The sequence below is a fragment of the Taudactylus pleione genome, unplaced genomic scaffold (genome assembly GCF_031769625.1).
Source record: "Taudactylus pleione unplaced genomic scaffold, aTauple2 ptg000232l, whole genome shotgun sequence".
NCBI classification, from domain to species: Eukaryota; Metazoa; Chordata; class Amphibia; order Anura; family Myobatrachidae; genus Taudactylus; species Taudactylus pleione.
In genome coordinates this window covers 141,640-285,818 of record NW_028284634.1, presented here as the reverse complement: position 1 = coordinate 285,818, position 144,179 = coordinate 141,640, and the positions used below count along the sequence as shown (strand labels likewise).

General features: G+C 45.3%; 1 protein-coding gene and 1 pseudogene across 2 annotated transcripts; both read right to left on the bottom strand.

Annotated features, from left to right (window-relative positions):
- Positions 1 to 40,973: 40,973 nt before the first annotated feature.
- On the bottom strand, positions 40,974 to 132,322 carry KDM5B (lysine demethylase 5B). Of its 2 annotated transcripts, XM_088479423.1 has the most exons (28): positions 131,619 to 132,322; positions 120,500 to 120,577; positions 115,270 to 115,392; positions 113,320 to 113,490; positions 111,205 to 111,261; positions 109,549 to 109,674; positions 109,345 to 109,441; positions 95,530 to 95,615; positions 95,089 to 95,247; positions 84,942 to 85,061; positions 84,703 to 84,861; positions 84,440 to 84,621; positions 84,202 to 84,364; positions 82,067 to 82,186; positions 69,768 to 69,962; positions 69,450 to 69,631; positions 69,023 to 69,144; positions 54,389 to 54,539; positions 54,063 to 54,177; positions 53,402 to 53,754; positions 49,687 to 49,825; positions 49,435 to 49,614; positions 49,052 to 49,213; positions 48,434 to 48,916; positions 48,008 to 48,119; positions 47,361 to 47,563; positions 46,107 to 46,373; positions 40,974 to 41,880 (listed from the first exon to the last, which is right to left on the bottom strand). In XM_088479423.1, exons 1-28 carry the CDS (start codon positions 132,003 to 132,005, stop codon positions 41,743 to 41,745), a joined length of 4,830 nt encoding a protein of 1,609 aa, XP_088335549.1. In that variant the 5' UTR covers positions 132,006 to 132,322; the 3' UTR covers positions 40,974 to 41,742. The 2 variants fall into 2 exon arrangements, with proteins under 2 accessions (XP_088335549.1, XP_088335550.1); XM_088479424.1 differs by lacking the exon at positions 95,089 to 95,247.
- Positions 73,574 to 73,691, bottom strand: LOC148516893 (5S ribosomal RNA; annotated as a pseudogene).
- Positions 132,323 to 144,179: the final 11,857 nt, after the last annotated feature.

Sequence of the window (144,179 nt, the reverse complement as noted above, 5' to 3'; positions counted from 1 at the left end):
TCCCAGCAGCAGAGGATTTCTCTGACAACAAAAAAGATCTCAAATTTACAGACGCGAGTACACAGATGTTTCCACAGTTGCCAGGTGTCAATCCACTCAGCGATGCAGGTTCTGTGATCCATGGTGTCGACATTCGACATGGTTGAGTATGCCCAGTTCCATTCCAGGCCTCTGCAGAAACTGATCCTTTCCAGGTGGAACGGGTTACCCCATTGGATAAAAGCACAGACAATGGTGCTATCTCCAGAGGTACCTCTATCCCTATCCTGGTGGCTGAAGACAGATCACCTCACCAAAGGGCGCCCCTTTTGGATTTTGGAATGGATAATTCTGACAACAGATGCCAGTCTCAGGGGTTGGGGTGCAGTGACAGGTCCACACAGGGTCATTGGATGGCAGAAGAATCTGCCCTGCCAATCAACATATTGGAGCTTCGGGCGGTCTTCAGGGCTGTCCAGCTAGCCAAACTCATACTTCACGGAAAACCCATGCAGGTTCAGTCAGACAATACCATGACGGTGGCTTACATCAAGCATCAAGGAGGAACTCTAAGTCAGGCGGCAATGACAGAGGTGTCATGCATTCAGACATGGCCAGAAGGCCATCTCCCAGCCATATCAGCAATGTTCATTCCGGGAGTTCTCAATTGGGAAGCAGACTTCCTCAGCTGTCACGGCGTGCATCCAGGGGAATGGTCTCTTCACCAAGAGGTATTTCAACTGCTAGTGGACAATTGGGGCCTTCCTGAAGTGGACCTCACGGCCTCCAGACTCAATCACAAGCTGCCAAGATACGGGTCCAGGACAAGAGATACTGGGGCACTCCTGGTCGATGCTCTGTCACTAAAGTGGACCTTCCAGTTTGTGTACCGGTTTCCTCCAGTCTCCCTTCTTCCTTGGGTCATTCGGAAGTTGTGGCCCAGACGGCATTGGTACTCAGATCTTCAGAGTCTCTCCATCGACACTCCGTTGCTGTTGCCTCAACATCTGGACCTGTTGTCTCCAGGTCCTTGCCTTTACCTGGACCTGGGTTGTGTCTTTGATGGCGCGGCTCTTGAGACTTCCCTCTTAAGGTCCAAAGGTTTCTCCAGCTTTGTGGTCAGTACCATGCTCAGAGCATGTAAACCAGCCTCTGCTTGAATATATCACAGAGTGTGGCATACCTATTTTCATTGGTGTCGTTCCAGAGATTATGACCCTCTGGTATTTAGGATACCTAGGATTTTGGCTTTCCTTCAAGTGGGTTTAGATCTTGGTCTCCGTTTAGCCTCACTGGAGGTGTATGTTTCGGCTCTATCAGTTTGGTTTCGATGTAGGATTGCTCCTCTACCGGATATTCATACTTTCCTGCAAGGTGTCCTTCAGATTCAGCCTCCCATTGTCCCCCCCCGTGGCTCCTTGGGATTTGAATGTTGTCCTTTAAGGCTTTCCAGAGCCCTCCATTTGAACTGCTGGTCTCAGTGGATCTCAAATGATTGATAGCTAAGACTGTTTGTTTTTCTTCTGGCCATAGCTTTGGCCAGAAGGGTGTCAGACTTAGGGGTGCTCTCCTGTCACTCCCTATTTCTGATTTTTCACCAGGATAGGGTGGTTTTTTGGACTCACCCTGGGTTCCTTCCTAAGGTGGTCTCTACTTTCCACATTAATGAGGAAATTGTTGTTCTGGCCTTTCAATCCCCAGATCTCTCAGCAGGTGAGGCTGTGGTACATGCTCTCAGGATTTATGTGGATCATACCAGTTCCCTTTGGAAAACAGACTCCTTGTTTGTCTTCTAGAGCCAAAAATCAGACATTGGCTAGGTGGAGTCGTATGACGATATCTGAGGCTTACACTCAAGAAGGCCTTCCTGTTCCGTTTTGTAAGGCGGCCACGTGGTCTTCTGTCCAAACCTTTTTAAGGTTCTATGCATTTGATACCTTTGCCTCTGAGGATGCTTCCTTTGGGTGCCGGATTCTCCTGTCAGCTCAGGAGCATCCCCACCCTTAAAGGACTGCTTTGGGACATCCCCCAAGGTCTCCCTGTGGAGCCTACAGACTCTGAAGAAGAAAATGAGAGATATGGTAAGAACTTACCTTTTGTTATCTCTCTTTCTTTGAAGTCCATAGGGTCCACAGGGCACCCAGCCTGACGCTCCTAGCTTCAGATGGGATTCGCTCTGGTATCCTGTTTTTCCATCTCCTATGTGAGAATGTGATTCCTATGTTACAGACTTCCTACTCTCTTTTATCCTCCGGCATTTGGCTTATTACGAACTGAGGTGCCTCTGGCTCAGGGGCAGGGTATAGGGAGAGTGGCACAGTGCATCCTGGGAGAGAATAATGTACTGCTTGGTGCCCGGATGTCCAAGCCATTACCTACACCCCAAGGTCTCCCTGTGGACCCTATGGACTTCGAAGAAAAAGAGATAACAAAGGTAAGTTCTTACCATATCTCTCATTATCTGCCCTAGCTGTCCTGTTTTAGAATAGATAATCCCTCAAATAGGAATCGTTCTATTTATATTATCTCTGCAGTTAAGAGTGGTTTCATGTTTACAAATAATGTAATGTACTTCTTACGGGCTGAATCCCTTTATTACAATAACTTATTTATAAGTTGTTATAAGTAAAACATTATACTCATCTTAGGTGATCCCTATGTGCAGTTAACCAGTGGATGAACGGCATGATGTTCTATCCCATGATCACTGATTTTACCTCATTATCTAAGTTCAGACCATTCGGTGCAAGGGTTTTCAAACTAAGTTCTTTCTTATTGATATTCTTGGTAAAGTCCCCCCCCTCTCCAGTTTTTGTTTACCAATTGTATTCCTACGAATGACATACCACTGGGGTCTCTATTGTGTTTGTCTCTAAAGTGGTTAAACAGACTGTGAGTTTCTAACCCTTTCCGTATATTATTGATCTGTTCTGTGAATCGCACTTTGTTTTCTGGTTATTCTTACTATATATTGCTGTCTACAAGGACATGTAATAAAATAAATTGCTCCTTCACTATTACAGGAAAGATGGTCTCTGATTTTGTATTTTTGTTTGGTCTGCATTGAAGTGAAGGTGCTTAGGTTTTTATGGTTGATGTTTGGTTTAGTTTACATGCTTTGCATGAGCCACAATAAATGAAGCCTGGAGTGAGTTTTCCATCCATCAGAGTTGTCTGGATGTTGGTTGTTCCTTTTAGGTGGCTATGAACTAGCTTTTGTTTCAAATTAGGGGCTCTTTTGTAAACTATCTTAGGTTTATCTGGAAGCAGGTTGTTAAGGACCTCATCTTCCAGCAGTATATGCCAGTGTTTTCTTAGGATCTTATCAAAATTTCTGTGGTTTTTACTATATTCTGTTATAAAAAAGTGTGCCTGGTTTTATTGCTGTTGCTTTCTTGTCTCTATATTTTAGCAAGGAGTCTCTGTCTGTCTCTTTTATTGTTTTAAATGCATTCTGAAGCCTTTCTTTCTCATATGCTTTTTCGAGGAACTGCTGTTTCATGCTGTCTACTTGTTCCTGATAGTCTTCTATCCTGCTGCAGTTCCTCCTTATCCTTTTAAATTGGCCTGTGGGTATATTGTTCAACCAATTTGGGTGATGTCCACTACTTGAGAGAATATAACTATTTACGTCGACTGGCTTTTGATATGTTTTTGTACAGATATGGTTGTCTTCTATGAAGATTGATAAATCCCAAAAATTGACTGTGTTACTGAAGTTGGTGGTGAATATTACATTATTTGGGTTATTGTTGATATATGTAAGAAACTGTTGAATCTTGTCTCCCTGCCAGATTAACAGGATGTCATCTATGAAGCGATGCCAGAGGACCAAGTTTGCCCCGAACTCATGTTTCAACCAGATGGTGCGGTCTTCCCACCTACTCATAAATAGGTTTGCGTAGCTCAGCGCAAGCTTGGTCCCCATAGCCGTTCCTGTAGTTTGTCTGTAGTGCATACCTTCAAACCAAAAGTAATTGTTACCTAGAATAAATCGTATACAATCAGTAATGAACTTGGTCTGTGAGTCCTCCATATTTTTGTCTTGTTTTAGAGTGTTCAATTGCTTCTACTCCTTGCTGGTGATCTATGACTGTGTATAAAGAAGTCACGTCACTAGTGCATAACCAATAATTGTCAGACCAGTCAATGTTCTTTAATGTTTGTAGCATATCTGTGCTGTCCTTGATAAATGATGTTTGGGCCTTGGCATATGGCTGCAAAAATGTGTCGATATATTGAAACAGATTAGAGGTTAGTAAATTTATCTAAGATATGATTGGGCACCATGGTAGGTTTTTGCTGTTTTTGTGTATCTTTGGTGAATAGTATATTACCGGCATTACTGGGTTAGAGTTGTGGATGAACTTAAACTCCTTGTTGAGTCTTTGTTTAAACCTTCTTCTAATAAAACATTTAGCAGATTTTGATACTGACTTGTAGGATCTTTTGTTAGGACTGTGTAGGTACTAGTATCATTTACAATCCTTGTGAATTCCATAAGGTAGTCTCACTTGCCTAAGAGGACTAACCCTCCCTGTTTGTCAGCTGGCTTTATTACCAGGTTGGTATTCTTAGTTCATTCCTGTAGTGCCTTTTTTCTTTCCTGGATATATTCATGTGCTTCTGTGGTATCCTAGTGTTCAAAGCTTTTAAATCATTGGCCACTAATCTCTCAAATGTTTCAATCAATGGTCCTTTCATATGTGTAGGATAGAATGATGACGGTGGCCTCAGGTCTGTGTATTTGTATGTATTTGGAGTCTGTCCTTGTGATTGGGTTTTTACTGCAATATTTTGCTAAGGTCAACTTTCGTATGAAGCGGTTAAGGTCAAGATAAGTTTCAAACTTGTTCAGGCTCTTTGTAGGTGCAAATTTTAGTCCAATACTGAGATATGGTATTGTCCTAGTTCAATACTACTTAAAGATACCTGATCCTTTTGTTTTGGTGATGTGTTTTAGGTATTTTGCTGGTCCCTCCTCTACATCCTCTTCTAGTACATCCAACTTCCTTTTGTTTTGGGTGTTGTGTGTGTCTCCGCAGGCTTGTAGGCCTGTGGTGATCTCAAAAAAAATGTGTACCCTGTGTTAGAGCTGTTGTATCTTTAGTCTGATCTAAGGTGTCTGTTGTGTTTTTGTTTGTATTCCTGGGGAAGTTTAATCCTAGTATATTGTGAGTTAGTTTCTCCAGGTTAATAAACTCTTCGTCATCCTTGTATGTATCTAATTTAGCATATAGGGACTGGATCTCTTTCCCTAGAGTGATTTAATTCTGTTTGGTGTGAGTCTAAAATGAGTTCAATAAGTCTGCATGAACTCTCATGTAGTATGTTTTCCTATTTGGTCATAAATCCAATATCATCTGTTTTGTATGTAGGATGTTTTCTTAATTTTAAACCTTTTGGTATGATATTGATCATGTACCATTGTAGGGTCATGGTGTCCCACCAAAGTTTTGTTTCTTTGATGAGTTTCTCCAGAGCCATCTTCTCACTAATCAAGGTAGCCAGTGCATACTTACAGACTACGCCAACCTATATATGGGTTGGTGAGAGTGAGAATGGGTATTTAATGATGAATATGAAAAATACACCAAACATATATTATTGTACCTATGATACATAGACGACATATTATTATATTATTGTACCTACGATACATAGACAACATCCTTGTCCTATGGGATGGAGAACAAGAATTGTTGGAGAAATTTGTATTTATTTTGAATCACAATGATCTGAATCTGAAATTAGTGGGAGAGATGAGTAAAACTGAGATTAATTTTCTGGACCTAACTATCATTATTGAGGATGATGGACGGATAACAACAGACATATATAGGAAAAAGACTGCTACTAACAGTATCCTATACTCCACTACCTCCCATTTACCAGCAACAATTAGAGGGATCCCCAAAGGGGAACTATTACGAACTAAGAGAAATTGCTCAAATAGAGATACCTTTCTAATACGGGAATGTCAGCTATGTGAACGACTGAACAAAAGAGGATACAGTAAGAACAAAATAAGATCAGCAGTTCAGGATGTCAGGACCTACTCACGTGAATCTCTACTAACTAAAAAGAAGAAACTGAATTCAGGGGAACCAGTTAGGTTTGTTGGTACTTTTAATAGGAATTGGTACCAAATAAATAACATCTTACAAAAGCATTGGGGGATCCTCCAGACCGACGAAGATCTGAAAATTATTCTACCTGAAAAAGTGCAGACCAGCCGGAGAAGGGCTCGGAACTTAAAGGATATTTTGGTAAAAAGTCATTTTGAAACCTTTAAGCGAGTAAAATTTTGGAAAAAAGGATCATACCGATGTGGATGTTGTAAGGCATGTAAATACATGTCACCATGTGAATATTTTTTTGACAAATTTGGTAAATGGACCATTGACAGTTACATCTGCTGTACCACTATGGGCGTGATATACCAGCTCGAGTGCCCATGTGGTAAAAAAAATATGTGGGTAAAACAATTCGACCACTAAAAATACGAATACTGGAACATGTCAATAGCATTATTAATGCTAGAAGAGATACAGCCAGATTTAAAACTTTGACATCAGTGGCCAGTCATTTTTTGAGGTACCATGAAGGCTGTCCCTCGGGACTCAAAGCCTTTGGATTACAACTTGTAACATTGGGAATAAGAGGTGGTGACTTGGACAGACAGCTGTTGAGAGCAGAGACTAAGATGATTTTTCTCATTGACTGTATATCCCCAAAGGGATTGAATGAGAATAATAGTTACTTACCGTTTTTATGAATTTAATGAGTTATTAGATAGTCTATATTGTTTTCTTGACTCCATTATGTGGACATCTATAATGTGGGTCAATCCTTATAGACTTTAGAATCAGAAATTGTAGGTCTCATTAAAATTTCCTTTATTCATCTATACCTATATAGTTGTAAGATTTTCATCATGTGAAGACAATGTACAATGTGGATTTCTTTCCTTGGTGAACTAAAAATTTTAATACTTCAAAAAAATGTTTAATATCTCAAAATACCTACAGTACAGGTACTATTCCTTTTTAGTACAATATGATACAATTATTGAACATTTATTATTTGGAGATATGAATATCTATATGATTAATGAATTGATCATTATTATAGCTTGACACAATGTACCAAAGAAATATAAAATCATTTTTTATTTAACAATTGATAATTCACTATACACTGTACACTATACACTGTTCACCATACAATACACAGGATTGTAATATATATATATTTTTTTTTTTTTGTTATAACTATACATATTATTTTTGTCATGTAATATTAAGATTCTCATTATAATTATTTTCACAGTATTAACACACTTCATTTATTTTATTTATGCACTTTAAAAATTTTCATTTATTTTAATAGGCTCATATATTTTCAATTAACATGTTTAGTTACACTGATTGTAATATATTAACACAATTTATTTTGAACACATTAACTTTTTTTATTATAAGATACTTATTCACTATTTTAATAACACAATCCAATTTAATTAATGTGTCAATTGTGGCTTTTGATAAAATAGCTCTCCAATTATATATTTATTAATTTTATTTCAATTTATTTGATTGTTATCATTTTATTATTTAGTGGGGAAATAAGTATAGTAATGTAGGTTGACTAGGAGGTAACTAATTTACTCTATCAATACGGAAACTGAATCAAATAATTATTACCCATTTTGTTATTTAGAATCCATACATGCTTAGTATCGGATAGCGCTTCAATGGGTGGTTATACCACATGATTAGTGAGAGTGATACTATTGGACACCATATATCTATTTAACCCAGCTGAATATTGTGCTCGGGTTAGCCTTGATAAAGCCTGTCAGTGAAACGTACGTTGGCGTTTTGAATGCTGACCAAAAGGGCGCTGCTCCTAAAATGATTGCTTTTTAAACATGTTACTGTTTGTATTTGTACTGTCGGCACTTCGTTAGACACTATCTCAGCTCATACCCGGGACGCGGCTATAGCACGCTCGTGGACATAGGAATTCAACCTGCTATTTGTGGGGACAATACGCTAACCACGGGCATCGCCCAACAGAGTATGTGTGTCCGCTATTATTTAGTTTAGCTATCAATACCAATAGAATTGAACAAATAAGTCCCACATCCTGGTCTTGGGCTGATACTTAGCTGAACATTAACCTAACTTCTACCTGGGACGTGGCTACAGCACGCTCGGGTATATAGAAATTCAGCACAATACATGTAGGGAAACTATGGCCTGATAGTGTGGCTGATTACTAATAATTACTGTCAAAATTACTCACAGCAAGTCAAGCTGACTATTTAAAGTCCCATATTCTGGTCTTGGGCTGGTGCACAAGCTACAGACCGGATGATTAATAGGTGTCATCCTGTTGTTCAATAATGTATGGATGTACTATCTAAAAGGAGAGGGACACCCTGAACTGTCTCCCTTGTATAATCTTAACTAATAAGTGATATATAAGATATATGGAAGTACAACCGTTAGGTTAGAACCATGTTACTCAGCATTGGCTTACTGTTAAATTAAGATGCACTCATTAGGAATATAAGCGTGTCTAGGTAGTAAACTACTATTTATTCAATATCCTTACAACATTCTCTAAGCCTATGATAAGCTATAAATACAGCTGCAGATTGTATTTAATCAAAGAGTGTGTCTAATTTTTTCTTAGTATGTTGTGGTATAATATATCTTAATATACAAAGTTATGTGACAACTTTTGTGTATTAATGAATAAACGGATTAACTTGGCAATAATTCTCCCAGTTGTTTACTATGTGATTCAGTGTGTTCATGCTTAGAAACAAATGTTTCAAAATGAATGGGAAAAAAGTATCCCTTATATGAAGGGTAACACACAGTGAGTGACGTGCAGAAGCTAAGTATTTTAAGCAGGTTGATCTATAAAACTTACCTTGGCCCAGAGTGGCAAGGTCTTTCCGTCGGTGTGACATGGTTTATTACATGCACCATATTAATGTAGAAGTATGAGGATGTACACTATTTATAAATATATATTCATACTGTAAGTTATTAGACTACAGATACGAAATTGAATATCCTCATATACACTTGGAGGGCTGATGTGATAATCTGGTAATATATTTACTGATGGAACTTTGATACTGCAATATATTGTAATAAATACAAACCTTCGTAGGTCAATCTTTTAGTTACTCACTACAGGTGTCACAATAATTGTGGCTAAGGAATATACAGGGATGTAACCAATTTTTCATTTATGAACAAACAGTCTGTGAAGTGTAAAAACGAGATGTTTTGAGTATGCTATTATTCAAACTTACCTAGGTCTAATACAGCTGGGATCATTTGCTAGAGTAACTTGTTTGTGTATTGTCTCTTTGTTTATTAAACCGATTACATATGCATCAAAAATAGAAGAGTCATGAATACTCAATATAGAATACAGTAAACTTTATTTATAGGATAGCAGTTGCCCTTAAGTGTCAGCTTATTTTATTCACATTTTCAATTCTTTTTACACAATTTCTCAGTATTTTTCATTTTAACAATATTTCACTATAACTAGGTTTTAATTAATTTAATAAAGATTATATTTTAGTTTATTTCAATTATTCTTTGTGCGCCTATATAGGACTTTCTTTCTCCTCTCGAGGAATTTGTAATATCATACTTACAGACTGCCTGGCTGCCGGTGGTGGTCAGACTTACAGGGGACCTCTCTGTGTGCAGCTGCATGCAGTACCCCCAGAGACAGTGGTCTCACTTGTAGTCAGAGACCCCAGCCGAACTGCAAGCAGTTGCAAGTGGGTCTCTCTCGGCAGCTTCCAATGGAGCAGACAGACATCATATCTGGTCAGCTTCAGCACAGCAGTGCTATTATAAAACTCTAAAAACCTGTAGGAGAATGTGATAACACTACCAGCTCCTCTCGGGCACAATCTAAGACTGGGCTTGTAGGGGGGTATAGAGGGGGAGGAGCTAGTCACACTTCTTCAATTTAAAGTTCCAGCTCCCACTTAGCACCATCTATACCCCACTGTCATGAAGCCTCCTGTGTCCCCTAGTGGATGAAGGAGATGATAGTTTTATATTTGCATAGAAGAGACTACAGTTTATTCAGCATATCCTGCATTTTGTGAATATGGTATGATATGCATTGATTGTGTGTGTGTGTGTGTGTGTGTGTGTGTGTGTGTGTGTGATTATTTATATATATATATATATATATTTTACACACACTCAAAAGCAAGCACATAGACCTCTATGCACTATGGTGCGTTCACTATTTGTAATAAAATGTATCTAAAAAGCACCCTGTGATCCAGGAATTGCTTGGACCATAAAATCAACAGTGTGGGCCTAATACCACTTGGCTCAATATACTGCACTGGAATACTCTGTCCAGAGCGGCAACCACTCTGGCTGTGGACACGCACTATGCTGCCGGCTATCAGTGTCACGGTTGGAGTCTGAGAATTACCTGACTCAGGTGTTGAATTGGATTCAGCGGAGACCGGCTTGACTGGAACTATGGTTGAGGTAAATAGCTCTATTTGCAAAAGAGTTGTATAGCAATGAGAACTGCCTTTGGTGATAATTAAATGACAGGAACAGGAAACTTGTAACGTTGGAGAATAACCAGCAGGTGATTTGAAGGAACCGGACTGGGACAGACAGGAAGATTAGCTGAATAGACTGAAGGAAAGAGTCTTCCAATAATCGCTGAACCTGGAAAAGAAACTGTAGACTTGAAACTTAAGTGAACTGGTACTGGATCTCTGGGCAGGAGTAACGAGGTTTGAACTTGAAAGATTTGGAACTTGACTCTGGACTGAAATAATGTGGATCGGACTGAAGAACTTGGACTTGGGCTCCGGACTGGAGTAACGTGGATGGAGCTGGTGAACTTGGAACTTGACTCCGGACTGGAGTAATGAGAATTGAATTGGTGAACTTGGAACTTGACCCCAGACTGGAGTAATGAGAATTGAACTGGTGAGCTTGGAACTTGGAGTTGGCTCCAGACTGGAGCAATATGGAATGAACTTGGAGTTGGATCTGACTCCGGACTGGAGTAGAGTGGAATGGATAACTTGGAACTTGGATCTGACTCCGGACTGGAGTACAGTGGAATGAATAACTTGGAATTTGGATCTGACTCCGGACTGGAGTAGAGTGGACTGGGTAACTTGGATCTGATACCGGACTGGCGTATCGTGGAATGGGCTTGGAATATCACTCCGGACTAGAGTATCGTTCGCTGTGCTGGGAAGCACTAGTAACACACAGGGAACTCAGGATCATAAGTCATGCAACAGCAATGGACATTATGCACTGGCCTGGGAACTAGTAGGATTTCTGGATGCTCCAGGTATATTCGTGTAGCAGGATTACTGATAGAACTAATCTGGGAACCAGCAGGATTTCCAGATGCGCCAGGTATTGCTGTTAGCAGGATTTCTGGATATACCATCTATTGTTGTAAGCAGGATTTCTGTATATATTGGGTATTGCTGTAAGCAGGATTTCTGGATATACCGAGTATTGCTGTAAGCAGGATCTCTGGATATGCCGGGTATTGCTGTGAGCAGAATTTCTGGATATACCAGGTATTGCTGTAAGCAGGATTTCTGGATATACCAGGTATTGCTGTAAGCAGGATTTCTGGATATACCAGGTATTGCTGTAAGCAGGATTTCTGAATGAACTGGTCTAGGAACTAGCAGGAGCAAGAGCCTGGGATACCCTTGTACTCAGAAGTAGCATGAACTATACACCACGGGAAGTAACAAGATGTTCAGGCCCAAAATGCTATCAGTGGAGGATGTATATACCCTGGGTCTGGCAGGAATTGGTGGATATGGTCACCTGGTCTGGTAGTAGCACTGAGTGGTGGAGGGCACAACATGCAGAGGGAGTAATCATCTCTGCAGTGCTGGGAGTCAGAACTACACCTGCGATTCCAGTCAAGGCTAGCAGTGTCCACAGACAGAGGAGGGCCCAGGTGAAAAATCACTGTGGAAAGAAGAGCACAGTCCAAATGCATACACAGAAGTGCAACAGCCAGCATGATCAGGACCGATCTCCCAGGCGGATTACACATACAGATCCACGGGACAGCTAACAGGGGTAAGTCTCAAGGCAAAAGGTGAAAAACTAGCCAGGGTCGTGACAATCAGCAACCAGTCACTACATGTCGTAACCACACTAATCTGCAGGCACAGGGGAAAGAGTCTAGTATAGTGTCTCTACATCACCAGGCCACTCTCTAATGTGTTTTGTCATGGACTTACATCCAGGTTTTTGCCTCTTAAAAACTAGTGAACATCTTTCTGGAATCACACCAACTCCCAAAAAATGTGACCTATTACATTTGGCCCATAAAGTTAAAGACATGTCACAGCAAGTACCCAGAATAAATGGCTACACAGTAGCAACAGTGCAAGGGGAATAAGCAACAACAGACAGCTCGAGATGCCCAAAGAACAATGCAGAATTCTGCTATTCCTAACACTACACATTTTTTTGCAACTTTAGTCATGCAGTCTCTCTCTGGTTCCAGCAAGTCCCCCTTCTATCTCCTCAGCCAACACCCTTTCTGAGTCTCCAGCCTGCCCCTTTGTTCTTGTTACTCCAAGATCTACTCCCGATGCAATGCATTTCCTCTTTTTCAGCGGCGTGGTGTGTGCCATGACGTCACGTGCAAAGCCTCATATAAAAGAACCCCTTTATTACATGACTGGCAGGATGGGGGAGCGGCTGGTCTGGATTGAGGGCGGCGCAGTGGGAGTGCGGGCAGGTCTCCTCTCTGTTCAGGCCTGGGACTGCAGGCTTGGCAGTCCCCCTCTGATGGCAGCCCTGACTACACAAACGCATCACACTCCTTCTCACTCCCTACTAAGGGAAAGGTTTCTAAAAAGTTCTTAATCTTTCTGCATGAAGGCCTCAAGAAGAAATTCAGGCTCTTTTTTAGGTCCATACCCTTCCCAATGGATCAGATAATAAAGTTGTCACAGCAATCGCCTAAAAACTTGATTGTTCTCCATATCGATGGTTTACAGATTGTAGACTGGTTTAATAATGAATGAAAAGTCTTGGGAATTCAACCTTTTTTTTAAGCTCCTTTAAAATTCTGAATATTCCAATACATCTGAGACCCCATAAGGTACACTGTATTGCCTTCTTTCAATTTACACTATCCCTGAAAATTGTCTACAAAAAGTTTAAATGACCAAGGAATGTTTCAAATCTCCAGGTAAGGAAGAAATTCAATACTAGAAAAAAAAGACACAAAAATCAAGATGATTATGATTAGGGAGAACTATTGCATGTACTGTAAACTCTTGCCATGGTAGATATATCTCTGCAATGATAATTTGGCAACAAAACATCTAAAACAGTTCTATTCAATGAGTCTGACCATTAGTTTGCATAATAAGCAAAGGAAAAAAACTCCTCTGACACCCAAGTGTCCACATATGAAAATATCACCAAAAAGAGCCAGAAATTATTCCATGAAGTCTGAAAATGTTTTGCACAAAAAAAAGTGGCCAAGGCTTTAGCTGAAAGCAACTTGTATAAAAATAAAATGAGCTATTTTAATGAAATTGTCAACTATTACTGATTTACCTTTATCGAAAGGTTCTAATTGTATTTGTGTAGTAAAGTTCATTAAGATTATATATAATGATTAATGAAATTTACTTTCCAGCAGGTGTCTTGTTCCTAGAAAAGTTCCCACAGGTAAGGGTCAAATCTTTGACATTAATCTGTAAGCAAGACCACTGGATTTAGCAGCGCTCTTTATCATCAAAATTTCCAGTAAGTGCTGGTTGTCACAGCGGATCAGGAAAATTATGAAATGAGATAGGGCAACAGCAGGTGACTGGTGCTGTACAGGAAGTAATTGGGAAGATAGATCCAGAGAAAGCTCAGACAAAATTGAAGGAACAGTAAGAGTTTTGAAAAGTGGCTTGTGATTGTTCTGCAGAAAAACTTTTGGACAAAGCATCTGTCTTAATATTCCTTGAATTCATAATTACCTATCAGATTCTATCTGGGGGAGATGCACTAAGCCTTGGGGAGTGAAAAATAGTGATAAAGTACCAACCAATCAGCTCCTATCAGTTTACAGGCTGTGTTTGAAAAATGACAGTAACTGATTGGTTGGTACTTTATCACTCTCCAACACTTAGTGCAACTGTAACAGTGTATGTATTAAAATCAATATATAATAATTCCTTATACAGCTAAAACCAATACATATAAATGTAATCACTTATTCCAGAAAGGGCTCAGAAACCAGTTTATCAGGGTCACCAGCATATGAATAGACAGAGCCAGTTCACAATACAATCTAATTGACATTTGTATACCTATAAGCTAGCCCACACACAGCCTCAATACAGGAAAACTTTAAGCAATAGCCCACTAGTTTCAACTGAGCAAAGGGTTTCAATTGACCAATATGAACACACCTATCAGGTGGGAACAAGGAGGGGTTGGGTTCACAAACAGAGCTCAGTGATGCTAACAGAAGGACATATTCAGTCAGGATGTTGCAACCAGACGAGGATGAAATTCCAACACTCCTCAATGGAGAAGCTGGCCTCTTACCTTCCTGGTGGATAATTATCTGTCTCTCCAACCACACGTCTTACAGGGAAGATGTTGAAATCATGTGTTTTAAGGGTATACAATCGGGAAACCGGCTGCCTTAATACCAACAGCCGGCTTCCCAACTGTCATATCCCGTCGAGGGTGAAATGCCGGGCATCTATATCTAGACGCCTGTCATTTCCCCGACATCGGGAGACAGGCGCCCGGCATCCCGACTGAAGGGATGCGGGGCGCCACGAGTGGACAGCCGCGGGGGGGCAGGGTTGGGTTTAGGGCACCCGGGGGGGGGGGTTAGGGTACGGGGAGGGGGGGTTAGGGTTATGCAACCCCGGGGGACTTAGGTTTAGGCAGCGGGGAAGGGGGGGTTAGGGTTAGGCACTTAGAGGTGAGATTAGGGTTAGGCACTTGGGGGGTAGGTTAGGCACCCCTAAGGAGGGTTAGGGGGTTAGGCTAGTTTATACTTACCTTAGCGATGATCGGGATTTCCAGCACTGTCGGGCTTCTGCTGCCGGGAACTCTGCTTTTGTTGGCCAGGCGTTGCCGGGTATCGAACCCGGCGGTATTTCATACCAATTCCGTTTTAAGGGTTATGGTTAATTAAGCTTTGGTTAAATAGGGATAAGTCTGTGATGTAGCATGCACTATGCTGTAGTGTACAATAGTCTGTGGATAGTTTACGGAGCAGCATGCAGGAAAGAGATTGTAATGGAGTTTTTGTAATATTCTGTGAAACAGAACTATGGTATTTGTGATGATTGGTAATAGCATACAGTGGGTGATCTAGTTTGTTTATTATATGGTATGAATACTGTATTGTCGTTACCCCTAAATAATCGCAAGACCCTATTTAGCGTTACCTGTCGCACAATAAATAATTGCTTTCCAGCCCAACTGTGTTTCCAAACCACAAAAAGTTCTTATTGCAACAAAAAGTAAGTTACACACTATGATCTATCACAATTAGCGCAAAGACAATTAAATACAAAAGGTACCGCTTAATACATACGCATGCGCACCGGTCCCAGTAAACAGTCGTCACTCTAGAAGCCTGTGGTCATCTAAGAAGAATGGCTACTGACTGGGACCGGGACACAGGCTATATACCAACAGATCATGATAACAACAATGTAGACAGACAAACACAATTCCATTGGTTCTTGGTCTTTGTAGTACGCTGTAGTTCATAGGACAGTTTACTAGGGGTATGTCCCAATTCTCCACAGTCTCTTGAGATTACATTGTCTTTCTTTAATTGGTTTAAGACACTACATACAGAGTATACATTCTAACCAATAATTTCCTATGATCCATAACCATCGAACGCAAGATGCGACTCCCTCGTTGATAGACTCGAATATCTGGAAATAAACAGGGTGTCAGTATAGTACCAAACATGCCATGTCTACCATGTTGTATACCTTAAATATCATATACTTACATTTCACAACATAATTATATGCTACTAAAACCTCTAATATTACATTTAATGTAAAGGAACCTTTTATGAGTGAGTGTATATTTATGATTATATGTAAGTATGCGTTGTGTGTCTACACGCAGCTTAAAAGGTGCGCTGTGTGCAGGGGTTGTGTACAGTGCAAACATGCGCTGTGTGTGTGTTTATATTTACAATAGCAGCTGTGTATATGTGTGCACGCATTGTGGATACACATGCGATCGTTTAAGTGTATGTATGTGTGTGTGTATATATACACACATATATATATATATATATATATATGTGCAAATGCGCATCAGTGTCATGGATTTTATATATATCTAGCCTTATTCAGTAACTGGTATTATTGATATTACTTCTGTCTGAACTAAGGCCCTGATTCAGAGCCAGACGCTCTGAAAGAGCGCTCGCTCTGGATCAGGGCGTCTTATTTTTTTTTTTTTAAATGGAGAGGCCGCCTAGCCGCTCGCATTGCTGTGGGTTACCACCCACAGCTAATGCGTGCGGCCATTATGATGGTCGCGATGGTCAAGATAATCGGGCTTGCGACGAGACCTTTGTGGTAGGGTCTCGTGGCTGCAAGCCCCAGAGAGCTTTCGGCTCAAACAGAGCTGAAAGCTCTCCCACTGACATCACTTGTGATGTCAGTGGGGCCGCCCCCAGACGGTAGGCGTTCTCATGGGAACGCCTCCAACTGGACAACCACCCCCCTGGCCCGCCCACCAAAGGGGGCGTGCTGTCACTCAACATCGACAGCAAGCCCCCTTTGGTGCGTGACCCGGAGCGACAGAGTGCCCGTTGCTAGCATGCGCACGATGCATCATGCGCTCTGGGCCACCATCGACCTGGTTGCGAGCGCTCAGCACTTGCGACTGGGTCTGAATCAGGCCCTAAGTTCAAAAATGACGGACAATGGAGTTGTTCTGATCAGAGATGGCCAGCAGTTACTTGATGGAATCACCATGTAATCAAAGGCCTTCCTAGCCTATTTGGAATGTAAATGCTAGTTCCTTTATGCATACAATAATAGTCAGACTTAAAGACAATGGCCCTCATTCAGAGCCGCTCGTTAGCGGCAGTACGCTCGTTCCGAGCGATGTTTGCACATCTGCGCATGCGTACGCTTTTTAGTACGCATGCGCGAACCAGTCAGTGCGGCCGAAAATCCTTTGTACGCTATATAGCGAGTGCCTGCTATTTTGAGTGACAGAATGAGGCGTATGTGGGTGGTAACAGGGGAAGGTGCTTGAAAATGGGGAGTGGAGATCCGAACGCAGGCGTGCTTAAAGGTCAAAACGGGCGTTTTATGGGTGTGTATATTTAAAACAGCAGCGTCATTGACCACGTCACTGGGTTATTTTATAGCCAGAACTGCACGCAAATTTGTGGTAGCAAACACCAACCACAAGAATAGCGAGCAGTTCATACGCTGGTCGATGTACTCGATTAATCTAATAAATAGCGGACATGACGTAGGATGCGTGCGGCCAGGGGGCGTTTTTAACAAATAAACGAGCGTATGTTTTGCTCGTTCGTTCAGACTTAGAGGTGTGAACAGACTGCAATGTGCGTACGGATCATTTGAATAGCCACCCCTTGTTTTTAAACGAACGACCGCAAATAGCGTCCGGCTCTGAATGAGGGCCCATGTTTCATTCAAAACACTCGTCTGCACCTCACAGTATGTGTGTTTTTCAATTACTAGTCACAGACATGTCCACAGGACTTGTCTCCCAGCACTGACCAAACCTTGTATTTTTAAATATATATATATAAAGTCTTTAAATACATATGTGTATCCGTGCACATTTATTATATAAAGACTTTAACAGTGTGCAGTAACACGGCAGATGTACACAACGGAAAATAGCGCCGTACACAATATTATACTGACTACGCCAGATGGCGTCGTGCAGACAACGCAAACATGGCGTCTTCAGATATTTTCAAAGATCTGATCTAAGCCAATCATCCAGTTTCGACAATGGATATGGCTTATATGGTTAATGATATTGTGTAATAAGGTTTATATTAATTTGGTAAAGTGGGTGTTATAGTATAGTCTATGGAATGTGAATCTTTCTGGTTGAAATCAGCTAGTAATTGTAGTTCCATAAGAGTTGTGGATTACTATTCATATTATGATAATATTGTGAAGTTATATACTATCATAGTTTTGGGATTGTATAGTACAAATAGGTTTGTTATAAGTAATAACCATGTGGAATGGAGTCTGCAGTGAATATGGCTGCCAGCATGAGGCTTGTAAACAAAGGAAGTCCATGTGCTCCCCCTTTCCCCATTGAACCATGTGCTAAATAATACAGCCAGCATTCACTAGGCCGGGCTATTGGATATTGGAAAACTAATATAATGCAATGTTTGCCTGATGATATCACACAGTTATGGTGTGTAAGGATGTACCAAAAATAGTTTTCAAGGTGAAATGAGTTCCACATCTCACTAATAGGTATCATCTGCGACAGAGCATTGAAAAGTCTATGTGTTAACAATCTGCAGACAATATCCAGTTTGCATATTTATGAGATAGTAATGAGGAGATGTGTGGATAGATATGTGATTTACTGGATGCATTATATTGGTATTACAGAATATAGCCATGTGAGTTTTCTAAATGGATTATATTATGGGAGTTTTCAAAATGGAAATCTTGAACACTCTCTCTCTCATCGCTGATTGTATTTAATTAATACTGTTTCATGAGATATTGTACTATATGAGAATCTGTTTGATTAATATAAAAACACTTTACTTTAACACATCTTGTGTGCAATGTTATTATCCTAAATGATCTAAATTGTTTAAAAGGTATATAATTCTGGTTAACATTTTGCGAGTTCATATATATATTAATTATAACCTGGTGTTAGATATATGATAAAAATAGAATTCTTGAGGTTTAAACTGGCAATTGCCTGCAGGTTCAAATAAACAGAACAGAATATAAGGAAAATAACGTACCCCACAGCAGCAACCCTCCCACACCCCCTGAAGAATACACATTTTCCTAGGGCTCAATTACTGTATTTTTTGCTTCCTTGGTATATTGAAGCTTTTTTTTATCTATATAGACGATATGGTATGTTCTGGCTCCCCCTAGCCAGTGTCTGCAATTTTCAGATGCCCATTTTACAGCAATTAATGATTGCCAATATTGTAGTCAATATCGGAAGTAGATAATTTATTGGGAAAGAACATATGGTGCAACTTCTAATCAACAGCAAATACCTATGACAGAATAGCACTAGCCCCAAGATATGATTGTCAGTTAATCACAGGTATATAATTAATTCAAAGTCATTGCTCCTCTGCAGTAGGTAGTGCAATCCAGAATTGAGTGCAGCGTTTCACAAGTGTTCACCAGGAACAAGAAAATATGGATTTTGCTGCTAATGCCACACAGGTCTTTGCTCTTACTCAATACATGTTCCAGACCTGACAAGTATGAACTGGCTGAAGCATTTTCTGATGAATATACCAGGGGAACAGAAGGGGTAGGATCAGCTGACCCAGGTCTCCAGGTGTTTGCAGGGAATATTGAATTTACAGAGTGAAGACGAGGTCTAGACATATGGGGCTTTATTTACGAAGCAGCTGCTTTTTTTAAAAATGCTGCTTCCCGGTAGGTTGCAGGTGAAGACTAAAGGCACCTGCAGTCAGTGTAAAACGCTGGGCTTTAACTGATTGCAGGTGCAGTTTTAAACTTTCACCTGCATCCCGTCGGGAAGCCGCTTCATAAACAAAGTCCATGGAGACTATGGGTGACTACAAACACAAGGAACTGTTTATGAACTTCAGGATAGCAGACACATGGAACTCCATGTACTCATTTCATGTTTTGTGATTCCCCACTGTGTATCACACTTCTATAAACTGCTCATCTCAACCACTGTAGCCTATATAGTGCACCTCAGATGGCTGCTTCTTCTGGTACTTCCATGAGCAGGATAACCAACACATTTAAGAATTTACTTTGTGGTTACCTGATAAATGATTTTCTATTATATGTCTTAGGGCTGCCTCAGCCATTTTGGGTCATAGGTTACAAGGATTATTTATAGGGTTGTCTCAACTGTTTTATGTTCATGGTTTTCTATAATTTCTGCTTATCTAATCTTCTGTTTTATGTCCATGATTTCTGCAACAATTTTTGAAAATGCGTTGAGTCATTTTGGAGAAAAGCACTATATCAATAAAATGATTATTAATAATATTTCTGACCTTCTATTAAACTCTGGATGGTAAACTGAGAAGTTTAAACTGAAGTTTAGGCGCTTACACAAGCTTACCAGAATTTAGACACAAATCCAATGGTCAGAGACAATTTCCTGGGAACATGTAATGAAGTTTATTGCAATGGTCATCTATGGTCTTTCAGGAATGGACACTAGAGCAAGAGGCCAAAAGGTACTTGTCGGGAAACTGTGAGCACAAGTGTGCAGATATGGAGCCTGTAATAAACAATAGTGGATATCAGGAAACGGTTTTCTGTGATGAATGTGTTCAACAGCCTGTACTTGTTTCTAGACAGCAGACTAGCCATCTACAGGAGTTTAGGAGTGGATGGAGAAAACATTTTATTTCTGAGGAATTCTTAGCTCTGCATGGGTCTAAAAGGTCCAGGCACTCAAATGAGCCATGATTATTATGAGTCTGGTACAGCCTTCTCAGAGTGTGGCATGGGAGAAGATTTTGAGGCTATTTCCAGTGAAGAGTCAGGAAACAAGAGCATTTAATATAGAGCTGCTAAAGGGTGTTGAACAATGTTTATAAATCTATGAACTATAAAGACATTTCTGAACAATATGAGGAACATGATCTGTTGTTTGAGGTTAGATCAAGAAGTCTTTACTGTACACAAAATTCTGAAATGAATTGTGGTCAGAATTTGGATAAAAGAAAAGGAAGCCTTGCTAGTATTTAACACACGTATCCTGTGATAATGAGGCATTTCTTAAATGGTGTGTAGTACCCAGAGTGGATGCGGTTGCATAATCGGTGTCCAAAACTGCACTGCAGCAGCGATGCTGGCTGTAGGATGCAGCTCCAGGCACCCGGTTAGCCATTTGATAGGCAACATGAATCCGATGTGCTACAATGCAGAGGCTGTGGATTTTTTCCATGTTTTCTAAACTTAATATTCAATGCTTTGATGTCATTCCTGTTTGAGCCTTTGCAAGAAGCTTCCCTGAAACACCTGACCTATGTGTTTTTATTAATTGTAATCACGTCAGCCAAGAGAGTAAGTGAAGTACAGACCGCATGGATTGAAAAGCCTTTTTTTGAATATCATGCCAGATAGGTTGAACTGTGAATGAATCCATTCTTCTTACCAAAAGAATCCTCCTCATTCCACCTAAATCAGATTACACTACCATCTTTCTTCCCTCAACCAAAGGATAACTAAGAAAAGTTGCATACGCTAGATCTTGTAAGAGGAAGATGTATTTATTGGTTCAAGTAAAATAATTTTGTAAATACACCTGTTGTTCTCCTAGCAAGAATGAGAAAAAGCTGAGAACCAAACAATTTCAAGATGTCTTATGGTGCATACACACGTAGCGATTTTGACCACCAACGATCTCGCTGAACGATTTCCCTTGAAACCAGTGAAAGATATCTATGAACGATTTGAGCAATTTTAACAACGATTATGAACGATTTTACCGATTTTGCCCGCTGCTAATTATCGCGCTTGTCGGAATTCAATTAGCGGGGAATGCACGCGCGGGTGTCCCCGAGTCCCCGCTGTCGGGCTTTACCTCGCACCTCATGTAGGTGCGAGGTAAAATCTGTGTGAAGCCGCCCTAATCGGCCTCACGCTAGAGGCAATAACACACTGTTTCCGTGTTGCTCACCAAAACAGTGTATTCCCACACGCGACAGCAGATTTAACGGCGTGGGGAAAAGGCTATTTTATTGAATAGCTTAACCCCGCGCCGCGGGACTTTCAAGCCTCAATTACTCATGGGAGAGGTCCCTCGGGTAATTGGATATGCCCCTATATCTGACAGTATTTAAATGATGAAGAATTAAAATGACAATGATTGGTTGTAGTGTTCTTGAGGGGTGTATACTGTGCAGATGTGTGTGATATGGTGGGAGGGGCTACCATGAGGGTAGAAAAAGATTGGGGCCATTCTATAACTCTGCATTTCTTGCTCTGTGGCTAGATTGGTGTGGTTTAAACCTGCTGAACGCTGTTGCATTGCTAATTTGCTCTACTTTGTTAAAGGCAAGCCAGAAACAAAGTGTGTGTATTGTGCTATTACCATGGATCCTATACGCCATCGGGTTATGGTTGCGTACGTAGGAGTCCTGCTTTTGTCTGAAAGGAAGAGGACTGAGAGGAGAAGGCCTCGTTCCTGTTGGACAAAGGAGTGGTTGCTACGGAGGGATACCATGTCCCACATGCCTATTCTGCTTGAGATTCGTGAGAATAACCCGGATGACTTTCGGAATTTTTTGCGGATGGACGAGGTGATGTTCCAGGAGTTGTTGAGGCTTGTGACCCCTGTAATCCAGCGACAGGATACGTGCATTCGGATGTCCATATCGGCGGAGAGGCTGGTGGCTACCCTGCTCTTCCTAGCCACTGGTAGATCCCTGGCTGACCTTAAATTTGGGAGCTTAATCTCACCCCAGGCTTTGGGCATCATTATCCCCGAGACCTGTAGGGCCATATACAGGGCCTTGAAATTGGAGTGTATTAAAATAATTTTTGGAAGTATGCACTGTAATTTTACTTTTCAGAATTGAGATATTATGTCTAAAGTGTAATATTTTTGCATTAACGCTAATTAGGTGAAAAAGTACATAGGGCAATAATTTTTGCCCTGTGTGTCTTTTTGACTTATTACATTGCGGGAGCAATACGCCTAAGCGGAAAGTGAATGCAATGTAAAAGTAAAAAAATAATACAAGGTTGAAGTTAGCTCTACTTCACTTGTTATTTGAGCTCCAGCTTCTTATTCATTTTCCTGCTTCTTATGCAGAACATGTTATATTAATATTTTTTTTGCAAATAGAATTAATAAGCTTACATTAATTAAAGAAAATATGGTATCTATTACAGAAAATTCAATTGTATTTTGCTTGGCCAACAAAGCTTTTGGCCATGAAATAGGGTGGGAAAGTGTATACAGGGACCAGTTTTTCTAGGTTTGAATAAGTAGCTCTAGTTGTGCAAGGGTTAACTAACCTTGGTCAACAAACGTGACACTTGGAACCCACACAGTAGGGTCATTTACATATGACCCACGTGCAATTGGCCTTGCCCTCCAAAGTTTTGGACATGAAATACAGTAGGACATTAAAATGGCCAAAATCAGCAATTTATATGTTTGAATTAGGAGCTGTAGTTGTCCAAGGGTTAAATATCCTTGTGCAACAACTTTGACACCTGACATCCACAAAGGGTGGTCACTTACATATAACCCATATGCAATTGGCCTTGCCCAACCCGGTTTTATGCATTAAATAGGGTGGTTAAGTGGGCCCAAACAACAAAATTTTTATATTTGAATAAGTAGCTACAGCTACTTATTTAAATATATAAATTACTAGAAAGCGCAAACTCAAATGGCATTACCTGCTCCCGATGTTTTGGAACCAATGGTGGAAGTGTGGGCATCTGTAACTCACCCACCAGTGCCAATTGCAAGCACATCTGCAGCAAAAGAGGTCAGGGAACGTTACCTGACCTATTTTAATGGTGAAGGGGTGGTGCCATGGCAGAATGAACTTATTGCCTAAAGTCTTCAAACCATTATCCTCAATATTTTTGTTGTTTTGCAACTAACCCAAATTTGTAACAGAAATAAAAAGGTCATTAACCCTCTAATAGTTGTAAATTTTCATTTTAAAATGTGTTTAATTAGGCAAGTGGAACTTTAAAAATGGTGAAGCATTTACATATATGTAAACTATGAAATTACATAAACCAAAACATTTCAAATGGCCGGAGACAGTGCTGCTATCTGAAATTGTTTACACCAATCCCCAAAAAATTGCCAGGGCTCCCCCGGGAAGGAAAGATGTGGCAGAGATGTTTGAAACTAGGGGGACAACACATCCTTTGCTGCCACATAAAATAAGAGATATGGTAAGAACTTACCTTTGTTATCTCTGTTTCTACGAAGTCCATAGGGTCCACAGGGTTGACCTTGGGGTATAGCTGGATCTGGATCCACGGGCACCACGCAGTTAAAGCTTTGCTGCTCCCAGGATGCACTTGGGTCGTCCTCCTCTATACCCCGCCCCCGAGCCACAGGCACCTCAGTTGGTAAGCAGCCAAGGCCGCAGGAGGAGACTAAACAGAGAGAAGGAAGACTGGAACACACAAGAAACCATACTCACAGAAATGGGAGACGGAAAACCGGTGACCAGCCACACAGCCCATATGAAGCCAGGTGCGTCAGGGCGGGCGCTCTGTGGACCCTATGGACTTCATAGAAACAGAGATAACAAAGGTAAGTTCTTACCATATCTCTTGTTTTCTACTTCAGGGTCCATAGGGTTGACCTTGGGGATGTCCCAAAGCAGTTCAACTAAGGGCGGGGACGCTCCTGTGCTGAAAGGAGCACCCGGCGCCCGAAGGATGCATCCTGAGAGGCGAAGGTGTCAAACGCATAGAACCTCAAAAACGTTTGAATTGAAGACCAAGTGGCCGCCTTACACAGCTGAACAGCGGAGGCGCCACGTCTAGCAGCCCAAGAAGGACCCACAGAACGAGTGGAATGAGCCTTAACAGAGGCTGGCACAGGTAAACCCTCCTGTGCATAAGCCTCACAAATAACTGAACGAAGCCAACGGGCTAACGTTTGCTTGTTGGCAGGCCAACCCCTCTTGTGAAAACCGAAGAGGACAAACAATGAATCAGACTTCCTAACCGAAGCAGTCCGGTCCACATAGATTCTAAGTGCCCGGACTACATCTAAGGAAGCCTCACCAGCTGAAAGATCAGGTGACTGAAAGGCTGGCACAACAAGTTCTTGATTAATGTGGAACTTTGAGACCACTTTGGGCAAAAACTCAGGACGAGTGCGGAGCATCGCTCTGTCCTGGTGAAAAATCAGAAAAGGAGGGCGACAGGAAAGCACCCCCAATTCTGACACCCTCCTGGCAGAAGCAATTGCCAGGAGAAAAACGGTCTTAAACGTTAGCCACTTGAGTTCCACCGACTCAAGCGGCTCAAATGGAGGACCCTGCAAGACCCGTAGTACCACTGCCAAGTCCCAAGGAGCCACCGGAAGCACGAAGGGAGGCTGGATCCTGAGAACACCCTGGAAAAAGGTGTGAACATCTGGCAGTGTAGCAATCCGTCGCTGAAACCACACGGACAAAGCAGACACATGAACCTTCAGAGAGGCCAGGCGTAAGCCGAGGTCCAAACCCGATTGAAGAAACTCCAAGATTCTGGAAACCCGGAACACCTGCGGATCATAGTTTCTGGATTCACACCACTGAAAATAAGTGCGCCACACCCTGTGGTAAATCCACGCAGAAGCAGGCTTGCGTGCCCTAAGCATGGTACCAATGGCCGAACTGGAGAAACCCCTAGACCTCAAGACGGCCCTTGAGACAACAGGTCCCGACGCTGAGGGAGAAGGTACGGAGCGTCGATGGAGAGGCACCTCAGATCGGAGTACCAAGGACGTCTGGGCCACGCCGGAGCTACCAGCACGAGCGTGCCGCCGTCCTGCTTGAATTTCCGCAGAACCCGAGGAAGCAGGGATATTGGAGGAAACAGATACGCCAGGTGAAACGTTAATTTCACCGACAGTGCGTCTACCAGACAGGCGCCTGCGTCTCTTGTCCTTGACCCGTAAACGGGCAACTTGTGATTGTGACGGGAGGCCATCAAGTCCAGCTCCGGCAGCACCCACCTGTCCACGAGTAGCTGAAACACCTCTGGGTGAAGCGACCATTCCCCGGGATGCACGTCGCGACGGCTGAGGAAGTCCGCCTCCCAATTGAGGACTCTGGGAATGAAGACTGCCGAGATCGCTGGAATGTGACTCTCCGCCCAAGCAAGAATGTGAGACACCTCCGACATCGCTGCCCGACTGCGAGTTCCTCCTTGGTGGTTGATGTACGCCACCGTGGTGGCATTGTCGGACTGCACCTGAACCGCCCTTCCGTGAACAGCAGGGCCGGACGACTGAAGGGCCCTGTATACGGGCTGCAGTTCCAGGATGTTGATGGGGAGAAGTGCTTCTTCCGCGGACCAACGACCCTGAAGCGATAATGAGCCGGTCACTGCCCCCCAACCCCGGAGACTGGCATCCGTCGTGAGCAGGACCCAGTCCGGGATCCAAAAGGGGCGCCCCTCGACCAGATGCGCTGTCTGAAGCCACCAAGCCAAAGACTGCCGAACCTCCGGGGACAACACCAGCATCTGAGAGCGGATCCGGTGAGGTAACCCGTTCCATTCCGATAGAATCAGCCCCTGCAGGGGTCGGGAATGAAACTGGGCAAATTCCACCATGTCGAATGTCGACACCATGGACCCCAGAACTCTCATAGCCGAATGGACCGACAGGCGGCCACTGCTCAGGCAACCGTGTATCCGCAGCTGCAGGGAGGAGACCTTCTCCGGAGTCAGGAAAATCCGTTGCTGACGAGAATCCAGCAGGGCTCCCAAATGAACCATCCTCTGTGATGGAATCAGGGAAGACTTTTTCCAATTTATCAGCCACCCGTACGCTTGCAGGCAAGCGATAGTCAGGTGGAGATGTTGAAGCAGTACCTCCGGGGAGCTCGCCAGCAACAGGAGGTCGTCCAGATACGGCAGCAGCCGTACATTCTGGTTCCGAAGATGTGCAGCCATGACCGCCATAATCTTCGTGAACACCCTCGGTGCCGTGGAGAGGCCAACGGGTAGCGCCCAGGACTGAAAATGATGTTGAAGGATAGCGAACCTCAGATACCGCTGGTGCGAAGGTGCTATCGGAACATGGAGGTAGGCGTCCTGGATATCCAGGGACACCAGGTAATCCCCCGATTCCATCGCCAGAATGATGGAACGTAACGTTTCCATCCTGAACTTGGGAACTCTGAGGAATTTGTTCAGAGACTTCAAGTTGAGGATAGGGCGATGAGAACCATTGGGTTTCTGCACCAGAAACAGAGAAGAATAGTACCCCGTCCCTCGTTGTAATTGAGGAACGGGAACAATGACCCCTGCTTTCAGCAAGGACTCTATAGCTTCCTGAATCTGTAAAGTCTTGGTCGTATCCTGAGAAGGACTCATGCAGAAAAACTGGTGGGGCGGTCTGTGCCGAAAAGGCAGGGCGTACCCCTGGGAGACCACTTCTCGAACCCAGGCATCCGTGGTGGTATCGTGCCAGCACTAGGCAAACAGAAGAAGTCGGCCTCCCACTCTGGGGTCCCCCAGAGGGAGGCCCGTCCCATCAGGCAGAAGGTTTATCCTCCTGCTTGGAAGAAGGGCGCCTGGCACTCTAGGCCTGCTTCTTGGGCTTAGAAGCGGCCTTGGTCGCCGATTGCCTCGGGAAGGACTGACCTTTGGCCTTGCCCTGAACCCGAAAGGACCGAAAGGCAGAGCTCCGTACCTTGGTAGGTGCAGAAGCCGAAGGGAGGAAGTCTGATTTAGACTTAGCCAGAGTATCCACAATTTTGTCCAAGTCTGGACCAAAAAGCAACTCCCCATTAAAAGGTAAGAGCTCCAGTCCCTTTTTGGAGTCTGCGTCAGCTCTCCAAGACCTCAGCCACAAGGACCGACGCGCCAACACAGCTGCAGCCGACACCCGAGAGGTCAGCAGGCTTGCATCTAACGATGCTTCCCCAATGTAGGAAGCCGCATCCCTCATTTGTCCTATCAACGCTCTCTGGATCTCCGGAGCATCTTCCGGAAAGGTATCCTCCAAAGCGTTGGCCCAGCTCTCGATGGCCTTAGCCACCCAAGAGATGGCCATGGACGGACGGGCAACCGCCCCCGAGAGAGAGTAGATAGACTTTAAACAAGTCTCCACTTTCCTGTCCGTGGGATCTTTCAGGGACGAGATCGACGGCAAAGGCAGCGTAGCGCTTTTAATTAAGCGGGTAACGTGGGAATCCATGGCAGGCGGAGTTTCCCACTTCCTGCAATGAGCCTCAGGAAAAGGATAGTTTGAAGCCAACCGTTTCTGCGGTTGGAACCTCTTGCTGGGCAACTGCCAGGCCCCTGCCATATGATCTGTTAACTGGTCGGACAGTGGAAAAACCGTCGAAGCTACCTTGGCCTTCTTAAAATTAGGGTACTTCGACCTGGGAGCCGGCGTATCCTCCTCTATATGAAGGATGGCCCTCACCGCCCTAACCAATGCCGGTACATTAATGGAGGACTTTGACTCGGATGCTGGGGCCCAGGAGGTAGAGGCCGAGCCTTCATGGATCTCCCCGTCATCCGAAGACACGTCCGTGTCCGTCAACTTTGCCGCCAATGAAGCCGGAACGGGTCGCTTGGACGTCCTTGGTGGCAAATCACTGTGCAACATAGTTTGAAAGGCCGATGACGAAGCCACCAGGCTCTGAACAGAGCTGGAGAGGACATCCACCCAGGGAGGGGGTACCATTTGAGGATACCCCTGAAACTGTACCATCGACTGCTGCGGTACCGTGGGAGATTGCACGTATACAGGCAAACCCGCATAAGGACCTACAGTCTGAGACCTGGGAGGAGACTGCACCAGACGCGTCATGCCCGGGGAACGGGGGATGGTAGGCTGGGGCAACGCCCTAGAAGGGACCGCCAGCCGGTCCGCGATCGATGCCAGCACTTGTGTAAACATCGCCCACGGAGGATCCTGTGCCACTGGGGGTTTAGAGGGACCAGGTACCAGCTGGCACCGTCCGCACAGACCGTCCTGAGACAAATCCGCCCCGTCAACCCCTGCCGAACAGCGTCGGCAGGAAAACAACACAGGAGCCATGGAGCGCTCATTCTCCTCATCAGACATGACACAAAACTTTTGCAATAAAAAATGTATCACCGAAAAGAGGTAAGGCGTATAACACCTGCGCACTCCCAAGTATGCAACACGAACAGCCCACAATCTGGTACTGAGTAGCACACCGCAGTATGTGACGGACCTCACAAATACGTAGATCTATATAAGTGAGGTACACAGAAAGAACACCCCTCCCCCACGCACCTGTGGGCCGTAGGAGAAGGAAAGGGATAGGTATAAGCTGACAGTAAGTAGAAATAAGCACAGACAGGCAGCACTAGCAAAAGTCACATACCATGCAGAGAAGTTAGTACTCACTGCACCTTCAGCTACAATCAACCTCCCAGATTCATTGTCTGGGAGGGCTATAGCGCTGCGAACACTGTCCTTTGCAGGGGGAGAGGTACGCAGGGGGACTGGTCCACTGTATCCGCCAGGGAGAACTGCGATGCGGCCTGGAAGATGGCCGCCGGAGAGCACTGAGGAGGAGTGGCCAGGAGATAACAGCCCAGCAACGCCAGCACACGAGAGGGGAGGAGCCGCACAAGCAGGGAAGGCTGCCTCCACTGCTAGTATTAAACCCCCAGGGAAGCCGGATCCCCGCCGGTACTTACACCCTGGGGGCCAGCGGTCACGCGGGGTATGCCACAGAGTGGGGATCGTTTAATGCAGCCCCACTGCCCAGGGTGACCTGACTCCGCCGGGCACCAACTAAAACTGAGGTGCCTGTGGGTCGGGGTATAGAGGAGGACGAACCCAAGTCCATCCTGGGAGCAGCAAAGCTTTAACTGCGTGGTGCCCGTGGATCCAGATCCAGCTATACCCCAAGGTCAACCCTGTGGACCCCCTATGGACCCTGAAGTAGAAAAACAACGAGAGAGAGAGTCAAATAGTTGCAGTAAGCACAGTGCCGTCAGCAGGGCTTCTCAATAACGTCCTATAAATATTTTTTTAAACACTGCATTGGTGCTGTATAAAACTACAAGCTTATAACGTTGAAATGTACCCTTTTACAAGACACCACCACCTTATAGTTACTTGACACCCTCATTGTCCGGAAGAGTGTTGTTTGTAAAAATACTGCGTTTCTATTTTTGCCCTAAATTTGGACCAACACAAATACTGTCACAAATACAGTTTATAATTCTAAACTGCATTGTTAATCCCTGGTGAATGAACTGTGCTTACTCCCACTTTGTGCAAATGATTTTGGAGCCTACACATTGGGCAATGGCCTGTCCCACCATGCTTAAGTTGATGGTACTCTACAGTGTGTGGTGCCTCTTTATGGTTAAATTTCAAAATTATTATTATATATATATATATATATATATATATATATATATATATATATACACACACACACACACACACACATACACAGTGGTCGAAGTGGGAATTTTGAAGTGGGGGTATGGCAAATGTAGAAGTCGTGGCAGTGGTGCAACCAGAAACAACGCGTCAGCAATGATACGAGTCGAGGGCGTGCAGAAAAAAATGAGCATTGGCACACATTACAAGGGGTTTGTCAGGCAGTGATTGACAGGGAGAGAGTGAACGGAAGAGGCAGAGGGTGAAAGAGAGAGGCAAAGAGTTATGGGCAGAGGGTTCCGGGGAGAGGGAGAGGGTGACGGTGAGGCAAAAGGTGACAGGGAGAGGCAAAGAGTGATGGTCAGAGGGTGACAAACAGAGGCAAAGAGTGATGGTCAGAGGGTGACAAAGAGAGGCAAAGGGTACCAGGGAGAGGCAAAGAGTGAAGGGAAGACGGTGACAGGGAGAAGCAAAGAGTGATAGGCAGAGGGTGCCGGGGAGAGGGTGACTGAGGCAAAACTTGACAGAGAGAGGCAAAGAGATATGGGCAGAGGGTGATGGTGAGGCAGAGTGTGACAGGGAGAGGCAACGAGTGATGGGCAGAGGGTGCTGGGGAGAGGGTGACAGTGAGGCAGTGGGTGACAGGGTGAGGCAGAGAGTTTTGGGCACAGCGTGACGGTGAGGCAGAGGGTGACAGGGAGAGGCAAAGAGTGATAGGCAGAGGGTGACGGAGAGGCTGAGGCAGAGCATATCAGGGAGAGGCAAAGAGTGATGGGCAGAGGGTGACAAGGAGAGGCAAAGAGTGACGGGGAGAGGGTGACTGAGGCAGAGGGTGACAGGCAGAGGCAAAGAGTGATGGGCAGAATGTGACAGGGAGAGGCAAAAAGTGATGGGCAGAGGGTGAGGGTGACAGGGAGAGGCAAAGAGGGATGGGCAGAGGGTGATGGGGAGAGGGTGACTGTGAGACAGAGGGTGACAGGGAGAGGCAAAGAATGATGGGCAGAGGGTGACAGGGAGAGGCAAAAAGTGATGGGCAGAGGGTAACGGGGATAGGGTGAGGGTGACAGGGAGAGGCAAAGAGTGACGGGCAGAGGGTGAGGGTGACAGGGAGAGGCAAAGATGATGGGCAGAGGGGGAAGGTCTGTGGGTAGTAATTATAGGGCGCAGATTGACATACATAGGACCAGTATAAGTGTGATACCCCTTGGGGGTGTCACATAAGGAAGGTGATAAGTGGCAAAACAAAGCAGTAACACTGACACCATTTGCACTTACCTAGGTACAGTGTAGAAGGTCAGCAGCGCTGTGGAGCACCGTCTGGGCAGCAGCGTCTGTCGGTGTGCACTGAGCAGCTGATGCATGTTTGTTTCCTGTGGCTGCGTATGCCGGTGACACCGGATGGTGGAGGCAGCGGCCGGTAACAGTGCAGGACAGGTAACCTGCAGCAGTGACATCCCTCCCCGCTGTGTCACCCGGTGAGGGGAGGGACGCTATAAGGGGCGTGGCCTCGTGGACAAGGGGCGTGACCACACAGGTGGGCGTGGCCTTGCGGGCCGAAAACCATGCTCTAATGTTTATTACCGGGGGTGCAGGAGCCAGGAGGTGCGGGCTGTGTAGTGTGCCGGCTCCCTCCCGGTGTCAGGAGCCGAGTGCTGCACTTAATACTACAGTGCAGCACTCGGCTCCTGTCACTGAGAGGGAGGCTGCACCTTGGTGTTACCCCTGGGCGGTTGACACCCTGGTGGGTCCGCACCCCCCTTGTAAACCGGCGACGCCACTGACCCGCAGTCTGGCAGGTGGCAGAGACTGGCCACTGGTCCCCTCCTCCCGCCGGCAGCACTCACCAGCTCACCTCCCCAGCGGCGCCAGGCAGCGGCTGACAGTGCAGAGGGATTGCTACTGACAGTTTGCACTGTCCGAGGCAATCCTGGAGAGGTGGCAGCGCTGACAGCTGTCAGTCTGATGACAGTAAGTGCTGCGGATCACCAATGATGATCCGTTCAGGGAGGTCACAGTGGGTTCCCTACTCCTGCATCCGGAAAAGTAAAAAAAAAAAAAAAAGGTTAGTGCTTGAAGTGCCGGTATGTCATACCGTTACATACCGGCACACTTCGAGCACTGTATATATGTATGTGTATATATATATGTATATATATATGTATATATATATATATGTATATATATATATATGTCTCAGAATAAGTTACAAAATAACAGACACACTTTAGATGCACTGCACAAGCTGAAGCCACAATGTAAACGAAAAGCAGGGGTATGTATAGAGGACACGGGGCAGGGAAGGCAAACTGGGCAAGGGGGAGTGTTATGGAAAAGGGAGGATGGCTGGACTTGGTAAAGAACACAGAGAGGCCATAGAATGTCAGAACAGAGAAGGCTGGGCAGAGCAGTAAATGTTGACAGCAGAAAGGGAGTAGGCAAAGGGAAGTGAAGACTGGCTTTAAAGAGAACCTGTTTTTAATGTTTGTTCTCCTGTCTGCTATGGTGAAGCCAGTCTTGTAAAGTCTGGGAGAGTTTATTAAAAATTAACAACACACATTTGCCCACAAGTGGCTGCACCGGCAGCCAAGGATGGAAGTGCCTTGATATGTTGAAAACCAGAACAATGTTTTATTCCTAAAAAAAACCTAGGGAGACAGTCCACTCTTGAGCAATTAAAACTTGCCAGCCTCAAAAACAATCAGGAGCTGCCATTACGGCCAATCTAGTTTGTCTGCAGGAGCACGCTCACAGGCTGCCTTGGTCCCACTGTAATTACAGTACACCAATTCACTATGCATACCATTGTTGGCTCCTGTCCCCACCTCTCTCTCTCCCCTCCTTTCAGGGCTTAAACTCGAGGGCATACGGTCCGCCCCTGAGGCCAGGGCTGGCGTTTGTAGGTTTTGAAATATCATACAATATACACAGTGGAGCAAAATGAAAGAAGATACACAATTCCAGTGGTATCTCTCTTTAACCACTTTGACGATTTTTCCAGCAAAACGTACACAGAAAATGTCAGTGAGACTGCCAGGGCTGGCCATACTTTATTTAGCCATTGCAGATGAAGGCCGCACTGGTTAAATAAACATCACTGCAACATGCCGGACAATCGGGGATGGACGCATGAATATTTACCATTTGTACACCTACAAACATTACCAAATTTGCTTCAAAACATAAATATCCCTTGGATGGTGTGAAAAATTGAAGAGTATATGTGCAGCTAAAGTGTAGGTGCGGTATGTAGTCATGAAGCCTGGGGAGCAGATGCCGCTTGCTGCATTAACAATGAAATCCTAGTATGGGAATAATGCCATGTATTTTAAATCTTGACATATCAATATCCCCACGCCTAAATCACAACCCACAGTGTGGATGTTTAGATTTAGGGTATAGCGGGGGGGCTAGGGTTAGGCACCCCTAAGGGAAACGGCTAGGTGTGGGAGAGTGTTTGAGATAGCCTACATACTTCATCTGTTGGGACCTACATCTATCTATTTCAACCACCAGACTGGCATCCAGCGATGTAACATATCCATTTTGTAGGTGCAATGTTTTAACCTGTGTCATGTACAAATTTAGAGACTATAAACATAATTTATCATATTTAACATTTTCCAATTGTAAAATATAGACGTCAGTAAAAAAAAGACAGAACAAATTTTTGTAATTTTAGAATTTATAAATGAAAGGGAGCAAATAAAAAAAGAGTTTTGGACAGGGGTCCTGGATTTGCACAAACAAAGTGAGTGCCTGTGGGGTAGAGAATACTCAAATCAGGACAATAACAAGGCATATGACCTGTTGGTGGCGTATAGCAGTGACCCTGAATTAAACGCAGACATAACTTGGGACAAACACAAGATTCATTAATTTCCAAACAAGGTCCTGCGGGAGTCCAAAACAAATATACAGATGCCTAAAGTCTACTCTACATTGTCCTTCAGAAAAAGCTGGAGATGAAAGGTCAGAACAATTTAAAAAGCGTGCTTTAAAAACAGATACAAAAAAAATCTCTAATTATTATAAAAATCATCGTTAAGAAGAGTGTCTTGTGCACTCCGCCATGCAGTGTGCACACCACTCTTAGATGGCCCTGGGAAGTTGGATGGGGACGCAGGGATACCCAACGCATAACCAGGGTAATACTGTGGAGGAGCATTTGGTGAATACGGTGCAGGGGGTTGTGACATTGTAAACTGCGGGGAGTGGGCTGCGGAGGTGTATATGGGGTTAGCGTCGTGTTTGCATCCAATTGGCCCATGAAAGCACGATGCGTCACCTCATATCACGTTTGTAGTACAGCTGGGTTTGGGGCTGCATTCTCCGCATATCATGTGCGATGTTCAACCCAAAAATTACACATTCATCCGTGGGAGTGTTCAGAATCTCCTCTGCACGCTTTATAAATTGTTCCGCCCTAGAGGTGTCAGAACTTGAGGTCTTCTTGCCCGAGGTGGCCACCTTCCGCCTCTTGTGTGCTGGTTCAATTGCCAGGGGAGGTGACGCCTCTATGTGGGGCTCCTCAAGTTCTTGGAGGAGGTCACTGGACGGAGAGTCAAAATGTTTTTCCGTTGCTTTTTTTTTTTTTTTAAACAGTGATAATTTAAGTCATTTGTTTACTTACGATATCCAGACTCTCCGGGGCATCCTCCTGGCAGACGTCTTCCTCGTCTGGATCCAGTGAGCTCCTCGACCCGTTCTCCGGCTCTTTCTCAAGGACTAAGGAAGTACGTAAACCAACAATATGGTATTAGGATCTACTCTCATCAACCCCGGCTCCAGATCTTTGGGCATCTATATATTTGTTATGCTCCCGCAGGAACACTGTTCGGAAATTTAGAATCTTGTGTTTGACCCATTTTATGTCTGCGTTCTTTTGCAGGGTCCTGCCATACACCAACAACTTTTCATATGCCTGTTTCTTCAGGTCCCAATCAGAGTATTCCCTACTCTTGACCTTCCACAGGCACTCATTCTCACAGTACAATTCCAGGAACCCTGTCCAGTACTGTCTGCTTCCAGACATTTTGATCTTAAAAAAACAAAACAGTTAACATAAAAAAATGTCCAAACAAAAACGTTTTTAAAACCACAAAAAAATAAAAAACAAAAGCACTTATGTAGTATCCCCTTATGCAATGCCCCCATATTTATTAGCCCCTTATGCCATGCCCCCATATTTATTAGCCCCTTATGCAATGCCCCCAAATGTGCCCCTTATGCAATGGCCACAAATGTGCCCCTTATGCAATGCCATTATCCCCTTATGCAATGCCCTCAAATGTGCACTTTATGCAATGGCCCCAAATGTGCCCCTTATGCCATGCACCTGATGTGGACTGTGTGTGTCCAGCGTCAGCACGCATATTAGTCCCACTATAAAGGCCAGCATTGGAATGGAGCCTTATGTGGGACATATGCAGTGCTGGCCTTTATAGTGTGGCTAATATGTGTTCTGTCAAAAAGGTGCCGACGCCGGTAGCGGGACCAGATTCACTGCTCCCTGTCATTAGTGGCCATTAGAGGCCTACTTACCTGCTTTATGGGTGCTTTCCTTTCAGCAGTCAGCTGCGCATCTTCTCCCATGCGGCACGTTGGAGCTTGTAAAATGGCTGCTAGGGAGTGTCCAACTTGGACGCTATCGCTGTGTGCAAATCACTCAAAGTGAACGATTTGGCCGTCAATATCGCTCAAGTTGGCGAGCATACATGGACGCTGATAGATATCTATATCGTTCATCGCTGACAGGTTAAGTACATTAAAATGTACGATAATGATATGATAGATATCGTTATCGTTCAAATTGCACATTTTAATCGCTACGTGTGTACCCATCATTAGTCTATAAGAAAGGAGGACATAAAGCTGTAAAATCTGAAGGGGCACTCAATAGGGCAGTGTCAACCTCATGGGCTAGGAAAGCTCAGGCATCAATGAAGGACATCTGCTGGGCAGCAGCTTGGTCCCCTATACATACATTTACAAAGCATTATGCTTTAAATATTTTGGATGACCACTTTTGGAAGTCAGTTTTTAAGTAAATAATAAAACTGCATGTGTGTAAGCACACCCTTTCAAGTCTTCACTGGTCATTAGCCTTCCATACAGTCTGCTTGGGTACATCACACATTAATGGCTACCTTGAAAAATAAAGACCACCACAGTGGACTATACGGATCATTCCCTTTCTTCAAAATACTTCATAGCAACCTATAGAATACCCCCAATTATGTTTGTCTACAGAGACATACAAGGAGAGACTATTAAAAGAGAGCATGGTGCATATAACATCTCTCAAGTTATATTCACAGTAAAAACTTCCTATATGTTGTGGAATGGGTTACTAAAGCACAGTAATGGCTGCTATGTAGTATTCTGAAGAACTGAATTATCAGTGAGTATAATCCTCTGTTGATGACATTAGGACCACAACCACTATGGTGAGGTTTTTTCTTCTTGATCTCAGAAGATGAAGAGTGTGAAGGGGTAAGCCCAACTCCTTTCAGTACATCCAATTTGCAGAGTCACTCTCTACATTGATGTGGTGTTTTCACCAAAAAAAATGTCTGCCTTCATAGGTAGATAAAAATTTAAATCCTAATTTATATTTAATCTCATGGTTTATTATCTTGGCCGCATTGATAAGGTTGTGTTGCTTGTTTAGTGTGCATGAAGCCAGAGCATTGAAAAGCAAAAGACTGAGTAAAATATTGACTAATTTTACCCTTTGTGCAGAAGTTATTCGAGGTTTGGGATGCAAGGCACTGGGTATCCAGTTTAAAAGTAGACAAATCAATAGGTCGACACCAGGTGGTCAACTGGGACAAAAGGTAAACAGGTGCAAAAGGTTGATTGACAAATATTTGACAGGGACAAGTCATCGACATACAAATGATTGACTTTTTTTCAAAATGTTTTAAGTTAGGGATAGGCACTTGGTGGAAGGTACTGCTGAAGGGTACAGTTAGGTTTAGGCTTGTCGACCTTTTGTACCTGCCGCTCAGGTGTGTATTGATAATCGTCTGTCTACCATCTGTTGTCGATCTATTGAGTGTCTATCTAGACACAGTCAATGTTCTACACCACACCTAGTTTTATATATTCCAGCGTAAGACCTGGAGATAGATGTTTAAATAGACCCTCTCTAGATAAACCAGTAGCATCTAAGGCAATCACCTCCAGGATGTTTTAAATTGCCATTATGTTGTACCTTCTTGTTCTGTTCTCAATGTAATTAAGGTAAATCTAGGATGTCTTGCTTATCAGACTGCATAGTTTATGGTTGTTTCACTACCATTTATTCCCACAAAGACCAGTCTCATTTTAAGCTCACCAATAAAAACACACATTTCTTTGTGCATCATTAAATTAACATTTTATGGAGGTCCAGCGTGTATAGATGAACGTCTTTGAACAGAGACTTTTTAGTGAATAGCATACGGACCGGTTTTGGTTTTATTTGAAAACACTTCATGCATCTGATTGTGCATTTTTTTTTTATCATTGGAGACATTGTAATACATAAATGGGGATTTGCGATGAAGTCAGTCAAAGCCTTGCTTCTGTAAATAGGACAAATTTCTCTATGCAACAACACCGTGCCTGTTTTAATCTTTACATTGTAATATTACATACAATAGCCTCCCTCCATATTATTAGAAAACATCTATTGAGAGGATGTTTTCAACTTGAATGAGAGCTGTGAACAGGGTTTTTACAATATTTAGTGGGACCTCTATTTTGTACATAGATGTCATGTGGTCACAATTTACATTAATCCCCCTTTTTTTTTTCGTGTTGTGTAGGGAAGCAACTTCTCCCCTTTTTCAAGACAGATGTATGCAAAGACCAAAACAGAATAGTAATGAATCTGACCTTGAGTGCAAACTCCACTTCACAGAGAATTCAGCTGCAACCTCTGCCTTTCCTTACAGATGCTGCTTTCGGGCAGCAGCTTAGTATTCCTCGCTCTCCTGGCAATGTATCTCTAATACCAGGTGTAACTAGAGCCCAGCAATGTGCTGCATGCTGAGGAGTCTTTCTGCTATGCTTGAAAGCACATAGCTATAGGCCTCATTGACATAATAGTCCAAGCTGAGGGATTCAAGTGGTGCTAAGGAGCATCCACATTCTGAAGCAGTTTAAGGGTTGGAAATTAAGACATTTTCCATATTTGCCTTTTGTATGCACTGCTGCAAGGAGAGAATGAAGGAAAAAAAATTAAGACAAAAATTATTTCATTTTTGTCTCAACATTTCCAAAGTTTATAAACTGAAAGTCCGCACCCTTTCAACAAAGCTTGCTTATGTGTTTCAGACCAATGGACATTGATACTAATTCTCAGGTGCTCAGGCAGATCTCAGAGTTCGTATTTGAATTTAAATTGATGCTTAGCATACTACAAGGCAATGTTACTCAAGTCACCATACCTGTATACCTTTTTGGGGCGGACCACTGGTCTCATTTTTACAAAGACCACGGTATAGAAATGTTGGGATCTGACAGACATTTTCGGAAGCTTTGTGTAGTAGGCATGCAGTATTTATAATAAACAAAAAAATGTATCTCTTAATAAATCACAACAAACATGGTGTTCCAATTGTGTGGTACAAAATGTTGACAGTCAGCATGTTGACAACACTTTTCTGCTGCTAAAGCCCTAAGCTACCCTAACCGCAGCCTAATACTGTAATGTTGACATAATGACCATGTTGACCCTAATACTGTAATGTTGACATAATGACCATGTTGACATTCTGTCCGTGTCTACATTGTAAACGTCAACATAACATCCATGTCGACATAACGACTATATACTAACTTCTAAAATAAAGGCGAAAGGGACAGCAATGTAGACATGACAAACGGTTTCACGGAAACTGCACTGCAAAGGCTGTCCGTAACAAAGTCCAGTGCAGACTAGATTAAGGAACACTATCAGTTTTTCATAAAGGAATTTCTCTAGATTAAAGAATCTGAAGTAATTTACTTGAGAAATTGTCACCTACACACATTTCAGGACAAAATGGCTGCCTGCACAATACAGAAGTATTAATTCTTTAAAACTCTGCATAGTGTTTATATTAGTTGTTTAGATGGCTATCACTTGTACCAACATCAATTTAGCCATCAATCAGCCATATGTAGATTAGAAGCTTGCGAGCAGGGCCTTCCTACATACATATATTTATATATATAGATGTGTCTGTTATTACCCTGTTTTGTTCTATAAATGTTTCCAATTGTAAAGCGCTACGGAATATGCTGCGCTATATAAGAAACTGTTAATAAATAAATATGATATTGCAGAGATCTTTACTTACAAATGTATGAGGTTTTTAGAAATGAATGCTCATTTCCAGATATACATTTTAAATCATGTCACAATAATATTTCAAGACAAACTGTCTTTGGTTGGTAATAGAACATGTAGATGCATATACATTAGATGTAGTTTAAATTCAAACATAAAACATACATCATTCAGACAAGTATGCCATTATGATGAACGCATGCACCTGCTGGCACAAATATTCATAGATCATGTAACATTTAGGCTTTGGTCTAACAGAATTACAACACAATGTACAATGTGTGCCACAAAAACACATCCCACATCATAGGCCTGTATTTTTAACACTCTGTATGATGGGTAAAATGGTGTGTTTTCTACATCCCAGCCATCCCATTAATGAGAAGCAGCAGGGACTGATTTTATGACGGATTGGCGAACGTTTGATGAGTTGTAGGTTTGAGTATAGTTCTTTTAGTTTTTCTCTGCAGTTCATTTATCAGTGTGTAGTCTGTTATTCTGTGTTAGTCATGGCAGCCTCAGTCCAGTTCATTAACAGTATGTTCCCAATCACAGGACAGCAATTGTCTGAATGCTATTTGTTTGGTGGCCAATCTGATACATCTGTCATTCTACTGTGCACTACAGTCCTAATAGTCTCTGCTATGATGACTGACAGCCACTACCATGCCGCATTCAAAGTCATTGTCATTTTCTGTCTTTAACAATCTCCCTGTGAAGTGCCCATATGGGCACAGCCTGACCTTTTTAGCAAAAAGCAAAACCACCACACACATTTAAGATGTAACCCCCTCTAAAATGTTTGAAGTCACTCTGGTCACCTATAAGATAATAAGAACGGTCTATTTTTCTTTAAGGTTTTGACTCAAGGGGCTAATAATTTATGAGTGATTACCACGGCAACCAGTCATGATATAAACATTCCTCCCACAGGTAGAAATCAAACATTTCCAGAAATTAACTTCAAGTTAAATAAAAAAATCTTGGCAACTATACAAAAAAAAAAAAAAAGTCTGTGGGATTGCACCTTTAAGTGTCTCTACCTGATTGAGGAGGTAGCCACTTTGTGCACTAAGCCAATAATCATACAGTTTATCAATTCACCAGGAAACCATGCCTCAAATAGTCACATGAAGCAACGTTAGGCCATTATCAACTGATTCAGTACACAAAATGGCTTGCTCCACCTGACACATTTGTAAAGCATGATGCTAGGCTTGTTTCAGTCAACAAAAATTCTCCAAAAGTGACATTGCAAAGTACATATATAATATAGATTTCATATATTAAGGGACATCTTTCATTATAACCAAGGATTTTATTCCACAATATAAACTGCAATATTTGATACAAGCTACAAGAAAAGCCAAAAACAAACAAGAAATAATTAAACAGGGTTTTAAGGGAAGCTGACATACAGCTCAGTTTGCTATATCTAACACGCTGGCTGCCCTAAGCACCTACTCACCCAACATATCTGTACAAAGACGCTCATTTTGAAAGGGCATTAAATTCAGAGCAAAAGGTTCAGTATCTTGGAATTTAAAGAAAGATTTAAAAAGAAAAAAAGTTATTGCTCAGGAAATGTATCCTAATGTAAAACACGGAAAATGGATGCTCATTACTGGAACTGAAAACTCAAGTGTCAGTACTTTACCCCACGTTAAACAATTACTTCATACTCCCTTTTGCGCACTATGGATCCTTTGAATGTGGTAAGGGGTTTGGTAGGAAATAAAAATAAAAGCTTCTCTTCAAACAGCAAACAATCTAGAACAAATTAATTTTGCTGGAGAACCAGCATATCTGTAACTTGTAACAGCTGCAGAGTTAAGGAAAATATACAAAACAATTCATCTTTCAGTGAAATCTGAGTTCTGTGGAAGGAGCAATGGGTTTGTAGGGTCTGAGAAGCACCATCTGGAGCCAGATTTGAAAAGGAAACCAGGCATGTGTCTAAAAGGAAAGAGAAAGAATCCTAAAGCTCCTGCAAATATTGTTTTTATCCATCCCACCCAGAGTTTGGAAAGAGGTGTGCAGTCTTGAATATGAGGGAAAAACGTGCACTTAATTGTGCGCAGCAGCAATTGCCTCATTGCAGTGAGTGCACACATAATCCTCCTTCTCCGCAGTTTCAGCAGAAAGGCCAACGCAGACCTGGTGAAACCAACGATTACAGCTTCCATCACACTGCACCCAGTCCACCTGCAACAGAAAATGCAACACCTGTTCATTCTGAAATTACCTCAAGAAACAGGATTCTATAAAGAGCCTCTCTTCCAGAATGTTCTGGTAGACAATGCAGAATATGCAGGGGAAGTTTCTCCCCATCTATATCCCCCAGCAAGGAGATTATCAATTTTCCCTACAGGCCGCATGGAGCTTACTAGATGCTACCTAAAAATGTTATATTAATACATTTATAAAGTTTTTTATGGTTAAATTGTTGCTGTGACTGTCATGCTTTATGGTTAAATTGTTGCTGTGACTGTCATGCTTTATGGTTAAATTGTTGCTGTGACTGTCATGCTTTATGGTTAAATTGTTGCTGTGACTGTCACATAGAATGAGGAATGAGGCGTGCTCATAAGACTCCTCTTACAGATGCTTTCCATGTTCTATTTAACTTGCTCCAGAAAGGGTATGTTATGAATATTGTAAACACAAAATATTTTGTGTGCGGTGCTTAACAGTTTTATAAAATGTTTATTAAAACTGATACACAGCGATGCTACAAGCGAGGTAACAATACATAGCTTGTCGTACACATTGCATGAGCTGGCGTACGACATCGAGATGTATCGTCACATGCTGCATGTAACAGCACTGTTGTCCCATCTGCAGTGCAGGACAGATTGGGCGCACACAAGTCAATGTGTACCATATATTGTTTCGATACACATCTGGACAATATCATATAGTGTGTACCCAGCTTAAGTGTACTATTAATCAAAATATTTAATAACTTGTTTTCAGATATTGGGCGGAATTCAATTGATTTTGCGGCCCGCATCTCCCTTCTAAAGTGACAGGAGATCGCGGGCCGCTATGCAATTGTGCCAGCTTTTCACGCTCATCGCGCCCATAGAGGTCAGGTTTAGCCGCGTAAAGCAGCTAAACCCGACCAAAGTGCTGGGCGAGATCACGAAAAGTGATGTTTGGGCGCCCAAACATGTCAATTTTCGCACATTTCAGCTCTCATCCCCCAGGGGCTGCGAGCTGAAATGTAGCGCTTGGCAGCTGATCGCGCCAGACAGGAGCAAGAATAGAATAGCTCCGTCGGGCTCGATAGGGGCTGGAAAGAATTGAATTCCGCCCATTGTGTCAATCGGCGGGTGGGGCGTTAAGAGTGAATTTATGTAAACAAGGCATGGCCAAAGGTTGTAAGGTTCACACAGTCTGCTTAAAACAAAATGAAAGTACTTTTTCTTGTCCATATTGAGAACACATATATTAACATTCAAAGTATAGGCTGGAAATGGCACAAGAACCTCTAGGCTAATGACTTCTAAAAAACAAAAAAAAAAACAAAAAAAAACCCATTTGGCGTCAGGAGTAAGACCACTTAAGTCTAATCAATTAGGCAAGATTGGAGGTGTTGATTAGAGCTGCTCTGCCCTATAAAAACCAAAATAGAATTGTTTGGAAGGAACACAAAACTAAGTGTGGAGAAAAAGTCAGTACCCCAGTATCATCCCAACTGTAAAGTATGGTGGAGAGCGCACCATGGGGTGGCTGCTTTGCTGCATCATGGCCTGGACTGCTTGCATTCATTGACAGTAAAATACATTTCAGTTTATGAAGACATATTGGGAGAGAATGTAAGACTAGTTGTGCACCAATTTAAGTTCAACAAAAGTTGGAAATGTTTGGTTTAGGCTGTTGCAGCCAGAAGAGGGTCAACCAGTTATTAAATCCAAGGGTTCACACATTCTTTCTAAATGCTCCACTGTGGGGATGCAGTTAGTAAGTCTATAGTCACTATGTCGACAGTGAGAAAGCCAGCGCTGGAATCCCAACACTGTTGAAATTCTACTTAAAGCATTGTGTGTGAGCATTAAACATGCTGCATACTAATAGGCCAGTGGGGAATTAGCAGTAACTCTACATGAGGCGCAAGCTCTTACTGTAAGTAACCTATTACTGACTGACTGTAAAAGGGATACATATATCCCAGGATGACTAAGACAGACCACTCTGGTTACTCCCCACTATGCCCATGCGGTCACACGCCTCAGACTATTTTTTAGCATAGGTCTTCCCGTAGACAAGATAAAGCAATAGGCATTGACCAAAGCTACTCAATCTATAGAGTCCTTAGGAGTAGAAAATAAAATAAATATCAAAATGAATAATGCACTGGTCAATGTTCCATAGATCTTGGTTGTATTCAAGGAGTACAAAAACTGGTAAAATGACTCAGTAGGAAACCACTTAGTAGATGACCCATACTGTTCAAGGGCAGGAGATTGAAAATCATCTGTAATGACACCATATCAGGTCCTTGGAACTTCAATGAGTTTATCTAATCCCTACAGGAGGGTTTGTAGAGAAAAAGGAAGAGAAACAGAGGATGCGTTTTACAATTCAGAAACTAAAGTTTTGCACTGGGCAGCTTCATAACACTTCCAATGTGCCCCAATAAATGTTTGAGAAAGGCCTTGGGAAACACTGGTCGCCAACCCATTTGCACTCTGGTATGGTTCTTTGTTTGAATTAGCTGTTTTTTGTTGGGAGACGATGTCCACTTGTTGTTCTCTTTCTCGCTCTTAAGGTGCCCATACACAGTGCGATATAGCAGCCGATCCGATGGATTGGTACGATATTGCTGCTATATCGTACCGTGTGTGGGCATGATATCGGACAGTGCGCGCTCCTGTTGGGTTGTACATTACACCTCCAGACCTTACTGCATGTTCACTTAATCTGGAGATGCAATGTATGATCCCATGCAGCGTGAGTCGGCATATCGGGCAGCGGATCGCTCTGTGTGGGGGGACCGTCCAATACGTCGGCCGTCAGATTGCAAGTCGCAGTGCAAGGTGGGTATGGTACCGTGTATGGGCACCTTTATTCTCACCTCTGATCTGAACTTGGGCAGAGTTACTTGCTTAATTGATGTTCTCGCTCCTAGGGAATATTGGGAAGACTTCACTGAGAAGAAGCTTCCAAGTTCCTGCAGGCACCTATATACACCATGGTGTCAGTGTCCCTCAATGGACTTTCAAGAAAAGGATTTATCGCAAGCACATAAATCACATTTTTACTTACAATAGTTGAGCCGCATCCTGCAACATTGTACATAAAGATGTACGCATTAATAGCTAGCACCATTAAATAATTTAAGATACTTACTGCAAATTAGCCAAGAGAGCGATTAACAAAATAAGTGTTATGTGATATTTAAAAAAAAAAATAAAAAAAAATGCATTAACTAACTAAAGACTTGGGGCTATATTTACTAAAAGGATGTTTGTCAAAGCCATCGGTCATCGTTGCTTTGACCGATAGGTTTAAAAGGCAACAGGAATCAATGCTAAACAAGCCTGATTTAGCATTGGTTCCTGTGGCAGTTTTTAGAACTATCGGTCAAGCTGCCAGTGATTGGCAGATTTAAAAAATTGCCCATTAATAAATATACCCCCTGAATGGAGGGTGACAGATAAAACCAAAGTCTCATTATTACAATGCAGCTCAAAATTCTAATACACTTCTCACTATAATATGATACTAAGACCTTCAGATGATAGTTACTACATAAACCTGGTAAAGTTATCCTCTTGTTGTGTCCTCATGAAAGATGAAGACTGTGTGCTTTGGGGTAGAAAAAAAACTTTCCAACAGGAAAGTGTTTTAAAGTGCAGAATAAATCTACAAAATACATACTGTATCTACTAATATTTATAATTCAAGAAAATATTTGTGTAGCTGTTTATTAATGTCATGATTGATTCTTTTAACAAAAAAAATTTAAGCTGGCCATACACTGCACTATAATCATGCAAACAAGACAACCAAAAACTGGTCTGAACGTTTGTGTATGGTAATGTATGGTTCGCGGCCTAAAAATAATGAAAACTGGTCTGGTTTTCAAACCTGCCCGATCCATTCGACTATCACAACACTATGCAGTCGCTGCTTCCCTCATCCCTGTTAGTATCCCCATTGCGAAGGGTATGGCCAGTTTAATACATATTAAACATACATACATTAAAAACCAATTTCTCTTTACATAATCCTGAAGGTTTATTAAATAAAAGTTCCCTTTAAATAATTAAATTGTGAGAAATTTTAATCACTTACATATCTTGAAAGTTGTAACCATTTCCTTTACAAACAAGCCTGTACTATAGTTTACGTTTTATTTAATAAAGAGATATTAAGCCATTTAAGACTTCTGAATGTCACATCTTATGCACACTTTCTCTCACCTCATCCCCTTCAGGTTCCAAGCACTGTTCTGCTGGACAAACTGCATAGTCCTCTTCAGATTCAGATGTGAAAGAGCCCTGGGAGTCACTATCTCTTGCCTCTGGGTTTTTCTCTCTGCTGCATAGGTCTTTGGACTGCACTGTTTTCACTCTCTTTTTACGTGGTGTGGCTGTCTTTTTCAGTCTGCCATTAGTACCCTCATGACGCCGCTTTAACTTTTTTTCTGTGCTGTCAGTTCGATCTTTATTCACTATACAGGTTACAGCCTTGAAAGAAAATAATTAAATTTTTACCACGACGCTACCTTGGGCATCTCCCTAGACCAAGGGTGGGGAACCTTTTTTTCAGCGAAGGGCCATTTGGATATTTATAACATCAGTCGGGGGCCATAGCGGCTGCTGTGCCGGCGAATCGACTGTGTTGACACAGTGTTTACCCAGCTTAAGGGACACGGACACACACACACACACACACACACACACACACAGGATGACAGGTTTCCGCTCCTAAATCCCCAACAGCCCATTACACCTATATAATTACTGAGCTGACTGCTGCTGGACTAGCTGCATTCTCTTTGTCTCCAAGCTATGGTCTCACGAGCCAAGCAGGGAGTAAGGGACAGTCTTTAAACTCCTTGCCAATATAGAAATGTATGTTCACCAGTGTTTAAATACATTTATAAAGTGGCAAATATTTTGCAGACTGTCCCTTGTTCACAGCGTGGCAGTGAGATTTTGCAGACAGAGACCTGACTGAGACTGACTCACTGAAGACAGCCCACCCTGGCGGCTCCAGGCTGGTAGTCTTTAATAGCTAATCAGGCCCAGTCTCTGGCGCCCCTCCTTTCCCTGCTGCTGTAGCTCACATCACATGCTGGACTTTCAAACAGGCACACAACTGCCGGGCTCAGCGCAGCTCAATATAGAGAGCAGCGTCCCTGCTGCCTTTAATCTCCCTCTCTCCTCATCCCAATGGGTGGTTTGGTGCCCACCCGGACCACCCCGCAGGTGCTTATGCCAGCGGCTGAGGTGGACGCTCACTGCGCTGTCTCTGCTGCTACTGAAGGAGACACTCACTGCCGCTGAGAGGAAGAGAGCAACAGCCGGCCGCGCCTGATGAAATTATCTTGCGGGCTGTATCCAGCCCGTGGGCCAGAGGTTCCCCATCCTTGCCCTAGACCATAGAAAGGTAATGTCACTAAGCAATATTTCTTAACATTCCTGAAAATATATACATATATTTTTTTTTACCTCAGAACGTGTAGTGGTCCACTCTGTTCCCTGTTGCTTACAGGGTGTTCTCTCTCTGCCAGCGCTTGTAGGGGTTAAGCTGCGCTCAGTGGTTGGTGTGCTTGGCTGAGTTACAAGAGCCTGATATAATTCCTGTACTTCAGGGAGTGAAACTTGCAGAAGTTGAGCTTCCATAAGTAACTCATCCAGCTCAGCACTCAGGCCTAACAGATAAAAAGGGAGAGAGAAAGTGAAAGAAGTTTAAACACTTCACAAATAGGTCTCCATAAACTCACTGTAAGATGAAAGACAAAACAACAGTTCAGGACAGTGAATATGCCAAACAACTTGTATTGCACACACACTAGATGTTTTTTTTTTTTTTTTTAAAGTTTCTCTGTAACTAATCAACTAAAATAAAAAGATCCTCTCCAAGTAGTAAACAGTCCAAAATATTAACACATACAGCATATCATTACCTGAGGTAATTAACCATCTTGACATACATAGATATTTAATAGAAGCAGAATTAAAATTGTTGAGGTTCAAGAGAAATATAAAGTTTAAAGGACTGTTTCTTCGGTTTCAGATGAATAATGAAGATTGATTACTTGATCTTCAGAAAACACATTATAGGGATTTTGTCAACTATATGCATGCAAACTTACTGTTTAGAGGAATGCAGTTGCGCCCAGGAGAAAATGGAGATTGGACATAGATGGTACGGTTGTCCCACTCATGGGGCAGGGAAAATGATGTGGCCCCAACACTCTGCGATACCTGCACAACAGCTGAACTTAGGTTACATGTACAAGTGTTTTCTATAAATACAAACCGCTTACTGCATAACAAGCATCTGAAAAGGCTTCCATTATATGAGACATGGTGCAATAGACTGAAGGAAAAAAACAAGTGTCCTTAAAGTCCACATTAAAAAAAAATAGTGCAAAAGTGCTGCAGACTATATTGGTTCTAATAATTCACTTTCACCAGAGTAGACAGCTAGTTGCAACAAAAAAAAGGATCACTAATGTTTCTACAGCCCTGTAAAACCCCCAATATATTCCACCATCTAATTTTAAATCATGTCTTACATTGCAAGTTTCTGTCAGCTGCCCAGTTGTTGCTTGCCACCTGTTGTAGAGTTGACTTGAGCTGACTCTCTCCTGGGCAAGTTTTAGGTCTCCAGAAGAAAGCAACATGTGCTGTGCCCGATGCTGCCAGCTCACTGTTCTCTCAATAAGATAGCGCAGGGCATCTCCCTCTGGCAGTCGAACACGGAGACGTTGTAGAGATGCCAAGAGAGGGAGTATCTTTTCCAGAGGTGGTTTCTTTGAACGGTGGCACTGTGGGCACAGCCAGACTTGGGATCCGTGCTTTGGGGCAGTAATGCATCCAGAGTGGAAGCACGCCCGGCACAACTCACACTGAATCATGGGAGCCATGGGTGAACCCTGACACACACACACTTTCCAGTCACTCTGTTCTTCTCGCGACAAGATTCTGTTTTCATTAGAGATCCGCATAGCATGCAAAGACTCCATTTCACGCAGTCTTGCCTCACCCAAAGTTGCCATCTGTTAAGGATTTGGGGGTGGGAAAAAAAATAAAATAGAAAATCAGAATTAAAAATTATCACATTTGGCACCCTACAGAAATGCTGAATTTACCTACTCCTGTGACTAAGAAAGCCAAATGAAAATAATACTTACAGCAGTAGCTGTCTCTTTACTTTCAGTCAAGGCCTTTTCAAGCTCAATCAGGCCTTCTGGTTTGGGATATTTCTTCTTTCCACCGACAACTGTCAGATCTTTAATCTTTCTCACTCTTCTTTTCAAGCCAGGAGAGGCAACATCAGAACGAGGGCAGAGAACCTGAAGAAACGTTAGAGCAAGACGTTATTGCTGATACAGCAGCAAATAAAAACAAACAATCTGGTAGGTTGACAGTGGGTGAAGATTCAGGCTTTAAAAGTGTACCCAAAGGCAACATAAAATAGTTATACTGCAATATATTTAGGGACATACTTTACAGATCTATTTTGTAACTGGAAAAGTAAACAACATTGGAAATAATCAAGTGTATGCTTCTTTACCTCTAGCAAAGTGTAGGGGGAATTTGGTGTTAAAAATGTGCTTGTGGCACTTTCAGACCAGGCATGGACCTCACCAACAAGAGCCTCAAGTCTTAGTAAAGGACTAAGATGGACTGGAATTGCTCGACCTTGATTCACAAGCTCCACCAGTGTATCCAGAACGGGAACTCTGAGTCCAGTCTGTAAGAGAAGACGATAGATTAGTATGTCACAGCGTTATGATCTCCACACTTGGAAAAGAGTGAAACTAACCTGCAAAGTCTCCACCTTCTGTAGCCATTCCTGAGCTTTCTCCACAGCATCCTTCAGCGACTCCACACTTGGAAGGTACGCTGGGACATTCTCCACTTCTTGCAGAGCAGCAACCATAGAGCTAAGATGATGTCGGGGCCTATATGAAAAATAAGAGTTATGGTAGACTTCCCTTTGTTAACTATTTTTCTTCGAAGTCCACAGAGATACTATGGGGAAATGTGGTTGGAGTGATCCAGGCACCAAACAGTTAAGATTTGAGCTCCCAGGATGCCTTTGGTTCTCCTACACATATACCCCACTCCTGGCCACAGGCATTCAGTTTTTTGTTTGGTACGGCCCTACTCAGACAAGCCTTTATAAAAAGCTTTTTATTTTAGGTTTTATTTTCAGTACCGTCAGGTATAACTATCACTGCAATTTCTCCTCAACCCTTTGCTACAGGCATATGGGGAATATTTTTTTTTGGTTTCTCAAATTGTACTACACATTTATTGCTGCTTTTATTGTCGCTTTTGTAGCCACGAGAGAGAGTGCCAAATCCCCGGAGTGAGAAGGATTCTTTGGGACTGTATTAGATGATACTGCCCGTTCCACAAGGAGAGAATCAATTGTGGCAGAGGCCTGGAGTGGAACTAAGCATATTCCACCATGTCCACCATTGACCCCAGGACCTACATCGCTGATAGAATGGATACCCTTCACTTGCAGAGCAACTCGCGTACTCGCAATAATAGGGCCAAAATCTTGTCCCCTGGCAGAAAACCTCTTTTGTGCCTGAAAATCCAGAAGTGCCCCCAAATGTACCATCCGCTGTATTGGAGAAAAGGAAGATTTCTTCCAATTGATGATCCAGCCGTGTGTCTATAGGCAGGCAATGATCAGTTCGAGAGGGTGTTGTAAAACACCTGGAGACTGCCAATATCAAGAGGTCGTCCAAGTATGGCAGTATTCTGACTCTGACGTCTGAGGTAGACAGTCATTATTTTGGTGAAGGCCCGAAGGGTTGTTAATCGACCAAAGGGCAGTGCCTTAAATTGGTAATGTTTTTGCAGGACAGCAAACCATAGAAATTGTTGGTGGGATGGCGTAAAGGGCACATGCAGATATGTCCAGGGAAGCCATAAAATCCCCAGGTTCCACAGCCAAATAATTGACTGAAGAGTCTCCATACGGAACTTGGGAGCACGGATGAGGGTTTTCAGATTTAGAAAAGGCCGATGAGACCCATTTGGCTTCTGAACCAATAACAGATTGGAATAATAACCCTTTCCTTGTTGAACCACAGGAACTGGGATTATCACCCCTGCCTGCAGCAGGGAGCAAAAAGCCTCCAGGAGGGCCAAGTCCTTGATAGAATCTGATGGGGGAGTTGTAAAAAAAAAAAAAAAAACTTCTGGGGAGGATGTCTCCGAAAGGTGAGGGCATACCCCTGAAAGACCACTTCTCAGTCCCAGGCGTCCATTATTTGCTGCCAGTAGTCGGCAAAATGAAGGAGTTGGTTTCCCACCCTGGGATCCCCCAGAAGGAGGACCGCCCCATCAGGCTGAGGGTTTGTTGTCCGGCTTGGAAGCTAGACGTCTGACCGGCCAGAACCTTAGTTTGCTGCTTGGTGGTCCTGCGAGAACTCGACGGTCTGGAGAAAGGCTATCCTTTTGCTCTTCCCTGAGGGCAAAAGGATTGAAAAAAAAAAAGGAGGACTGCCTAGGCTTTGATGTAGCTGTTGATGGCAGACCTGCAGATTTTGAGACTGCCAGAGTAGCCACTATTTTATCCAATTCTGTTCCAAAAAGTATGTTTCCATAACAAGGCAGGGATTCCAGAACCTTCTTAGATCCCACATCTGCTCTCCAGGACCTTATCCCAGTGGTTCCCAAACTGTGCGCTGTGGCACCCTGGGGTGCCTTGGGACACTTGAAGGGTTGGTGATCCAGCCCCAAATCTAATTATTTATGGTCAATGTAATGTAAATATGTGAACAAACAGAAGTGCATACCAGTTCACCACCACACAACTGAACCTAAGGATGACAGGTGAATTTACTTCACTTTACTATTTTACTAGATTTTTCTCTACATTTCTCAATAACAAACTTTTGGCTTAGGGGTGCCTTGAAAACAATGCTGATACTCCAGGGTTCCGTAATTCAAAAAAGTTTGGGAAACACTGCCTTAACCAAAGGGCTCTACAAGCATCAACCGAAGCTGCCGATGCTTTAGAAGCCAGGAGTCCAACATCTATTGTAGCTTCTCCCAAATAGGAGGCCGCTTCCCGTATGTGGGAGAAATAAGTCAGCTGTTCTCTGGTAGCATATCTTACAATGCCTCCGTCCATTCTTCAACAGCCTTGGGTACTCAGGCCGCAGCCATAGCCGGCCGAATAACAGCTCCAGAAAATGAAAACACTGATAGAAAACATGAAACATGTCTTAAATCTGTAGGATCTTTAAGTGAAGATGCGGACGGTATAGGCAACGTAGCACTCCTGAGTAAATGTGCCACATGAGCACCCACAGTAGGAGGGACTTCCCGCTTTAGTACATTCAGTAGGTGGGAAAGGATACAAAAATGGTAATCTTTTTGTAACATGGAAAAGTTTGTCCGGAGTACTCCATGCTTCTCCCATAAGTTCAGTGAGCTGCTCAGACTTTTACCACCCTCTGGTGTCTTAGGTCTAAAAGCTGGCTCATCATCCTCTATATTTAGGATTGATTTGACCGCCCTCACCAAAGAAGGGACATCCACTGTAGGAGGATGGTCCTCCTCTCCTGAGATAGACCCTGGGAGAAGAACCCGGCGCATCATCTGACTCCTCCGATGATGCATCTGAAAATTATATCGTCCGGTTCATGGCTTTAATGGCTACCAGTCTATTCGCCTGCAACATTTGTTGAAATGCAGCAGCTGACTGAGCTGTAATCTGACTTGAGTGGGCATAAACATCCATCCAGGAAGGATGTATGGGGGGGGGGGGTCTGTTTCCCAATATGGGAGGCAGCATCATAACCTGAGACAAGGAGGACACCCAAGATGGCTCCTGTACCGAGGCTGGTAAACTGGACTGGTGAGGTGGTTCTTTATTACAAATGGCACACAAACCATCCTGTATAAAGTACTGAGGGGACAAGCCCACCAAACTGCTTTTACATGAAACCAGCACCAGGGCTTCAGCTTACACTTATTTTTAGACAGTTATTTATTACCAGTTATTTATATAGCGCACACATATTCCGCAGCGCTTTACATAGAATATTTGGCCATTCACATCAGTAAATACGTGCAAAATGTGACTGCCTTCACAAGTAACAATAAATGGAGTACAATTTGAAAACCCCCCCTAAAAAATATTTTTGTAGCAAAAGGGTTGAGGAGAAATAGCAGTGATAGTTATACCTGACAGTACAGAAAACAAAACCTAAAATAAAAAGCTTTAATAAAGGTGCGTCTGAGTCCAGAAGCAACCGAACTGAATGCCTGAGGCCAGGGGCGGGGTGTATGTGGAGGACGACCCGAGGCAACCTGGAGCTGAAAGCTCCTGTTTGGTGCCTGGATCACTCCAACCACATTTCCCCATGGTATCCCTGTGGACTCCCTATGGACCCTGAAGAAGAAATATACTTGAGATGTAGACAAGAAGAAATATTATTGCTAGCCCTCCTCCTTACTAGTAGGGAAGATGATGACCCTCAAACAAGCCAAAATAGCAGTTAACTAACCGTGCTCTGAGCAGACTTTTGCATTTATCATGCCAATGTTCTGACATGGTCAGCAACTCCTGGAGTTTAGCCATTGCCTTCTCCACAGTCGGATGAGGAGTTAGCCCCACACCCAAGTCTATAAGTCGTCTCATTACATCCAGCGTGAGTGTTCCAGTCTCATGACATGCTTGCTGCTGTTCTTCTAACCAGCGTGCCTGTTCCAGACGCTCACGCAAACTTCCCAAGGGTAACTCCAAATCGAATTGAAAGCTGGAATCAAGAAGCTGCTGCAAGTCACTTGCTCGTGGCATATCTGCTGCTAAAAGCTTCTGACTGCGTGTCTGAAATTCCTCCACTTTATTAAGAAGGTCCTGAATACAAACAGAACAGATGAGGTAACGGTGGTAAAATGAAGCAGGATCAAGAAAACAAATGGCAGCAAGAAATACGTAGTACTGTATAATGTAAACAACCAAATGTTTTGTAAATGTGTGCAAAAGAAAAATGAGAAGAAAAAACACAACACTATTACAATGAATTAAATAGAATCACAAATGAAGATGCGCTACACTTATGTAATGAATGCTGCAATAAAAAAAAAAAAAAAAAAACATTATCTAACATAAATCTGAGTAGCAATATACTCTTAATTTCCATTTTTACATTTCTTCTTTTTTACCTTCAGCTGAGGTGTCTGGCTGATGCTACAAGGCAGAGAATGGAGCTGCTTCACAAATGACCTGAGCTCTGCAACAGTCAGCTGGTTCTGAGTCTTTCCACCACCTGACCGAAACCTACCAAGAGAAAAGGTTGTACAACAATCAGAAAGATGATCTAAACAAATAAAAAAAAAGTTACAATTAAGAGAAAATTATGGCTTTCTGCTGTGCAGCTTGGTTTGTGGTTTTTCTGGAGTTTTATAGATGTGAATTTTTGCTGTAAACTATTTTCATAGATCCAACTATCACTAACAGCTTGTTTTTTTGTTTTGTTTTGTTTTTTTACCTGGTATGGCGCTTTCCATTCAGCAGTTGCTGTGCAAGCACTCCACACTTCTCTGCATCTTGTACGACAGCTCGCAGGTGACGCAAGAGGTCATTATCTGGAAATTTCTTCATTTCAGATTCCTCTAAAAGCAGTTGAAGGCAGGGCAGGCCTAAAAAACAGGATTTTTGTACTTAAATTAAATATATTTCTCCAATTCCATTGGATTACACTGCTATGTGGGGGATAGAGGCTGGTTCAGGAGTAAGGCACTTAAACTGAATTATGCACAAATTCAGGGGCTCCTCCCTCTCTACATATTCTTTGTACTGGGAAACTATTATAAAATATGAGATATGGTAAGAACTTACCCTTGTTATCTCTATTTCTACGAAGTCCATAGGGTTCCACAGGATACCTTGGGGTATAGGTGTGACGTCAGTCGCAGGGCACCAAAGAGTTAAGCTTTCAGCCTCCCAGGATGCACTAGGTCCCCCTCCTATACCCCGCCCCCGGGCCAAGGCACCTCAGTTAGTTACCAAGCCATAGGCCGGAGGAGGAGAAGGAAGAGAGAGAACAAAGATCTGGACACATACAAGAATCACATTCTCACCAGAGGGAGACGGAAAACCGGTGACCAGAGCAAAGCCCATCTGCAGCACAGGTGCGACAGGGCGGGAGTCCTGTGGAACCCTATGGACTTCGTAGAAATAGAGATAACAAGGGTAAGTTCTTACCATATCTCATATTTTCTACTTCAGGGTCCATAGGGTATCCACAGGATACCTTGGGGATGTCCCAAAGCAGTATCCTTTAAGGGTGGGGACGCTCCTGTGCAGAAAGGAGAATCTGCCGCCCGAAGGAAGCATCCTGAGAGGCGAAGGTGTCAAACCTGTAATACCTCACGAGGGTATGGACAGAAGACCACGTAGCAGCCTTGCAGATCTGAACTGCCGAGGCACCACGTCGAGCTGCCCACGAAGGACCCACAGACCTAGTGGAATGAGCCTTCAGAGAAGGAGGGACCGGTAGGCCTTCATGAAGATAAGCTTCAGAAATAGCCATACGGATCCAGGCTGCCAAAGTTTGCTTTGAAGCAGGCCAACCCTTTTTACAGAAGCCATAGAGGACAACAAAGCGTCCGACTTCCTAAACAAAGAAGTGCGGTCAACATAAGTCCTTAAGGCCCGCACAACATCCAAAGAGGCCTCACCCACGGAAAGACCCGGTGAGTTAAAGGCCGGAACAACTATTTCCTCGTTAACATGAAACTGGGAAACAACTTTGGGAAGAAACTCGGGCCGAGCGCGGAGCACTGCCCTGTTCCCATGAAAAACCAAGAAAGGGAGTCTACAAGAAAGAGCCCCTAACTCAGAAACACGTCTGGCTGAAGCAACGGCCAGAAGGAAAACAGTCTTAGCTGTTAGCCATTTAATATCCACTGAGCCCAGTGGTTCAAACTGCGGTCCTTGGAGAGCCCTCAGGACCACAGCCAAATCCCAAGGCGCCACAGGTGGAACAAAGGGCGGCTGAATACGGAGAACACCTTGCATAAAGGTGCGCACATCCGGGATTGTAGCAATCCTACGGTGAAACCAGACAGATAGGGCCGAAACCTGTACCTTCAAAGAAGCAAGGCGAAGCCCATGATCTAGTCCCGCTTGCAGGAAGGCGAGAATCCGAGACAGACGAAACTCCCGCGGTGCATAACCTCTCGGTCGACACCACTGGAAGAACGTATGCCACACGCGATGGTATATCCTCGCGGAAGACGGTTTCCGAGCTGGTAACATGGTACGCACCACAGAGCTGGCAAACCCCCAGGACCTCAGCATGGCCGTCTCAACAGCCACGCCGCCAAAGACAGCCGAGTCAGGTCCGGGTGAAGACAAGGACCCTGAGACAGAAGGTCCGGTCGTAGCGGCAACCGCAGAGGACTGTCCACGGACAGACCCTGAAGGTCTGAGAACCAGTGCCGTCTGGGCCACACGGGAGCTATCAACAGGAGCGTCCCTCCTTCCTGTTTGAATTTCCGGATTACCCGTGGAAGAAGGGAGACCGGAGGGAACAGGTATGCGAACCTGAACGTCCACCGGACGGACAGAGCATCCACCAGAGACGCCCCTTCGTCTCTTGTGCGAGACCCGTACACCGGCCACTTGTTGTTGTGCCGGGACGCCATGAGGTCGATTTCTGGAAGACCCCACCTGTCCACCAGTAGTTGAAAAACGTCCGGGTGCAGGGACCATTCCCCTGGATGAACGTCCTGGCGACTTAGAAAGTCCGCCTCCCAATTTAGCACTCCCGGGATGAAGACCGCTGATATGGCCGGAAGATTGCGCTCCGCCCAAACCAGGATCCGAGAGACCTCTACGAGAGCCGCCCGACTGCGAGTTCCTCCTTGCCTGTTTATGTAGGCCACGGTGGTAGCATTGTCCGACTGGACCTGCACCGGGTGACCCTGGAGAAACCGCTGTGCCTGCAGGAGAGCATTGAAGACCGCACGGAGTTCCAAGATATTTATTGGAAGCTCCGCTTCTGTCGGTGTCCACCTGCCCTGGAACAACTGTGGACCCGAAACTGCTCCCCAGCCCCGAAGACTGGCGTCCGTTGTCAACAGGACCCAATTTGGAACCCAGAACGGACGTCCCTTGTTGAGGTGGGTCGTCTTTAACCACCACGCAAGGGACAGGCGAACCTCCGGGGTGAGCACAATCGTCTGGAACTTCAGAGACTGAGGCAGCCCGTTCCACTTGGACAGGATCAGGTGCTGCAGAGGTCTAGAGTGAAACTGGGCGTATTCCACCATGTCGAACACCGACACCATGGAGCCCAGTAACCTCATCGCCGAGTGTAAGGACACCCGGCGGCTGTGCAGACAACTGCGCACCCTTGACTGTAAAGCAGAGATCTTGTCCTCCGTCACGAAGATCCTTTGCTGTCCCGAGTCCAATAAGGCTCCAAGATGCAGAATCCTCCGAGACGGGATTAGAGTGGACTTCTGCCAGTTGATTAGCCAGCCGTGCCGTTGCAGCAGTGCAATGGTCAGGTCCAAGTGGTGTAACAGGAGCTCTGGAGATCCTGCCACCAATAACAGGTCGTCCAAGTACGGCAACATGCGGACTCCTTGCAGCCGCAGAGAAGCCGCCATGACCGCCATAGCGTCCTGTATGTCCAATGACACCATGTAGTCCCCAGGTTCCAGCGCCAGAATGATGGACCGTAGGGTCTCCATCCGAAACTTCGGGACCCGCAAAGACTTGTTGAGTGCTTTGAGGTTGAGAATCGGACGATATGACCCATTGGGTTTCTGTACCAAAAATAGATTTGAATAGAAACCCTGGCCCCTCTGGGAGAATGGAACAGGCACTATAACTCCAGCCTGGAGCATAGTGTGCAATACCTTCCGCAGCTCCGTAGCCTTGTTCCGGTCTGATGGTAGACCCGTGGTGAAGAATCGAGCCGGGGGTCTGTGCCGGAAGGAGAGGGCGTACCCGTGGGAGACCACCTCCAGAACCCAAGTGTCTGTCGTAGTGAACGACCAACACCGGGAGAACTGCAGCAGGCGGCCTCCCACCCTGGGATCCCCCAAGGGGAGACCCGGACCGTCAGGCCGCAGGCTTGTCATCTGGCTTGGGGGCCGGACGTCTGGTACTCCATGCCTGTTTCCGGGGCTTGACCGATTTCTTAGGGCCAGCCTGTCGAGGAAACGACTGTGGTTTGGGCCTGCCCTGGGCCCTAGATGACCGAAAGGACGATGGTCCAGAACCAGAAGGAGCAGCGGCCGACGGGAGACAAGCAGATTTGGCTGCCGCCAGCGTGGCCACAATCTTATCCAGATCCGGACCGAAGAGAACTTCTCCGGTAAACGGCAACGCTTCCAGACCTTTCTTGGATCTGCGTCCGCCTTCCAGGATCGCAGCCACAAGGTGCGACGAGCAGCTACCTCTGCTGAAGAAATTCTAGACACCAGAGTAACTAATGTCTAGAGCCGCCTCGTTGATGTAGGTGGCCGAATCACGGAGATTGCCAATCAACTCCGCTTGTTCGGCCGGACAGTCGGATTCAAAAGAAGCCTCTAATGAATCCGCCCAGCGCTCCATCGCTCTGGCAACCCAGCAAATGGCCATAGCCGGCCGTGCTGCCCCCCCTGCAAGGGAATAAGCGGACTTCAGGCAGATTTCTACCTTGCGGTCCGTAGCATCCTTAAGGGAGGACATGGATGGCATCGGCAATGTGGCACTACGGACAAGACGGGTCACGTGAGAATCCACCTGTGGAGGGGATTCACACTTAGCAAAATAATTATCCGCGAACGGATAAGCCACCGCCAGGCGTCTCTGCGGCTGGTATCTTTTGCCAGGTTGTTTCCACGCCTCCTCTAAATGGTCCACCAACTGACCCGAAAGAGGAAAGACTGTGGCATCGCCCTTCACATCTTTGAAAAAGGCATACTTAGATTTAGCCGCTGGGGGAACTTCGTCCTCAATCACCAAGGCTGTGCGGACCGCCCGAATAAGTCCAGGAATATATACTTTGGACTTAGCATCAGCGTCCTTAGTATGGAAAGGTTCCTGATCGTAAGGATCCAGAATCTCCCCATCATCAGACGTCCCTTCGTCATCCTCATAAGGAGCGGACAGAGACGCCACCGGCCTTTTATGAGGCCGCATCACAGACTCCCCTTGCAACACATCCGACAAGTGCTGTAAAGAACTCGTCAGGGAGTTAACCCACGCTGGCTCCTGAGAACCCGGGAGCGGGGAAATAGGGAGACTGTGGGGTACCACCAATTGTCGTGGGAACCCCTGCATGGGTGACGACACCACAGACTGCTGGGACAAACCCATCGGAGTAAACGCGGGCTGCGGAGCTAACTGGCCCACTAAAGCTGTTAACGCCTGAGCGAAACAAGCCCAGGGCGGCTCCTGTACCGGTGCTGTAACCGTAATAGGCCGCGCCATGGACAAACACTGCCGGCAAAGGCCCTCCGCGCTACCCTCCCCCTCCGCTAACGGTACTTTGCACGTGGTACACTGTAGCCGGAGGGGAAAATCACTTTCAGACATGATGGCACCACGTATGTGACCTCTCTCACCAATTAAGTATTAAATAGGCGAGAGACCACCCTGCAGCACCGCACCGCAAGGGCTTTAGCAGAAAGAACAGGGACAGTAATAAAGCTGACAGTTTAGAGAAGAATAGTTACAGGCAGCGCTAGCACAGTCACATACAATGCAGAGAAATAACAATTCCTGCACTAACAGCGCTGATCACTCAACTACACAGACACAGGGCCTGGTAGGACACAGCGCTGCATACACAGACCTGAGCCACAGCGGAGGAGAGGTATGCGGGGGGACCCAGACCACGATGCTTCCTTCCAGACTTCCAGCAGCGTTCACCATGCGTTGCAGAGAAGATGGCCGCCGAGGAGCAGAGAGAAGCTGGCCTGGGGGAGGAGCGCTGACACAGGACCAGTCAGCACAGTGCAGAGAGGGCTGTGTGCAGCGGGGGAGGCGCCGGCTGTGAGACAGGGAAGGCGCGCTCCCCTGGCATGCATTTAACCCCTGGGACGCCGCAGCGCTACCGCTCTGCTGCGGTCCGCTGTCCCAGGGGGTAGTGGAAGCGCAGGTTGGTCGCCTGGCTCCACGCTGCAGCCAGTCCCCAGGGAGCCCCCTGCCTGGGGACTTAGGACCATGTGATCAGCGGGGACCCACCGCGGGACCCCGCTGCTTACCTCTGTCCCCCTTGAATCCGGCCATGGTCCGGAGCATCTGGGGTCACCGCTAGCTGTGACCCCAGACGCCCACCAGCATCCCCGGATCAGTACCGGCGTTCTGGTACCGGCGGGGTGTAGGGAAGACAGCATGGACGTCAGGACTGACTGTCCATGCTGTTCATCCAGATGTGCAGCCACAGCTGCATGAAGAAAAAGCTTCAGGGGCTCTTCTAGCCCCCACTCCAACAGGTGCACCCGACTCCGGCCGGGCACCAAACTAAACTGAGGTGCCTTGGCCCGGGGGCGGGGTATAGGAGGGGGACCTAGTGCATCCTGGGAGGCTGAAAGCTTAACTCTTTGGTGCCCTGCGACTGACGTCACACCTATACCCCAAGGTATCCTGTGGATACCCTATGGACCCTGAAGTAGAAATTAACTAATCCTCACCAGATAGGATATAAACATCAAAGGAGGACAATGAAGAATGTTTTGTAAACAAAAAACTTGAAGCTGTAAACACAAGAGACAATATTATAAAGGAGGGAAGCGCAATGTTCCCCAAAGAAAGAAAAATGGATTTAATGTAAGTACAAAAAGATTTTCTCTTTCCTCCTATTGGGCAAACTGCTACATTGGAGACGTCCCAAAGCTGCTCCTAGGGCAGAGTACACTTAGAAATTGGTGTATAAAAAACTTTATCCAAAAGAGGAAGCATAGATTAAGACTAAGATTTTCAATGGACGACCGACCAGGCGGCTGCCCGACACAGCTGTTAAGCAAAAGCTCCATGCTGCAAAGCTCAAGAGGCACTCACCAAGTTGGTAAAATGATCGGACATAATCCCACTGTAACCCAGCTGGAATGGCTGTGCACATCATAGCAGAACAATCAGTCTTACACTCTCAGAAGTTCAAAACAAGTAAACCTTTTGGCCCATATCTAATATGTGAAGGAACTAAGAGCCATTCGACCCTCCAGTTGCAATTACTATATCTTGACATAAGTTAAAGAGATGGCTTGGTATGCAGGACAACACTGTTCTCAAGAAAATATACAGAGATTGGCATGATAAAGCCTCTAATCCTAGCCAAAGAGATCAAAAGGAATACTACAGTGTTTCCCAACTCCAGCCCTCAGTGAATATTTTTCTTACAATGAAAGAATTAGTACCACTCTTATAATGTGTCAGTCAGTAACGAATACACACACGCTCCAAGACAGAGCATGGAAAACATGCACTGTTAGGGTTCCCTGTGCACTAGAGTTAGGAAACTCTAGAATACCATCTTCAATTAAAGGAATTTTAGTTCTCCAGACTCCAGGGGCTCAAATGGAGGACGTTATAGAGCGGTCCGAACCAACTTAAGGTCCTAAGGAGCCATTTGAGGAACATATGGAAGCTTTACATTTAGTTCCCCCTGCACAAACGCCTGAATCTCTGGTCTAAGACTTCTTCTGAACTTTGAGTCAAGTCTCAAACTGCAGACAAGATCTCCTTGTAAAAAAGATTAAATAATAAGCCAGTTTAAAAAAGTATGAGAACTCTTCCTCTCGCAGCAAAAAATATACATTTTCCACACTCTACTGCAGACAGGCTTTCTAACACCAAGCATTGTTTGAACCACATTAGCAGAGAAAAAAAAAATGAGAGTTATGGTAAAACTTACCTTTGTTAACTCTTTCTTCGAAGTCCATAGGGTCCACAGGGAGACATACGGGTATAGGTGGGACCTGGAGGACCGGACACTCAACAGCAAAGCTTTTCAATCCCAGGATGCACATGTCCTTCCCCCTATACCCCCTGCCACAGCCTGAGGGCACTTCAGTTTTGTTAAGAAGCCCAAGGCAGGAGCAGGACAGGAGAGAAGGAAGACTGGTACACTGAAGAATCACACTCACACAGAGAAGGAAAAAAGTGACAAATAGAAGAAACCCATAGATGCCAGGAGCGTCAGGGAGGGTGGCCTGTGAACCCTATGGCACCGAAGAAAGAGTTAACAAAGGTAAGTTTTACCATAACTCATTTTCTTCTTCAGTGTCCATAGGGCTCCACAGGGAGACATTGGGGCTGTCCCAAAGCAGGAACGCTCCTGCGCTGATAGAACCCAACGCCCAAAGGAAGCATTCTGAGAGGCAAATGAATCAAAGGAATAAAACCTAAGAAAGGTGTGGACTGGAGACCAGGTGGCCACCTTGCATAGCTGTTCAGCAGAGGTGCCACGCCGGGCTGCCCATGAGGGACCCACAGATTGAGTGGAAAGAGCAGAAACTGTAGCCTGCACAGGATGGCCCGTCTGAGTGTAAGCCTGAGATAGTCATGCAAAGTCATCTGGCCAGAGTCTGTTAGTTGGCCATCTCTTCTTATGGAATTTATATATGGAATTCATATAAGATGAAGAGGGAGTCCAATTTCTTGATGGGACTACTACGGTCCACATCCAAAGAAGCTTCAACTCCCGAGAGGTCTGGTGATTGAAAGGCAGGAACCACAAATTCCTCATTAAGGTGAAAAAGAGACACCACCTTGGGAAGGAAACTTAGGCGCATTCTAAGAACAGCCCTGTCATGATGAAAGATTAAAAAGGGGGAGCGACATGAAAGCGCGCCTAAATCCGATACCCTATGGGAAGATGCTATAGCAAGAAGAAACAGTCTTTGCAGTGAGCCACTTGGCAACCACTGATTCCAGGGGGTTCAAATGGAGGTTCCTGAAGTGCGTGGAGAACCACTGACATACCCCAAGGAGCCACAGGAGGAACAAAGGGAGGTTGTATACGCAGAACACCTTGTAGGAAGGTGTCAACATCCGGTAGAGGAGCAATTCTGTGCTGGAACCAGATGGACAGAGCAGAGACGTGCACTTTCAGAGAAGCTAGGCGGAGTCCAAGATCCAATCCAGCCTAAAGAAAGGCAAGTATTCAAGAAACCTTAAAAATTTGAGGGTCATTAGTTCCTTTGAGCAAACCACTGGAAATATGTATGCCATATCAGGTGATAAATTCTGACCGAGGCTGGTTTGCGTGCTGTGAGCATGGTCTGGACCACAGAGCTAGAAAATCCCTTAGTAGGGATGTCTCAAGAGCCAAGTCGTTAAAGACAGACGGGCTATGTCCGGATGTAGACAGGGACCCAGAGACAACAGGTCTAGTCATAGAGAAAAATTAAGAGTAACGTCAATGGAGAGACTTTGAAGATCAGAGTACCAATGGCATCTAGGCCAAGCCGGAGCTACAAACAGGACTTTAGCCCCTTCCTCTATCAATTTCCAAAGAACATAAGGAAGATGGGATATTGGAGGGAAGAGGTACGCCAAATGGAAGGTCCACCTCACAGATAATGCGTCCACGAAGGCCGCGTTCGGGTCCCTTGTCCTGGCTCCATACACTGGAAGTTTGTGGTTGTGTCTTGAGGCCATGAAGTCCACATCCAGTTGACACAGTTTGTCCACCAGGAGCTGAAAGACTTCTGGATGTAGAGACCACTCTCCCGCATGCACGTTGTGACGGCTGAGGAAATCCGCTTCCCATTTGAAAATTCCTGGGATGATGGCTGGGAGATGACGTTCGGCCCATGTGAGAATGCGGGACACTTTTGCCATGGCGTTGTGAGACTGTAATTGTACTGGCCTGCCCTGAAGAATATCCTGAGCCAGTGTGAGAGCTCTGTATATGGCTCAGAGTTCCAGAACGTTGATTGGTAAGACCGCCTCAACTGGAGTCCAGCGGCCTTGTAAGGAGTGCTGGCCGGTCACTGCGCCCCACCTCTTGCGTCCATAGTGAGGAGTGCCCAGTCCGGGATCCAAAAGGGCGTACCTTGTCTGTAGCCACCAGGCTAGGGACAGGGTAACATCCGAGGAGAGGCCCATCATCTGGGATCTGAGCAGATGATGCAGCCTGTTCCACCTGGAGATGATCAGGTGTTGTAGGGGTCTGGAGTGAAACTGAGCGAACTGCATGTCGAAGGTGGACACCATGGATCCCAGGGTCTGCATTGCAGAGTGAATTGACACTTGCCGTCTGTGTAGTAGTCTGCGCAGCAGGTGCTGTAATGCAGAAATTTTGTCCGCTGTTGGGAAGATTCTCTGAACCTGAGAGTCCAGGAGGGCTCCCAGATGATTCTTTGAGAAGGTGTCAAGAAAGACTTTTTCCGTTGATCAGCCAACTGTGCGTTTGTAGAAAGGCAATGGTTACCTGTAGATGGTGGTTAAGAATTTCTGGGGAGCTGGCCAACAGCAAGAGATCGTTTAAGTATGGGAGCAGTCTGATCCCTTGACAACGAAGATAGGCCGCCATAATTGCCATGATCTTGGTAAAGACACGAGGAGCCATTGAAAGGCCAAAAGGCAGAGTCTGAAATTGGTAAAGTTGCTGTAGTATAGCAAACCGGAGATGTTGTTGATAAGGCGGCGCTATAAGTACATGTAAGGTAAGTGTCCTGAATGTCCAGAGACACCATAAAGTCCCTAGGCTCCATAGCCAGTATAATAGAGTGGAGGGTATCCATACGAAACCTGGGCACCTTGATAAACTTTTTCAGAGACTTGAAGATAGGCAGATGAGACCCATTGGGCTTCTGAATTAAGAAAAGGGTAGAATAGCAGCCCTTCCCTCGCTGTGAGGAGGGGACCGGAATTATTACTCCTGTGAGCAGTAAGGACTGAATGGCCTTTTGATAGATGCAAATAGGAGGCTGCATCTCTAATGTGAGATATGTAGGACAGCTGTTCCCTCGAAGCATCAGAGGGAAATGTCTCTTCTAGGGCCTCTGACCAACTCTCAATGGTTTTTGCCACCCAGGCCGTAGCCCTAGCAGATCGAGTAATAGCTCCTGTAAGTGAGTATATCGATTTTATACAAGCTTCCATCCTTCTATTCGTAGTCAAGGAGGTAGCAGTATGGATAGGAAAGGTAGCATTCTTGACCAGACGTGTCACGTGGGAATCCACTGCTGGTGGAACTAATGCACCAGATATCGGCAAAAGTGTTCACGAACCTCTGAGCAACAGTGGAGAAGGTCACGCTCTAAGGCAGATTTTCTCCATTTAAAATTTATGCTCTCATCATACAGTGTTGCCCTTTCCCTCTCTAAACAGTCATATTCCAAGCACCTCATATCTTCCCAGTCCTCAAATCCCAACATCTCTTCACCACCCTGAACTCCCTCCTCTGCCCACCCTCTCTTCGCCTTCCCTCCTTGCTCCCTGTCCTTGCTACCTACTTTACATCTAAAATTGACTCCAAATGTCAGGATAACATTTCCCACCAGTCCCCCAGCACTACACCTCCTCCTTTCCCGGAGCATCCCTCTACTTCCATTTTACCTACACTGACATCCTTCTCCCCTATTTTAGGAGTGGAAGCCATGACCCTTATCCAGTCCTATCCCCCCCCCCCCCCCCTGGACCCTATCCCTTCATGTCTCCTCCGCTACATATCTCCTTGAGCCTGTTCTCATCTTGCCCACCTCAACCTCTCCCTTTCTTCTGGCACTGTTCCTTCTTCATTCAAACATGCCCTTGTCTACCCCATTCTCAAAAAACCTACCCTTGATCCTAACACTCTCGCCAACTACCGACCCATCTCTCTCCTCCCTTATGCATACAAACTCCTTGAGCGTATTGTTTACAATTGCCTTTACAATTTCTTTCCTCCCACTCCCTCCTTGACCCCTTTCAGTCTGGCTTCCGTTCTCTCCACTCCACTGAAACTGCCCTTACTAAAGTCAGCAAAGACCTCCTTGCTGCCAAATCCAAAGGCCACTCTACTCTCTGCTCATTCTCCTTCACCTTTCTGCTGCTTTTGACACTGTGGACCACCTTCTCCTGCTGCAAATCCTTCACTCCCTTGGTCTATGTGACACCGCTTTCTACTGGCTGTACTCCAACCTCTCTGAACGATCCTTCTCCGTCTCCTCTCATGGCTTATCTTTGCCCCCACATCCTCTCACAGTAGGTGTGCCCAAGGTTCTGTTCTTGGACCACTCTTTTTCTACCTCTATACATCCTCTTTAGGTGCGCTCATCAGCTCTTTTGACCTCCATTACCATCTCTATGCTGATGATACTCAGATTTACCTTCCCTCCCCTGAAATCTCTCCCTCTCTCGTCACTCATATCTCCAACTGTCTCTCTACCATCTCTTCCTGGATGTCCCAGTAATTTCTTAAACTTAGTATGTCCAAGACTGAGATGATCATCTTCCCACCCTCCCACATAACCTCACTTCCCACTATTTCTTTATCAATTGATGGCGCAACTATCTCCTCTAGCCCCAAAGTGCGCTGTCTTGGAGTTACCCTGGACTCATCCCTCTCCTTCAAACCACATATCCAGAACCCCTCACAGTTCTGTAGTTTACATCTCAAAAATATTTCCAGGATCAGACCCTCTCAGCCAGGATGCTACTAAGACCCTAATACACTCACTGGTCATCTCCAGACTGGATTACTGTAAGCTCCTCCTATCTGGCCTCCCCAACTCCCATCTCTCTCCCCTCCAGTCTGTCCTCAATGCTGCCGCTCGACTCATCTTTCTCTCCAAACGCTCTACATCTGCCTCCCCTCCCTTACAAGCAATCCACTGGCTCCCCTTCCCCTTCGGTTCTCACACTCGCTTACAAAGCCCTCACACACTCCTCTCCCATTTACATCTCTGACCTAATCTCCATTCACTATCCTGTCCGCCCTCTTCGTTCAACAAATGCACGCCGCCTCTCATGCCAAATGATTACCTCCCACTCCCACCTCCAAGACTTTGCCTGTGCTGCTCCCCACCTTTGGAACTTTCTCCCTCTCCCCATCAGATTCTCCACCTCTCTACAATCCTTCAAATGGGCTGTCAAGACTCACTACTTCATCAATGCTTTCCAGCTCTCATCCTAACTTGTTGCTACATGCTCCCTCCTCCCTGTCTTACCCAACTGTATCATGTTTGTATGTCTGCCCCTCCCATTGAGAATGTAAGGTCTTGCGAGCTTGGCCCTCTACCCTCTTGTGCTTCTCCTTACTTTATTTTTCATCTCCTTCTTACCCACCACTAGGACACCTAACACTTGGTTGCTTATGCTCTGTTGCTTATTTGGGTGTTATGGCCACCAATGTATCAATGTATATTATATCCATGTCCTTGTCCTGCATTGTATTGTATGTCACTTTTTTTAGTTATATCCTTTGTAAGGCACTGCGGAACACTTGTGGCGCCATATAATTAAATAAATAAAAATTTAGTGCAATCAGTAGCCAGAAGAGGGTAAAATTAACTTTAACGTTTAGGCAGCTGAAATCTTTTACTGGGCATATTCCATACCTCACTCATATGATCAGATAGCTGATCAGAGTGAGAAAACTTTGGTAAAACTACCCTTTGTCGATTAAAGAGTGGCTGTTTTGCCTTAGGAGTGGGTTCTGTCTCTTCTATTTGAATAGATTTTACAGCTGTCACAAGTGCAGCTATATTCAATTTAGAGGGGGGGTTCCTCATCTCCTGAGGGAAATTCAGAGAGAGAGAAGTCTGAGTCTTCTACCTCCCAAGTTGATAATTCAGAATCTGATAGCTGGGTAGACTGGGAAGATAGTAGGTTTACTAGGTAAGGGTCTCTCTCCTTTTGCAGCATTTGTTGAAAGGCTGTAGAGGTATCCGCCAGACTCTGCTCTGAGGTAGAAAGTATGTCTACCCATCGGGGAGGCAAAGAATTTGCAAGGAGTACCTGCTGTGGCCATCCCATAGGGGGAGCTACGACAGGGACAGCTAGGTGGGCCGCAATTTTTGCCAGCACCTGTGAAAAAGTAGCCCAGGGTGGGTCCTGAGGAGAGGATATCGGGGCTGATGGGCCCGGGGCAGTATAACAAGATGCACAAAGACCATGAATATAGGGAGATGTGAGGTACAATGAACACCCTTAGTATGCCAGGTTTATAGTAGAATAAAGGGAAAGGTATAAGCCGACAGTAATAGGGAAACAGACAGCAGCACTAGCACAAGTCACATACAAATGCAGAATTATACAATATAACTGCAGTGGGCACTAAAATCAAACTACACAGACCGCAGTGGCTGGTAAGATATAGCGCTGTATAAACCTGGCCCTTGGGAGAGGGAAACAAGGAGACTAGAACCAGCATTCCCAGAGACCTGAATGCAGAAAATGGCTGCCGTGAGTCTCAGAAGGGGCGGAGGGTGAGGGAGGAGCAGCAAGACAGAATGTGGAATGGAACCCTGAGCTGGGGGAGGAGCCGCAGAGCAAGTACCTTCTCCCCTATGCTGACATTAACCACTGGGTCCCCTGGCTTTAATTGTGCCCTGTGCCAGTGCTTGTAATACCCTGGTGATCTAGTGGAGTCCCGGATGAAGACAGTATCCACATCAGTGCCTCCAGGCTGTCTCCTGAGAACGGAGGCAAGACTGTGCATAGACGCGGGTGCACGCCAGCTGGGATCCGCCTTACCTGACCCCTTGAGTCCCAGCTGCAGTCTGGGGTCTAGGGAGCCTTGGTAGCTAGGTCCCACTAGGAGCCCTGCTGCGAGTCCCTAGCCGAGGGCTGATGTCACGGCGCCGCAGAGGGGTGATGGAATAGCAGTGCAGACGTCCAAAGGACTGTCTCGTGGTGCTGATCAGTAGTAAAATAAATGAAAATTCTAAAAATAAGCTTGGGCAGCTTAATAGCAGCCCCACTGTTAAAACGGTGATCCAGCTCCTGCCGGACACCAACGAAACTGAGTTGCCCTCAGGCTGTGGGCGGGGTATAGGGGGAAATACCAGAGCATTCTGGGATTGAAAAGCTTTAATGTTGGTGTCTGGTCCTCCAAGTCCCACCTACACCTCACTGTCTCCCCTGTGGAGCCCTATGGACCCTGAAGAATGTAAAATACCTGGATATAATTCTTGCATTGCAGATGAGAAAAAAAAAAAAAAACAGATCTGCACCAACACTAACTTACTTCTTTTATTGCATGATGTTTTAAGAGCATCAATAACCTCAGAAGCCCAACTGTCATAGGATTCTGCCCGCAACTTAATAGCATTCATCATGGGATAGAAATCATCAAGGGTGAAACGATACCTGTGACAAAAGCAAAAACCACAAGCTGTTAAAGCCATTTTATCTGTATACCATGGCTCCAAATGATACGAGACTAACTGCTATAACGGGGCAAATATTATCACATGATTAAGATAGACCGGCTGGCTTGGGAAGATTAGGCAAATATGAGAGAGAACAATGGCACTGAATGTAAGCTATACTAAAAAAAAGTATGGCTTGCATGCCATGCCTTTAACAACCTTTATTTCTGTAATTTTATTAATGTACTAAAAAATTCAAATGCGTCTCTCAAAGAGGTTTCCCATAATAAATATACGTCTTACCCCAGCGTATAATTGTAGTGGGGGCAAGAGCACAGTGCATCAACGTGGTGTAAACACACAAGAGATCCAGCACTGCAGGGACAATATACAGCAGATGTGAAGCAGGTTGTCTTGCACTTCACACACTGCCGCTCATCATCTGCTAGTAGCTCCAGATCCATCTTCTCAGACTTCACAACACCCTGGGAGGGAGGGAGGGAGGAAGTTACTAAAAATGGGTAAAGACGTTCTATAAAAAAATTATATTTTGCATAATTTTAAACCCTTCTATACAATACCAAATAGTTTAGCTTTCTATTATGAAGCAGACAAACTTACCATCTTTCGGACAGCCTCACGAAGAGTCCTTTCTTCATCAATCAAAATAGCTAGATCCTTCTGTACAGAGGATGCCAGTACAACATCCAACTCTTCTGCTTTATGGGCCATCTTGCAGATCATTTCATCATGAGAGAACACACAATATCTATTCAGGCCGCGATAATGTTCTACACACTGACGCCCTAGAGGTAGCTGAGAGAGGTCACAGTATTCACGGTCCAGAATCTACAAACCTGTGTGTACCAACTATTTTATCTTTTTTACAATGACCTTGTAATAAATGTATTATAAAGCTTAACACATTTCAAAAGATACATTTATACAAAAGGTGGATCCATCTGTGACAGATGCTTTAAACAAATTTATAAATGGTTTAGTTAGGTCAAACAAGTATTTCACGGTTTCTCATGGTATTTAAGAGCAAGAGTCACATATCCACTGGAATTATAGCAAATTTATTTTACTTTTTTTTTTTAAGAGAAAGCAGTATAGTAATTTGCTGGTATTAATGAAAACAAACAAGAAGCACTGTGCATGATGACTTGTCAATGTTTTCATGAGCATTTAGAGCACCATATATACGCATGTGTGCCTTATACATGCTCTGCGATGCATTGCAACACATTGCACTTCCAGATACAATGTTTACTAGTAGAGCAAGTGAGGAAAATGGTTCTGCTGCACAGTATCATATTAAATGCAGCACTAAAATTATAGAATGTAATGGTTTAATCAATACAACGGACTCTTAATGGACATATCCACTTAACCAAGTTTCACATTTCACCAGGTGATTAGATAGTTAAGAACATCTTTCAAGTAAAAACAGGATTTTGGTACTTACCGATAAATCCCATTCTCCGATTACACAGGCGACACTGGAGTTCAAGATAGTGGGGTATAGACGGTGGTAGAGTAGAGCCTGGCACTTTAAATAATTCAGAAGTATGAGTGGCTCCTCCCCCTCTATGCTCCATCAGCCCCAGTTTAGGAACTGAGCCCGAGAGGAGACGGAGGACAATAGGAAAAAGAGAAGGAGAGGAACAATACCGACTGAAGGAGAACAGAGGAAACCACTGCAGGGAACACATGCAGCCACACAACCATAGAAGGAACCAAACAACACTGCAGGTACGCAGCGCTGGGTGGGCGTCCAGTGTCCCCTGTGGAATCGGAGAAAGGGATTTATCGGTAAGTAATAAAATCCTGTTTTCTCCTTCATCCACTAGGGGACACTGGAGTTCAAGACAGTGGGGACGTCCCAAAGCCAACCTCCCGGGTGGGAAGAGCGGAGAACTTGCAGACCCTTTGGCAAAAGCAAAAACCAGGATCACCAAGAACCATAGGCCCAATGGAAAGGCAAGAGCTGAGGATCAAATGTCACAGAGCAGCGGAGACAATCAGAACTCCCTGCCAAACAACCACAGAATTCCAGAACGTATAGCGTAATTCGAATGGAATAACGGCTAGCGAAAGAACACCCGCAGATGAAAACATCAAACAGCGTAAGATCAGCTGAAAACAGACCAAGCCCGAACCATAGTCGAACATAAGAAGCTGTACAATACACAGACAGCAGACCCCCAGCAGTGCTGGACAGAATACATATATATTAACAAAGAATAACACCAATCTACAGATACAGAGCTGATCCTGTCCACAGACTCCTAACAAGAGTAAACAGGGAGGCAAAAGTCAAGACCAGTCGCCCAAGACCATACTAGAGGCCCAACAACCACAAGGTTTTAAACCAGCGGAAGTAAGTCTCCAACAAATAGAGATCTCACTGGGTATGAGGCAGAGGCGGCTTAGAAAGGAATTGTGGTCTCAATACTTTCAGAGGCTCAGACAGCAGTACAACCACTCTGAAACAGAGGGATCAAACAGCAACTGAAAACCTGCAGTTATAAATCCCCGTACCAGACCACTGGCAGAGTGTCTGGCAGCCCAACAGTTGCCTGCCAATAAAGTCATCAAAACCGCTTGGGGCGGGTACTACACTCGTATATGAGGCGCCCCAGGTGGGGACTATACGGCACACGCCCTGTGCCGGCCTGAAAGAAATCCACAGCAATGACCCCAAACAACAGACCACGTCCTTCATGATGGAAGTGCGTAGTCAGTACCAACTGCTGGCCCAAACATAGTATGAAAACAACCCGGATACCCTGGCAGTTAAAGAGCACGGATGCAACAGCCACCCAGGGAGAGCTACCAATAGGGAAGCATCCCATACTGCAAGGCTAGAGCACTAGGACAACCCAAAAGGTACCCATCAGTTACCTGTCAGAGTGATGAAAATATCCACAGATACTGAATAGGAATCAGATTCCTGCGCAGAACATAATGACTGTCACACTTTAATGTAAAGATGTGCCCTAGCCCATAGATGCGCTACAGTCCTATAGAACCCCAACAGGGGAATACTGTAGAAAACTAGCAAATTGTTAGTGGAGACAAGAAGGTTGTACAACAGGACTGTATACCTGAGCTTGTTACATTAGGGATGTGTATACATATAGAGATTATACATATACCCCAATTACGTTCTGCTAGTGCATTAGTGCATGTATATCTATAAAGTGCATATTAGTTAAAAGGCGGATTTAAATAAGACATTGTACCACTCAAGATACACACAGAAATATTACATATTTGATGATGGATCCCCACCAGTGACCCTTGAAAGTTATAGTGATGACAACAAGAGGGATTCAAAATTTAACTGCAGGGCCACGGATTTACTTGATACTCACCATCTGATCAAGCCAGGCCTGACCCTGCCTATTCGGCGGGTGGCCCTAGGCCTTCAGGCACAGGAGCAGTAACTGCAGTCTGTTGTCAAACAATTAGGTCCTGAGGATGTGTAGAACCTGGATTCTCCATGTACTGATAGGAAGTGTACCTAGGGGCCACTTTATAGCCTCATTTTATTGATATATTGACAAGACAATAATATTGAGTACTGGAACCTATACTGAGAAAGGCACCTGTACATAGAGTGCATAAGTTATCCCAAGTAAAGAAGGGATATATCTGCAGAGATAACCCCAGTTAGGGTTAAAAAACAGGTTTTCCCAATACTAGGAAATATTCATACAAGGAATGTGAATATATATGTATACATACTCACACACACCCGTCAAACATAGTTGCATGAGAAGGCAATCTCTTTGAAGAAAGAGTTAGTACCAATATAGGAAGTTTACTTGTCAGACTTCTGCACCAGGAGATCATCATGCTATATACATATATATCTCCTATAAGTTTGCTCCGCTATATCCATGTGTGGACATACAAGGCGGCCCCAGGACATGCATAGGGGTCCATACAAGAAGCAATGTCTTAGGGAATTGTTACTAACACAAAGTAAGCTGTAGAACAGGACTGTAGTCTATAGAGCCACCATTTTATATATATGTATATATACACACACACACACACACACACACAGTACATGGATATAGTTATTGTACCAAACTACTGCATCAGGAGAGTCCAGCCTCCAAATCGCAGGATCCTCCTTTTTAAAATATGCTAGGTATCAGACAAAACTGATAACAGATCCTCCTCTGCTTTACGGTAAGGATAAGAAGTGATACATAAACACACACACACATTTTTTTTTATATATATATATATATATATATATATATATATATATATATATATATATACACACACACACACACACACACACACACACACACACACATATCCATAATGTATACGCGTATCTACATTCAGATCAATAGGTGACAATAATATTTAACATGAGCAACAGTCAGAGCCATGGAAGGATAAGCCTACAGCACCTGGTACTCCCAGGCAAACTCCCGTCTAAGTACTAACCAGACCTGACCCTGCTTAGCTTCCGAGATCAGACGAGATCGGGTGTGTTGAGGGTATGTGGCCGTAGGCACTGAGCCAAGACCTTGGTTGAGCCCAGGACAAAATTCACTCCAGACATATGTATATGTTCTAAAGTAGGGCTTATGTATAAAATACAAATATATACATACATGTGGCTTACCTCCACGCAGGGAGACTGCTCATGTGCCGCGTGTGGTCGTCATTCTGCTACGGCGTTGGGGCCTGGATATCTTAACAGTGTGATGTCCCAGACTGGTCTACTCGCCTTATCAGGTGAGCCATGTGAGCTCCAGTTCAACCCGCTTTTTCAAAGTGGGAATCAACGAGACGACCTCAGTGCAATGAAATATACTGCAGTATACATGATATAATATGAGATATGGTAAGAACTTACCCTTGTTATCTCTATTTCTACGAAGTCCATAGGGTTCCACAGGATACCTTGGGGTATAGGTGTGACGTCAGTCGCAGGGCACCAAAGAGTTAAGCTTTCAGCCTCCCAGGATGCACTAGGTCCCCCTCCTATACCCCGCCCCCGGGCCAAGGCACCTCAGTTAGTTACCAAGCCATAGGCCGGAGGAGGAGAAGGAAGAGAGAGAACAAAGATCTGGATACATACAAGAATCACATTCTCACCAGAGGGAGACGGAAAACCGGTGACCAGAGCAAAGCCCATCTGCAGCACAGGTGCGACAGGGCGGGAGTCCTGTGGAACCCTATGGACTTCGTAGAAATAGAGATAACAAGGGTAAGTTCTTACCATATCTCATATTTTCTACTTCAGGGTCCATAGGGTATCCACAGGATACCTTGGGGATGTTCCAAAGCAGTATCCTTTAAGGGTGGGGACGCTCCTGTGCAGAAAGGAGAATCCGCCGCCCGAAGGAAGCATCCTGAAAGGCGAAGGTGTCAAACCTGTAATACCTCACGAAGGTATGGACAGAAGACCACGTAGCAGCCTTGCAGATCTGAACTGCCGAGGCACCATGTCGAGCTGCCCACGAAGGACCCACAGACCTAGTGGAATGAGCCTTCAGAGAAGGAGGGACCGGTAGGCCTTCATGAAGATAAGCTTCAGAAATAGCCATACGGATCCAGGCTGCCAAAGTTTGCTTTGAAGCAGGCCAACCCTTTTTACGGAAGCCATAGAGGACAAACAAAGCGTCCGACTTCCTAAACGAAGAAGTGCGGTCAACATAAGTCCTTAAGGCCCGCACAACATCCAAAGAGGCCTCACCCACGGAAAGACCCGGTGAGTTAAAGGCCGGAACAACTATTTCCTCATTAACATGAAACTGGGAAACAACTTTGGGAAGAAACTCGGGCCGAGTGCGGAGCACTGCCCTGTTCCCATGAAAAACCAAGAAAGGGGGTCTACAAGAAAGAGCCCCTAACTCAGAAACACGTCTAGCCGAAGCAATGGCCAGAAGGAAAACAGTCTTAGCTGTTAGCCATTTAATATCCACTGAGCCCAGTGGTTCAAACGGCGGTCCTTGGAGAGCCCTCAGGACCACAGCCAAATCCAAGGCGCCACAGGTGGAACAAAGGGCGGCTGAATACGGAGAACACCTTGCATAAAGGTGCGCACATCCGTGATTGTAGCAATCCTACGGTGAAACCAGACAGATAGGGCCGAAACCTGTACCTTCAAAGAAGCAAGGCGAAGCCCATGATCTAGTCCCGCTTGCAGGAAGGCGAGAATCCGAGACAGACGAAACTCCCGCGATGCATAACCTCTCGGTCGACACCACTGGAAGAACGTATGCCACACGCGATGGTATATCCTCGTGGAAGACGGTTTCCGAGCTCGCAACATGGTACGCACCACAGAGCTGGAAAACCCCCGGGACCTCAGCATGGCCGTCTCAACAGCCACGTCGTCAAAGACAGCCGAGTCAGGTCCGGGTGAAGGCAAGGACCCTGAGACAGAAGGTCCGGTCGTAGCGGCAACCGCAGAGGACTGTCCACGGACAGACCCTGAAGGTCTGAGAACCAGTGCCGTCTGGGCCACGCGGGAGGTATCAACAGGAGCGTCCCTCCTTCCTGTTTGAATTTCCGGATTACCCGTGGAAGAAGGGAGACCGGAGGGAACAGGAATGCGAACCGGAACGTCCACCGGACGGACAGAGCATCCACCAGAGACGCCCCTTCGTCTCTTGTGCGAGACCCGTACACTGGCAACTTGTTGTTGTGCCGGGACGCCATGAGGTCGATTTCTGGAAGACCCCACCTGTCCACCAGTAGTTGAAAAACGTCCGGGTGCAGGGACCATTCCCCCGGATGAACGGCCTGGCGACTTAGAAAGTCCGCCTTCCAATTTAGCACTCCCGGGATGAAGACCGCTGATATGGCCGGAAGATTGCGCTCCGCCCAAACCAGGATCCGAGAGACCTCTACGAGAGCCGCCCAACTGCGAGTTCCTCCTTGCCTGTTTATGTAGGCCACGGTGGTATCGTTGTCCGACTGAACCTGCACCGGGTGACCCTGGAGAAACCGCTGTGCCTGCAGGAGAGCATTGAAGACCGCACGGAGTTCCAAGATATTTATTGGAAGCTCCGCTTCTGTCGGCGTCCACCTGCCCTGGAACAAGTGTGGACCCGAAACTGCTCCCCAGCCCCTTAGACTGGCGTCCGTTGTCAACAGGACCCAATTTGGAACCCAGAACGGACGTCCCTTGTTGAGGTGGGTCGTCTTTAACCACCACGCAAGGGACAGGCGAACCTCCGGGGTGAGCACAATCGTCTGGAACTTCAGAGACTGAGGCAGCCCGTTCCACTTGGACAGGATCAGGTGCTGCAGAGGTCTGGAGTGAAACTGGGCGTATTCCACCATGTCGAACACCGACACCATGGAGCCCAGTAACCTCATCGCCGAGTGTAACGACACCCGGCGGCTGTGCAGACAACTGCGCACCCTTGACTGTAAAGCAGAGATCTTGTCCTCCGTCACGAAGATCCTTTGCTGTCCCGAGTCCAATAAGGCTCCAAGATGCAGAATCCTCCGAGACGGGATTAGAGTGGACTTCTGCCAGTTGATTAGCCAGCCGTGCCGTTGCAGGAGTGCAATGGTCAGGTCCAAGTGGTGTAACAGGAGCTCTGGAGATCCTGCCACCAATAACAGGTCGTCCAAGTACGGCAACATGCGGACTCCTTGCAGCCGCAGAGAAGCCGCCATGACCGCCATCACCTTGGTGAAAACACGTGGTGCTGTCGCCAGGCCAAAAGGTAACGCCCGAAACTGGAAGTGGTCGCTGCTGATTGCAAACCGAAGGAACTCTTGATGGCGCAAAAGAATAGGGACATGCAGGTAAGCGTCCTGTATGTAAAATGACACCATGTAGTCCCCAGGTTCCAGCACCAGAATGATGGACCGTAGGGTCTCCATCCGAAACTTTGGGACCCGCAAAGACTTGTTGAGTGCTTTGAGGTTGAGAATCGGATGATATGACCCATTGGGTTTCTGTACCAAAAATAGATTTGAATAGAAACCCTGGCCCCTCTGGGAGAATGGAACAGGCACTATAACTCCAGCCTGGAGCATAGTGTGCAATACCTTCCGCAGCTCCGTAGCCTTGTTCCGGTCTGATGGTAGACCCGTGGTGAAGAATCGAGCCGGGGGTCTGTGCCGGAAGGAGAGGGCGTACCCGTGGGAGACCACCTCCAGAACCCAAGTGTCTGTCGTAGTGAACGACCAACACTGGGAGAACTGCAGCAGGCGGCCTCCCACCCTGGGATCCCCCAAAGGGAGGCCCGGACCGTCAGGCCGCAGGCTTGTCATCTGGCTTGGGGGCCGGACGTCTGGTTCTCCAAGCCTGTTTCCGGGGCTTGACCGATTTCTTAGGGCCAGCCTGTCGAGGAAACGACTGTGGTTTGGGCCTGCCCTGGGCCCTAGATGACCGAAAGGATGGTCCAGAACCAGAAGGAGCAGCGGCCGACGGGAGACAAGCAGATTTTGCTGCCGCCAGCGTGGCCACAATCTTATCCAGATCCGGACCGAAGAGAACTTCTCCGGTAAATAAAACGCTTCCAGACCTTTCTTGGAATCTGCGTCCGCCTTCCAGGATCGCAGCCACAAGGTGCGACGAGCAGCTACCTCTGCTGAAGAAATTCTAGACACCAGAGTACTAATGTCTAGAGCCGCCTCGTTGATGTAGGTGGCCGAATCACGGAGATTGCCAATCAACTCCGCCTGTTCGGCCGGACAGTCAGATTCAAAAGAAGCCTCTAATGAATCCGCCCAGCGCTCCATCGCTCTGGCAACCCAGCAAATGGCCATAGCCGGCCGTGCTGCCCCCCCTGCAAGGGAATAAGCGGACTTCAGGCAGATTTCTACCTTGCGGTCCGTAGCATCCTTAAGGGAGGACATGGATGGCATCGGCAATGTGGCACTACGGACAAGACGGGTCACGTGAGAATCCACCTGTGGAGGGGATTCTCACTTAGCAAAATAATTATCCGCGAACGGATAAGCCACCGCCAGGCGTCTCTGCGGCTGGTATCTTTTGCCAGGTTGTTTCCACGCCACCTCTAAATGGTCCACCAACTGACCCGAAAGAGGAAAGACTGTGGCATCGCCCTTCACATCTTTGAAAAAGGCATACTTAGATTTAGCCGCTGGGGGAACTTCGTCCTCAATCACCAAGGCTGTGCGGACCGCCCGAATAAGTCCAGGAATATATACTTTGGACTTAGCATCAGCGTCCTTAGTATGGAGAGGTTCCTGATCGTAAGGATCCAGAATCTCCCCATCATCAGACGTCCCTTCGTCATCCTCATAAGGAGCGGACAGAGACGCCACCGGCCTTTTATGAGGCCGCATCACAGACTCCCCTTGCAACACATCCGACAAGTGCTGTAAAGAACTCGTCAGGGAGTTAACCCACGCTGGCTCCTGAGAACCCGGGAGCGGGGAAATAGGGAGACTGTGGGGTACCACCAATTGTCGTGGGAACCCCTGCATGGGTGACGACACCACAGACTGCTGGGACAAACCCATCGGAGTAAACGTGGGCTGCGGAGCTAACTGGCCCACTAAAGCTGTTAACGCCTGAGCGAAACAAGCCCAGGGCGGCTCCTGTACCGGTGCTGTAACCGTAATAGGCCGCGCCATGGACAAACACTGCCGGCAAAGGCCCTCCGCGCTACCCTCCCCCTCCGCTAACGGTACTTTGCACGTGGTACACTGTACCTGGAGGGGAAAATCAGTTTCAGACATGATGGCACCACGTATGTGACCTCTCTCACCAATTAAGTATTAAATAGGCGAGAGACCACCCTGCAGCACCGCACTGCAAGGGCTTTAGCAGAAAGAACAGGGACAGTAATAAAGCTGACAGTTTTGAGAAGATAAAGTTACAGGCAGCAGCGCTAGCACAGTCACATACAATGCAGAGAAATAACAATTCCTGCACTAACAGCGCTGATCACTCAACTACACAGACACAGGGCCTGGTAGGACACAGCGCTGCATACACAGACCTGAGCCACAGCGGAGGAGAGGTATGCGGGGGGACCCAGACCACGATGCTTCCTTCCAGGCTTCCAGCAGCGTTCACCATGCGTTGCAGAGAAGATGGCCGCCGAGGAGCAGAGAGAAGATGGCCGCCGAGGAGCAGAGAGAAGCTGGCCTGGGGGAGGAGCGCTGACACAGGACCAGTCAGCACAGTGCAGAGAGGGCTGTGTGCAGCGGGGGAGGCGCCGGCTGTGAGACAGGGAAGGCGCGCTCCCCTGGCATGCATTTAACCCCTGGGACGCCGCAGCGCTACCGCTCTGCTGCGGTCCGCTGTCCCAGGGGGTAGTGGAAAGCGCAGGTTCAGTACCTGGCTCCACGCTGCAGCCAGTCCCCAGGGAGCCCCCTGCCTGGGGACTTAGGACCATGTGACCAGCGGGGACCCACCGCGGGACCCCGCTGCTTACCTTTGTCCCCCTTGGATCCAGCCATGGTCCGGAACATCTGGGGTCACCGCTAGCTGTGACCCCAGATGCTCACCAGCATCCCCGGATCGGTACCGGCGTTCTGGTACCGGCGGGGGTGTAGGGAAGACAGCATGGACGTCAGGACTGACTGTCCATGCTGTACATCCAGATGTGCAGCCACAGCTGCACTGAAGAAAGCTTCAGGGGCTCTTCTAGCCCCCACTCCGACAGGTGCACCCGACGCCGGCCGGGCACCAAACTAAACTGAGGTGCCTTGGCCCGGGGGCGGGGTATAGGAGGGGGACCTAGTGCATCCTGGGAGGCTGAAAGCTTAACTCCTTGGTGCCCTGCGACTGACGTCACACCTATACCCCAAGGTATCCTGTGGATACCCTATGGACCCTGAAGTAGAAATACAGGCCTATTTGACACAGACATAGATCAATCGGCAGGTCATGCGGAGGGCAAGTGACACGGACACAGCCTCTGTATTAGGCTGCGGCATGTTCCTCCCTGAGCTAGTGTCAGGGGCCCGGACTCTCACTCTATAATAGTGGCGGCGGGTACCATGATATGTAAAGGTGCTGCTCTTTAATATGAGTACTGATTAAAACTTAATCAAACAGACTCCTCCAGCCATCTTGATATAGACATTGTAAAATGGTCACAACTATCCTCTACACAGTAACATCACAATGATGTCGGGCAGCAGTTAGGATAGTTGTGAGGCCGACTGTTTTGCTGGAATCTGACCACCATATAGGAACTACCGAGATGAGTCAAGTTCTATATGGACCTTGCCGCTGCTTAAATCAGTAAGCCGGAAGACTGTTACACTGAGTGCATAGGTTTGTAATTCGCTCAGTACGCATCAGCATAATCTTTCCCAGCATTATACTATAATAGAGACCAAACTAGGTTCTATCTAGATTTTGCTACGGCTATGCACAGGGGAGTTATATTCATTTTATTATCTATCAAAAGTTTTTACACAGCACAGCGCACTCCGACAATAAATATATATATATATATATATATATATACATACACACACACATACACACATATACACACACACATTATATATATATATATATATACACACACATATACACACACACACACATATATATATATATATATATATATATATACATACACACACACATACATATATATACATACACACACACATACATATATATACATACACAAAACACACACACACACACACACATGTGTAAACACACACATACCCCCCGTAGGCATGTCATATTGCTTTAGGCTGCCTTGGTGGTATATAATGTTACAGTGGGTCAACCTCAACCGGGGCTACTGCACTGCCAAGAGCATGCTAATATAATCTGCGCGCCAGGCACCTGCTCCCGGGAGCAGTGATGGCCGCCGGACTTAAGCCACGCCCCCGCACCGCCGGGAATAGCCGGCGCTAACTCATCCGGTCTGAACCGGCAATAAGAAACTCCTGTACAGCTCCCGCTAATGGCGGTCGTTTAGCACGCCTACCACGGCGCTACACTTCCCATTCATCCATTTTGGGAGGACCCTGTTGCGCGCCCGACGTCCTGTCAGCGCTGCACATAAGCGGTGATGTGTCTCCTACTTTACAAGTGGAGGTTAGACCTAAAACAGCCACGCGCCGGTGTTCTTTGTAAGCACCGGCGCGGTGATAACTGACAGCCGCTCAGCGGCTATTGTCTAGCAGCCCCGTTCAATGCCGTCGCCGGAGCTTCTACAGTATAAGCCCCAGCGCGGCTACAATTATTAATACCTATGTCACTGTCCAGCCAATTTCCTCCCCTCCCCTCTTAAATAGGAGGGGGAATCAATGGCTATGCATTAGCCAGAGACCCGGCCGCTGACTGCAGAGTGCAGCGGCGGGTCTCTTCAGTAGCACCAACGCTGCCAGGTTTACTGGCAGGGGGAAGGAGGCTGAAACTGTCTCCAGCTAGTCAGGAGTGGTGGGATATACTTACGAGCTGCTGCAGCGGGGATGCTGGGCTGAGGGGGCGGCGAGGAACCCGGACACATGCAGTTGTCAGCAGTGGCGGGTCCTCGCAGAGTCCTATGACTCAATCTCTATGTGCCACCTCATCAGGGTCACTGGACACAGGCTGCAGTAGCCGTGGCGGTGCCCTTCCTGGCAGCTCCCACGTAGCAGGCAGACTGCCACAGTAAGCAGCCTGCCTGTCCTCATGCTTGTAATAATAGCTAAAAATAAAATTATATGAGAAAGGCTGGAGACAGCCTGATGTGCAACCGGCTCTCTCGGGCACATTCTAAAAACTGGGGCTGATTGGGCATAGAGGGGGAGGAGCCAGTCACACTTCTGAATTATTTAAAGTGCCAGGCTCTACTCTACCACCATCTATACCCCACTGTCTTGAACTCCAGTGTCCCCTAGTGAATGAAGGAGAAAATAAACCCTTCACATTTAAACCGAATACATCTTCAATTTAATATCAAATCAATTCATATATTTGTGCTTACCCAGTCCACAGTGCAGAAATTTACAGCCTCTGCAAAGTTGAAGCCCTGGTTGAAGCCACTGTGATACGCACGAGGAAAAGTGATAACAAATTCTCCTGCACATTGATTTGTGCGATATATCTGTTGAGGGGGAAGAAAAAAATCCAAATAAATTGATTACACACTATATATATATGGTAATTGCAGGGTGGACTAGTTACCACATGGAATATATAAACCAACCAGGCAAATCACCACTTGTCCTCCAGGATACTGACTAGGCTAGAGACTCTTTGTGCCATCCAGTGCTATCCCTGGATCCTGTGATCTGGTGTGGTTCCGGCACGTAGACTATTGCGGGAGTTAGCGGCGTGGGTTGTGATGCCTGTCAGTATCCTCTATGAGCTGTTAAGACATATAAACAGCTACTCACCCCTGTGAATCACACATCCACGCGAGCCCATTTGTCGCTGGTGACGTCATGGAAAGCAGCTGCTCACCGGTGTTGCGGCAGCCTGGCTTACCTTCAGTGTCCCATCTCTACTGAGTCTGATCTATTTAAGTCCTCTCCCTAGCACCAGGTTCATTCATATCTTACATGGTATTCTGCTACAGAGGTACTACTTTCACTACACCCGGCTCTTTAACCTTAGTGCCATTATTCTTATCTGTTATAATTGATCTATGCTCCCAGGACCCTTATTTATAGAACGATTAGCTTTCATTCCCTGTGTATTTGTTTCAGGATTGGGATCCATGCCTGCTCCTAGTACATTATGTATCTTATTCCTTTGCAGGTTCTCTACATATGTTTTACAATGGTGTTGTTCATATAGATCGTTCCCATGGCCCATTTGTGTATTCTGCTATGTGGTCTCCTTGTTGTCATGGTGATGGGACACTGAAGGTAAGCCCCCTGCAGGCTGCCGGGATGCCGGCGGGTGGCTGCTTGCGAAGACGTCACCTGCGCCATACGGTGCACACGTGGTGAGAAGCTATTTATAGATCTTTGTTTGGTATGTAATCTGGATGATGTCTTGATAAAAGAGGGCAAACCTCTGAAATGTTGACTACCGCCATATGGTCTGCATTACTTATCTATCATCTCTGGAGTGCCATCCACTGTCTATGCCTATATTGCCACATTACTCTTTGCTGCAGGAAGGGTACCCAGGCCATTAATATCATTAAAAAAGAGTGCAGGGTAACCAATGTTATCTGTAGCTAGCTATCTATTACAAATAACAATAATAATAAATAATATAATGTTGCAGTTGTCACTACAATTTATCCCAAATGTGTTCTGTGCAGGGCATCCAAGTTCTTCTACATCAAATTCAAACCATTTTTTTTTAATAAACCTCACTTTGCATGCAGCATTGTCATACGGATACAGGAAAGGCCCTTCATTTTACTGTTTGCACAAAGCTGGACACATTCTCTACAATGTATGCTGAAGCATTTAAAATGCTTTACTGTAACTAAGAACTCAGGCTAACTTATAACAGCCTCAGCTCATTATTCCTTCTCATCAGCCTAACCCATATTCATCAATCAGGCTGTAAGATAGTGTAGCATGATTAGTCATTCAAGAGAATCTGAATCTACTGCTAAGAGTCCAATGGCAATTATACTCTTTAGCATTGCATATGGTATCTGAGGCGTGTGTGATGCTTCTTGGCCATGGAAACCCTATTCATGATGCTCTTGACAAACAGTACTTGTACCAATTTTGCTTACAGAGACAGCTTAACACTTTGTATATAGTATTGCAGATGAGGATAGACCATTTTTACATGCTATGTGCCACAGCCCATGGAGGAAATGTTATGTGAACGTGTAAGGTTTTCGTCTTTTCTTGCTCCTAGAAGTTTCCACTTCACAAATAACAGCACTAAGCTCTTCAGTACAACCCATGCTACTGCTAATGTTTGACTACAGAGATTGCATGGCTGTATGCTTTAATTTATTCACCTGTAATCAAGGAGTGTGGTTAAAAATTACCAAGCTCATTAATCAGAAGGGGGGTCCACATACTTTTTGGCTGTGTGGGTGGGTGTGTGAAGGAGAAATTATTACATAATATTCAGTATGTATGACTGAAGTGAATACAAAATATGACCAACCATTAGAAATCCTGCAACTCAAACACATACCGGTACACCATGAGACATTAGAGTATTTGGATTCATAATGGTAACCAGCTGATGGAGGAGGTCAGGTTGAGCAATAAATAATTCTGGAGCCAGTTTCTTCATCACCTCCTCCAGTTGCTCTGCAGCATATCCAGGTGCCCCATACCAAGTTTTTGGCTCACCCCTGGCAAAAAGGTAAATAAAAATTAAAACCACTGCAATAAAATTATTTTAATTCTCAAGGTATAGAAGCACTTACCAGTGTAGATAATTGATAGAGTAACTCCAGTGATCTTCAATATGCCAACAAAAAGAAGAAAAGCACATGCCAACATAAAGCCAAGGCAACTTCATCCCACAGATATCAGCAGTAATATGAGCCAATACAGAGGGTTGCATTACAGGCATATTATTCAGATTCCAGCCACAGTCCAGGTACTCCTATGAATAGAAGAAGAAATTAGCACTATAGAAACACTCTCCGCAAATTCCAATATTGTTTGCCAGCTTTCAGAATTTTACCTCATCTTCAGGCTTAACACGGAACTTCCCATCTCGCACAGGAAAACCACTTCCAAACTCTTTTGATGCAATATCTGCTCCATACTCAACAGTTACATCTTCTTCTATAGTGCTCACTAAACGCCAAAACTCCTTTTCCACCAGCTCTGTAGGCACCATCTGATAAATCAAAGGGGAGAGCTACACTCTAGCCTCGTACATTCTAGGATGCAAAGGAACATACCATATGAAATACTTACATGCACAGGCATATTAAAATAGTCAGATTTGAAATTATCAGCCATCTCTCCAAACATGCGTAGGGTATAATCTCTGGCTGCTTGCTCAAAACCAAATGCCTCTTGTGGTTTACTGCATTCCTGGAATAAAATGTACATCATAAATTAGTAAAATACAATCCAAGAGGTGTATAACCTATAAAAGTACTGTGAATTCATATAACAAATTAATTTTTGAAGGTCAATGGAAAGGATAAATGAATATAAACACAGCAAAAGAAGGAGTTTGATGAAGAGAGTTTTGTTTTGGTATAAATTCATGTGTGTAATGTCAGATAATCACACTTAAAAGTGGCAACTTCATTGACAGTCTCCCTAATTACATGTTTCTAAAAGAAGCCAAGTACTTACAGTCTGGTATGGCATCAATGTTATTTCAGTTATCAACAGACAATTTAAAAGAAGCCCAGTTTAATTAGGATTATCAAAGTAATTTACAGTACAATGCATAATGATTTTTATTATTTAAAAACATTTTAGAATGGAGTTACACGTTGATAACCAACATGTTAAGATCATGTAGAAAACCATAAAAAGTTTGTGACTATAACAAATAGATATTCATCAAATTTTGGTTAACAATAAACAGACATATAGAATGATTAAGTAAACTGTTTTATTTAGCCGAATATCACATTTATTATAATGTAAGTATATGGTTGAAAGGTCATAAAACAAATACAGGCACAATACTAATATGTGGAACAAAATGCAATTCAAGGTACACACTAGACGATATGTCGGCCAATCCGGCCAGATCGGACAACATATTGGGCACATCTTCTAGTGTGTACCCTCAATGTCACTGACTATGCCAGTTTTCGTGCATAGTCAGCTACATCGCCTGTCGGACCTGTATGCAGGTGCTACAGGCGACATATTTAGCGAGAGCCATGCTAGCATCAGCAAGTGTGTACGCAATTACCGATGCCGCCACCCCGCCGGGTCCAGTCTAGTGTGTACCGGCCTTAACTCCATAGTTACAATCCAGGTTTTAAGGATATCCATGCTTGAGTCCAGATGGTTAAATCAAATCGACTGAGGCACTAAGTCTAAAACAAAAGAAAAAAAGCGATAGTATTCCTATAGCGGGGCACTCTCTGGTTCAAATCGCAACTTCACTAAATTATATAGTTGACTTAATGATGATGTCTATTCGTTAGTAATAATTATAAAACATAACTTTTATTGACTCCTTGATAAAATACAGCGAAATATTTGTTTTTTGTTTTAAAATGTTTTTATATAAATGTGAAAAACAAAAAAAATTTGTGTAACCACTGATATATTGCCTAGTTTTATTTGTATCGTTACTCACATCATAATAATATCGTATATATATGACAGGTGTCTGTAGAACACGGAAATGTGTAACTTATTATTAGAAAGATATAGATCATTTCATCAAGAGCGCTTCTAATTAACAACTGACAAAATCTTGTAGTCCTCCACACTATAGTTCACATACTAGAATATTAATGATCCCTCATCTATTACCCATTGCACTTGATCGTTAGTACAAAGATATAATCCTTATATGAACAGTAAAACAAGAGATATGGTAAGAACTTACCTTTGTTATCTCTGTTTCTACGAAGTCCATAGGGTCCACAGGGTTGACCTTGGGGTATAGGTTGGGAACCAAATCCGGGCACCACGCAGTTAAAGCTTTTAGCTCCCAGGATGCACTGGGTCCACTCTCCCTATAACCCCACCCCCAAGCCAGAGGCACCTCAGTTTGTAAGTAGCCAAAGGCCACAGCCCATATGAAGCCAGGTGCGTCAGGGCGGGCGCCCTGTGGACCCTATGGACTTCGTAGAAACAGAGATAACAAAGGTAAGTTCTTACCATATCTCTTGTTTTCTACTTCAGGGTCCATAGGGGGTCCACAGGGTTGACCTTGGGGATGTCCCAAAGCAGTTCAACCAAGGGTGGGGACGCTCTTGTGCTGAGAGGAGAATCCGTCGCCAAAAAGGAAGCATCCTGAGAGGCAAAGGAAACCAATGCCTAGAACCTTAAAAAGGTGTGGACAGAAGACCACGTGGCCACCTAGTAAGGCAAAACAGCCGAGGCGCCACAGCGAGCCGCACACGAGGGTCACATGGCCCGAGAAAAAACAAGCATCAACAACAGGAAGGCCTACCCATGGGTAGGCCCCTGAGGAAGACCTACGAGGCCATCCAAGCCAACATTTGGTTATAGGCCGGCCATCCTTTCCTGTGAAAACCAGAAATCTCAGACCACCAATAAGAAGTCCGATTTCCGTAAGGAACCTGAACGGATCACATAAATCCAAAGAGGCCAGACCACCGTCAATGAGGCCACACCAGCCGAGAGGACTGGGGACAGAATGGCCGTACCATAAGTTCCAGAATAATATGGAACCTGAAAACCACTAAGAAGAAACACAGGGCGAGAGCAACTCCCACCCTGACATGATGCCCTCCAGAAGAGGGAGCCACATGAGAACGCTCCCAATTCAGACACTCTCCTGGTTGATATAAACACCCTGAGAGAAAGAGAGAGCCTAAGCAATAGACCATGTAATGGCTATCACAACCAGCGGTTCCATTGACTGTCCCCGGAGGTAACGAAGAACCACTACTTACTCCCAAGGAGTCCCTAGGGAGTACAAATGGAGGCATAATCAAGAAAACACTCCAAAGGATGAACTGGATACCAGAGTGAAGCAATTCCATATCTTAACCATACTGACAGTGTAGAGATCCGCACTTCAGGAAGACCAGGTCAAGTGTGAAACCCAAGCCAGCCGGAAGGAATGCCAGAATATCTGGAAATCCTGGACACCGGAGGATTGTATCGACAGGTACAATACCATAAGATTTATGGCTGCCACAGTTTGTGGTAGGTCCCAGCAAAAGCTGATCCATGTGCTCTAATCATTCCAACGATGACAAAGCCAGGGAAGCCGTAAGACCACTGTAAGGACACAGTCAAAGACAAACGACCCAGGTCCAAGGCAAAACCAAGGACCCTGAGACAACAGGTCCGGGCAGTGAAGCATCAGGGATGGAGTATCGATGTAGAGACTCCGAAGATCCAAGTACCCCTGACATCTGGGGCAATCAGGAGCCACCAGCAGGAAAGCATCTCCGTCTCGATTGAAAACACTTCCAAAGACCTCGAGGAAGAAGGGAGACCGGAGAACACAGGTACACAAAGTGGAAGGACCACTTCACCGACAAAGAGTCGCTGAAGTTTGCTTCAGAATCCCCAGAGCTGAACTGTAACACCATAGTGTGATAAAGTCAGAAGGCCATGAGGGTCACCTCAGGGGGGCCCCCCTGCTCACCAGGAGATGAAACCTCTCTTGGTGAAGAGACTAGTCCCCGGGGTGCACGTCGTGACGGCTGAGGACTCCCGCTTCCCAATGGAGAGCTCCTGAAATGAACGCTGCCGAGATGGTCGGGAGGAGACCCTCGGACTATGTCCGAATATGTGACATACCTGTCATTGCCACCCAACGAACAGTGTTGCTAAAAAGGAAGCCACTGTCCTGACCCTGTCGGACTGAACCTTTTCAGGTTCACCGGGAAACAAGAGTTATGCCAGAGTAAGTTAATTGACAGGGTGGAATCGACAGACGTCCAACTGCACTGAAAAGGATTCGATCCAGACACTGTCCCTAGCAAAGAAAACCCTGGACGAGATGGCCATAGCCACCCGGACAGGGACCGACTTGCCTCCGGAGAGAGCATCATCGTTTGAACAGTTATCCGACAAAAAAAACTCATTCCATCTGGAGATGAGCCAATTATGGAAAGGCCTGGAATGGAACTGAGCCCATTCCACCATGCATCCCAGAGTGTAAAGACATCTGTCGACTGCGCAGACAACCATGTACTCCTAATGGAAGAGAGGAGATTCCGTCTTACGCCAGAAGAATTCTCAGATTCTGAGAATCCAGCAGGGATCCTAGATGAAGAATACCCAGAGAGGGATGCAGGGAGGACTTTTTCCCCGTTGATTAAACGTCTGCACCCTGAAGAAGCCACAGTCATCCTGACCTGGCCGTAAAGTACCCCGGTGATCCCGCTAAGAGCAGGAGGCCGTCCAGGTACAGGAGCATTGGGATATACTGAACAGAAGAACTGTCAGAAAATCCAAAACGCTGGTAAACCCCTGTGGGGCTGAGGACAGTCCCAACAGGCAGAGCCCGAAAAATTGTAAGTGTTGCTGTGATACAGCAAACCTCAGCCCATGCTGAGGAAAGGTCTCTGTAATTACCCGTAGGCACGCGTCCTGTATATCCAGTGATACCCTAAAGTCCCCAGGTTCCAAACATCGTATGATGGAGCATAGGGATTTCCTCCTGAGCCCAGGTAGCTTTAGGAACTGGTTCAGGGAATTGAGACAGAGAATAGGCCAAAGAGGACCATTCAGCCACCGCACCAGAAAGAAAACAGAACAACCAGTCCCTCACTGAGATAGTGGGGATGGCCTAATTAGCTCCGCTTACCGCAACAACTGCATAGCTTTCTGGATCTGTAAGGCCCTTGTAAAGAGGGCGTACCCTCCTACCCACGTAGCCGCGGCAACTTGACACTAATACCGGGCGAACTGAGAAAATCGGTATCTCCCAGTTGTAGGCCTGTCCCGTCAGACTGAAGAGATATCCGTAGGTTCAGAAGCAGGATCGGCTGGCAGTCCAGGCCTGCTCAGTACTGGATATGTCGGCCCTTGTAGATGCCGACAGTCTACGAAGAAACAGACCTTTAGGCTGACCCAGAGGACAAAAAAGACTTAACAGACTTAGTCTGAGGCCTTGTAGTGGGCATAGCTGAAAGCGGTAAACTTGTCGTTAGTAATACTGCCAATGTTACTACAATCTTGTCAAGGTCAGGACCAAACAATATCAACCCTAAAGATGGTATCTGCACCTCTGCATTCCCAGAGCGCAGCCATAGGGTATTACGGAGGATACAGTCGCAGCCGGAACTCTGAAAGTTAGGAGACTGGTATCCAATATAGGCATTTCCACCTATGACAACAGCATATATTACGTGAGCAACCAAATACATTTGAACCCCCGACGTGTTGGAGGGGAAAAAACGTTACAAATGCATCAACCCAATATGCAATAGTATTAACCAACCATGCTATAGCCATGGTAGGATGGGTAACAACTCCTGAAAGCAAGTATACTGATTTCAGGCAGAGTTACCACCTACGGATCCGAAGAATCCGACCACGCAGGAATGGGAGGCGTAGTAACGTCTGTAATCAGACGAGTAACACGCCCATCCCCCCCAGGAGGGGCTCGTGATGACCCTCAGGGAATTTGGGACAGGAGGCCAAACACTGTTGTAACACCTCCTATCTGGCAACAGCCAGAGTCCCGCTATGCGATCCACCCGCTAGTCAGCAACAGGTAACCCGAAGGCACGCAATACTGAGGGTGTATGATACAGGTGCAGGTCAACATTCACTCTAACCAGAATGGACCTGCTACCAGCCCTAAAGCAGGGATAATAATACCTTAAATAGGCTTCCCCCCGTGTAAGAGGGAAAGAGCCCCGAACAGTACCCAGTTCACGGCAGAGCCAACTGGGAAGTAACCACAGGGCGTCAACCACGCCAATTAGCGTTTCGTAGAAAACGACATCCACCCAGGGTGGCTGTTGTGGTAATCCCTGCAAGGGGAATGACAGACTATTGTGGCACCAGGGGGAATTCATATACTGCGAAAAACCCCTGCAGGGAGCGGTAGTCTGTGTCACAGGGGAAGAGTGCAAGAAGCTGCGAGATACCCTGAGATGAAAAGGGCAGTATGGTGAAGTAACCCCAAGTGAGGTACAACAATGGGGCCCGCCCGGCGATCCGCAATTGAGAGGATCCCGAGAAAACAAACCGCCCAAGGGGGTCGTGAAAGAGGCCGGCACCAGATGACGCCACATACAGAACCCTTTATGAGTCAAATCCTCCGCACTAACACCTGCAGCACATGACTTGCAGGATAGTAAAAATGGGTGCAGTATAACGCTCTATCTCCTGGTCAGACATATCTGACCAATCTTGGCGGAAATATTAAGCAGCACTATACTGGTCCTGACTGATGCCAAAAATTAGCTGCAGGGACCCATTTTCAGCGTATGCAACACACAGTTCCATCTAAAATATGGCAACGTGCAGCACGCAACAGTATGTGACAAACCACACAAATATTAACAAGTATATAAATGTGAGGTCTCAGAACCACCCTAAGTACAGCTGTATTAGGGCAGATAAAGAAAAGGGATAGATATACACTGACAGGTGAGAGAATAAAGTACAGTCAGCACTAGCATAAGTCACATACAATGCAGATATATACATATATACATAAACATGTCATATAATATACTGCACTATTACACTGCATTCAACTGCCCAGATTCAGTGTCTGGGAAGGCTACAGCGCTGTGTACACTGACCTGATGGTGAGGTACGCAGGGGGACTGGACTCACTGCCATCCTGAGAGATTTCTGCTGCACCACAGAGATAAAATGGCCGCTGGAGACCTCAGAGGAAGCGTGGCCCGCGGAGGAAGCAGCTCAGCGACGCCAGACTATGGATACTGAAAGGCGCGCTGAGCTGAGGGGAGGAGCCGCTGTAACAGGGAAGGCTGCCTCCCCTGGCCGGCTATTAACCCCCGGGACGCCGGCTCCCTGCACCGATCGTTAAGTCCCTGGTGGTCTAGTGGACACACGGGGTATGGGGGGCCCGCCGCCACTGCCGGCGCCTCCGGTCTGTCCCCTGAGACCGGAGGCACAGGACTACATTTGAAATGCGCGGATCACAGCAAGCGGTGATCCGCGACCTTACCTGCTCCCCGTGGATCCGGCAGCAGTCCTGGGCGCCCGCAGAGTCCGGCTAGTACAGACTCTGGGGTCCCGCTGAGATCCCCAGATCTGTACTGGCGTCTCAGCGCCAGCGGGGTGACGGAGCGGCAGCTTAGACGTCCTATGGACAGTCCGACGCTGCCGCTCTGAAGAGTCCAAAGTCCATGAAAAAACTTTGTCCCTAAAAAAATAAAATAAGCTTAGGGGCTGCTAATCAGCTCCCCCTGCGCTAACGGTGACCCGACTCCGGCCGGGCACCAACTTAAACTGAGGTGCCTCTGGCTTGGGGGTGGGGTTATAGGGAGAGTGGACCCAGTGCATCCTGGGAGCTAAAAGCTTTAACTGCGTGGTGCCCGGATTTGGTTCCCAACCTATACCCCAAGGTCAACCCTGTGGACCCCCTATGGACCCTGAAGTAGAAATTAGGAATTACAACGAATCCCACATATATATACTGCTACATACAGATCATTTAGGAATTGTAGCAAATCCCATATTACTGTCCTTAATCAAATCATTTGAAGGATTAGTATCCTGTGTATACAAAGTAGACCATAAGGAATCATCTATCCATCTATATTCATGCCCACAGCTCATTAGGAATTATTGCAAATCCCATAACAAATTTTAACAGTCGCAATATATTCCTTAGTGCACTAAAAAATGTGTTCAAGGCAGGCTACAAGTTGTAACACGTTCTAATATATAGGAGCACTGCTTAATAAAGTTTGATAATAAATTTGTTGGTATTATTAGCCTTGCAACACATTGCTTCTTGATTTCATAGTGTACACACTGATCAGTGCAAATGCAGCAATAGAAAGGGCTATATTTTAAGTGTTGAGTGACCGATAGTTGCTAATAGGTTACGATTGGAGGAAAGCTAGTGAATTCAATCCTCCATATTACAATACAGAAATACACCACTCGAAAGTAGAACTAGGCTTTATCACTTAATTGTATCAATGGCATAACTTAACATGCATCTCATTTGTTTCATAATGCGCAGATTGAGAAATTTTAGACTCCAACCTATTACTTGTTCTCTTAAAAAAATAAATATTCTACTGTCAGAGACTCTGGTGAAGCTACTTATTAATAGTCAGCAGCTATCTTTTTCATTCATAATTATGCAGGCATAAATGTGTGCCAACAGTGTTTGTCATTGTGTTACTGAGTATAATAACACATGGATACAACAGTGATTAAGTACATAGAATCCGCTGAAAAACATAAGCCTGTTCATATCGTCCAAGTGTCTAACAGACACCTCATCATATTCACAATTGTTTAACAATATTGCAGTGTAATTCACACATATTTAAAATACATCATATACAAAGCACACACAAAACAGCGTGCACCGCGTGTCTTCTAACGCGCGTTTCGCTGGTATGCTTAATCATAGCAACAACAAGTTATGTTTTATAATTATTACTAACGAATAGACATCAGCATTAAGTCAACTATATGATTTAGTGAAGTTGCGATTTGAACCCGAGAGTGCCACGCTATAGGAACTCTTTTGTTTTGGTTTGTACATTCAATTATGTTCCTGGGTGCACCTCCCCAATACTAGGGAAGGAATAGTCCTTATTTAAAAATAGGGGAAGGGTTAATGTACTGTAACAATTACTGATCTGTGCGGATTGGTTCTTTTTGCACTAATTAAGTCACCTGTGCTCAAGCATGGATATCCTTAAAATATGGACTGTAACGGCAGAGTATGGGAAACTCTGGTCTTTGTAATAAAATAGAGAGTAAAATGCACAATTAACAATACAGAGTTGCAGAACCCACTCCACACATCAGAAAATGTAATCCATAAAAAAAAAAAATCAGACTTATTTATCAAATGTTTGCTTTGCAGTGGGATTTAAAGCCACGTATGGGTAGTATTACACTTCAGCGGTTTTGAATTATAAAAAAAATTCTGCAACAGAAATAAAAGCTACATTAGCCTTAGAATTTATTTCTTTAGCGGTTTTAAATTTATTGGTCTAAGCCACTGATTATTGCACAAAAAGCTGATTTGTAAATCTAACCCATACTGTTTACGGTCTTAAAAAAAGTTTTACAGTTTGCTGTAAAAGTGCAGCTTGATAAATAAACCCCCAGTCTCCAGATGCTGCAGCTGTCCGGGTGTTCTATCATGTATGGCTACTATTAGCCATCCAGCAGGACCCTATAGCCTAATGGCTTTGGCTAAAACCAGATTATTGCCAATATTTGTCACAACCACATTAACTTAGCTCCCAGGAAAACTCAAGGCCAGTTTATTTCTAAACAAAAGTTGGTCTTTTCCAGCTAAAATTAACATGTCTATGATTAAATCAAGTATTTACAAATTCCATACAAGGAATTTACATTTTACATTTGCCTAAGTCCACCCCCTTGGGACTGATCCCCTTTGTAGGGTGACAACTGGGAAACATGTAAGAGGTCTCTTAGATATGAACTTTTTTATGTTAAAACAAAAGCTATTCAGCATTCTACAAAGTAACTGTCATCTCACAGTAAATGTATATCCCACATCACACGACCATGACAAACTTTCATTTCAAAGGGTGAACTACAGCTGACCAACCTACGTTACTGAAACATATTACTCTCACAGTGGCATAAAAGGATGAAGCATAGTGGGGGCTGGTGCTTATAAGTCTTTATCTGCTGTAACACAGAATAGTATGTAGAGTTTTTATCTGTAATCAACAAAGATGATTGAAAAAATAAAATAAAATTTAAAAAGTAAAGCGGATGTAGCTTTAAACTATCAACTTTTAATAAGTCAATTTTACAAAGTGTCTACTTTAGCAAGAAACCTGGGGGGTTATTCTCAGTGCCATTATGGCTCTTCTCAAACTAGAGGTGCGTGAAAAGAAGGGCCAATCAAAAGCCACAGATAAAATATTGCGGCACGCAATTGGTCCTCCCACACATGGTATCAGTTTAGTGTTGACACCTCCTGTCCATGTCGACATTTTGTGCCACACACAAACCCTCCGCTGATGCTATTTTAAAGTGGGAAGTGGAATTGTTTTATATTGTTCCATGTTACAGAACCCACAAAGTCCCTGGAAGCAGCTGCATGGATCAGTCACCAGGGATCCTGCTAAGGCAGAGAGAAGCCTTGTAAGACTGTTTGTGTTGGAGATGGACTGTGAAAGGAACGGCCTTGGTTACATTAGGTTAGCTGATCAAAGCTAACACCTTAATATTTTTTACAGTTAATGGTCTTAAAGTAAGGACAAGAGTGAAGGGATACCTGTGCCAGACATTTTGGGCATCTCCAATCGCCTTTGGGCACATCATGGAGTGGCGGAATGAGACAGAAGGTATGGTAACTGTCATCACAACCATCGCACAGAAGGAGACGGTCTTCATCACTTCCACTCCCACAGATAAGACAGACATATAAATCCACCTGAAAACAGTAACAGAATGAATTCAGAGGGTGGGGGTGGAAGCTGTAGAGTGGATGGCACTTTCTGCATGTGCCACTACTCTAGTTTACATAGGCTTCCATTTTAAAGGAATACTATGTTATGTTACGTACATGCAGCTCCACAGGAATGCAGCCGGATGCAGCAATAGCGGATTATAAATCACTCAAGTCTCCTCAATTTACATTTACATGAAACTCCTGAAGGGATCAAGAAGTTACAAAAGAAACTTCATGAAAGCTATGACAAATCATATAACTTACTAAACTTTTGTTTTTCTTGTAACGGGGTTTTGGCTTCTCTATAACTGGTTCCACTGGCTCCCGTTTCACAGTTACTGGAGTTTCATCTACAAAGAAAGAATCAGAGATTGCTTTATTTTGCACACTGCTTAGACAATGAAAGGATAACCACAATTAAGGTACAGGACGCATGAGCGATTTTTAGGGAAGACTGACATTCACTTTATACCTTGTTTCCTATGTGCTTTCCTACACAAGCATTAATCACTTTGTAATGCAATGATATGTATAAATTGCAACAATACTGCAATTTAAGGCAAATACCCTCAGCCCTAAATCTCATTTAATTATCTTTGTGGGGAGCAAGTATGTTTATTGAAAAGTAGAAAATACAGATAAAGTAGGATTTTTGTAATTTGATTAAAAGCACAAAGTTTTGCACTATTTCTACAAAAGTCTCCTGAGTGACGCCAGTTCTTTATTTCTATATTGTGGGGGATTCGTACCTCAGTGGAGGGCACCAGGAGCAAGCTGTCTGCGGATATTGGAGGGGAGTGCCGGGCTGAATTTGGATATGGATATATATATATATATATATATATATATATATATATATATATATATATATATATATATATACATACATATATATATATACATACATATATATACATATATATACATACATATATATACATACATATATATATACACACACACACACACTATTGAATTGTGTATACATAGCTGAAGTTTGTTTTCCTACCTGCAGCAAGCCTGACCAAACAACTCCCCAGAGAGCTACCCTAGTATATAGTATGGTGAAGTCTCTCTTTCTTCAACTCCATAGGGGCACAGGGATGACACTGGGTATAGCCTGGAGAGAAGAATCTGGGCACCAAATAGTTAATGAAAATTACCCACAAGTCCAGGATCCTCTCCTCTATACCCTGCCCCCAGCCACTGGACCTCAGTATAGTTTGTGAGCCCACGGAGGAGAAGGAAGTCCGGCACACACACAGAACCATACAAATCATGGAAAATACAGATGGACAGGACACCAAGGAAACACACCCCGACAGTAAGGCGCCCTGTGCCCCCTATGGAGTCAAAGAAAGACTTAACAGGTAAGCAACAAATCTCCTTTCCCTTCCTCCATTAGGGTGCACATGTAGGACACTTGGATGTCCCAAAGCTGTCACCTATGGGTGGGGATGCTCCTGAGCTGCAGTGAGCACACCAGTGACGTATCTATAATGGGTGCAGTGTGTGCACAGCACACCCTGCACCCATATTATTTGAAAAACTTACTTGTCCGTGGTCCCGCGGCGGGCGTCAGTGCTGCTCAGAACACCGGAAAATGGCCTCCGCGGTTATTTATCCGGTGTTCTGCGCATGCGCAGTAGACTCCGGGCACTAGAGTCTACTAAAGCTCCGGTGGCTGGCCAGCCGCGTCGGTCGGCGGCCAGCCACCAGGAAGAGAGGAAGGGGCCTGCACGGGGAGTGCACACGGGCCCCCTCCTCTCTTAAGATGCCCATGGAGCACACTACGCCAGAAGGCATATCAAAGGCATACGTGGAAGGTTTACAGAGTTGTTCTGCAGAAGCCCCACTGACCGAGTGGAGTGGGCAGTCATCACGGAAGGGGTAGGAAAGTTCGCCAAGGAGTAAACTTGGCGAATTGTGAAGCGAAGCCAGCGGGCCAAGGTCTGTTTAGAAGCCGGCCAGCCCCTCTTATGAACGTCATATAATATGAGATACGGTAAGAACTTACCCTTGTTATCTCTATTTCTACGAAGTCCATAGGGTTCCACAGGATACCTTGGGGTATAGGTGTGACGTCAGTCATCGGGCACCAAAGAGTTAAGCTTTCAGCCTCCCAGGATGCACTAGGTCCCCCTCCTATACCCCGCCCCCGAGCCAAGGCACCTCAGTTAGTTACCAAGCCATAGGCCGGAGGAGGAGAAGGAAGAGAGAGAAAAAAAGATCTGGACACACACAAGAATCACATTCTCACCAGAGGGAGACGGAAAAAAACGGTGACCAGAGCAAAGCCCATCTGCAGCACAGGTGCGACAGGGCGGGAGTCCTGTGGAACCCTATGGACTTCGTAGAAATAGAGATAACAAGGGTAAGTTCTTACCATATCTCATATTTTCTAGGGTCCATAGGGTATCCACAGGATACCTTGGGGATTTCCCAAAGCAGTATCCTTTAAGGGTGGGGACGCTCCTGTGCAGAAAGGAGAATCCGCCGCCCGAAGGAAGCATCCTGAGAGGCGAAGGTGTCAGACCTGTAATACCTCACGAAGGTATGGACAGAGGACCACGTAGCAGCCTTGCAGATCTGGACTGCAGAGGCACCACGTCGAGCTGCCCACGAAGGACCCACAGACCTAGTGGAATGAGCCTTCAGAGAAGGAGGAACCGGTAGGCCTTCATGAAGATAAGCTTCAGAAATAGCCATACGGATCCAGGCTGCCAAAGTTTGCTTTGAGGCAGGCCAACCCTTTTTACGGAAGCCATAGAGGACAAACAAAGCGTCCGACTTCCTAAACGAAGAAGTGCGGTCAACATAAGTCCTTAAGGCCCGCACAACATCCAAAGAGGCCTCACCCACGGAAAGACCCGGTGAGTTAAAGGCCGGAACAACGATTTCCTCGTTAACATGAAACTGGGAAACAACTTTGGGAAGAAACTCGGGCCGAGTGCGGAGCACTGCCCTGTTCCCATGAAAAACCAAGAAAGGGGGTCTACAAGAAAGAGCCCCTAACTCAGAAACACGTCTAGCCGAAGCAATGGCCAGAAGGAAAACAGTCTTAGCTGTTAGCCATTTAATATCCACTGAGCCCAGTGGTTCAAACGGCGGTCCTTGGAGAGCCCTCAGGACCACAGCCAAATCCCAAGGCGCCACAGGTGGAACAAAGGGCGGCTGAATGCGGAGAACACCTTGCATAAAGGTGCGCACATCCGGGATTGTAGCAATCCTACGGTGAAACCAGACAGATAGGGCCGAAACCTGTACCTTCAAAGAAGCAAGGCGAAGCCCATGATCTAGTCCCGCTTGTAGTAAGGCGAGAATCCGAGACAGACGAAACTCCCGCGGTGCATAACCTCTCGGTCGACACCACTGGAAGAACGTATGCCACACGCGATGGTATATCCTCGCGGAAGACGGTTTCCGAGCTCGCAACATGGTACGCACTACCGAGCAGGAAAACCCCCGGGACCTCAGCATGGCCGTCTCAACAGCCACGCCGTCAAAGACAGCCGAGTCAGGTCCGGGTGGAGGCAAGGACCCTGAGACAGAAGGTCCGGTCGTAGCGGCAACCGCAGAGGACTGTCCACGGACAGACCCTGAAGGTCTGAGAACCAGTGCCGTCTGGGCCACGCGGGAGCTATCAACAGGAGCGTCCCTCATTCCTGTTTGAATTTCCGGATTACCCGTGGAAGAAGGGAGACCGGAGGAAACAGGTATGCGAACCGGAACATCCACCGGACGGACAGAGCATCCACCAGAGACGCCCCTTCATCTCTTGTGCGAGACCCGTACACCGGCAACTTGTTGTTGTGCCGGGACGCCATGAGGTCGATCTCTGGAAGACCCCCATCTGTCCACCAGCAGTTGAAAAACGTCCGGGTGCAGAGACCATTCCCCCGGATGAACGGCCTGGCGACTTAGAAAGTCCGCCTTCCAATTTAGCACTCCCGGGATGAAGACCGCTGATATGGCCGGAAGATTGCGCTCCGCCCATACCAGGATCCGAGAGACCTCCACGAGAGCCGCCCGACTTCGAGTTCCTCCTTGCCTGTTTATGTAGGCCACGGTGGTATCGTTGTCCGACTGGACCTGTACCGGGCGACCCTGGAGAACCCGATGTGCCTGCTGGAGAGCATTGAAGACCGCACGGAGTTCCAAGATATTGATTGGAAGCTCCGCTTCTGTCGGCGTCCACCTGCCCTGGAACAAGTGTGGACCCGAAACTGCTCCCAAGCCCCGAAGACTGGCGTCCGTTGTCAACAGGACCCAATTTGGAACCCAGAATGGACGTCCCCCGCTGAGATGGGTCGTCTGTAACCACCACGCAAGGGACAGGCGAACATCCGGGGTGAGCACAATTGTCTGGGACTTCAGAGACTGCGGCAGCCCGTTCCACTTGGACAGAATCAGGTGCTGCAGAGGTCTGGAGTGAAACTGGGCATATTCCACCATGTCGAACACCGACACCATGGAGCCCAGTAACCTCATCGCCGAGTGTAGAGACACCCGGCGACTGAGCAGACAACTGCGCACCCTCGACTGTAAAGCAGAGATCTTTTCCTCTATCACGAAGATCCTCTGCTGTTCCGAGTCCAATAAGGCTCCGAGGTGCAGAATCCTCCGAGACGGGATTAGAGTGGACTTCTGCCCGTTGATTATCCAGCTGTGCCATTGCAGTAGCGCAATGGTCAGGCCCAAGTGGCGTAGAAGGAGCTCAGGAGATCCTGCCACCAATAAAAGGTCATCCAAGTACGGCAACATGCGGACTCCCTGCAGCCGCAGAGAAGCCGCCATGACCGCCATCACCTTGGTGAACACACGTGGTGCTGTCGCCAGGCCAAAAGGTAACGCCCGAAACTGGAAGTGGTCGCTGCGGATTGCAAACCTGAGGAACTGTTGATGGCGCAAAAGAATAGGGACATGCAGGTAAGCGTCCTGTATGTCCAATGACACCATGTAGTCCCCAGGTTCCAGCGCCAGAATGATGGACCGTAGGGTCTCCATCCGAAACTTCGGTACCCGCAAAGACCTGTTGAGAGCTTTGAGGTTGAGAATCGGACGATACGACCCATTGGGTTTCTGTACCAAAAAAAGATTTGAATAGAAACCCTGGCCCCTCTGGGAGAATGGAACAGGCACTATAACTCCAGCCTGGAGCATAGTGTGCAATACCTTCTGCAGCTCCGTAGCCTTGTTCTGGTCTGATGGTAGACCCGTGGTGAAGAATCGAGCCGGGGGTCTGTGCCGGAAGGAGAGGGCGTACCCGTGGGAAACCACCTCGAGAACCCAAGTGTCTGTTGTAGTGACCGACCAACACTGGGCGAACTGCAGCAGGCGGCCTCCCACTTTGGGAACCCCCAAAGGGAGGCCCGGACCGTCAGGCCGCAGGCTTGTCATCTGGCTTGGGGGCCGGACGTCTGGTACTCCAAGCCTGCTTCCGGGGCTTGGCCGATTTCTTAGGGCCAGCCTGTCGAGGAAAAGACTGTGGTTTGGGCCTGCCCTGGGCCCTAGATGACCGAAAGGACGATGGTCCAGAACCAGAAGGAGCAGCGGCCGACGGGAGACAAACCGATTTGGCTGCTGCCAGCGTGGCCACAATCTTATCCAGATCCGGACCGAAGAGAACTTCTCCGGTAAATGGCAACGCCTCCAGACCCCTTTTGGAATCTGCGTCCGCCTTCCAGGATCGCAGCCACAAGGTGCGACGAGCAGCCACCGCTGCTGAAGAAATTCTAGACACCAGAGTACTAATGTCCAAGGCCGCCTCGTTGATATAAGTGGCCGAATCACTGAGATTACCAATCAACTCCGCCTGTTCGGCCGGACAGTCGGAATCAAAAGATGCCTCTAATGAATCCGCCCAGTGCTACATCGCTCTGGCAACCCAGCAAATGGCCATAGCCGGCCGCTCTGCCCCCACCGCAAGGGAATAAGCGGACTTCAGGCAGATCTCCACCTTGCGGTCCGTAGCATCCTTAAGGTAGGACATGGATGGCATCGGCAATGTGGCACTACGGACAAGACGGGTCACGTGAGAATCCACCTGTGGAGGGGATTCCCACTTTGCAAAATAATTATCCGCGAACGGATAAGCCACCGCCAGGCGCCTCTGCGGCTGGTATCTTTTGCCAGGCTGTTTCCACGCCTCCTCTAAATGGTCCACTAACTGACCTGAAAGAGGAAAGACTGTGGCATCGCCCTTCACATCTTTAAAAAAGGCGTACTTAGATTTAGCCGCTGGGGGAACTTCGTCCTCAATCACCAAGGCTGTGCGGACTGCCCGAATAAGTCCAGGAATATATATCTTGGACTTAGCGTCAGCGTCCTTAGTATGGAGAGGTTCCTGATCGTAAGGATCCAGAATCTCCCCATCATCAGACGTCCCCTCGTCATCCTCATAAGGAGCCGACAGAGACGCCACCGGCCGTTTATGTGGCCGGATCACAGACTCCCCTTGCAACACATCCGACAAGTGCTGTACAGAACTCGTCAGGGAGTTAACCCACGCCGGCTCCTGAGAAACCGGGAGCGGGGAAATAGGGAGACTGTGGGGTACCACCAATTGTCGTGGGAAACCCTGCATGGGTGACGACACCACTGACTGCTGGGACAAACCCATCGGTGTAAACGCGGGTTGCGGAGCTAACTGACCCACCAAGGTTGTAAGCGCCTGAGCGAAACAAGCCCAGGGCGGCTCCTGTACCGGTGCTGTAACCGCAAGAGGCCGCGCCATGGACAAACACTGCCGGCAGAGGCCCTCCGCGCTACCCTCCCCCTCCGCTAACGGTACTTTACACGTAGTACACTGTAGCCGGAGAGGAAAATCACTTTCAGACATGATGGCACCAAGTATGTGACCCCTCTCACCAATTATGTATCAAATAGGCAAGAGACCACCCTGCAGCACCGCACCGCAAGGGCTTAGCAGAAAGAACAGGGATAGTAATAAAGCTGACAGTTTAGAAGAAAAGTTACAGGCAGCAGCGCTAGCACAGTCACATACAATGCAAAGAAATATCAATTCCTGCACTAACAGCGCCGATCAATCAACTACGCAGACACAGGGCCTGGTAGGACACAGCGCAGCATACACAGACCTGACCCAAATCGGAGGAGAGGTATGCGGGGGGACCCAGACCACGATGCTTCCGTCCAGGCTTCCAGCAGCGTTCACCATGCGTTCAGAGGAAGATGGCCGCCGAGGAGCAGAGAGGAGGCTGGCCTGGGGGAGGAGCGTTGCCACAGGACCAGTCGGCAGCGTGCAGAGAGGGCTGTGTGCAGCGGGGGAGGCGCCGGCTGTGAGACAGGGAAGGCGCGCTCCCCTGGCATGCATTTAACCCCTGGGACGCCGCAGCGCTACCGCTCTGCTGCGGTCCGCTGTCCCAGGGGGTAGTGGAAGTTCAGGTTGGTCGCCTGGCTCCACGCTGCAGCCAGTCCCCAGGGAGCCCCCTGCCTGGGGACTCAGGACCATGTGATCAGCGGGGACCCACCGCGGGACCCCACTGCTTACCTTTGTCCCCCTTGAATCCGGCCATGGTCCGGAACATCTGGGGTCACCGCTAGCTGTGACCCCAGATGCTCACCAGCATCCCCGGATCGGTACCGGCGTTCTGGTACCGGCGGGGGTGTAGGGAAGACAGCATGGACGTCAGGACTGACTGTCCATGCTGTACATCCAGATGTGCAGCCACAGCTGCATAGAAGAAAGCTTCAGGGGCTCTTCTAGCCCCCACTCCGACAGGTGCACCTGACTCCGGCCGGGCACCAAACTAAACTAAGGTGCCTTGGCTCGGGGGCGGGGTATAGGAGAGGGACCTAGTGCAGCCTGGGAGGCTGAAAGCTTAACTCTTTGGTGCCCGATGACTGACGTCACACCTATACCCCAAGGTATCCTGTGGATACCCTATGGACCCTGAAGTAGAAAAAGTGAACAAAGAATCAGACTTGTGAATTTTCCTGGTCCTCTTGACGTAAAGCCGGAGAGGCCTTACCACACAAAAGGAAGCCTCTGGCTGAGAAGATTCCGCAGACTGGAAAGTTGGTAACACAGGGCCTCATTCAGACCCACTCGCGAGCGGCTGTCCGCTCGCAAGTGGGTCGATGGTGTGCACTGCGCATGCGCACGACGGAGGGAGCTCCGTCGTGCGCATGCGCGAGACGCGACGAGCTAATGACTTTCCTTCGCTCGTTGTGTCTAATCAAAGGGGGCGTGTTGTCGATGTTGATTGACAGCACTTCCCCTTTGGTGGGCGTGCCGGGGGCGTGCCTGCGAGACGGAGGCGTTCCCAAGGGAACGCCTACCGTCAGAAGCCGGCCCCACTGACATCACTAGTGATGTCAGTGGGAGTGATTTTGGCTCTGATAGAGCCAAAATCACTCCTGGCCTTGCGGTTGAGAAACTCAACCGCAGGCTTCTGCTCGCAGTGGCGATGGTTGCGATGGTCAAGACCCACAGCTATACGAGCGTCTAGGAGGACGCTCCATATTTATGGAGGTGGGCCCTGATTCAGAGCGAGCGCTCTGGTCAGAGCGTCCGGCTCTGAATCAGGGCCACAATCTCTTGATTTATGTGGAAGCAGGATACCACCTTGGGAAGGTTGCCTAGGCAAGTCCGCAGCACAGCCCTGTCTGAATGGAAAATAAGGAACGGGGAGCGAAAAGATAGGGCGCTCAAAACAGACAGCCTCTGGGCCGACGCAATGGCTAGCAGAAAGTTTACCAAGTGAGCTAGCACAAATCCACCGTCTAACGGCTCAAAGGGAGTAGACTGGAGAGCTCGGAAAACTAAAGACAGGTCCCAGGGAGCCACAGGAGACACGAATAGTGGCTGAATGTGGATAACTCCCTGGAAAAAGATTTACACGTTCAGGAGCAGAGCTATCTGCCTTTGAAAGCGAATGGAAATTTGAAACCTGGACCTTCAAGGACAAGAGTCGGAGGCTCAAATCCGGACCGGTCTGCAGAAAGCAAAAGGATACGGAAAAGGCAGAAAGACCTGGGGTTAAGACCCCTAGCCGTACACAAAGAAAAATAGATATGCCAAACCTGGTGATAGATACGTGCCGAGGAAGGCACGCAGCATTGTCCAAACGACCCTCCTGGAGAATCCTTTTGCTCGTAGGACAGATGTCTCAAGAGCCACCCCGTCAAAGCGAGATGGATCAGATCCGGATGGAAACACGGACCCTGAGACAGTAGATCCGGACGCAGAGGAAGATGCAGTGGTGCGTCGATGAAGAAGCCCAGTAGATCTGCGTACCACACGCGTCAAGGCCAATCCGGGGCCACCAGGATCAAAGTGCCTCCCTCCAGTTTGAACTTGCGGAGAACCTGAGGAATCATTGAGATCGAAGGGAAGACCTAAATCAGAGGGAAGGTCCAAGGAACCGCTAGGGCATCTACCAGGAGAGCTTCTGGATCCCTGGTATGGGAGCAGTATCTCGGTAGCAGATGACTTTAACGAGATGCTATCATGTCGATGTTCAGCAGGCCCCAACGGCGGACTTGTAGTTGGAAGACTTCTCGATGCAGCGCCAACTCGTCTGCATGAATGTCCCGACGACTTCGGAAGTCCGCTTCACATTTCTGAATGCCCGGGATGAAGACTGCGGCAGACCGTGCTGGAAGATGATGCTCCATCAAACGAAGAATTCGTCTGACTTCCTGCATGGCTCCCTGACTGCGAGTGCTGCCCTGGCAGTTTATGTAGGCCACCACAGTTGCACTGTCCGACTGTAACTTCACCGGACGTCCCTGAAGGAAATGCTGTGCCTGACAGAGCCCTGTACAAGGCACAAAGTTCCAAGATGTTGATGGAAAGCTGGTTCTCCTGATGCGTCCCTGAAAGGTTAGGATGACCGGTTACTACCCCCCACAGCTTGCATTAGTGGTAAGTAGGACCCAGTCCTGGATCCAAAGGGACGTCCCTTGTCCAGATGAGAGCACTGGAGCCACCACAGTTGGGAGAGACGTACCTCCTGAGGAAGAATGAGATTCTGTAACTTGAGGTTCTGGCGAGACGTGATCCATCACTTTAGAATGATCCTTTGGAGAGGCCAGGAGTGGAACAGAGACTGTACTCCACCATGTCGAACGTTGAGACCAAAGACCCCAGGATCTGCATGCACGAGTGTATGGACATCTGACGCCGACTGAGAAAGGTGCGTATTCTGGCTTGTAAGGTCAAGAACTTGTCCGGAGGGAGGAAGACACTCTGAGCTCTGGAATCGGACGGAGATAGAGTGGACTTCCTCCAATTGATTATCCATCCATGGGACTGTAGAAGTTCCATTGTCAGATGGATGTGATCTGTGAAAACTGTCGGAGACTGGGCCAAAAGAAGCAAGTCTCCGACAGTTCTGAGTTGTGCTACCATTACCACAATGACCTTCATGAACACACGAGGGGCTTTGGAAAGACCAAAGGGTAACGCCTGCAACTGATAATGGTTGATTTGTATTGCAAACCTGAGGTAGTGTTGATAATTGGCTTGTATAGGAATATGCAAATAGACATACTGGATATCCAACGATGCCATAAAGTCCCCAGGTTCCAAGGCTAGAATGATGGACCAAAGGGACTCCATGCGGAATTTGTGAATATGGGTATCTAGAGGAACGTGCTCATGTGTCTCAAAATGAGGATAGGTCAAAAAGAGTCTGGCTTCTGAACCAGAAACTAATTGACTTAAAAGCCTAACCCTCTGTGGGATGGGTGAACTGGAATAACGACCCCTGAGGCCATGAGTGAGCGAATAGATTCCTTAAGAGCTTTTGCCTTCCCTGGCTGTGTAGGAAGGCAGGTGGAAAAGAACCAGGAAGGCGGATGCTGCCGAAATGTGAGAGCATAGCCCTGAGACACGTCTCTGACCCAGGCGTCTGTCCTTGTCTGTATCCACACTGCCAAAAGCAAAGAAGCCAGCCTCCCACTCAGAGGTTCCCCGGGAGGTGGCCCGCTCCATCATATGGCAGGCTTGTCCGCTGGCTTGGCAGCCGGACGTCTAGTGGACCAGGGTTGCTTACCTCTGGGCTTGGAGCTTTTAGAAACCGAACACTGGCTTCTGGGAAACGGCTGACCTCTGGCTTTTCCCTGCGGACGAAAGGAATGAGAGACGGAAGTCCTAGGTCTAGGAGTGGCAACTGACGGTAAGAAAGTGGACTTTGACTCTGCCAGCATGTTCACCATCTTGTCCAATTCCGGACCGAACAGAACATCTCCTGAATAGGGAAGGGCTTCCAAGGCATTCTTGGATTCCGTGTCGGCCTTCCAGGTGTGCAACCAGAGAAGTCTTCTGGCTGCTACAGCAGAAGCTGAAACCTTAGAAGTCAAAATCCCTGAATCTATGCCCTCTTCAGACAGATAAGAAGCTGCCTCTCTAACATGCGCCAAGGAAACCAGGTCACCTCTGTGCCTGAAGTAAACCCATCCTCTAAAGTGTCTGCCCAGCGGCCGACAGCTTTAGCCACCCAAGCCGATGCAAGGGCAGGACAAGCCAGAGCACCAGCATTAACAAATAGAATTTAAGAAATTTTCTAGCTTCCTATCCCTAGGATCTTTAAGAGATATCATATTAGGAATAGAAAGGAGGGATGGCCTAATTACATGAGTAATATGGGAATCCACAGGGGAAGACACACTTTGAAACTTGAAAGAGCCTACTAGGGTGAGTGCACACCTTCGCTAGGTGGTCTTCTAGCTGCGCAGAAGACGGACATTCTATAACCATTTTGCCTTGGATCTGCTCAGAGTCCTCCACTAGGAGAATGTACTTTATTGCTCTAACAAGAGCCTCTATGTCTACTGGGGACGTAGCCTCCTCTGGGACGGAAGACGTCTCAACGTCAGAGTTAAAGGAAGCACTGGCCATCTGAAGACACTTCAGAGTCTGAAGTATGTGGAAACTCAATGCAATGTAATAGACTAAAAAGATTTGCCTCTGAATAGCAGGAGCAAAGAAGTGCAACATTTTTGTTTGGGGGTGCAAAGGTGGGGAAACCACTCAGAACCCTTGAGTCAGCCCCCCAATTGACAACTGCGTCAAAAAAAAAATCCAGAAAAAAAACGTAACACCCCAAAAAAGTACTTTGAATTTGGGGGCAAAAGCACAAAGTGGGGAATAGTTCGCAAACAAGCGAAATAAGGTTCTGGGGTGCTCTAAGAAGGGGTCAAGTGTTTTTGGGGTTGGAGCTGCTTTTATGGGGGTGGTATTTCACTTTCATTAAAACTGCACCCATTTTCAGGTACTCCAAATTTTGCTGGACTACTTATTTTCTCCAAAAAATACTGCTTTATGCCATTCTTCACCATTTGTGCAAAGACGCTAATTAGAGGCAATTGTACCAACTTAAGTACAACAGTTTTATTAGGGCTAATCGGGCACAACTACATTGATCTCCATTGTTTCTGAATCTTTTTGGGGGTACAGGCTGATGTCCCCGATTCTGACACCACTTTCCGCCTGTTCTGACTTCGCGTGTTGCCATTTTCGCATCCTTTTGGAATTGAATAGGGCGAATAGTGGGGACGCGCACCATTAAGTTTCCACTGCCAAAAGACGCAACGTAGACGAAAAGTCCGGCAGGCGGAACTTTATCGCGGGTGCGAAACTAATTGAATACCGCCCTATGAGGTAAAATAGCTGCTCAGCAGGATCTAACCTGGGGCTTGTTGGCTGCGGAGGGAGAGAGCGCCCCAGGGATGGTGGGAAAGGCTAACAGGGCATTGCCCCCACGCCTGGCTGAACCCCAGGGAACATGGCCACCGCTGCTAAAAAGCAGCTCCCTGTTCCATATTACATCCCTGGTGGTTTAGTGGGAAGCGCGGGAAACCGGGAGCCCACTACCAGCACCGCCGGAGGTCTCCTACGCTGGCGGTAGTAGCCGCGAACATACAGCTCCATGCATTCAGTGAGCCCCCTTACCTTGGTCCCCACTGAGCGCCAGCTGCGGCTTGCAGCTCCGGATGTTCAGTAGTCCGCGACCGAAGTCACTGACCCATTCGCCAGTTGTGCGGTCACCGGCGCTGGAGCGGCAGTCCTATAGGACGCCTTACACTGCTCACTCTAAAAATCTAAGTGAAAAAAAATAAAATAAAGTAAATCAACTGTGGGTGTCCACCTAAAGCAACCACCTATAAACTGGTGCCCAGCTCCTGCCGGCACAAACTCAAACTGAGGTCCAGTGGATGGGAGCGGAGTATAGCGGAGAGGAGTCTGGACTTATGGGTAATTGTCATTATCCATTTGGTGCCCAGATTCTCCTCTCCAGGCTATACCCAATATCATGTCAGTGCCCCCTAGTGGAGAAAGAAGAAAAAGGCTGCACAGTCAGAAGTAAACACAACAGAGAGGACAGTCCCATCAGGAAAGGGTGCTCATCACAGATAGGTAGCTCCTCCCACGGCCCAGAGAGCAAAGCTGACTGCAAGATGTTCCCTGGCATCTAGCTCTCCACAGCGAGGGGTGCTGCAGCTGCAGATGCTGGCCGAGCTCAGTCCACACCGGAGCAGCAGCAGAAAAAAGGTACCGCAAAAGCTAAAGAAACATCCAGTCTGCAGAGACCCCTTAACTAGATGGTCACAGAGGGGCTCAGGAAACCTGGACACAGACCTGAGACTGCAGTGGCAGGACCCCCCCAGACAGACTCCCATAGCAAGGATTGTGGACCTGCATCCCCAGGGGTCTGTCCCATCGAGCCCATATGACATCACATTTGAAGAAAAATAAAACAAGCTAGGTCAGAAAGCCTGACCTACAGTGCCCAGCTAATTTGGACACTTAGAGAAAACTGATTGCTATGAGGAGTCAGGATGCTGTACAGTTTTTTTTCCATACCCCAGTGTTTATCCAGTGTTCCCCATGAATGAAGGAGATCTGGTTTCCGCCAATTGAACGGTTTAGTTTCATCACAAAGACTGAAAATCCCACATGAAGGCCTAGCTCAAATCCTAGCTCAAAGCTTAGAACATGTGTTAGGGTGAAGTTTGTTAAGATATTAGAAAAAAGTTTAACCTACAAGATGGATACATTACAAAACAACTTTAGGCAAAATAAGAGTTTGTCTTATAAATCCTACTTACCATTTTCACATATGGAGGGTGTGGATCCCATCCTGCGACGCAAGGTCCGAGGCCTTAATTCTGATGTTTCTTCTGGTTCAGTTTTAATCTTTATAGCCTTCAAGTTAAGCAAACATTGCCTTTATTACATGTTCAAATCAACAAATTATACAATTTAAATTCAGACGGAGATGAAGAATGCGCTCCTTTAGAACGGTCACTAACCTCAGCTCTCATACGTTTAGCCCGTCTGGCAGGAGTGCAGTTTTCTGAGGGTTGAACAGACTGCCTCTGTGGGATATCATGAGGTTTGTACTCCTTGTCTTTCACATCGGGAGCAAGAGTTGGTTTCTACAAAATAAAATGACTTAAGCTTAATGGAGGAAGAATAAAAGTTGAGGACACAAACAGGCCTATAATAAATGAGCAAATACTGTAAGTAATACAATTTGTGAGCATGTAGGGATTAAACACTTAAAAGGAAAACATGGAAATTGGTGGATGCAGCAAACTAACTTCCCTGCTCCTTGGTATTTTTTTACAGCCATCTAACAAATGTTTAGACATAAATGACATCCTACCTAGCCTGTAAAGAATATTACTCTAATGTTACCTGCACAGATATAACTTTCTGATCCCCACCTTGCTGTTAGTGAGCAGAGACTTTAGATCCTCTCATTATCTGCTACTTCATAATAGTATAAAATGTGCAAGTAGCAGGCTCACAGACAAAGGCTGACTTGTATTTATGTAGTAACTATCAGCATGTTTATTCACTGCTCTGCAGGAGCTGTATCCCAGCAGTGGAGACTGTGCATTTTCCAAAGGTGAAGAAAACTCAATTAGCTCACTGGAAAAAGGTGGGGTGAAAAACAGCTGATCTTTTTTCCTTGACCCTACCACAGTGACAATGTGCAGCTTACCCCACCCACCTCTTCCTTTCTTCACAATTATTTTTATAATATATTCTGCTGAACATGGGCATCTTATTTTTTTACCCACTTGTGATTTCTCCCTCTTCACAGTAATGTGAAGCCTACTTTGAGGTAATAAGAGCAGAACAGATGATAATACAGGAGTGGGAGAAGCATAGAGAGGTTAGCACATGTGGAGAGTAGAATAGACAGCCAACCAGAAGGGCTAAGACATAGGACAGGATAGAGAAAAAGGAGAATGTTCTCTCCAGAAGAGCAGAGGGGAGGAATTTAAAAGGAGGTTACACTGTTACCATGGGGTCCATTGACTACAGTGAAGCACAGATATTAACAGCTATATAACAATCAGTAAACAGTATATGTACAAACAGTGCACAGGTTACATAAGATATTCCAAGAAACAGCACAAAGAGGGAGCAGGTACAAGATTTGTCAGCAGTTGTGACAATCCTTATGCAAGACACCCTACTGGTGTGTAAAACATGGGGGCAAGTACCTCAGTGATTAGTTAATTTTTCAGGGTTGAGTTTCCTGCAAGTCATTGCACTGCAGAATTGCTAGGGAAATTTAGGGGTTGGATTTACAGAAGGTAGAATAGTATAACTAAGTAGGGAGGGAATACTGGAGAAAATAGCTAACTGTTGGGTTGAGTGTATGTAGTTCATATTTTCATATTATACTTAAAAGTATAGCTTGCATTATAAAGATATATAGCAATGGTCACACATTTTATAATTACCAATTAAATAGAGGTTGACAGGCATAGTATTTGCAGGGCTTCGATTATAGAAGTCTCAGGCACAATACCACTGCCTCAGTCTCAGCTGAAACTAGCACCACTATTTATAAGATAGCACAAGTGCATACAGAATGGAAAAAGAAGAAGAAAGAGCGCTAAAACTAGAGAGCTTACAATTCATGCACTCCATAACAAAATAGTACATACCTTATCTAGGGATGTATTTTCCATGAAATTGAGTAGTTTAGTGCATGTTTCAGGAGCCTGTTGTGCAGAAATTAAAAAGTTATTTCACTGTAATAAAATATTCATTTCAAATTGTAAGATTGTACCTAAAAATACAAAGATCGAACGTACACAAACACTTTGTACAGTGAATGAAATTCTTAAAAATTCCATACATTTAACAATATTAGACAGTACACCAAACATACATCTCCTCACACAAACATACATACATATTTCACATACTAGCTGAAGTACCAGGCGTTGCCCGGGTTTTAATCTTCAAGTTATTAAGTTAGGCATCCCAGACCAATTGCCACCCCTCTGAGGTTTTCATACAAATCCATTCAGTGGAAGGTGCAGAACAGGCTCGCTAGGTCAAAGTTCTGCCCAGTGTACACCAACAGGAGGTTTGACTGGGACCCTAACCCCCCCTAAACCCTGGCCAGGATCCAACAGGACCACCTTGCGTTGGTTTTATCCTAAACAGTGTAGGGGTGCCCAAATGCATAACTGGACAAAGAGACCAATTAATTTTATATATAAAAAAGGTACGTGGTGTGGCTATTAAAACAAAAAAACTACTAAAAGGGAGTGGGAGAACATTGACCTTAGACTATCCCAAAAAAGTTTTGCAAGTTACACCCCTCTCGCACAGATAGTTTGCTGTCACACAGCATTTGAAAAAGTTGTGTTTTTCATGTGCGTCATAAAAACGCATAGTTCAAAAGTAGAGCAACGTGTTACCTTAAAATTTTTATTTAAAATTGAACAAAATGCCCATGAGTCTTTCCATATGTTAACTGAGGCAGATTGTATGTCACGTGCACGTGTGTTTGAGTTGCACAAAAGACTTAGTGATAGTCGTGGGGATGTCGAAGATGAACGTCCTGGAAGGCTTTGCACATCAAAAACAAAATTAAAATGTGGATAAAGTTTAGAAAATTGTTCAAATTGACCATCGACTCAGAATACGAACGATGATTCAACATTACTACAAAAATGTTCTAGCAACTTTGCCAGAAAGAATCAGTTGTGAAAAAATGGTTTCATCCTCCATGAGGACAAGGCAACCACACAACTCACAACGCAGTTTTTGGCCGAGAAAGATTACAGTGCTAGAACTCCCTCCATGCTTGCCAAACCTAGCAGCGTGTGACTGCTTTCTTTTCCCTAAAGTCAAATCTGTTCTCAAGGGAACCAGTTTTGCATCAGATACTGATGTAAAGAAGAAAATGACGGAGCTGTTGAGACAGCTGATAATGAGCTAAGAGCACAGCTTTGACCAATGGAATATATCTATATAGCTATATCATTACATGGATAATGTAACTAAACCACATCGTACATCGCATCATCCCATCTGATGCGTGGCACATCAGATGGGACAATGTGACCGCACATTTCATTAAACTAAGAATTGTGTGTATACGCTATACAATAGTCATGCAGAATGGTCACAGTTACCATGATTGCACGACAAATAGTGTAGTGTGTACCTAGCTTAAGGATCATGAAAGAGTAGCAAGTAGTGGTAGCATTTAGATGGAGAAGCTTCTGCATACTTTGCTACATTGTACTTACCTAAAGTGGGAAGATATTGAGCTTAGTCCCTACCATGTGGTTAGAAAAAAAACAAGAGAGCATTACTCTGAAGCCAGGACTGCAAATAGAAGTAACGGAGTAAAGAACGCTGATGAGATTACAGGAGTGGCCATAGGAGATGAATAAAACAACTATGGACAAAACCGGCAGGCTGGTGGGGCAAACAGAGCTAAACACTACCCCACATCCCTGCAACAAGCTATAACAACCTTTGCCATGGTGTCGTGTCAGAGGTATATCATAATCAACAAGATTAACAGGATTGCTTTAGAAGGCGGCATAAGATGATTAGGAGGCAAAATATTTGGTACACTAACACATTGTGCAAACTTTGGGAACATTAAAAAAAAAATATATATATATATATATAAAAACACATTTACTGACCAAGTCAGTGAAAAATGACATTTTGCCATTTTCTATTCTATATAGTGCTAATGTAAAAATATGGTTGTGTATAAAACATACTATACTTTATAATGACAAACTCACCAGCAAGCTAGCTCCAGTCTGGAACAAGTTGTAGGGGTAAAGTATTCTCTCATAATGGCCTCGGATGTGGGACCCAACAGCTTTACCAGGCGAGAAACCCATTTTTGTAGCTATCTTGGTCCATTTTCTATCTCTGCAGACCACATCAAAGCCACCTCCTTCAGCCACCAACTTCAGTGAAAGAGAAAATGCAATATAAAAAAAGAAAAAAAAAAAGTCAAATGGAAAAAGCAATGCCATAAAAGTTAAGATACACTTTTGCCAACCACACATGGATTAATATTAGCAACTTGATTTATCAGATAATTTCCAAAAAAGCTAGAAAGCTGGTCAGCAGATGACTTTCCTTCTATACTGTAGCTGGATACAAACTATACGACTATCGTCTGATATATTGTTCCAACGCGATTGGAACAATATATCGTATACATCGTTTAGTGTGTACACTGGATGCGATGTTCCTGACTGCTGTTCATTGAATCATCCCATCTGCTGTGTTGCACATCAGATGGGATGATTCAATGAATGATAAACTTGAAAGCCTGGGACCGGATTCTAAGACAGTTAAATGGATAAGAACTTGGTTGCAGAATAGGAAACAGTTGTAGTAAATGGAGTACAGTCTCAGGAGGGAAATGTTACCAGTGGAGTACCCCAAGGTTCTGTACTTGGACCAGTGCTTTTTAATATCTTTGTTGGTGACATTGCAAATGATATTAAAGGGAAAGTATGCTTTTTTTTCCAGAAGAGACAAAAATATGCAACAGGGTAGACATACCTGGAGGGGTAAGAAAAATGGAGGATCTAGGTAGTCTAGATGAATAGTCAAGAACATAAAAATTACAGTTTAATGCTAAAATATGCAAAATCATGCACTTGGGTCTCAAGAACCCAAAAGCTAAATATAGTATTAAGGAAAGGGATCTATTTCAGGTGACTTAATAATGGCACTGTACAGGTCATTGGCACAGCCTCATCTAGAATATGGTGTTCAGTTCGGGAGGCCATATCTCCAGAAGGATATAAATACATTAGAGACTGTACAAAGAAGAGCAACTAAAATGATGCATGGCCTACATCACAAAGCTTACCAGGAAAGACTAAGATCTTAATATGTATAGCCTGGAGCAGAGAAGGGAAAGGGGGGACATGATAGAAACTTCCAAATATATCATGGGTTTTAACAAGGTGCAGGAGGAAGAAATTCTTCAAAAGAAGAAGAGGGGAGGTAGCTATGCTAAAACACAAGGACATGCACTGAAACTGGAGGGAGGTAGATTCAAAGGAAATTTGAAGAAAAATTACTTCACAGAAAGGGTAGTAGATTAGTGGAATAGCCTCCCATCAGAGGTGGCAGAATCTAAAACAGTAGAGCAATTTAAACATGCTTGGGATAAGCATAAGAATATCCTTAGAAAGAAGAGGATCACATAGGGTTGAGATTATGAGAAAAAAAAAAAGGGCAGACTAGATTGGCCAAGTGGTACTTATCTGCCGTCAAATTCTATGTTTCTAATGACGCAGTATAGTAGCACATGGAACATATAGTGATACATTGCGCCATCGTGCGGTGAATCATGCAGTGTGTAGCACTGGGTTGCGCCATCCTCAGCTTTAGTGGTCATCTACCAACTACACCAATAGACCTTCCTACTAAGCGGTGAAGTAGCCAGACTGGAGACATGCACATTTGACTAATTGAAAACAATCTGATTCATCGGCCACATTTGTGCCATGTGTGAAGATTGGCCTGTGTGGCACCACCATTATACATGACAAACTGATGACAGTCATTTTGGACTAGCTCCTCTCTTATAAAGATAAACACAAAGAAAATATGATTACCAAAATAACTGTCAATAAAATAAATGACTTTTTTAAATAAGGGGGGGTAAAACTTTAAGGAGAAAAAAATAATTTGGTGAGTGGAAGAGGGGTATTAATTCCAACCTTGTTTAGCTGAAACAAGTCCAATATTTTCCGTTCGACATGAGGTATTTTCAGAGTACATCCCTGCAGTTCCCAGAATTTGGCAATCTGATCCAAAAAGTTCAACTTAACCCTTGTCTGAGCCTGAGGAAACAGAATTAGGAAGAGGTCATGCAACTTATTTTTCACATAGCTTTAGTTGGAACATTAGGCCAAAAAATGATGTCATGTACAGAAATATGGAAAAAGATTGTATAATTTATAGTGTACTTCATATGCTAAGAATATAAATACATAGTCACTTTTTTGTGCTCCCTGCTTTATATGCTAACCAGTAATTTCTTACAACCTACAAATAGATTTCAATATCAGTTCATGAAGTAATCTAGTACATACCAATACAGGTCCAAAGTCTGTGGACAGTTGAACATCACACCCATATGTGTTTGTTGAATATCTCTTTCCAAACCCATGTGCATTTATTTGGCTCCCCCTTTGTAGCAATAACAGCCTCCACTTTTCAGGGAATACTTAACTGACAAATTTACTTTCTAAAAACCGCTCAGAAATTGTTGTTTTATTTGTTAGGAGTAAATTTACTTTTTTCCCAAGGGCTGCTAGTCTCTGCTGCCGCTGGGTGGAGGATACTGCTGTGCTGACCGCTCAGCAGCATGGAAGACACTGGGAGAAATCGCAGGCAAGCAGATGGGCTGCAGCACACACTGTTTATATGACTGGTCGCATTATTGCAATCAAATCAGATAACGCACGGCCTGGTATGGTCGGTAAAATGAGACCATGGCCAGGCAAGTGGTTAAAAAACACATGCAGGGATTCACATCCATTCAGCCACAAAAGTATTAGATAGGTTGTGCACCTATGAAAGGCAATAAAGCCAGGCTCATTGGCATTAAGTGGAACAACGACTAAGACGTTTCTAGGATAGTGGTCAGGGCAATGTGCAGGCCAGTCACATTCTAGATCATCAAACCATTTCGTTTTACATTTTACCTTTCTTTGTGAATGGGGACATTTCTCTCACAGTGGATTCGGCAGACATCTGCGCTCCGCCCCCGGGGGAGGAGACATTTCCCTGTTCCTTCCGTAGGAAGGAACACAGTAAATGTCTGTCTGTCGGCCGCGGCTGGGCATACACTGCCCGATGCGGCCAACAGTTTACCGGGAAATATCGCATCGGACGGGCATGCTGGACAATCCAGCATGCCCGACCGAGCAATATTTAACCCTCGGTCGCCCCCCCACACGCTACAATTATCGGGGCGATCCGCCGATATCAGGCGGATCGCCCCGATAATTGTAGCGTGTATGGCCAGCATTAGTCGCTTATTTAAAAATGAACACAGATTTTGTTATAATTTTCGTTAATAAAACGTTTATATTATTGTTATCGTTACAATTTGGTCCTCAAAAAACAATGTAGTCCACGATTACTTTTAGTCAAAGTTAACACTGCCCGAGACCCCTGTATGGGTATTTATTTTTTTACGTACCACTGGGTTTTCCGCTCTGGAAACCCAGAGACTACTTTTTAAAAAGAAATTTATTGAATACCGCAGGTATCAGGAGCGCGCATACCCGCGGGAATACAAAATTGGGCTCAAGGTTATTTACCTCACTAAACCTTGCGTCCAATTGAAATCACCCCCAAGGTGTTTTGTTACTGTGGAATGCCACAGTTGTCATTTCAGTTTACATGGAGATTGATGGGGAGCTGGAGCTACTTCATCAAAAACTATTTCTAGAGTTTGGTTAAGGTGTGATACAGCAGCCTCAGGAGAAGTGAACGTAGAAATTGATGACCGTAGTTGTTGTCGAGGGGGGGGGGCAGTTGTTGAAAATAGCGATAAGTTGTAACCAACAGAGTGTGGATTCCATAATGCACATTTAGCGTTTTGGAGGGTGATGGGCGACACATGATGTATATGAGGTTTGCTGGATTATTATTCCCTAGGAAATCAGCTGTATATGTGTGTGGGGCCTGAATTTGGTAATATGTCACCAGCTAATAAAAGCAGAAGGAGAGAGAAGTAACTATAGTTGCAGGAGGTGTGTAAAAGTTTTTTATGGTGACAGGATGAGGTTGTAATAGCCAATGTATGAAGAAAATAAAGCTCATGAGTGTTAAGAGGGGAGTTAATTAATAGGGCTGCAATAAGCTCAAAGGGATGAGTTGAAGGGAGAGTGAAGGATGTTATATTCTTAGAGAGAATATAATGGAGTTTGATGAAGAAAATAAATGTGTTACATCTGAGTTTTAAAAGGCAGGTTATTTTTGGACAGAAATGAGAGAAATCAGTTTTTTGATTATTAAAAATCAATAAATTGAAAACACTTTGGTCATATCCAGACATTTATATGATTTAAGGATCTGCACAGATTCATCTGCTTCCACTAAAGACTTTTGTCTGGAACAAAATGATCTTATGTTTATTATTATTTTATTAACTGTTATCTATAAAGGACACACATTCTGCACTGCTTTACGAAGTATATTTTAGCCATTTACATCAGTGAAGCTTACAATCTATATTCCCTACCACATGTAAACACACACACACATATACACACGATGGTTCATTTGTGTCACGAGCCAATTAACCTAGAGTACAAGTATATTTTTGGATCTTGAGTTGAAACCGGAGTACCCACTATGTAACGGACGATGCGCGATCTGTGTGTCGTCAGCAACATCGTCAGCAGGGGCCATGCTGCATTGTCGTTCCATCGCTGCCGGCATCAGCAAGCGTGTATGCACTTGCCGATGCCGGCACCCCTGCCGGGTCCCGCCGCACAAGACACCGGGCTGGGTACACATCGTTAAGTGTGTACCCAGCTTTAGGGCCATGGTGGGTTTATTGGATGACAGTAAAGGGAGAGCTAGGGTCATGCACTTTGTATTAAAGACTTTTTTTATTTTATTTAATTTGGTGCTTTAACAGCTTCAGTTCTCATCCCAAATATTTATCTTGACAAAAAAAATATATTCTTCATTGTTCATGTCTGAAAATTCTCATTTCCAGGCTTAGGTAACTTTTAAAATAGGTCCTCCATCGCTCACTTTCACTTTGCAATTAGTTTGGCAACCTTTGCATACAGATGCCAAATGATCCACACACTTCAAAAATGAAATTTATGCAGTCTAAAATTATAAACACTTGATTCCCATTTGGGTGCTAAGGGCCGATTCACAGATGGACACTAATGCAGACACAATTGCAGCTGCTCTCTCAATAGTGGTTGCGGAAATATGCGAATGCTTACCTCAGCTTTCCCTTTGTGCTCCACCGTGCGATGGAGTGTACGGCCACTGTGACACCCACTTTCAGGCTCTGTGGTCTGTGCAATTGCGATGGAGGTTGTATTCACTCCAACATCAGTGACATTTGCAGTAGCCTAGGGCAGTGTTTCCCAACCTCGGTCCTCAAGGCACACTAACAGTCCAGGTTTTAGTGATATCCATGGTTGAGCACAGATGGTTAAAGCAAAATAACTGAGGTACTAATTAAGACACCTGTGCTCAAGTATGGCTAGCCTTAAAACCTGGACTGTTAGTGTGCCTTAAGGACGATGGTTGGGAACCCCTGGCCTAGGGTATACTATACTAGGTTATAACAACTAAGCATGGCCTCTGAAGTGTTGGATTCACGATTGGGAATGCAGAAGCATGACACTACTAAACACACCCATGAAATATTACTTCAGGTCACCTCCCCCCAGTCTCCATCAGGATACGCCCAGGGATCGCGAACCCAAGTGTTAGCCATGCCATACACAATTGCGAATGACATTGGACACTTTAGATAGCGCATGTGCAGTAAGGGTATCCTGGAGTTTTCGTGCATGCGCAGAAGCAAAAGATCACTTAACTGCATAACACTGACATTGTATGAAATCTCTGAATTAGGCACTAAATACAACAACACACAATATTTCCAGAAATTCTGATCATTCAGAATATCAGGATGCAAGAATTTGTCTGTAAGTCTGCATGTCCTTAATACCAGAACACAATGCAGCTCTATATAAACTTTATAAATGGATGTATTATACAGACAAATCAGTTTTGTAGCTTCCTGACTTTGCTATCAGTCTGTAGTGTATGTAAAGCACAAAGAACATTACAATAAACAAGCTGCTGTTGACTTACTTTTAAAAAGTGTGAAGCTGTTAGGTAAAGAAGACTTATTATATAAATTACTGAAGCATATATTACTGCTAGTGCACGGATTACATTCATTGAGAAAAATGGGTGCCATAAAATGGGTGTAATTTTTCCACAATTATTTAATTTAGGGGAGTTTTTCCCCTAACAATCAAAGACAGACAAGACAATGTAAGTAACTGTACTCAAAGAAATCAAAAGATTTTTTTCCCCAAGGCTTAATTCCAATTTAAGTAAATAAATGCCCCCACTTTATACAGCTATTGTAATTTCGATTTACACTGCCACACAACTGGAGCTGCTCCTCACCTCTAAGGGGGGAATTCAAGTGTGTTGCGCTGGCGGCCACTAGATAGCGACTGACGGAGAAATTCAATTGTTACTCTGTTCGGGTGTGCACAGCCACCGGCGCTGACATTTCTACTCGCAGCTGGTGAGCAGAAATAACTGAACGTTTGCGCGCTCAAACAGGACTTTTCGCGGGTGTTACAATGTCCTGTCATTTTGACTGGCTGCTAACTAGGGGCTCGATTCTATTCAGCGCGAAGTAAATACCTCCGGGAGTGAGCTCCCGGAGCTATTCAATACACCGCGCTGACAAGTCCGACTAATGATTTCTTCTCTCATCCCTCCGGGGATGAGAGAAGAAATCCGACAAAAGTACCGGCGCGAGGCTGTTTTCTACCCTTAGCGCCGGGAAAACAGCCTCGTGCCGGGAAGTTAGGTCGGGGAATGCCCGTTATCGCGCCTAAACACCCTGTTTAAGGCGCGATAACGAGCCTTCCCTGACCTAACAGCGCGATGAATTGAATAGCTCCGGGAGCTATTTCCCGGTGCTATTTACATCGCGCTGAATCGAATCGTGCCCTAGTATTGCATATTTCCATGAACATGAAACCTATATAAGGATTATAGAATTCTTGAATAGCATATATATTTTACGTTGCATTATTTGATACACCAATTAATGGGACATAACTGCATAATTTTAGCATTTATTCTTAGCTCAGAGATTGGAAGTCTAACATTAATTAGTAAATATCTAACGTATGAAGAAAAACACAATACCTCAAGTTCATTAAGTCTTTGGATCCGTGGGGTGAAGTGCAGTTTGTCCACATCACAAGCAAATGGAGGTTGCCAGTCCTACAGAAAAAAATTGAATCGTGTTTAGCCCAGTATATCTTCTTACAAACAAGGTTAGATAAACAATGTATATACAGGAATGGTAGCTTACAGAAGTATGCTTTAGGACCTTAGTTTTGCCAAAATTGCCCATATCTGGAGACACTTTCCTGTCGTGAATGATCTTAGCAGCACATCTATAAGATGTCCATGGTTCTTATTGGATGACTGTAAAGGGAGAGCTAGGGACACGCACTTTGTATAAAAGGATTTTTTTTTTTATTTAGTTTTCTGGTATCCAAAACACTATAGAAAACCACATGGTTTTCGTGCCATGCCATGCCAGTGAACACTGGGCCTGATTCAGAGCTGAACGCTCTAACCAGAGCGCTCGCTCTGAATCAGGGCCCTCCTCCATGAAAATGGAGCGGCCTCCTGGCCGCTCGCATAGCTGTGGGTGACCACCCACAGCATATGCGAGCGGCCAATAAGATGGTCGCGATGGTCTTGACCATCGCGACCATCGGACTTGCAACGGAGACCCTGCGGTAGGGTCTCCCTGTCACTAGCCCTGGAGTGATTTTGGCTCTATCAGAGCCAAAATCACTCCCACTGACATGTCAGTGGGGCCGGCTTCAGACGGTAGGCGTTCCCATGGGAACGCCTCCGTCTGGCAGGCACGCCCACCAAAGGGGGCGTGCTGTCAATCAACATCGACAGCACGCCCCCTTTGGTGCGAGACCCAGAGCGATGGAAAGCCCGTCGCTCCCCGGGTCTCGCGCATGCGCACGACGGAGCTCCCTCCGTCGTGCGCATGCGCAGTGGGGAACATCGACCCGCTTGCGAGCGTACTGCCGCTCGCGAGCAGGTCTGAATGACCCCCACTGTTCACATTCCATTTGGTGGCTGCAGACCATTATTTTTTATTTTTTTTTAGAAAACTCCCCAATAAAACTATGCTCCTCCCTCTCAGATGTATATTTACTAAAGGGCAGGTCTTTAGAAGTGGAGTTCTTGCCCATAGCAACCAGATTCTACTTATTTATCTAGCACCTTCTACAAGAAAATAGCTACAATCTGATTGGTTGCTATGGGCAACACTCCACTTCTAAAAATCTGCACTTTAGTAAATATACCCCTCAGTGTCATAACAGCAACTCTATCACAGAGTTGAAGAAGAATTTATGAAGATTTTCTATTAGTCTTCTTGTATAAAGTGAAAATATGAACAAGTAGACAATGGCGCCCCTGAGCGGCTTTCCTCTCCCCATCAGACTCTGCACCTCTCTACAATCATTCAAACGAGCACTTAAGACCCACTACTTCATTAAAAGGCTTCCAGCTCTCATCCTAACTTGCTGCTACATCTTCCTTCCTCCCCACCTACCCCATCTGTATCACTCCTGTTCGTCTGCCCCTCCCTTAAAGAATGTTAGCTCTTTCGAGCAGGTCCCTCTACCCTCTTGTGCTTCTCCCTACTGTAATTTAATTTATCTCTTACTCCCCACTAGGGCAACCAACACTCAGCTGCTTATGTGGGCGTAAAGGTCGCTAATATAGCAATGTTTATTATACATGTCCATGTCCTGCTTTGTACTGTAAGTCGCTGGTTACTTATTTGTTCATGTACTTTGTAAGGCGCTGCGGAACACTTGTGGCGCCATATAAATAAATTATAATAATAATAATAAAAAAAGTCTAATCACGCCCAAATACACTGGGTTTAGCCACTTTACACGTCTAAATTCCTGGTTAGGGCACCCAAACCACTGACTTTTCACACTTTTCTGCTCACCACCTCAGGACGCTGCAAGCAAGACATGTATGCAGCTGTGGCTTTTGTGCCCAAACAGAGCAACAACCTGCACTGCTCTGGCAGGTGCCCACTAATTACAACGCCGCAATGAACTCCCCCCCCCCCACCCCAATGTGCATAAATAATATGGCAGTCCAACTAGGCCAGTGGTTTCCAACCCGTAGCTCGCGAGCTACCGGTAGATCGCGGCCGTAATTTGGGTAGCTCTCCTAGCTGCATTACTCCTGAGTCAACTAGGAGGAAGCAACCTCTGACAAGGCGGTGGGTGGAACCATGGGTACGCACGTCAGGTGAATGCCGTAGGGCGGTACAATATGTTACGGATACTGTCTGGACATAACAGGAGTTGACTGCATTTGGGGCGAATGATTCCCATCTGGCCCTGCCGGGAAATATCACACAGCAGCCCTGCCTATATCTTCTGTTCCTCTACTGCACTTACCTCCTTGGAGCTGGTAATTAAATGTGAAATGTGCAACGATATCACTATTAATTGCATTGTGTTTTCTATTAAACATTTTTTCATTTTCCTTAAATGATATTCAATTTTTCAGTTATTGGCCAATTTGTTTTTTAATGTTAGTAGCTCTTCAGGTAGTTTCATTATTCTGGAGTAGCTCACACCACAATTAAGCTTGGCGACCACTGAACTAGGCAAACCATTCTTTAAACTAGACAACATACCTATTTAGAAGATGTACCATTTATTTTATTTGAAACAAGATGGAAATGGACTGGGCTTTAGATCACCTCTTATCTGTGAATTTTGTTATTTGTTTTGTACTTTTTCAGCAATTTTCAGTGTAATTAAGGGCGTGATAGACCTCCGTTATATACAGAAAACATTCTCCGAAACACAGTGTAACAATATCTGGTGATAACTACTGTACGCAATAAGTAATTATGGTCGTACACACTAGAAGATATGTCATCCGATCCGGTCTGCAACATTGTCTAGTAGGTACCCTCAATGTCACTGACTATGCGTGCTCCCATGCATAGTCACGGACATCGGACCGGGCGACATCAGCAGCGTGGGCCCTCTCTCCTGGCATCGGCAAGCGTGTATGCCACCGGGTCCCACTGCACGATAGGTCAGCTAGGTACACATCATTAAATTTGTACCCAGTTTAAGGGGCCCCCATAATCCAACATATCGGAACCCTATCTTACTAAAATGAGCACCCTTAAATTGCTTGTAGCAGGTTAGGGGAGATGTTGCCCCATCTCTGGACTCTATATGGGTGGCTAAATTAAAATCATTGGATGTGATTTGTCATTCTGAAATGGCACATCATGCCTGCCGGCATCTCAGGGTTTTCCTCACATTACAACACATCTCACTGAATTGAATCGGCCCCCATGATTTTTACACAGTGCAGGGGGTTTTGCCTGGTTATAACCAGGCAAAAATATCTATGGGGACACACAGATTGAAAGATGGGAACAACGGCTTTCAAACAATGGTACAAACACCTTTTTATGCTCTACCATTGGTGAAAAAGAAAGACTTAACCCTCTCCTACTCAATTTTTACTAAAGTGCTGTTGTTCAAGCATGTGTGCAACACAGTGCTTCTCAATGTGCATTACCAGCTGCCAGGAGTCTCAACCAGTCACCAGGACCGGTGAGGGGAAGAATGCATTTTGTTTTCTTTGGTATCCCCGCCTGCTGTGGAGGATGAATGGGATTCAGCTTTCTCATTCTTAAGGTATATGAGGAAGACTACTCTCACTAGTCCTATGCAGCAAAAAAGTTAACTATGGGGCGGAGAGGTGGACGCTTAGGCAATATTTATGCATTTTTTAAAACTGGACATGCACCAGAGACGCAGTGTGCCATGTCCACCAATGATGCTGCATTTGGAGACTGGTTGTGTTCTCATAAATGGGAACACGTCGAGGCGTGCCAAGCTCAGTGTCTGCATCTTCCGATGTACACTACCGTTCAAAAGTTTGGGGACACTTAGAAATTTCCTGATTTTTGAAAGAGCACTGTTATGTTCAATGAAGAAAACATTAAATTAATCTGAAATACACTCTATACATTGTTAATGTGGTACATTTCTATCCTAGCTGCAAATGTCTGTTTTTTATAGGAATATCTACATAGGTGTATAGAGGCCCATTTCCAGCAACCAACACTCCAGTGTTCTAATGGTACATTGTGTTTGCTAAGCTCGTTAGAAGACTAATGGATGATTAGAAAACCCTTGTGCAATTATGTTAGCACAGCTGAAAATGGCTTTGCTCCTTAGAGAAGCTATAAAACTGGCCTTCCTTTGAGCTAGTTGAGAATCTGGAGCATCACATTTGTGGGTTTGAATATACTCTCCAAATGGCCAGAAAGAGAACTTTCAAGTGAAACTCGACAGTCTATTCTTGTTCTTAGAAATGAAGGCTATTCCATGCGAGAAATTGCCAAGAAACTGAACATTTCCTACAACTGTGTGTACTACTCCCTTCAGAGAACAGAACAAACAGCCTCTAACCAGAGTAGAAAGAGAAGTGGGAGGCCCGGTGCACAACTGTGCAAGAAGACAAGTACATTAGAGTCTCTAGTTTGAGAAATAGACGCCTCACAAGTCCTCAACTGGCAGCTTCATTAAATGGTACCCACAAAACGCCAGTGTCAACGTCTGCAGTGAAGAGGCAACTCCGGGATGCTGGCCTTATGGCTTTTTCTTTGCCACTCACTCTGCCTATATCTGAGACTGGCCAATAAAAGGAAAAGATTCATATGGGCAAAAGAACACAAATATTGGACAGAGGAAGATTGGAAAAAAGTGTTATGGACAGACGAATCGAAGTTGAGGTGTTTGGATCACACAGAAGAACATTTGTGAGACACAGAACAAGTGAAAAGATGCTGGAAGAGTGCCTGACGCCATCTGTCAAGCATGGTGGAGGTAATGAGATGGTCTGGGGCTCCTTTGGTGCTGGTAAAGTGGGAGATTTGTACAAGGTAAAAGGGAATTTGAATAAGGAAGGCTATCACTCCATTTTGCAATGCCATACCATACCCTGTGGACAGCGCTTGATTGGAGCCAATTTTCTCCTCCAACAGGACAATGACCCAAAGCACACCCCCAAATTATACAAGAACTATTTAGGGAAGAAGCAGGCAGCTGTTATTCTGTCTGTACAGGGGTGGCCAGCGCAGTCACCAGATCTCAACCCCATTGAGCTCTTGTGGGAGCAGCTTGACCATATGGTACGCAAGAAGTGCCCATCAAGCCTATCCAACTTGTGGGAGGCGCTTCAGGAAGCGTGGGGTGAAATTTCTTCAGATTACCTCAACAAATTAACAGCTAGGATGCCAAACTGCAATGCTGTAATTGCTGCAAAAGGAGCATTCTTTGAGGAAAGCAAAGTTTGAAGGACAAAATTATTATTTCAAATAAAAATAATTATTTCTAACCTTGCCAATGTCTTGACTATATGTTCTATTCATTTTGCAACTCATTTGATAAATAAGACAGTTTTCATGTAAAACACGAAATTGTCTGGGTGACCCCAAACTTTAGAACGGTAGTGTAGATTTACTAATCTTGGTAGAGCAGATGATGCGGCCTTTCTGAGCAGCCTTAACTTGGGTACACACTTAACGATGTGTGTACCCAATTCACCTGGGCCCAACATGCATACATATAGGGCAGACGGAATGGCCCGGGAGCGCGCATGGTCTTCCATAGTGGGTACACATTTGCCGCTGTGGACGATATGTCGGCCCGATTTACCGGAACTGGCGACATATCATCTAATGCAGGGGTGTCAAGCTCGTGGACATCCAGCTGTTGTGGGATTACATATTCCAGCATGCCCTGCCACAGTTAATGCATGCACTAATAGCAAAACTGCGGCAGTGCATGCTGGGATGTGTAGTTCCACTGCAGCTGGGTGGCCGCAAGTTTGACATCAGTGATCTAATTTGTACCCATCTTTAAATTCATTCAGATGACCGATGCTCCGTCTTCGGATACAGCCGATCTGAAACGGGCGCCTATCAGAGCAATTCAACTGTTTGTCTGATAGACGCCCATTAGTTGCGACAGACATTTTTTTCACGCAGCCTCCTGAGGTGCGAGAAAAAAATGTGTGCAAAGTCCATAGTTTAGGCACCCAAACTAGGAGTTTAGAAGCCCAAACCAGGAGTTTAGTCAGGTTTAGCTATTTTGGGAGTCTAAACATAGCGCTTTTGGGCGTGTTAAAACACTAATGGACGTCTATCGGGGAAATAATTGAATTGCTCTGATAGATGCCCATTAGTTAAGACGCGCCCCAAAAAAACCTTAATTCCCCCAAGGGTAGCGATTCAATTGTGGCGCACGCCCCTTGCTGGGCCTCTATGCGAATAGGTGCCCGACTGAGCGATTAAAGCGTTTCTCCATTTGGGTGCCCATTACTATTTACCGCACCCACAAGCACCAGGTAATAGCTGCGCACATTAGCTAAACCCGTCTAAAGAAGAGGTTAGGGCACCCAAACCACTGTCAGGGAGCCCAAAAAATGGGACTTTAGACAATTCTTCTTGCACCTCAGCAGACTGCGAGAAGAAATGTCCCACCCCCCACAGCTTTCGGCGTCCAAACTGAGCAAAATTTTATTTGCTCTGCCAGATGTCTATTCACATAGACACCCAGCAGGGGAAGTGCCACAATTGAATCGACCCCTTAGTGTTCATTCTAGCACCCTGCACTTGTCAGAAACAATGCAATGCCTGGGGTGTAACTAACCTGCTCTGGTGCTTTTAGTGAATTTAGTCAACCCAATAAACTGCTGACATACATACCAGAGTGTGCTAGAAGCACCAGAGCAGATAGCAACACCCCAGGCAGTGAAGAGGAACTGCACGGGTTGTGACAGGTTAAGGGTGCTAGAATGAAGACTAAAGTTTTCACTCAACTTTAGTTATTTGAAATAGGACAAATGTAGGGGCCTATTTATCAAACATTTTTAAATGAAATACAAACAGGCAGTTTCTACATAATTTTATAAATTGTCGCTATAGGCTACCAGCATAATGCAGATTTCACAGAAATCTCCTGCAGAAGACTAATTAGCACTGCAGACCGCGGTCTCCATTATCATCAATTGGCACTACGTTCTGACCCTTATACACCAGCTCCAAAAAGTGAAGATGGCGTAAACCGCTCTAAGCCTATTGAGGCAGTCTCCAGCCAGCTCCAGAATCTGACATTGTGTGCATGCGCAGTGTCAGATTCACCCAGAGGAGTCTTTCACAAAAGTGAAACACTCCTCCAATATGCTGGGGATGTAACTCACAGGGACAGCAGTTATCACTACTGCTGTCACTTCGGGTTAGTTAGTACATTGCGGGGCTATTTTGCATCAAAATGAAAATATCCATCACAATACAGGAGCTTATGTATCAAAGCTTGATGTGAGAGAAAATTGTGAGATATAAATCACCAACCAGCTTCTAACTTATATTTTGTAGGCTGTGTTTGAAAAATGATAGTTAGGAGCCGAGTGGTTAATACTTTTTCTCTCACAATTTTATCTCTCAAAGCTTTAGTACATAGGCCCAACAGACTTAATAATCGCGGCAGTGTCAATTTTTAATACATAGGCTTCTTAATCAAAATCTACTCAAAAAGGATCTTATGCAAGCAAAATAAAAGACATCTAAAATTCTAAATATTATTTGAAATGAAACTCACATGGGATTGTATCAGTAAATTTATCAAAACCTAAGTGTATGTTTATTTTAGCCCAAAAGCACATACAATATGCAGAATACAATATTATTTGGTTTATAATTTTTTATTTCTAAAGTTTGATATGAAAGAGTAATTATTTTTTAGAAAGAAGTTTAATTTTATATATACTTTTGCTTATCCAATAGCCTATGTACACAATGAAATATACTTTACATGTTTTCATAGTTTATCACAATATTTAAATGTACCACAAAAGGGGATGCAAATCTCGATATTTAAGTTGAAACGGTCACAATTACAGTAAGTCGTACACACACACACAGAGGTTTAGGGGCATATGTATCAAAGCTTGATGAGAGATAAAATTGTGAAATATATATCACCAATCAGCTCCAAACTATCATTTCTTAAACACAGCCTGCAAAATGTAAGTTAGAAGCTGATTGGTTGGTCATATATCTCACATCAAGCTTTGATTCATATGCTCCTTAATACAACAATTCTCACTTTATATACATTTATATAAATTTGGTATTAAAAAGTAGCAGAAGTTTAAAATGTAGCTAACTTTTGTTGTAGTATGAAGTAACCATATCTGCTGCTTCAATCTTGCATGTTTGTCTGTGTAAAATGGTGGACAGTGTTGAAGGAGAAAGATGGAGGACAGTCAAGCAGAAAACATGGATGTGTTAGAAACTACAATCCTTTAAGCAGGCTGGGATCTGACCCACTCAGATTACCACATAACCCTGACCACTAATAAAAAGGACAAGACAACAGAGACTAACAACCCTATCTCACTACAATGGCAATGTGGAGCTTTTCTAATCCTGTGCTGAGGAGGCATTTCTATCCTACACACAAAAGCTCCTAAAGTCACTCAGTCTACTCCCTATGCCGCAACATAGCTACCAGATCCTCACTATTTCCATGGTAATTGTCAAAGCAGGTTTATTTGCAGCACTATAAAACACCTTAATGCAAGTAGATGTAAATAGGCAAATCATTGAAGATTGCAGCATTGTAAAAAAACTGCAAAAGCAGAGAATGTTAAATTTTTAAATAAAACACAACATGATTGTTTACACATGAGAAAATAAAGTAACAGAAGACAATTATGAACAGCAAAAACAAATTAGTTTTCCCTCTTAAAAGTATATAAAAAGGTACAAAAATCAAATTCTACCATGGAAGATGAGCAGAATGTATAATATGTAATAGACCACAGATTCTCAAACTCGGTCCTCAGGACCCCAAACAGTGAACGTTTTCCAGGTCTCCTTACAGAATCACAAGTGAAATAATTAGCTTTACCTATGGATCTTTTAAAATAAGTCAGTGAGTAATAAATACACCTGGGCACCTGCTAGGTGACTTGGAAAATGTGAACTGTGTGGGGTCCTGCGGGCAGAGTTTGAGGAACCACTGTATTAGAGGGGGATGCAGTCAGGAAGCCGACGGTCGAAATGCCGACCGCCGGCTTCCCGACTGTCAAATCCCGGCAAGGTACTAATGACAGGCGTCGAAATCCGGACGCCTGTCATTAGACCTACCCCCCGGCATACCGAACAAAGGTAAGCCGGGCGGGGACAGCATCGGGATAGTTTTCGGGGGGGGGGGGGTTTAGGTGTCAGGGCTCCCGGGGGACTTAGGGTTAGGGTTAGGCACCCCCCAGGGAGGGTTAGGTTTAGGCTAGGGGGAGGGGGGGTTAGGCACGGTGGTATTACATACTACACCCATTGAGGATTTCAACATATACAAATTTATTAGAGAGCGCCGGGTATTGTTAGCTTCAAAAACTACAAAATTATCCCTTACCCATTAGAGGATGTCCACCAAGTGACATGGTGATTAAAAGCAAAAAGAAACTTAAAAGTTCCAATTTAGTTTACAGCAACAACCTCCAAAGATAAACAAAATACCTTACCCTCACAAACATAACAGGTTATAGGAATTTTACATAATTATGGTACACAACAGGACATTCTGATCTCTGGGCTTGCAGAAGTTTTAAAAATGGCTGACATGGGTGTGAGCTCAGGCTGTTGCTTGTGTAATGAGATTTAAAAAAAGAAAAAAAACAATATTATTGAAACGATATAAGGATTGTGATTCATAAGGTAAGAAAGGGTAAACACCTAGTAGACATCAATATGTCATATAACACACTTAAAGAAATTCCAAAATGAATTAACTAAGTGATGTCTCAGGGAAAAAAAAGTTGCTGAAATGAGAACTGCAAATGCCATCTTTATCAAAAGTAGATTGAGCAAGATTAGCATGGCTTCATGGTGAAACCACAATATCGATTGATAAAATTAAATATTAAGTTAATACATTTGCTCCACAGATTTGTGCAGTACAAATAAAATGGGGGTTACTATGATTTATACAGTAATGTGATTTATATATAACTTGAAATGATTAGATTCATAATGTTTGCCTGGTATAGTGCCTACAAGGATGACAGTGACAAGCAAGTCTTCCATGTCAGTCCCCTTTCTCCATTAAGAACAGCAACAGGAGAGTATGCTCCACTCCCACCCCATAAATACCCTCCCCTTCCACAGTAGGCAACCATCCTCCTTTCATGATTATCCCTTCTCATCAACAAAGCATATGGGCTGTTTTTTGCCTCAAAAGAAGACTATAGTTGGGCTCCAATGCACCTATGGCAAGGGCTATGTAGTTTTCCACTAGACTACTAGTGACTAGTTGCTGTATAGCAGTAGCACTACACCCCCGTCAAAAAAGCTGAACATGAAAGAACCACAACTGCAGTGTGTGTGTGTCAAAGCAGCCACCACCATGTTCTCCATCTTCCAGCACCAACTCTGACCCATTTTTCTTGTTGATGGTGGTTTTACATTTCACCACTGAGCACTTGGCCACTCTCTCCTACCTACCACCCTCCCCCCCCAAAAAATGCCTTTGTTCCACTTCTAAGCAATAGTAGAATATATTAGTCGTGTGCACTGACCTTAGGCAGCAATGGGAGAGAGAGAAAAAGGCTATTAAGCAGCGTGGTGATGTGGTGTCACCCTCTGTGGTGTCAAGTATGATATGGTGCTGACCCCCCTCCCTGCACACACAAAGGATTGGGGTCTCGGGCGCCATATTGAATACTTCCTGTAGGCCCCCCGAGCTATCCCTACACCCGGAAAATAGTACTACTAAAAATATATATCTAAATATCTCACACATACATACTTCCGGGAGTTTACACCTCAGTCAAACTGTGGTAATCCGAATTCACACCCCAGGGAGGAGGGGGGGGGGGGGGGGTCCTCACATCATCATCATCACCCCCCCCCCCCCCCCAAAATCCCAGCTCTGGTTGCTCTATGTAGGTATGTGCTAGGAGTGTGTGCGGGGGAGGGGGGAGAGAGAGATGTGTTTATCCTCGTCAGCCAGGCTCCGGGGCTCCCCAGCAGCTCTGTGCAGCCACCGTCCCCCTCCCCTGGGTGTAAGCAGGGGGCAGGGGCAAATAGTAACAGTTCCACAGGACATGTAATGATCGCCACTACCACGACTAGTGCCCCTCGGCCCGTCCGCATACTCACCGGCGGCGGCCGGACCTTGCAGATACCGGTGCGCTCCGCAATCGGTCGGATCTTGCTGATAAACGCAAAGGGGTCAGCAAATTCCTCACGGCTAGGCTCAAACACCGGACACTCCGGTGGGGGCACAAACTCCATCTCGCCGGGACACCCACCCGGGCAGAGGAGAGAGGGAGGGCCGCGGGACACACGGAGAGGGTGAGAGACCGGGCGAGCTGTCCGCGAGGGAGGCGGAGCGATGGGAACCAACCGACAGTGAACGAGAGAGCGAGGCCGCAGGAAGCACAGCGAGGTGAAAGGTGTCCATCCGCTGAGTAGGGGTGGGGGGGGCAGAAAGAAGTAGTTCCACTGTGTGCTCGGATCACGCCAACAGGGGTCTCTGTCTCTCATTAGTTGTTATTGCACTAACAGAGACTTACGGTCGCCACACATTCCCTATCAGGTCCTCACTCAGTGACGCCGAAACACTCAGCAGCAGTCACCTTCATACACTCTATAGACGGATCGGGGATTTTTGTAATCGAATGATAGCCGCAGCTCGTACACTAGCAGGTGATTTACTAACTTCAGTGTGGGATTAATTTAATAATGCGGCTGATGTCCGAAAAATAATATTTTGTTTTTTATAGCACGTGGATTTTTTTCACGGTCTACATTACTGCGCACGTTGTGTAACAGTGATCCTAAGAATAACGCTGCTGTACAGAAGGACCCCGTGACTGTTTCTTGCTTAGGCAGAACTCTTTATAGCCAGCTGCACCATGTTAATTAGGGCCTTCATATCATACTAATCGCATGGCATGTTCTAATGGTGCCCGATGGCCGCGCCCCCCAGCAGCCATTGGCCGAGCATCTCACAAGTGACAGATCTAATTCCACCGCGACCAACTGCCTCCAACTGAGGGATCCACTCCTTGTGTTTACATGGGCGGATGAATCTACATACAGCTGACTGCCACACCATCGTCGGGACTTATTTTTTTAAAGAGCCTTATTCTGCCTGTGGATTGGTTGGGAGCGGCGGCGACGTCCGGATGGAAGAGGGGCGTATCCTACGTGCTGTAACTGGGAGCTTATTGTCTAGTACTGAGTGTGTGTCTCGCTGTGAAATAGTCACGTGATCTAGGGAGAGTGTGTAGTACGTGACGCGGCAGCCACCAATGTGATATCACAGGAGTATAATAACGTCATTTGTACATTGTTAATTTAAAGATGCTATGGATGGAAGCTTTCCAATCTGTCCTTCAGATCAAGAATCCTAGAGCCTTAGAGGCTACATTACATTAAGTGGTTAAATTATTAGCTTGCTATGCCTGCCCTTCTTGTGTAATTGACTGCTCAAACAGTGACAAAATCAGACACCCCCTCTATTTCCAGACCAGCTATACTAGTGAGTCACCATCTCAGATTCGTGCAGTACCGTGGTCATCCACAGTCCATTCCATGTAAGGGAGACGTAGTTAATACAACTCAACCAATCAGGTGTGTTGACAACTTCCAGGTGTAAGAATATACTTGCCAACTTTTTACCTTACTCCCCAGGTGATGCCAGAGGGGGATGCCCAGGTGTGAGGTGAATTGTGCATCAGGATGGGACCAGGGGCAGAACTATGGGAGACAATGGAGACGCTAGCACTGAAGAGTCCTCCATTGCCCACAATATATTCATCCCACTTAGGGCTGTAACTATGTACCGGAGTGTACCGTCACGGCCGCCCAATACATGGCACCTGAGAAGCCACCATACACTAGTGGAGAGCTCCGTGTCAAACCATCAGCTGCTGCCTCTGTCTATGGCCTGTCCCTACTCATTGGTGTCACTGCTCCTCAGCAGCTTCTTATGTCGGTATAACATGTGATGTAATCGGCAGTAGACTGGGCATTTTGTGATTTGTAGTCCCACCACAGTGGTGGTCTTACAGTATCTTGACTTAAGCTCAGTCCTCAAAACCACAACATCAGGTGGTTTACCCCTTCATCATGGGTATCAGAAGGGCTCCCCACCCCATATCAGGTGGCTTTTGCCAGTAGGACTCTGAGCCTCATGCTAATTGCACCATACAGGTCACTATCTCAACTGTGACTAATGCATGCAGATGTGTCGCTATACATCTATCCTCCGCATGCTACATTACAATGTCAGCGGCTGTGACTTGGGGGGCACCAAATTATAACTTGCCTCCAGGCGTCTGGGATGAATTTACGCCACTGGATGGGACTACAATTATCTAATTCACCGCAAAAGCAAATTGCGTCAAGGAGCCCACGGACTGCCCACTTCACTGGATTAGTAAACGTATAAGGAAGGCTGGCCTATAATCCCCAACATTTTCACAGATATTCCAGGAAAGTATGTATAAAATAATAAATTAAAATTGTAAGCTATAACCTATAGACGATCATGGTATTGCAGGAAGCTGCTGAAGGCATAGCCAGATCTGTGTATGTATATTATTCCATTTAGAAGGTTTGTGTATATTATGAGATATGGGCTGCGATTCAATTCAAAGTGATGCTGAATAGCTCCAGGAGATGCTGACACGTGCAAAACGCTGCCGGTCTTGATGTTAAACAGCATAATTCAGCTGTATTTTAGCATCGGATGAAAATCGCTTCAGCACTATTTGATGGCGGCTGCCATCGGCAAGAATCCATTGCATGGTGAATATACTACCATCAGAAGAAAAACATTGATGTTATTAAACCATCGAGCATCTTCATGACCCCGGCTGAGCAGGTAATTTGCCCATTCTGTGTAAGCTTCAGCTTGCTTAGATGGGCGATTACTGTGCCCATTGCGACCGATTGTAGCGATGCTGATCCGATGCTGCGTCTTCTGTTGCAGCACTCAGATCACAGATGCTGACAGAAGGTGTATTTTTCCTACAGATGCCTCCTACAGCATTAGAATATTCGTTGGACGGTATTACACAGCCACTTTCATGCAGCTGTGCAATACCGTCCATCTCTGAATCAGGCCCTTAGTCTCCACCAGTCGCAGGCCTGTATTGAAGCATCCTTTATTTTTTACATTGTAGACCAACATTGGTATATTAATATGTGCTTGTAAGAAATTAGTAACTGTCATTGCAGGTGCAGTGTGAGTTGATTTTCCGACTCACTGCTCTTTCATTGGAGCTCTGCCTGCCCCCCACTGGTACATATCAACCTGTGCCTTCAGATCACTGCAGTTTTAGGCAGTGGAAGACATCCTGAGTGAACTTGCTTAAACTTTCCCCTCCAGTGATCCCTGACAGAGCCCACAGCTGATGCTCTGTGTCTCACCTCCCGGACGGTTCCACTGGGTATGAGCTAGATCTCCCATGCACAGCCTGGAGCGAAGCAGAGACAGTGCTGTCCCTGCTGTGGTGGGGCAACAACAGCTACAGCTGTCAAAATGGTCAGTGCCACTGACCGTTCATACATTGGGTGGCACATTGGCGCACTATCTTGTAGATAGCAGCTCCGATAATGATGGGGGCGCATAGTGCCTTTGTCATTTAACACCCAACCCTACATTAATACATAACGTGTGTAATACCACTAAACCCCCATATCGCCCTTTCATACATCTTCCCCAAACAGACACACACTTTTTTGATTATTATATATATTAAAGATAATCATTCAGTTCCATTAAGCAACAGTAATGACCTTGCACCTAAACCAGGCCAGGAAAATGCACCTCACAACACACAAAATAACCAGGGCCTTTCAGTATTGGAAACAAGCATTCACGGCTGTCCATTTTGTTGAATCGTCAGTATTAACCTTTAATATATTCCTGCCTATAAACCTCTAAGATTCACCTGCCTAGAACCTCTAAGACAAAAACCTGCCTAGAACCTCTAAACAGAACGCTAATTGCGTACGCAGTATAACGCAAATAAAGACAGGAGTGGAATCTGTGTTTCCAACGCACAAGTATTATTCAGGTAAAAGTACAGTCAGTTACACGCAATCTATACATACACAAGTTAGGCGTAAAAGGAAATAATACAGACCCAAGTACAGTTATACATACGCTGCGCCTCTGGACCCAGAGATAGACCTCAGACTAGATATCCTCAGTACACCCAAAATTCAGCATGAACTGGCAAACCAGTATTTGGACACATGTATTTATTCCCCCCCAGACTGAAACAGGACAAAGGGAAAACTTCCTGCTGATCTCATTGGTTCCCAGAGGAGAAGCATATGTTACGGCACATTTAACAGGTTGTTTCAAATAGACTTTCCCTGCCTACGACAACAGGGGTCTTTCTAGTAACGCCTCCTGTAACATTCCATCAGCTAAACATTTTGTTGCTTGTAAGTTCTGCGATCCGTAACTTGAGTTTGCATGATGCGATCTCTCCACCGATAACACCGGGATGCTGTAAAAAGAGTACGCATCAGAACTAAACCAAACACACCTTGCTTATCATGTATAATACCTTAGTTATCAAAAACCTCTATTTCTTAGCATTTAAACTAACTTAACCAACTTGAATCATACAATTTGATGCTAATGGAACCTTGTGTGCGAATATGTAGTGTGTGGGTATTCGGGGTTTGGTATAAGGATGTTAGTTATTAATGGGTGAGATTTAAGTGCATAATCTCTCATACATGAAGTGAACATCCAGCAGTGTGGATGGCTGAGGGTTGTAGTTCTACATGCCCTCTGTCAGCAGGCCCCCACCTGTTGTGTGTTCAAAGGAAAACAAAACCTCTTTTGTTCTCACAGACTCTTGTGTGGAATGCAAATGTATTACCACCTCAAGCTGTGGAGTTTGGGGCCATCCTGTCTAGGATTCAGACAAATCCAATTGTGTAGATCAATGCCTGGATTATATTACAATTGCCACAACTATACTTTATCTGCATCCAGGGATTCCCAATTTGTATGTAAAAATACCCATTGTCTATTCTTATTTACTTTTACTCAGAAAGCTTGTTTTTCCAGTTGCCCTTGGTAGGTTAACAAAAACATTGCCATCTCTTCTTAGCTCCTGAGTTATAACTTGAATTGACGCTGGCCACAAAATGGTGTCTTGCGATCTCATTTCCAAAATGGAGTCTTGCGGCCATTTGCAAGATGGCGTCGCCGCGATTAAATTTTAAACTGAACTTGTCTCAGCCAATATTTCAGCTTCGACAATTTCTTCTTTCTCCGTTTATAATGCCAACTTAACCCATGCTTATTATTAAGCTTAGTGTTGCCCAAAATCTATTAAAATGTGTAAATTCCATAATATCTCAAATTGGCTAGTCTTTATAAAACCTACTGCCCAAGTGTAATGGCAAGTGCTTTAATTTTAATGCTGGTGCACTTAAGGCGCATATCCACTACATGATATAAATGGACGATTGAACGATAACGACATCGTTATCATTCATTAATCGTGCAGTGAACATGCCGGCAACGACCAGTGATGCGCGCTCCCGCTGTTCGTTGTCGGCATCTGTCATCGCAGAACATACTGCCCAACCTGACGATATCGTCAGGTTGTGCATGTTCGGGGATGAGGGAGGGTGCCTGCACTGAATGACATGTCGTTCAGTGTGGGCACAATGGGCCTGATTCACAGCCGGACGCTATTTGCGGTCGTTCGTTCTGAGAAAAGGGGTGGCTATTCAAATGAACCGTTCGCTCTTTGCGGTCTGTTCACGCCTCTATGTCTGAACGAGCGAACAAAACTTGCGGTCGTTTTTTTGGAAACTACGCCCCCTGGCAGCTCTCATCCTACGTCATGTCCGCTATTTATTAGATTAATCGAGTACATCGACCAGCGTATGAACTGCTCGTTATTCTTGTGGTTGGTTTTTCCTACCGCAATCTTGCGAGCAATTCTGACTATAAAATAACCCAGTGACGTGGTCAATGACGCTGCTGTATTAATTATGCACACCCATAAAACCCCCGTTTTGACCTTTAAGCACGCCTGCGTTCTGATCTCCACTCCCCGTTTTCAAGCACCTTCCCCTGTTACCACCCACATACGCCTCCTCCTGCCACTCAAAATAGCAGGCATTCACTAGTTAGCGAAAAAACGATTTTCGGCCGCACTGACTGGTTCACGCATGCATATTACGATCCGTACGCATGCGCAGTTGGGCAAACATCGCTCGGAACGAACGAGCGACCGCTTACGAGCGGCTCTGAATCAGGTCCAATATCCACTGCACAGTATAATGAATGATTGAATTATATCGATGTCGTTATCGTTCAATTGTTCTTTCATCGTGTTGTGGATATGCACCTTAAGAGCCTTATTTACAGATGTAAGCAAACCAGATGGTAGAAGATCAGCGCATATGTAGGATCTGTACTGCACATGCGCCATTCTTTTACTGCGAGATCTCTTGCAGTGCCCCACTTGAGGACGGGGAGTGGATGGCGCCGTCCTACGTTCCCGAAAATGGGGGCATGTCGTCTTCATTTTCTGAGAGGGCCTGAGTCAGGGTCTCCATCTTCCGATGCAGACTTCCTTCCTGTTTGGTGATGATTGAACTATGTAACCACTGCCAGTATTGTGTTACATATTAACCGTATGTGATGAGCTGATTCAATTAAAAGCAAAGCCCACTATGTGTATGTCAGAAATATGTGGAAATGCTGGTAATGGCAATATATCTCAGGTACAACATTGCTCCTTTTATCTTGTACTCCCATAGTGGTGTGCAGAAAAAGGAGCAATATTGTTGTGCTCTAAATATCAGTGATATGTGCAGCCACTGCATGTCGCAGATAAATTAATTGCCCTCTAATAGTGTTGATTGCTATCATGTAAACTCTGCATTGCAGATTCAGTATCCTTCAGGAAGGCTCTGTCTTCAAGGCTTACTACAAGAGAAATTAATTGCACAAGACAAAGTCCTTGTCTATTGGCCCAGTCAAATATAGTTTTGTTTCGGTGGCTCTGTATAGTGTATCTTTATAGATGGCCACCTTGCTCAAATAACCCTCTGGGGCAGTGGTTCCCAAACTTTTTTGAATCACGGCGCCCTAGAGTATCAGCATTGTTTTCACTGCACTCCTAAGTTTGTTTGTTATTGAGAAATTCAGAAAAAAAAATAGTAAAATAGTAAAATTAAGTATATTATGCTTATCTGTCATCCTAAAGGCCCCCATACACCTACGCGATTTTTAGACGATCACACGATTTTCGACTCAACGTACGTTCAGTCTTGTTGAAATCGTGCATGTTTTCATCTGATGCGCGCTCCCGTGGGTCCTTCAATCGTATCTTATGATCATATGTGCAGCACATATGTTCCATCGTATCGTGTTCAGAACGTGGCATTTTTTTTTTTCATGCGATCCATCGTGTGGCAATATGTCATTTCATTGACTGTTTGTCCCTATTCCCTAATGAGCGCGTGAGGCACAGGATCGATGATTTGACTGATCCTGTGCAAAGAAAAAAAAGAAATGGTGACGACGGGACTGCAGGGTAATCCGATGTGAATCAGATCGGATGCTGATCGCGTAGGTGTATGGGTATTATTAGGCTCAGTTATGTACTGGTGGACAGATTTGTGCTTCTGTTTGTTCACATATTTACATTAAATTGACCATAAATAATTTTATTTGGTGCTGGGCCACCAACCTGAGGTACCCCTGCAAGTGTCCCGAGGCACCCCAGGGTGCCACGGCCCACAATTTGGGAACCACTGCTCTAGGGGGTATATTTACTAATGTGTGGGTTTTTAGAAGTGGAGATGTTGCCCATGGCAACCAATCAGATTCTACTTAACATTTATCTACTGTAGCACCTTCTAGAAGATAATAGCTAGAATCTGATTGGTTGCTATGGGCAACATCTCCACTTCTAAAAACCCGCACTTTAGTAATTTATACCCCTAGGACTGGTCCAATAGTTTTGGTGCCTGTTTGAACTTATGTTTAGGATGGAAGCTGCTTTTGGTTATTTATATAGAGACGTGTTGTTCTGGTTGTATATCTTTATCACATTTAAGTGTTAGTGTATGTAACAGCTCTTTTACAAACTACTGTATTTCTAAGCAATAAATATCACTACTACTAAAGCTATAACTCTGTCTCTGTGAGATGTCTATACCTGAATTCATCATATGCCTTACAGGTAATACTTAACATCTCTAGTGTCTCCTATGTTGAACTAATACCACTTTTATACCAAAGTTTCGGGTCTGACCGGGGGTTGGAACAGGGTTCCAATCTGGATCAAACCCAGAACTTACCCCTTTCATACTGCGGTGCCGACCCAGGATATTCCCGAGTCGGCACAGTTCACACCGGAGCCAGGTCTGCTCTTCCGGCATTGCAATGGACATTTGGAGACGGTCATCTCCAAGTGCACTGAACCCTGACAATCGGGTGGCATGCGGCACGATCCGGGTCATTGTGACCCAGATCACGCCGCCTACACTGCAGGGTGTCACGGGAATGACCCGTGGCCAACCCTGCAAAGTACCCGAGTTGGATACCCAGGCTCCTGGACCTGGGTGGATTCATTTACACACACAAAAATCCTGAGTTGATGCGCATCAACCCAGGTTTTTAGGTCGGTGTAAAAGGGGTATTTGTGTCCCTGCCAATGCTGCTATACAACAGTCCTGATCCAAGATCAGCAGTTAGGAGGATACAGCTAGAATACATCACCCAGAATTAAGTGGTTCTAGGTTCTAGTGATGTAGCCTAATGGTTTCAGAAACTATTTCACCAATGGGAGCACTATGTTGCTGCAAAGTTGGTGCGTTTCTGGTGCTTTATCGAGGCTATAAGAGTGCAGGTTACTGGTAGTAAGGTAAACCCCCAAAAAATGTGTAACACCCCTTATGTTAGCAAATAAGCTCATCTGCTGCACTCACCTTCTTTAGATACAAAGGGCCCTATTCAATTAGCCACGAAAAGTGCCGTTTGGAGAAAAGTTTTCTCTGATTTGCACTTTTCGCCTGTTTTCAAAGTATCTCCATATTCAATTCCCCGGAGTTTTCGCCTAGGCCCCCCAATGACTAATAAGGCAAAAAAATAAATAAAATTAACTTAATTCACCACAAAGAAAGACGTTATTTTTGGGGCGAAAATGAAGTGTGTTGGAAAATGGAAGAAAAGTGGGGGGCATGGTACTTTGGGTGGCTATATGGTTTTTATGACAGGTGTTTTGGGGTTTGCACAAGGCTGCAGCAGGTGTATTTTTGAGATTTTTAAAAATCTTCATTTTAGAGACATCAAAATATACTAGTACCCATTTTCAGGTACCCAAAATTTAGCCTCGGTACTTATCTTTCTGAAAAAAACACAACTCTATCAGTTTTCCACACATATGCATATAACAGCCCTTTCCAACAAAATAAGGCCCTGATTCAGAGTAGCTCGCTGCCGCAGGCAACTCGCAGGGTCTGTGGGCGTATTTAATTTTTTATTTTTTTTGTCTCCAGGCCGCTTGTAAAGCTGTGGGTGTCCACCCACAGCTTGTGCGAGCGGGCTGGAGACTGTCGCGATTATCGCGACCAGCGGGCTTGCGACTAGACCCTGGGGTCTCCAAGCCCAAGTGGACTCCCTGCTCTAATAGAGAAGGAAGTCCACTACTGACATCAGTAGTGATGTCAGTAGGGCCGCCCACAAATGCCAGGCGTTCCTAAGAGAATGCCTGCGTTTGTGCAGCCACCCCCCCTACCCGCCTACAAAATTGGGCAAGCTGTCACTCACCATCGACAGCTGCCCCGTCTTGTTGCGAGCCCAGCAGTGACTGAAGCTCAGTCGCTCGTCGGGGCTCGTGCATGCGCACGCCAGACGCGGCGCATGTGCAGTGCCCAAACATCGAGCCGCTTGCGAGCGCTGTACGTCTGCAAAATGTTGAGAACTTACATGTCAGCATAGAGAAAAATGTTGACATTAGGGTTAGGCACACCTTAAAAATGGATTGTTGAAATTATCACCATGTTGACATTTCATCAATGTCGAGTTGCTGAAAGTCAACATTATCATGTCGACATTCTCATTTCCACATTATGAATGTCGACATGGACACTGTCGACACAATATACCGAACCCGTCTCGACTCTTATCTCAGCACAGTTTCACTGCTCCTTTGGCACTCAGCTGCGGGCTGTGTCTCTTTTTTTCTCTCAGCTTGCTTCTTTTCTTGCTCTTTGGAGACTGTTTCTATCAAAACACCTCTGTTGTTGTGGGCTTATTTGGCTCCTCCCCATCTCTGCCTTTCCTGCTGTGCTACGAAGAGCTGCTGAGAAATGTAGTTTTCTGTGTTGTGCGTGAACTGTTCTGAGACAGGGCCAAAGTCACATATAGTTTACAGATTGCCATCAACGGGTCTACTATTGATGGTGGCATTGATTGCAGTAAATCTATGAGAAACCATTGTTGGTGGTCACAGGAAGGCGGCGTGCCAATCACGGAAGGGGTCGGTGGCCAAGCGACACAATGAGGAGGGAGGCTAAGTGCTGTAGGCCAGGGGTAAAATGACATTGATGCATCCCTGCCATCAATGGCAGAGAACCATCTCCACCATCATTGGCAAACCATCTGTGGTTGATAACCATCAATGTTTGAGGGCCATCCCTAATATATTTTGAGATCCTCCTTTCCACCAAATGCAAAACGCTCTGCTCCTGGACTTCCTTCTTAATTCATTCACCTGTGTGTATGTAATTGATGAGACGTGTTTCCAGCACTTGTTACAGCAATCAAATTTAGAGGGAAGTCCGTAAACAGAGCAATTTGTATGATATTTGGTTTGCATACAACTCTGAAGGTGGTCGGTCGGCACATGCGCAGAATCTGATTGATATGCTGTGTACATTAAGGGTCAGTGACGGTCAGCATCCCAGAAAATGTGGACTCCCTGGCTCCGGCAGCGTGAAATATGCAGCCACCCTGAGTAACCTGATGGTTACTTAGATGGCCGATGTTTACACAGTTGATCCAATGCTCCGTCCTCAGACGCAGCAGCGGATCACAGAAGCCTCTATTTACACAAGACGTCTCCTGCGGCATTAGTATAATATTGCATCGCTGCTGTGTACACATAAAGTGTCGAAGCAATTAGCGTACAACTCTCAGGCCCTCAGAGTCATGCTGAACAGGCAAGGGCCAGTGGACATTGTAATATGTATGGCTGAGCACAGCTGCTTTGCAGAGCAGATTTCTTTTCAGCACAGGACATGGAAGACTCTGTGTCAGTTGCTATCACTCACTCCCTGCGCCTCTCTCCTTTTAAGTAACAATGGACCCTAAAAAAAGAGTAATCATCCTGGGTTGACTATTAAAATTAAAAAAACCTCTAAAATGTCTGCGGCTCAAAGGAAGTTCTTTACCTCAGATTATGAGGCGGAACATGACTCAGATAATTTTGACTCCAGTTTTGGGATTTCTTCTTGTGAAAATAAATCCAAAAGCAAGAAATCCCTTTACAGAATTCTCTGTCCTGTAGTTGGCATTTTTCAGGGGCCTGTTACCAGTATAAAGGGACCTCCAAGCATGTATTCCTGGGTCCATCTCATATGAGTTTGGCTTCTCCTGATAAACATTTGCAGGTAGTGGACTGGGAGTCTGGGGGGGTAGTCCTCTCCTAAAAGGGAAGAATGGAGTGGAGACATTCAGGTGGCTAGAGTAGCCCGGGCAGGTAAAACACCACCAGTTAAGTTGTACTCCACTTGCTGGGCCTTGTCAGAATATTCTGAGGTGCATAAAATCACTCAGCATGCCTTTACTTCTGCTCTAATTAAGGAGGATGAATGTGTTTTCTGCAGCAATGCAGTTTTACCGGAATCGGTATGAAATACCGCCGGTTCGATTCCCGGCAGCGCCTGGCCAACAAAAGCAGAGTTCCCGGCAGCGGAAGCCCGATAGCGCTGGAAATCCCGATCGTCCCTAAGGTAAGTATAAACTAACCTAACCCCCTAACTCTCCTTAGGGGTGCCTAACCCTAACCTCCCCCCCAAGTGCCTAACCCTAACCTCCCCTTCCCCGCTGCCTAAACCTAATTCCCCCGGGGGGGTGCCTAACCCTAAGTCCCCCCGGGGGTGCCTAACCCTAACCCTCCCTCCCCCTAGCCTAACCCTCCCGGGGGGATGCCTATTCCCTTAGTCCCCCCCGGGTGACCTAAACCTAACCCTCCCGCCCCTGCGGCTGTCCGCTCCCGGCGTCGGGTAAATGTCAGGCGTCTACATCTAGACGCCTGGCATTTCACCCTCGCCGGGATATGACAGTCGGGAAGCCGGCTGTCTGAATTAAGGCAGCCGGCTTCCCGATTGTATACCGTTTTACCTGATATACCTGCTTTATTCACTCCAGATATAGGGCCTGATTCAGCTGATAGAAGATTACCGATTATCGGGAATCTGTGCATGCACAGGATCCTTTCTAGAAATCACACACAGGCTCCCATATGCCAATCTGTCAATCAGGCAGAGGGGTTTGCGGTGCGGGGATGGCCTGTGTGTCACCCCCATTTTTCTGGGAGTGGTGATGCAAGGCTGCAACCTTGGTTGCAGAGCTAGGATTGCAGATGCAGCAAGGAGGTGTGAAATACCTCCTGCTGCATTTGCATTTTTGCAGGATGGAATTGCAAAGCC

What these genes read in the sequence shown, in the direction of transcription:
- KDM5B (XM_088479423.1), bottom strand. Translation starts at nt 132,005, where the DNA reads ATGAGAGACAGAGACCCCTGTTGGCGTGATCCGAGCACACAGTGGAAC. An exon ending in GTGAGGCTGTCCGAAAGATG is followed by an intron (nt 69,632 to 69,767) that starts GTAAGTTTGTCT and finishes CCTCCCTCCCAG; the next exon opens with GGTGTTGTGAAGTCTGAGAA. An exon ending in AATGGAAAGCGCCATACCAG is followed by an intron (nt 54,178 to 54,388) that starts GTAAAAAAACAA and finishes TTCTCTTGGTAG; the next exon opens with GTTTCGGTCAGGTGGTGGAA.